This window comes from Lampetra planeri, chromosome 60 (assembly GCF_965212315.1).
Source record: "Lampetra planeri chromosome 60, kcLamPlan1.2.h2, whole genome shotgun sequence".
NCBI classification, from domain to species: Eukaryota; Metazoa; Chordata; class Hyperoartia; order Petromyzontiformes; family Petromyzontidae; genus Lampetra; species Lampetra planeri.
Window position 1 is genome coordinate 1,993,429 of NC_136166.1, and position 125,993 is coordinate 2,119,421.

Consider the following 125,993-nt stretch of genomic DNA (forward strand, 5'->3'; position numbering starts at 1 on the left):
TGCATTATTTGATGATGAGCTGTTGTTGAGGCGTGCGTTCTGCGTTGTCTATCCGTGTGCCTTGACGTGGCGCTGACCCCCCCCTCCCCCCGTGTGCCGTCGGAAATTTCTCCTGCACGGTACCCGAATGCATCAACTCTGCGACGTCGCCTCCCAGGGAGCCTTTCATAGCGCCGGATTGGATGGGGGTTGGAGCAATTCCGACTTGATTCCTTGCTAAAGGTTTCTATTTGGTGTTTGAACATCTTATCACAACTCCCATTTTATTTCCAGAAAGGTAAAACCTATTATTACTTTTAAAACGTATTCATAATTTAAAAACTGGAAAACAAAGTTCCCATTATGTATTGAATACAGTTGGGTTATCGTAAAGTGTGTTTCGTGGGCAGTGACGATGGCCCGCAGGCCCTTGTCATTGATGGTGTGGTTCAGATTACATTCAAAATTATGTTCCAATTTACGTTCACCACAAGTATGCGTGGTTAATGCAAACTTGACTCCGTGCGAACGGTATCGATTTGCCGTTAGAACATCTTAACACCTGTTTTATTGCCAGAAAAAGGGTACAACCTATTCCTATTTTTCAAACGATGCATTTGCATGCCAGTGGGAATAATATCCCGCAGGTGCTGCCGAAGCGACACGTTGTGAGTGGCTCGTGAGTGCTGTGAGTGTCACGCGTCTCTCGAATTACGATACACGGGCACCCACTCAGGTGCAGTCGGTCGGTTCACGACTGAGTGAGGGGATGATGCAGGAACACCGAAGGGGAAGCCGTGTTTAACAATCAAATGCGAGGTTTAATGGGCAATCACGAGAATCGCATCGTCACCACGTAAGCACACAACGTGGCGTGACGTGGAGATAATATATGAATTCGTCGTCGTCATCGCCCATAATCAATCCACTGCTGTATGAAGGTTTCCGCACACCGTCACCATCCGTCGCGGTCTAGTGGCTTCTGCCGTCCATCCCACCGTCCGCACACACTCGTCGCTCCATCTCCAGGGTTGCCCTCCTATCCGATGCGTTCTATCACCCGGGCTGCCATTCCATAACTGCTTTTGGTCTTCAGTTTGTTGATCCCCCTCCGCACCTCCGATTCGCGCGGTTCGCTCCATGTGTGGTGCGAAAGAAGTGCATCATACGTGCAATCCACGATTCCCACACTTCTGATCTCCTTTCCCAACTCCACTGGCTCCCTGGTCTACTAACGCTCTGGGCTTTTCATCGCGTGGAAATGTACCGCTGCAGCCAAAGCTCTAAACGCGTGATGTTGATTCTAAATGTGAAAGGGAAAAATAACGTAGGACCCGGAGAACAATCCACGTGACCACGGGTAGAGAAAACACGCAGAACTCCAAATAGTCAGCGGGCGTCAGGGTCGGGATCGAACCCACGACCTCCTAGCGAGCCAGAGTGCGGCTCCTCCTCGACGCCCAGGGGAGTGGAGGGAGGATTCACACCATCTGTGTGTGATCCTCCAACCCTCGCTGCTAATCTCCACAGTGCTTAATTACAGACAGGCACGTGCGGCACAGCCACCAAGTGATAATAATAGTAATTATAACATCACTTAAAGCGATTTTGTTTAAAATACATGTGTTTTTTAATGTATGAGCAATATGTTGCCAACATTTCAACCACGCACTGCGACGACTGTCTATAATTGTTTAATATTGATCATGGAAGATACCTTTGCTTGGACTCTTACTATTCTACATTGAGCTCCGATGCAAACTGAGATAAAGATCGTGGGTGCGCGTGTGTTCCGCACACACGATGGGGAGCAGTGGCGCAGTGGTTAGCGCACTGCGCCACGAACCCAGCAGAGACCCGAGTTCGATTCCTGCTCGCAGCGAACATCGGTGCGCCTGATATCCGAACCGGTCGTGGGCCTCCCCTGGGTTGACTCAGCCTTAAACGGGTACCTGGTGCGGTGTGCTTACATCAACGTTCGGGAGACAAAGATGGTCGAGCGTGGGGCTGACCACCCACCCCCTCTTGCACCGTGCCAGCCTTAAAAGATGCTCGCTAACAGCACTTGCTCCAACGGTTTTGTTAAAACTATATAGGGGATATTTATCTTTGTACGCAACACCTGGGACCTGCGAAATAGCATTCGACTGTTAGTGTGCACATAGCCTGGCACAAGCACCGTGGTGGCGTCACCACCACTTACGATGTGTTTGTGTAATGATACGTATCCTTCGGTATGTGTGATCATGTACTCGTCGTCAGGTGCGTGCAGTGCGTAACAACTGCGTGAGCAAGGGGACGGACCGCCGTTGGTCTGGGAGATCAGGGTCAGAATCTTTATTTTTGTCCTGGAGAAATCCGATTAGCTATAAAGCTCTTTTGCGCAGATGTTCATTGGGGGCACGGAGTCATAAAGTTACAACAAACAATAAAAAAAAACTACTGGAATGCAAAGTATAGGAAAGGTAAGCAAATCTTTAAACGTAAATACATAGAATGGAATAAGTATATGAGTACATATTGGAAAATTGGATAAATTCCTGCCGATTTTTCAACAACAAAGATCGATGCTCGAGTGATCGGGCTAGCCGATCACTCGAGCGCTGGATTCGACGACCGTAGAGATTATCGACCCATCGGCTATCACACGCAACAAGATGGGCACTGGTACCTCTGTTCCCACGTGTGTCGGTGCACGAGGGGGTGATGGGCGGGGCTTTGTGTGACGTCACAGGCATCGTCGTCATAATCCGGGTGACACTGCTGGGCGTGGCTTTATAGGTGTGGGGTGGGGATCCGAACCTTCAAATGCGCACGAAATAAAATATGACAGTCCCCGACTTACGATCCCCGCACTTACGAGCACCCACACTTACGAACCAGCTTTCATGAAAGATTTGTGTTTTAAGCATCGACTTAAAACGCCAACTCCCACTTGCAAATTGAACCGCGGCACTATTTATGTTCGGCCGAGCGATCGTTCGCGAGATGTAAATGAGTCAGCCTCGTACTGGGAGTGAGTGCTTGTGTGTGGGTGCATTTTAATATGGAGTAGATTACTGCGTTATGACTTACGAACCGTTCGACTGACAAATTGTGTTCGTAAGTCGAGGACTGACCGTGGAATTAAAAGGCGAAGGCCCACAATGTCGCGTCAAGGTCACGGAACATGATTGCTGTTGCCGGTTTTTGTGCCGCCTTTTAGCGAGAGCTCGGAGGAGCAACCCTACAATTGCCTGCTCACTCCACTGCTGGCGGAAGAGCCTCCTACTCGAGGGGAGAGAGCCCTTGGGAACCACTCTCGGACGAGATTTGGGCCACGCTGGTCAGGGCTGGGTGTACCCACACTTTACCCCACCACACGCGACCTGCCAATCATAGACCGTGGTGCACCCTATGAACATTGCTTACCTTTCCTATACGTTGCACACCTATCATCTTGTCGTTGTCATCGTAGCTTTATGACTCGCCGCCCTGACTGGACATCTGTGAAAAAAAGCTTCGTGGCTCATCGGATTTCTCCAAGAGCAATATCAAGATCCTGATTTCGACTGCTGGGTGATCGGAGGTGGGTGGGTGAGGGTTGGAGGGATTTAGAAAACCTGCACCGCTGTTTTGAACCGCCACCGCCGCCGCCGCCGGGAGATGGAATCGAACCGGCGACCTCTGAATTGCAAATCAAGTTCGCTTTCCCCTGAGTCCACTTACACCACCGCTTGTGGCCGCAGCAACTTTCGACCGTTCGCTACGAGAGACGACGGCGCCTTGCCTCAGGTCCCTGTAAGGGGGAGGAAGTGGAGGCATCGACCCCTAGAGCATCGACTCAAGATGCACCGAAGGAATGGGGCGCAGCATTGGCTAGGAGATGTTGACTCTCTCGCCCGGTATGCAGGAGCGAGTGGGTTCGATCCCGACCCCCGACGCCTGCTGTATATTTGGATGCTGTAAATTCACGCGTTTAGAGTATTTGGATGCTGTAAATTGCCACACGATCACAAGGCTCCGCTCCGTTGAGCTATCAATTGTGCCCAGGTCGCTTCTGAAAAAGAGATAGAAAACGCAGTGGGCCTTGCCTGGTAAGATAAAATAAAGTTTACAGAGCACCCGACCACGGGGAGAGACAAATATACGAGTGTCAGAGTCGGGATCGAATCCAAAGCCCCCTGTATACCAGGCGAGGTATTTAACATCACACCACCACGGCTCCCTAACGATACTGATAATACATACGGCAAACTAGGAAAGTAAACCCCGATTGTAATGGATGTAATAAAATGACAGACAATAAATCCCCACGCAACATCGAACGCGATGAGAAACGCCGGTGAAAACCTGCCCGACACAACAGCGACGAGCACCCCTAAGCCTAAAACCCGATGACAGCAGCGGTGCGGGGGGAATCGGCGGACGGCCAGAGACCATGGGATGGGAGGATGGAGACGGGGTGGGATGGGAGGGTGGAGACGGTGATGGGATGCGAGGATGGAGCCGGGATGGGATGGGTGGACGGAGACGGGGTGGGATGGGAGGATGGAGACGGGGTGGGATGGGAGGGTGGAGACGGTGATGGGATGCGAGGATGGAGCCGGGATGGGATGGGTGGACGGGATGGGGTGGGTGGGTTGGTGCGTGGGTGGGTGGAGAGAGAGAGAGAGGAGGAGGGAGAGGCACTCGACGTCTGTGTGAAGGCTTCGTTGCGGTCTCCAGGGAGGGCTCAGTCCGGCCCGGCACAGCTGCTGGAATTACCATCGTCGCGTCACGGCTGAGATGCGCCCTCCACCACCGGCAAAAGGCCACCTCTATCCGGAGCGCGTCGAGTGCTCCCGGCACCACCGCCTGTGGGATTCTGTGTTGTGTTAACACACAACAGACACACGCGCGCGCACACACACAGAGAGAGGGTGGGGGGGTGACTGCCGTGTGTGCAGCAAACTGGGGGCAATTGACCGACGCGGAGTGCCGAAGGAGAGATTGAGAGGGGGGGGAGAGCCCAGTGAAAAGTAGCGGAGAGAAGGGAAAGCAAGGAGAGAGAGGGAATATAGTCATGGAGTATGGAGAGAGAGGGTAGAGAGAGAGGGAAGGGGTAAGGAGTGCAGAGCGTGACATATATTGTGAAATCTTTCAATTAAAAACGGGGGGGGGGGGGTTACATAAAGCAAAGTATAAAAAAACGAAATGATGAACGGAGCATAGTGCCGACTACACCGATCATCTTCTTGTTTTCTCGGATCGTAAAAAATAGGAGAGCGAGGGAGGAGAGGGGAGGGAAAGAACCGAGAGAGAGATAGGGAAATCTCGGAGGGGGTGGGAGGGAAGAGGCTTTGTGTGAAGGGGAAGCAAACAGTGGTGGCATTGAGAGTGAGCGGCGCCGTACAGACAGACACACACACAGAGAGAGAGCGACCCGCGCAGAGACACCGGGAGGACACGGCCGTGGTGGGGGGGGGGGTGAGGAATCGGCGAGAAGGGGAAGAAGAGAGCGATAGATTGGGGAGTGATACGAAAGGCTGCGGGAGAGAACGAAAAAGGTGAGCGAGAGAAAGGGGAGGAGGAGTGTGGTGGTGGGGGGGAGATGATGGTGTATTAGAGAGAACGACCGAGAGAGGGAGGGGAGAGAGAGAACGCTGCACAGAGAGAGAGAGCAAGGTGAGAGAGAGACGCAGAGAGCTCGCAGCTGGCGGAGGCGATGGAGGCAAATTGGATTCCAAGTGGAGACGGATGGGTGCGGCGCATCGAGAATGGGACCCTCCCTCTCGCGGCCGAGTCTGCGGCCGGATCTACCGACACGGACCAATCCATCTACCCGTGAGTAGCCATCCACGACCCAATCCCTCTCCCCGTGAGCGCCCATCCACTATCCAATCCCTCTCCCCGTGAGTCCCCATCCACCCATCCACTACCCAATCCCTCTCCCCGTGAGCGCCCATCCACCCATCCACTACCCAATCCCTCTCCTCGGGACTTTCCATCCACACATCCACTACCCAATCCCTCTCCCCGTGAGCACCCATCCACCCATCCACTACCCAATCCCTCTACCCGTGACTTCCCATCCACCCATCCACTCCCCTGCTCGCATCACCCCACGCCCTGCCTCGCCGAGTCTCGCGGCTCCTCTTCAGGAGGAGCCTGCCGAGTTGTCACACAGGCAGGAGGAGACGTGGAGTCGGGGTGGTGGCTGCAATGTGATGCGTTCGCACGGTGACTGCAAGCGCGCATTGGCCCACAGTGTGTGCCCGAGATCCGAGTGACAATGTAGTCATTGCGCCGTCGTATTTCGTAACAACATATAATGAGCACATACTCATGTCGTCGCTTTTGTTCGTATTTAAATGAGGGTGATCAAAATCATCGTGGCTGTCACCCGATCTGTTCGTCAGGTGATTTATTTTGTTACGCCAGGCGAGGACTTCAAAAGAGTCCAGGAGTAGAGGGTGAGTCTCATTTGTGTACGACGCAATCAGAATCTGATTTTTTTTTAGAGGAGGAATCCGATGAGCTGCAAAGCTCTCCCCCCCTCTCACAGATGTCCCAATAGGGGCGGCATCAGTCTGCCAGTCGGGGGCCAATCCACAGTTGAGTAATTCACGGTGTTCGGTTTTCGAAATCGGGGAAACATTTGGACTCTGGCGCGGGCACGCGATGGCCCACTCTTCTTCGCAAATCACCTCGCGAGATCTTTAACGTCGACAGCGAGTGAACGTGTGTGTATGTACGTATGGGTGGGTAGTGGTGGTGTAGCGGTTAGTGCTACGCCGCGCTACGAAGCCGGCTATGACCTGAGTTCGATACCCGCTCACGACCTACACCAGTCGACGATTATCTCAACATGTCATGGCCCTCGCCCTCGGTCGATTCAGCTTCAAATGAGTAGCTGGTGAGGTGTGTGTAAACATCGCCACTGGGGAGACAAAGGCGGCCGGGCGTGGTGTTGGCCACCCACCCCCTCGTGTGCCGTGCCGGCCTTCATCGGTGCTACTCGCTAACAGCGCTACTCGCTAACAGCACCTCTCCCAACAGCCTGTATAGGCTATACGGGGGATCTTTTCCTTCTCTTTGTTTTTATGTACGTAGAGCATGTTGAACTTATTTCGCACCGTCACGCCAGCCAATCGTGCCCCGTGAAGCATGCGGCGCGTGGCACGTTACAGCCGATGTTCGAGCGGCGCTAACTAGGGCGGCCGCTGAGATTCGAACCATCGGGAAGTCTTTTCGCATGAAGTCGCGGATGCCGCGGGGCCGTGCCACCGCACGAACGACATCTGCTCTCGTCTCGTCGTCGTGAATAAGTTTTTTTTTCCGCAACGCACGCGGAGAAGGAGCGGCCTCGGGTTAGACCGGATCGGCTTCCACCCTGACCGGGTCGAGTTGAATTGTATCTCTCTCTCTCTGGCGACCACGCCGTAAGAGGCAGCAGAGGGATGGGGGGGGGACTCCGTCGCTGTTGTTTTAAAACCAGCGCTCTATTCGACACCAAGATGTAAACACAATCTGGGGATGCCGCGGTGGCGAAATGTTAACTACCTCGCCTTGTATACAGAAGGTCGTGGAGTTTGGTAAGCTGCTCAAATTAAAACAATATTGAAGCAGTTTTATTTTGGCACTGTGGAGATACTTCATATGATAAAAATCCAATTAATATCTCTCACCCCTACCTTGTCTGCGCCACGGTGGCGAGATGTTAACTACCTCGCCTGGTATGGAGGACGTTGTGGGTTCGATCCCGAACCTGACGCCTGTATATTTGAGGTTTGCATGTTATCTCCCCGTGGTCGCGTGGATTTTCTCCGGGTCCTCCGGTTTTTCCCCTACACATTTAAAATCAACATTACGCGTTTAGAGTATTTGGCTGATAGAAATGTCCAGGCGATGATGAGGAGCCATTTTGTTGAGCTATCATTAGTGGCCAGATCGCTTCTGAAAAGAGCTAAGTAGCTCAGTTGGGCTTTGCCTGGTAAAATAAAAAAAATTGTGTAAAGTTTATCATTCGCGTGTTTTTATTTTTCCCCACCGAGTCTCCGGGCTCTCTGTAACCCAGCGCAGCTCTGTTGCTCTGGGATGTTTGGAAAACTCCCGTTAGGTGAGACCAAGTACAGGCCACCAAAAAGGTTCCAAAAGACGCCGAGCGGTCCAGCAACAAACGGCCCAGAATTAAGTTTTGTCAGGATGAACGCGTGCCCGTGTGAGGAATAGCAAGCAGGACACAATCACGCCCTCGTTCAAGAATGCCTTGCCCAGTCTCATGAGACTCGTTTTCAGGAGAGTTCTGCAGTGGAATATTTGAACGTCTCGGGCAGTACACCGGTGGTGCCCGGTATAGTATTATTATTTTCTTTTGCTGGCAGCCACGGCGAGAGGGCTTCAGTCAGAGAGACAGAACGTTCGCGTCGTTTCGCTGTTCCTTCTCCGTTGAAGGAGTGCAAACCACAGTGGCGTTACCACATGCTCCATAGTTTTGGTTGTTCATTCATATCCAGTTTCAGTTTTCAGTTTCATTTATTTGGTATAGCCCTGTGAGCCATTCGGCTCGTTAATCGGGTGCAACCGCAAAAAAAAACTAAAACATGAACAAGAACATCTTAAAGTGACTACGCGCAAATAAAAAAAATACAGGAAAAAACAGCAAAATATTCCAGAAAAAGCACCGTATTTCATCCACGCATGTTTCCAATGTAACAAAAACAATTTATATATTTCTTGAGCTAGAGATGTATACGTTCGTGGCAAGGCCATCGTCAGTGAAGTAAGTCAGCGAAGTTTTATTAACGCGGCAAACAAACCGGAGCCTCGGGCCAATCGGGATGCTGGAGGTGACGCTGCTCCAGCTGCGCTCGGTGATGGAGTGAAGGGGATTGCGCTGCGTCACTCCAGTGGAGGGCCAACAGGGGCCTGGGCCATGGGTTTAGCTCAGAGGTCGGCAACATGCGGCTCCGGAGCCGCATGCCGGCTCTCTGACCTCCCTCCCTTGTGGCTCTTTGGCGGCCCCCCTTGTGACTCTTTGGCTGCCCCCTTGCGGCTCTTTGGCTGCCCCCTTGTGGCTCTTTGGCTGCCCCCTTGTGGCTCTATGACTGCCTCCATGCGGGCATCCGTTTAAAAAAACACAACTAATCTTTAAACACAATTGAACATAGAGATAATGTATTAAATATGGCAGATGAATGGGGTCACATCGGAATATCTTGGTGACGACAACATGTATAACAGTCGCAAGCTGTTATTGTTAAAGAATAACTAAGCGGGGGGGGGGCAGCTAAATCGACGCAATTTATTCCATCACCTGTTTTTTGTTGAAGTCAGAATGTGTTGTTGTTTTTGTCATCTGCTGTATACCAGCTGCTGTGTCTGTGTACAAGTGGCTCTCGATCTATTTTGGTCAACGACAAATAAATAAATATTCTTCCTCAGAAGGTTGTCGACCCCTGTGTTTAGCTGTATGGTGTCGGGGGGTGCGATTGTGTGGGGAGCGGTGGCGCAGTGGTGAGCGCACTTGCGCTCCGAACCCAGTGAGCCGAGTTCAACTTGCCAAAATATTTGCACCGGTCCTGCAGCTCCCTCCCCCCAGGTCGACTCAGCCTTAAAAGGTTACGTACTGCGGTGTGTAAACATCAGCACTGAGGAGACAAAGGGAGCCCGGTGTGGTGGTGGCCTTCATAAGTGCTCGCTCACAGCACTTGCCCCCAACAGCCTGTTAAAGCCTACACGGGGGAATGTTTGTGTTTGTGACTATGAGTGCGAATTTATAATCGATGAGCGTTGCGGTGGCTCGGAGATGTTAACTACCTCGCCTGGTATACAGGAGGTCGTGGGTTCGATCCCGACCCTAAAGCCTGCTATATATTTGGAGTTTGCTTGTTATCTCCTCGTGGTCGCCTAGATTTTTCTCTGGGCCTTCCGGTTTGTCCCTCCACATTTAGAATCAATGTCCGTTTAAAGTATTTGGCTGCTATTAATGTACACATGACGACAACCCACTTCGTTGAGCTAGATAGCCAGGTCGCTTCTGAAAAAGACCTCAAATATCTCAGTGAGCCTTGCCTGGTTAAATACAAAAAAGTGGCGTTGTAGTTTACTGTATATGAGGAGTGGTTTGTTTGACATTGCATAACAAAGGGTATGGCACTCACTTTACGGTCCATATGGTGAACCACTGTCGTCTGTGATTCTTTAACGGAGGAAGAGGAACAGCAAAACGTCCCGAACTCTCTCTCTCTCTGCTGAAGCCCTCTCGTCGTGGCTACCAAAAGACCTCCAACATTGGTACCTGGCTCCTGAACTTAATGCCATGCGCAGGAGTAGAATATAAAGCAAGCACAGCTCTGCGACACATTCTAAAATGTAAAAAAAGGACTCGGCACGTTCGTTTATAACACCGTGGCCTTAAAAATAACAAGTTGAAAAAAGATAACGGCTCATAATAGAGGGTTTTTTGGGTTAGATCGCATAAATATATAAATGTGTCGTTGAAACCCGCCTACACCCGACACAGCCAACTAGTAAGGGTTGTCACGTAAACAGAACGTGGCCAATTCGTCACTAGTACAGCACACCGGTGTGTTGGAGAGCCGAGCCACAACATTTACAATCTGAGTACGACGTTTCGCCAGTAAATGCAACAGCTTCATCAGGCGACAGACAGATTTTATATATTTACGTGATCTAACCCAAAACAACCTCTATTATGGATTATATTGGTCGCGAAAACCTACGTGTTAAACCAAAATAACGGCTGACGTTTCGGGCAATGGCCCTTCTTTACAGCACGGATAGAGGCTAGGGAGGTGGAGTGGATAACTGTTTGGGACAGCAAGGACAAAGATCCCCCGTATAGCCTTAACAGGCTGTAGGAGCAAGTGCTTTTAGCGACCACCTATGAAGGCTGGGCACGGCACACTCGGGCCGGCACCACGCCCCAGCCGCCTTTTGTCTCCCCAGTGGCGATGCTTACACACCGCAACAGGTACTCATTTGAGGCTGAGTCGACCTAGGGGAGTCCCAGGACCGGTTCAGATATTTGTCAGTGGAATTGGCTGCTCTACAATGACAATAGTTTAAAGCTATTTGAAGCATGTTTTATTTGGGGGGGGGGGCAGAGCTTGACGATGGGGGGAGGGGGGTCAAAAATCGCCACATCATTTACGGACGGCCCATTACTTGGTCAAATACATTCTAACAACAGTTGAGACGCCCACACACATTGTGGCTTGACGAACAAACCCACTTGCTACGCTGCCACCTCGTGGCCGCGTCCACGCTGCAGCCCGAGCGGCGGGTTTTGCGGGGGCAGCTCTGCACTCATCCCCCGCGGATCTGTCAAACCCTTGCGATGCAAAGCGCCGGATGACCGAGCCGCGCGCCACCGCCAAACCCGAGAGCCGATCCCCCATAACGCCCTCCGTCGTTGCAGCACGCTGACAACGCGGGTCCCAATCGCTCAGTCGTCTCGGTGCGAGCTCGCACAAAACGGGCCGTCCCTAAATTACGTCACGCGATTTTTGACGATGTTTTACCCCTATCGTCACACGGCGTCAAAAAAAGTCAGATCCCCCCTTAAATATGACGTCACAAAGCTCTGCCCCCCCCCCCCCCCCCAAAATAAGACATGCTTCAAATCGTTTTAAACTATTTTCATTGTAGTGCGTATTTAATGTGGCGCTGCACTCTGATGTTGTAGGAGAAAACATTTATTAAAAAGTCTATTTAATTAAGTAGAACGTGTTGTATATATTTATTTAAAGTTGCGCATTTTGATGTGACGTCACATTTCTCAACCCCCCCCCCCCCATCGTAACACATCGTTACAAATGTCTGACTCCACCCTCCCCTTTGGTGCGTGACGTCATTTATGGACGGCCCCTAAGAGCGAGCATGGGTGGGACAATTTTTTGCCACGAGCCCCGCAACTCGGTGAACTTTCGCGGTTTGATGGGCCGTGGGGGGTGTGGCGGCAGTGCGGTGTGCTCGACGGTCGTGCGTCGTCCTGACCTCAGCTGGACGTTCTCTGTCACTGCTACAGCCGTGAATGCGCACGCGTGCACAAACCCTTTCCGGGGCGCCACAGTGGCTAGGAGATGTTAACTGCCTCGCCGAGTATAGCGGAGGTCGTGGGTACGATCCCGACCCTGACGCCTGTTGTATATTTGGAGTTTGCGGTGTCTCTCTCTCTCTCCCCGTGGTCGCGTGGATTTTTCTCTGGGTCCTCCAGTTTTTTCCTCCTAATTTAGAATCGTTTGGAGAATTTGGCTGCTATAAATTTCCACATGATAAGCCACTTCATTGGACTATCGTTTGTGGACAGGTCACTTATAATAAAAGTGCTACATAGCTCAGGGGGTCTTACCTGGTAAAATAAAACATAGTTTATTTTTGTATATAAAGATGTATGTTACCTTGCCTGGTATACCATAAGTAGTGGGTTCTTTTGTGACACGGACGCCTATATATTTGGTGATTGCATGTCTATCTTCCCGTGTGTCGCGCGGATTTTTTCCGGCTCCCCCACATTTATAATCAACATCGCACGTTTAGATTATTTGGCGTCTGTAAATGTCCACGTGATGGTAAGCCGCTTCGTTGAGCTATCATTTGTGGCCAGGTCGCTTCTGATAAAGAGCTATATAGCTCAGTCGGCCTTACACCTCGTCAAATAAAAAAGATAGTTTACTTGTTATACCGGGTGTTTGAATGAAATGGACGCGATTTGAAATCGCTATATCTCTGTAAACACGAACCGCCCATGAATGAAACTCTTACCACTTGAAGGGGCGGGGCATAGAGAGGGCGGGGCATAGAGAGGGCAGGGCATATAGTTTCAAATTATTACCGCTAGATGCCTCTCCCAGCGCACAAATAGCCCCTAGACTCAGTCATTCGCAAGACACACTGCCTCAACGTTGGATAGGTCGCACAGAGACCCCAAGACTTGGCGCTACACTCTTGGCCCCCAAGATCCCCAGACATCACACCCTGCGACTTTTTCTTGTGGGGATACGTCAAAGACCGTGTTTTTGTGCCACCATTAGCGACTAATCTGGATGACCTCAAAAACAGAATCACGGCAGTGGTGACTTCAGTGGAAGAAGACACTTTGAGAGGCGTTTGGGACGAATTCAACTATCGTCTCGATGTTGTCCGTACAGCAGGTGGAGGGCAGATAGAGCATTTATAAAATGGTTAGTAAAACTTGATAACTCCGTTTGTAACTTTTTGTGTAATTGTAACATGTTGCCATCGTGAAATATACTGCTTTGAAATTGGGTCAATCTTTTTTTTACGAGGGCCTCCCTACGCCGGGGTTAGGGGCCATCCATTTAGTACGTACGCATGGAGGGAGGAGGGGCGGTTAACCCAAATGCGAACGCTTGCGTATGGGGGGTCTACTGACAATGTACGTACGCATAGGAAACTGGTGGGGGGGGGGGGGTGAAGCCTCGATAATAATTCGTCTACATTGGCCTTCAAATGAGTTACAGCATATAGTCCGGTGGTGGACTATCTGTTTGCTCAAACACGTTAATATTCTTAATCCTTGATCATTTCTGTGTAGATTAAATATCGGCCGTTCTATAGGATTCGGGGGGGGGGGTGCGTCAAGCGTACGTACGTACGTGGGGGGGGGGGGGTGTAAAAAGTATGCGTGCGTACAGGGAGGGGGGAGGGGTCAAGTTTTGACAGATTTTTGCGTACGTACTAAATGGATGGCCCCTTACTTGACCATACTTGACCAAGTTGGTCATTGCGGTGTTGCCGAAGGTGGCGACCATGGTACAGTACGATGGACTTTTCTGCACTGTCGTCTGCTGACGATTTAGCCCCTCGGATTGGGGGCAGAACACGAGCATCCGCTGTGGTCTGGGCATCAGCAATGGGGAGACTAACATTCAAACGAAACTATTTTTTAACTTACCAAATAAGGCTCACTGAGCTGCTGGGTGGCCAGCACCACACCAAGCTATCATAAACGATAGCTCGACGAAGTGGCTTATCATCATCACGTGGGAATGTATAGCAACCAAATACTCTGAATACATGTTGATCTAAATGCCAGGAGAAAAATCCACACGACCAAGGGGACATCATGCAAACTATAAACACGGGATAGAACCCACGACCTCCTGTATACCAGGCGAAGTAGTTAACATCTCGCCAACGTGGCGCCCCAAATGGTGAGTTGAGTTCATGCCGACGTTCATTTGTCGCGCGGAAAAATCCCGTGTAGCCAGTGACTCAGCTCGTCTGTGAGGCAAATCCCGTGGCGCCATAATCAGCACTGAATAAGAGCGAAATCAGAGCGATCCGTTCGGGGGGCCGGCGACGGCAGAACGGAACGCGTCGGATTAAGCTAGTGCGGGGCCTGTAGTATATGTTATAAAGGGTCCTTAAATTTTAAAAAACGTAAATATTAAAACACATACATTTTTTATTTGCATGGTAAAGTAATTGTATTTTTTCATCTGCTATACAGCCAGATAATACGACAAATCGCTAACCTTAAACACCCAGTCGTTCAAAAACGTTGAAGGCGGTATAGTACTATAGTAATAGAGCCAGTGCAAAATCACTGAACCGGAGTTGATAGCTTGAATGCATTTAGCGCGGAGCCCTTAAAAATGCGGAGCCCGTAGCATATGTAGCTACTTCTGCTCCTAGGATAATCCGTCACTGTCGGAGGGCCCCGTGGTGACCACAACACAACGGCCTCTCCGAGTGGCCTCTGTGTCGAAGAATGAGATTGTGTGAGAGTGTGTGTGAGTGTGTGTGAGAGTGTGCGTGTGAGAGTGTGAGAGTGTGTTTGAGAGTGTGTGTGGGGAGCGGTAGTGTAGCGGTTAGCGCGCTGCGCTATGAACCCGGCCACCCGAGTTCGATTCCCGCTCACAGCCAACACCAGTGACGATTATCTGAACCGGTCCTGGGCCCTCCCCTAGGTCGACTCAGGCTTCAAATGAGTGCCTGGTGTGATGCGTTAATATCGCCACTGGGGAGACAAAGGCGGCCGGACGTGGTTGTTGGCCACCCACCCCCTCGTGTGCCGTGCCGGCCTTCATAGAGTGCTTACTCGTTAACAGCACTTGCCTGAACAGTCTGTTAAGGCTATACGGGGGATCTTTGTCTTTGGAGTTTGTATGCTCTCCCTTTGTAAATGCATGGGTTTCCTCCGGCTTTTCTGTTTTCCTTCTGTAGCTAAATAGAGCAAAGACGATGTCACCGGTATTGGCCAATGCCGAAAATGTGCCTCCAAATCACTCGATTGGGATCGCGCAACAGCAGCAGCAGCAGCAGCAACATCGCCCTCGACCCACACAACGTGGCAGGACCCTCCTGAAAATTAGTCATGAGACTCGCGACGAGGCTCTCCTTTGTAAATAAGCGTGGGAGCATCAATAACAACAATAATAATAACGGCCCGCAGGCCATAGGTTACCGATGTCTGGCTTTGCCAGCACGGGGGAGAGATTTTATCATTTCCTCTTCGAATACGAAATGATTTTTACATTTCAGTGTTTACTCTCGCCACGGACGGTCGTGAGCGCGGCTCGAACCGATGGCTTGCAGAAGTAGGCGAAGCGTCAGTTCTAAGTAAACAGCAACAGCGACGACGACGATAACAACAACAATAAAAACAACAACTTACGTGCGCTACGTTGGCGGTGGTGCGCAGGCGAAAATGAACCGGAGACCTGGGTCATCAACGCGACGAACGGGCGACGTCCATGTGACGTTAAAGTAAAATGGCATAGACTTACACTGCCCATAGACTAACACTGCCCATAGACTAACACTGCCCATAGACTAACACTGCCCATAGACTAACACTACCCATAGACTCAACACTGCCCATAGACTAACACTGCCCATAGACTAACACTGCCCATAGACTCAACACAGGCCCATAGACTAATACTGCCCATAGACTAACACTGCCCATAGACTAACACTGCCCATAGACTAACACTGCCCATAGACTAACACTACCCATATAATTTTTCGATTTAAAGCTTTCGTGACTGCAGGGATTCATCTTCTTGGTTCTTTCGGTAAAGTCACATAGAAGGGAAATAATAAAATAATAAAAATATAACATAAGAAAATAAGCGTCTGAAGACGCTGTCTTTCCGACAGACCTGTTCTTCACCTGAGGACGGCTGCTTGCCTTGTGGCCGAAACGTCGTTAGAATTATTTTATTATGTTTTATTTTTATTCTTTTATTATTTCCCTTCTACGTGACTTTACCGAAAGAACCAAGAAGAAGACTACCCATAGACTCAACACTGCCCATAGACTAACACTACCCATAGACTCAACACTGCACCTCCGATTCGCGCGGTTGGCTATGTACGGCGCGAAAGAAGTTCAACATACATACATACATACAATTTCGACAATACATAAAAACCAAGTAACCGGGGCCTGTACCCATTGTTGTGTTCCATCGGTCGGATCTTAAGTTAACTGCACAACATTAGCGTTTGCTCGAGTGTGTGAACCCGGTCTTCGCTGACATTCTTTAACCTCATTACGCACTCGGATAGATGAACACCAAAAAAAAATCTAACCGCTCGCAGAGCTTTGCGGTTAACGTGCAAAAGTAACGGCCGCGTGCGCTTTGAGGTGCTCGGCAGACGACGCCTTGCGCTCGGTGCGCGTGTGCGGAGGCAGCCGCCGCCGATATTCGGGTCGCCACTCATCGCACGCGCGCAAAGCGCTCGCCACGAATGAACCGCGGTGCCTCGCCGTAAAAAAACATCAAACACGCGAACTCCGGTCGTCATCCTCGCAGCGGCAGCTTTTGGCTCAGCCGTTGAATAGAGACGGTGGTCATCGCATCCGTGCGGCGCTTTCAGATGCGCTTCTGCGGCCGTCTGCAACGCTCTTCCTTCCGATATTAGGAAGCCACTGGAGCTACATCTAGATTGAAAACTCATTTCTTTAGAACTGCTGGTTGTGTTCAATTTGTTGTCCTTCCCCCGCAGCTCCGATTAGCACGGTTAGCTACGTATGGTGCGAAAAAAGTTCAACGTATATATTGCTTCATCAGGCGATATGCCAGAATTACAACCAGTTTAATCAGACAACCAGTTTTTTTACGTGACAAACCTTACTAAATTGGCTGTTGGGTGGTGGGTTAACGAAACATTTCTATTTACGCTATCTAACCAAACAACTACGAATAATATTGGTCGCGAAAGCCTACGTGTTAAACTGGGGAGCGTTCAAAACTAAACTAAAACAAATTTTGTTTTGTTTTACCAGGTAAGGTCCATTGAGCTATGTAGCTCTTTTTCATAAGCGACCTGGCCACACATGACCGTTCAACGAAGTGGCTTATCGCGTGGAAATGTATAGCAGCCATATACTCCAAACGCGTGATGTTGATTCTAAATGTGGAGGGAAAACCCGGAGGAACCGAAGAAAAATCCACGTGACCACAGGGAGAGAGACACGCAAACTCCAAATATACAATCTTAATTTTGGAGCTTTCGTGACTGCAGGAATTATTCTTTGGTTCTTTCGGTAAAGTCACGTATAAAGATAAAATAATAAATTAAATAATAGCATACGACGTTTCGATTGCAACACAAGCAATCATCATCAGGTATAATGAAATAGCGACATAAAATCTAACCAGAACACTATAGACAGACATATAAGCAGACAGATATCACCAAGATACATAGAGCGAGCAACACAGGTACAGAGAGGGGTGATCGTCTCTGTGGGGTGGCCTTAAATAGACAGAGGGGGGCGGAGGCAGCGAGAGGGAGGGGTTAGAGACAAAATTTACATGTCAATGAGTACGAGGAGACGCGTAGAGAAGTACGCAGGCTTAGAGGGAGAAAGAAACACACTAAAATTAAATAACCTAGCAAAGTATCGAAATGTTATGTAAAACGACACAGAGAGTCGGTCAACACACAATTAACGCATAGCCTGGTCGATTATATGTCTGTCTATAGTTTTCTGGTTAGATTTTATGTCGCTATTTCATTATACCTGATGATGATTGCTTGTGTTGCAATCGAAACGTCGTATGCTATTATTTAATCCAAATATACAGCAGGTGTCAGGGTGGGAATCGAACCCACGACCTCCTGTATAACAGGCGAGGTAGTTAACATCTCCTAACCACCGTGACGATGATGATGATGAGAGAGAGAGAGGCACGCAGACTCCAAATATAAAGCAGCAAGCATCGTCAGGGTCGGGATCGAACCCACAACCTCCTGTATACCAGACGAGATAGTTAACATCTCCGAGCCACCGCGGCGCCCATAAAGGCGGCCCCATAATGACAGGGCCTCTGACATTGGGCGCTCAGCAGAGGATCTTTCTCCGTTGCCGTGGTGTGGCACAGCAGGGCCCGCAGCCTGCAAGTCACTCGGCCTGCAAGTCACTCGGCGTGCAAGTCACTCGGCCTGCAAGTCACTCGGCCTGCAGGTCACTCGGCCTGCAAGTCACTCGGCGTGCAAGTCACTCGGCCTGCAAGTCACTCGGCGTGCAAGTCACTCGGCCTGCAAGTCACTCGGCGTGCAAGTCACTCGGCCTGCAAGTCACTCGGCGTGCAAGTCACTCGGCCTGCAAGTCACTCGGCGTGCCACCGGACCGCAGGGCTCTCGTCGTTTCGTATCAAATGAAATGTGCGGTTACTTTGTTTTTTTGTAGTTTCCTCCGCTTATGAACGACACTTTGATTTCCATGTTAGTTTACCTTTATCGGTTTGGTCCAAGAATTAGATCTGTTTGTTGTTTATCTTTCTGCAAAAAAGATACGTATATTAAATGTGATCTCATCCGTTGATTAATAAAGGCTGCGGCGTTGGGATTAGGATTAGATCCGATTAAGGTTCATGTTATATTCCATCATAATCAGCTCATCAGATGGCGTCCCTTCAGTAAACATTTATTCTCTCCATTTATTTTTAAGTGAGGGTGTGGGGCGGGAGGAGGAGGGGGGTGGGGGGGTGCGGGACAGAAACGGCAAATTTCCAAATAGGCGGCCACACTGTGGGGCTTGCGTCTCTGCCGCGGTGGCCCACAAACAGAACCACGGCTGGGGTCGAGCCGCTGCCGAGTCCAGCCTCGACAACGGAACACCGGATGGGAGACAGCCACACGGGAGCCACCGGGACCACGGTGGGGGGGGGGGGGGCAGCGCTGGGACCCGTTGGCGACGTCGAGCGGAAATCAGAATCATCAGAATTTGTATTTTGTACTGGAGGAATCCAATGAGCTTTGAAGCTTTTTCCACAGATATCCAGAAGGAGAGTGGGGGTTGGCACGTGATGGGGGTGGGGGCAGGAGGCAGGTTAGGAGGTATGGCTGATGAGTGGGTGAGTGTAACTTGGAGAGTCGTACGGAGGACAGAGGGGAGAGAGGGGGGGACGAGAGAGAGAGAATTGACCGGTTTCCCGAGTGCGGACGAGGCGACGGCCTCGCTGCTGGTGAGGCGTCGCCTCTGTGTGCCAACGGCCTGTTCACTGCTGCTCACTGAGTCGAGGAGTGGGAGGTTCTGCTGCTGAGCTTCTCCACGATTGCGTGGGGCCAACCCGATGAGCACGGTTGGCTACGTACCGAAGCGAAAAAAGCATCATGTATGAGCACACAATGTATGTTCATTACCCTGTGAATAACCCAACCCGTAATGGTTATCCATTTTAATTGATATCGCATAATTAACCCCGCCCCCCTTTCGCACCTGATTGGCTCACAAGTGATGACATCACATTTACCTCTCTATTTACGACCAAAACAGGAGGAGGATTTCTTCACAAATCTGGCTGTCGCCTGGTAATGCTGGTTGTAATTACTGACGAAACGTCGTACTCGAATTCTAAATGTTGTGGGTTTACTCTCCAGCACACAAACGGTGTGTGCTGTACTGGTAACGAATTGCCACATTTTGTCTACGCGGCACAACCTTACTGATTGGCTGCGTCGAGCGGTGGCGGGTTTAACGACGCATTTATATTCACGCGGTCTGACCTAAAATCTCTATTATGGCATTATCTTTTCATTGGCTGTGGAAAGCGGTGCGGAATCTGCCCTGGACTGTCGCTCCATGCAATGCAGTGCTTAAGAAATGCGAATGCCTTCACAGGCACACCTGCACTGGCTTGACATTTTCAGGGTGGCCTACCTACGATGCGACCTGATGAGGGCGCTGCAGTGGCGAGATATTAACTCCCTCGCCTGATATGCAGGAGGTTGTGGGTTCAATCTGGATCGAAGCGCGGACCCCCCCCACCCCGCCCAAAGTGCGGGGTCCGGGGCGAGTGCCCCCCCGATTCGCCGTTACCCCTAGGGATGGCTCTGCTGGGAGATATATCTGGGTTTGCTCGATTGTGGGAAAGATAGCAACCCTGCTTTGGAGAGCCAGGGACACGGTGGTGTGCGTTGTACGTGTCTCCGTCCGGTGTCCATCCAATCGATCTCGTCAAGAAACGTACACCATCATCACACAAACTCCGGTTATCCTCTCAGCAGCTTTTGTCGAACCATCAAATAAAGACGGTGGTCACCGCATCGCACGCTTTCAGATGTGCTTCTGCGGCCGTCTGGAACGCTCTTCCTCCCGATAATATGAAGCCACTGGAGCTATGCATTTTGAAATCTAGATTGAAAATTCATGTCTTTAAAACTGCTTGTTGTGTTTAGTTTGTTGTCCTTCCCCCACACCTCCAATTAGTACGGCTGGCTACATACGGTGCGAACGAAGTTCAACATACACACAACACTGCTCATAGACTCAACACTGCCCATAGACTCAACACTGCCCACAGACCCATCACTGCCCAGAGACCCAATACTGCCCATAGGCTGCTTTTTGTGTTTAGTTTATTGCCTGGTTTGGAGGAGGTCGTGGGTTCGATCCAGATCCTGATGTTCCCTGCTGTATATTTGGAGTCTGCATGTCTCTCTCCCCGTAGTCGTGTATATTTTTCTCCAGCTCCTCCTGTTTTTCTCTACAATTGTAGAAGCAATGTGCGTTTAGGATATTTGGCGACTATAAATTTCCACGCTATAAGCCAGCTCGTTGAGCTGTCATTTGTGGCCAGGTCGCTTCTGAAAAAGAGCTATTTAGCCCAGTGGGCCTTACCTGTTCACATAAAAAAAATTGTTGAAATGGTTTGATTTTTAATGGAGGCCATCTTTCGGGTATGTCAGCCTAATCTTCCGCTCGGAGTACCTCCACTTTGCCCCACCGCACGCGGCCTGCCGCCGATCGACCTAACTTTGGTTAACCATTTTGTTGCTTGTTTTACCGCTGCCTTGCCGATGCGGATTTAGGAAACTCGCCCCATCGTGTTCAACACTCCGCGATTGAATCGGAATGGCGACCTCTGCCCTTCGCAAGTCCGGCGCGCTGTTGACCACCAATACACACACATTTATATCCGTGACTCTCTTATTGTGACCGCGGCAGCTTCCGCCGCAAAAGCGAAGTTTGAACGGGAAATGATTTCGAGGTTGGAACAGTGCCGAAAAAAAATCGCTGGAGAGGATCGTTATCTTTTAATTAAAAATTCAGCGTTTGAAATACAAAAACAAATAATTGGCATTCTGCGTGTGTGACCACAATGCCAGACGGGTTAAGCATGCAGGCTGATCGACAGTGTATGATGGCATGGCACAGGGATATTATATAATGTGTTATGCACGTATTAGTTAGTCAGTGAATCCTCTTCATCCCCTGTGGAGCATAAGGCCGCAATAAGTTCTCTCCAATTCTTCCCTGTCCTCAGCAACATGTTGAGCCTTGCCCCAAGAGGTTGATCGCTGCTACCAGCTCATCCTTCAGGTGGTATTGCGCAGGGCCGTATTATCCAATAGGCCACATTAGGCACTGTGCCTAGGGCCTACTCACTCACCCAGCCACCCACCCACTCACTCACTCACCCACCCACCAGGTCCGTATTATCCAATAGACCACAGTAGGCACTGTGCCTAGGGCATACAAGAACCTTAACCCGGCCCGGGTCTTGGGTCTCCCAGGTTTTCCTTTTGCCCAGTGGTGTCCATCTTAGGGTCAATATTTGGTATACGGTCCCCCTGGTCCATTCTGAGCACGTGTCCGAGCCATCTGAGTCGTTGTCTCTTGATGTCTCGTGTGATATTAGCGAATAATAATACAAATATACAGTTCCATTATTCCTGTTACTGTTCCTGATTATGTGCATATGTCACGCCCGGTCGGTGCGGATTCGTGAAGGCAGGGAGCATAGATGTTGGAGCCGTGGTACAGTAGAACAATGGATATTGCTGCACTGCCGGCTATTGACACTGCAGCCTACAGGACCGGTTTTATTTACGGTGACTAAGCCTCTGCTTAGCTTCCGAGATCTCACGAGGTCGGGCGCATGCCGTGTGATTGGTCACAGGCACCAATGATTTACTGTTGCTGTGGTTTTTTGTTGCAAAAATATATTTGGTTGTTTTGATTTGAAAAATATGCACGGAATATTGTTTTTTTTATTTTTTTTCATTCTCATAAATCAGAACACAGATATATGGCGCTCTAAACCTATTAAGAATGCAATAAGCATTGGCGAGAATTGTTCCAATGTAGCCTGGACAGCTGCCTTGATGTGATTAATGGCTTCAAATAGCATTCTCTCAGACTCTCTATCGCAGCCCAAGTTAAATTTCCAGTAATGTCACCAGACTGCCAGGGCTTATGTGCCAATGCACCTGCACTTAATCACAAGCCTGTGCTGTCCGATTTCAATGGACAAATGGCTTCCGCGACTCGATCAAACTTCGAGTGAGTTTTAAGGAAGTCGAGCGGTTAAACCCGGCACCATTGCTGTCGAAGAACAACATTTACCGTAAAGCCGCTGAGCAGTTTGTAGGAGTAGAATCCTTCATTCTTTTTATTTGATTTAACCACGAGATAAAATATCGGGCCTGTTGAGACGCAAGAGACCCATGGTACATTGCCACCTGGGTCACATCAAGTCGTAGCTAATGGTGCCAGAACATTTTTTGTTCATTGGGTCTTACATCTCGCGGAGCTAAACTACTCGTTACAAATTCGAATGCAAGTGAGAAGACAATTTGAACTTGACGGTAACATTTTGAATGTCCAGGAAATATAGCGCGATAACCGGAAATCGATGCGACTAAATTAAACAAGTAGAGGCAATGGATTAAATGCCAGGCTCGGTGTGAAAATATAACTGAAACGTAAAAACGACGCACCATCGATTTAACTCCCCGAGTGTTAACAAAGCAACTAAATGGATTTGGCTTCATGCCGAATACGATTAAAGATACAACATTTGGACGTATTGGTGGTTAAACCGGTGCAGCATAACACACCGGTCCTCATAAAACCGTCTAAAATTTTAAAAATATATAATCAGCAAATTTTCTTCATCCGTCTTAGTTGACCCTGTCACCAAGTATGACGCGATTCGAAGGTTCATTCAGTCTACGCTGGCTTGCTAAACAAAAAGGTCAACTTTGACCCTGGATTTGGGTTTGTTGACTCGAGGAACTGTCCGACCAAGTCGAGGGCACGATGAGTCAAATCTTGCCTCTGGAACACGAAGCCAGCCCATCGCCATCAGGGCTGGGTGCTGCTGTACAGCCGCTCGTATCAACGTTCCGCATTACAAGAACAGATTTTGACTCGCACCACCACCATCAACCAACCATCCACCCCACACGATTTTATGACTGGGGTTGCGAATGGCGGGAAAATAAATTATTATCGCGAAAATGTTGATATTTTTTCCTGTCACCACGCACCACCGGTGGACCGCCAATTATGTTAATTTGCAGAAGGCTCCTCCCTCCGTTAGCCCCACCCACTTTTACATAACCACGCCCACTCAACCACAAAGCAACCCCCCCCCCTCTCCGACAGTGGTAATTAGTATTATTACGACTAAATAATTAAATAATTAGAAGCTATGTGCACATAGAGTGGCTTCCTCTCTCGAGATCCATTCACTCACCTACTCACTCACCCACTCAATCAATCAACCAACCACCCGCTAAACCAACCACCGACTCAACCACCCACTCACTCACCACTAAATCAACCAACCAACCACCCATTCTCTCAGTCACCCACTCAAGCAACCATCCACTCACCCACTCACTCACGCACTCACTTATCCACCCACTCACTCACTCAACCAACTACTCACGCACTCACCTACTCACTCAACCATCCACTCACCCGCTCACGCACACAACCTCCCACTCACCCGCTCATGCACACAACCACCCACTCACCGACTCACTCCCCCACTCACTCACCCACTCACCCACCGTGCTACAGGTGAAACCACTTCTCTTTCCGCATCTTCCCCCCCCCTCGCACCAAACAACTTTGGAGTTCCTTCTGCCATCGTCTCTTTCCCCCAGTCCTCATAGGGACCCTGTCTCAATTCAAGAGGTGCGTGACAATCGGCAGCTCCCACGGAGTGGGAACGGACACTCCTACTCCCACTCCACGTTCGCCAAATGAAGTCCCTTCCACTGTTTAAGTCCCACTTTAAAAAAAAACTTTTGCTGTCGTTGTTTACTTCGGCCTTCGACCGAGTTGACATTGGTTTGGGGTGTCCGACGTTATCTTGCGAGGAGCTACTTTTCTTTTATTATTTTATTTATTCATCGCTGTTGTCTTTTGCAGTGTTGTGAGATTCAGTTTTACGTGAACGACGCTATATATAAAAATATATATATCATAATTATTAGTGCTGTTTGCTGCTGGCTGCTTGGCGTTGTTGGCCTTTGGGCCTCGTGCGGAATGTGTGCGAGTGGGAGGGGGGGTGGCGGTGAAGATGCCGAATTTGTGCCATCGGTTTTGATTGCTTCTTAAAGTCGTCGTTTCTTCTTTCTGTCTTTCTTCTTTCGATATGCCTTTTGTGTTTAGTTTGTAGTCCTTCACCCGCACCTCCGATTACCACGGTTGGCTACGTACGGTGTGAAAGAAGTTCAAAGTACATGCACTACTATACACTACTATACACTACACCACTATACTAAATCTAAAACGAATTTCGTTAGAAATGCTCGTTGCTGTTGTCTTTAGTTTATTGTCCTTCCCCGGCACCTCCGATTAGCACGGTTGGTTACGTGCGATGCTAAAGAAGTTAAATGTGTAGTGAGTTCAACTGAGTCACAGACGTACTCTTGGAGGCAACACATTTATTTAACACCAACACACAGGGTAACTGCCCCTTAACAGAATAACAACCTGTGGTGGTGACCACCAGGCTAACTACACTAATTACAATGTAACTGGCTACTACGGACCGGACCACAGCTCGGGTCCAGGTCCACGTGTTGGAGACTCAGTAGAACGTAGGACGTAGACGAAGGTTTCTTCAAGATGAACAACAACGCCGGTCCCTCTGGGGGACCCGGCTTATATCCTCTGCGGCGTGGCCGGCTCCACCCTTGGCCACGACCACCTTCCAGAATCCTCGAGCAGGATCTGGACCCCGACCACGTGACCACCCCTAGCCCCCACTTGTGGCCCCTTTCTAGGCTTAACTGGTCACGTGTCCTCTCGGGTAAACCAGAGTGCCACGGCTTTCAGTAACCCCATTTCTATGGCCGGCACTCCCACACCCTATCCTGTAGCGGCCGGCACTGCACGCCAAGCGTGGTGCCATCCAGCGCTATCAATCAGCGCTCACCGAGCCCCTCTAAGGCCGGAACTACACCCACATCATAGCGGTGTCTTCTATGTCGTTACATCGCACGCCGTGCCTCTCCAGGGCCTGCACAGAACAGTGACATCTCGCGATGTCACGACAAATGTACAGACACTACTATACACTACACTACTACACACTACATTATACACTACACCACTATACTAAATTGAAAACGAATTTCGTTACAAATGGTTGTTGTTGTGTTTAGTTTATTTTCCTTCCCCTGCACCTCCGATTAGCATGGTTGGCTACGTACGGTGCGAAGGAAGTTCAACGTACATACTCTACACTATAATAACTACACACTACGGATATCCCTGTGTTAACTGTCAAAGGCGAAGATCCCCTGTGTAGCCTTTAACAGACTGTTGGGGTAAGTGCTGTTCGCGAGCACCTATGAAGGGCGGCACGGGCACAGGAGGGGGTTTGTGGCCAACACCACGTGGTCACGTTTGCACATCTCACCAGGCACTCATTTGATGCTGAGTCAACTCCAGGCATAACAGGACCGGTTTAAACATTAACTGCCACTGTTTATTGGTCGTGAGCAGGAATCGAACTTGGGTCGCTGGGTTCATAGTGCAAAGCTCTGAGCACAGCGCCACTGCTCCCAAATGAAATACATGCACAACAACATCCATTCGCCACTAAGTGGTGGTGACGTCTTCATGGCGCTTGTGCCAGGCTATGTGCACGTTAAGGCCACGTGAAGTGTTAAACGCCTGCTGGCAGGAGGTCACGGGGCAGACGCAGGTGCCTCGGGTCGACTGACTGAGATGACTCGCCGATGCACCACCTGTGTCCCCTACTGTGCCAACTTACATGTACGCACACACACGCGCGTGTGAGAACACTATGTAACACAATTTTTGTTCCTGGGTAGTAAGTGTTATTTCGTAATTGCTTATGCCTAAAAAGTATAGAAAATGGCTTTTATTCCCCACAAACTTTGCTTTTGTGACCAGGACATTGATATTTAGAAATGTACCTATTTTCAATGAGAAAACAGAAGAATGTATCTTTTCGTTCACATAAAATCAGAAAACATATGAATCAAAATTAACATGTATTTATATTATGTAATAAAAAAAAGTACTGCAAAAGATTTAGAAGTGAATAGTTTTTCGAGATTTACGATTCTGCTGTAAATCACTTTCACGAATCATCCCCCAAATGTAGTCTTCCATCATGTTCTCGTTATACTGTCCTTGGTAGCGGCGTTTAAAGTCCAGTATATCCTGGTGGAAGCGCTCGCCTTGCTCCTCCGAGTACGCTCCCATGTTCTCATTGAATCTATCAAGATGAGCATCAAGGATATGCACTTTGAGGGATATCCTACAGCCCATTGTGCCATAGTTTTTCACCAGCCTCAACCAGCTCCACATCGTTTTCGACCTTGTGATTGCCTAGGAAGCCACGAACCACTGGGATAAAGCTGTTCCAAGCCGCTTTCTCTATACTAGTGAGCTTCTTGGGGAATTCATTGGACTCCAGGATCTTCTTTATCTGTGGTTCGACGAAGACACCGGCTTTTATCAAAAAACTTGTTTACAAATTTTATTACATAAAATTCCGAGCAACAATTGTCCATCTTACCTTCCAGAGTTGTTTTGCATTGCTCGCAGGTGAAATTAGGTGCCCAGGGTTTGTCTTAATCCCCGACAGGCATGCTAAAATATATTCCTTGTAGGCCTCACACATCTTAGCAGATGCTTCGACAGAGTACTTTTTCGCACTTGTCGTCATAAATTGGCCACAGACAAAGCAAAATGTGTCTGCCGGATGCTTGCAGCCTCTTGATGCCATCTCAGAAAAATGCAGATGTGTATCCACTTAGGCAGCTGGAACTAAACTGAACTGGTAGGCTTAAGGTCCCTGTGTTTATACTACTATTTATATTGCTGGAAAGTTCTAAAATGTTCTCGAAGTTACTCCAAGTCACAAAAGCAAAGTTTGTGGGGAATAATAGCCATTTTTTGTACTTTTGAGGCATAAGCAATTAGGAACAAAAAAATTGTTACACAATGGAATCAGTGATTAAATACGGTGTATGCAATGGGCTGATGTGACTCGTTACAGACACGAGTTGCCACTACATCCACAATGAGCAGCTTAAAAACAATATTTGTTGGGCGATTGAAGGCTCACGAAACAACCAAGCACGTGGCCCGAAGCAAAACAAAATAAGCATCATTGCGTTGGCTACAAGGGCACTGCCTTTTAAGTTAATGACAAACCCTCTTGCTCAGCTGTGCATGACACATCGTGAGAGTCTGCGCGTGGTGTGTGTTGTACATATCGCTGTGCAAAACATCATTGCGCGTTACTGCTGGAGCAGTTAGCACGCTGCGCTACGAACCTGGCGATCCGGGTTCGATTCGGGTTCAGGGACAACGCCGGTAACGATTATCTGAACCGGTCCTGGGCCTACACGAGGTCGACTCAGCCTCGAATGAGTACCCGGTACAATGTGTAAACATCGCCACGAGGAAGACAAAGGCGGCCGGGCGTGGTGTTGGCCACCCACCCCCTCGTGTGCCGTGCTGGCCTTCAAAGGTGCTCGCTAACAGCACTTTCCCCAACAGTCTGTTACAGACTATACGAGGGATCTTCGTCTTTGTACATATCCTATTCTTAGGTTTTTTTTTTTCGGTAAAGTCACGTAGGTAAAACATTAAAATTAATGAAAGTAAAATAAAACAAAACAAAAATAAAATTCACGACGTTTCGGAGGCAACACAAGTCTCCGTCATCAGGTGGGACCGTCACAGCCGTGTTTTACCTACGTGACTTTACCGAAAAAAAAAAACCTAAGAATATGAATCATTGCAGTCACGAAAGCTTCAAATCTAGAATTTGTACATATCGCTGTGTAAATGCATTGTGCATTGCTGCTGGAGCATCGACTACAATTAAATAAATAAACTAATACATGAATGCACGAGACTTCCACTCATCTCTCCATATAAAATATATTCATAATGGGGGGTGGGGGGTGTTAGATTGTGTAAATACAAATGTGCCGTTAAACCCGCTACCATCCGACACAGCCAATCCGTTACAAGCACAGCACACCGGCCTGTTGGAAAGTAAACCCACTACAGCATTCAAAATTCGAGTACGGCGTTTCGCCAGTAATTACAGCAACCAGCCTCATGAGGCGACAGCCAGAGTTGTGGAGAAATCCCCAAATCCCATAAAATCCCCCCAAACCTCTTATGGATAATATTGGTCGCAAAAGCCAATATATATTGTTTTTATTCCATCTACCTGAGGGCTTTCCAGATCAATATTACCCCAGCAGCAGTTATATAAATAAACACTACGCATGTATGTTGAACCTCTTTCTCACCGTACGTAGCCAACCGTGCTAATCGAAGGTGCTAGACGAGTCTCAACGTTCAGGAGCTCATCAACAGAGCCAGGTTGGTGTTAAATAGCTGCTGCTGCTGCTCCTCGACACTGAGATTTCGACCGAGGCAATAAAATTGTTAAACTCGTATTTTCCTATCCCCTTTTTTTCATTTCCGCACATGTGTATGGAACAACATTTATTCTCTATTCTTTTTAACTCACAGATGAAATCAATGGGGACCTCTCTTTTTTTCCCTCTCAGCTGGTCCAGGCCTCCCCCCCCCTCCCGGCTATAAGAGCTCCGAGTGTTTTTTTGTTTTCCCCTTAAACCGCATCCATCACAGCTCGTTGTTGTTGTTGTTTATTTAGCAGCACGCACGCCGTGATAGATATGACAAGCCGTCAGGCGGCACTGCTAAACAAAAGATTCATTGCGACCTTTTCCGCGAGATATGAAATTTCCCACCTCACCCTCTCCTCTCCCTCTCGTGCCATTGTTCACCAGAGACGCTCAGGTCAGGTGCAATGCCACAAGGCCCTGGGCCAGGGGAGGGGACTCGATGCCCCAGGATGGCAAAGTTGGTTGGGAGCATGATGGGAAGAAGAGAACAAAATGATAGGCTTTAGCCCTTTGCTGGCAACAGAACGGGAGTTGTGTTAAGATGTTCAAACAATAGACAGCAGTGACGTCGGTTCACGGTGTTTTGCGGTTAACGTTTCGTCTCCCGTCGAGGACCCCCCCCCGTGGTTTCGACTCGCGTTAACATTTTGACGTAACGGTACCGTGTTTACGTTGTAGTGCACGCGGGGGCGCCAATTTCGGCTAATCCGAGCGCTCTAAAGATGGGGGCTGAGCCATGCCCTCAGCCAATCAGCGACGCCCATTTGGGAGCCGTTTCGACGTCGACTGGCTTTGTTGAACATTTTACGTTTTCTGTTTTGGCAGTGGAAAAACAGCTCCCTTGCAGGCTCATGTAATCCCTATATTCGATTAAAAGTTATTTCGGTGAACAGTAGTTTCCGTGGAACGGATAAATAACGTTAACCGAGGGATTACTGAAGATACTTTTTGCAAGGCATCACGTCTGCATTAACCACACACACACACTTGTGGCAAAACATGCAAACAAACGTGCTCTGATAATAATTGTATCCATTGTCCTTTAAACTGATTGGCCTACACCAGAGACAGCCTTCTTTAAGGCCTTGTCTCACCAGTGTTAGACCACATGACGTCAAAAGGCGAACACTACAGATACAATGCAAGTATCAAAGTATTAATAGTTCGGGTTCAACAGTTATATCGATGAGACCTTTTTGCCAGTATCAAACATTCTGAAAAAATAAGAATAGGTCTTACCCAATCTGGAAATAAAAGCATCAGTTTAACACGTCGGCTTTCGCGTGGTGGCAGGTTTAACGACACATTGATATATTTACGCGATCTAACCCCAAAAAAACCCTGTATTTTGGGAAATAAAAGCATGTTTGCATGTTTTGCCACAAGTACTTTGTGTCGTTAATGCAGACTTGATGCCTTGCATTTGTGTCTATTTGGTGCTTGAACATCTTGACACAATTTCTGTTTTACTGCCAGAAAGGGTAAAGCCTATTATTATTATACTTTCATTATTTTGATACTGGTAAAAAGGTCCAATGTATGTATGTTGAACTTCTTTCGCGCCGTACGTAGCCAACCGTGCTAATCGTATCGGTGTGGGGGAGGACAACAAACTGAACGCAAAAATCAGCTTTAAAAAAATGCGTTTTCAATCTGGATGATTTAAAATTCCATGGCTCCCAGTGGCTTCCTCATATCAGAAGGGGAAGAACATTCCAGACGGCCGCAGAAGCGCATCTGAAAGCGCCGCTCGATGCGGTGACCACCGTCTTTGTTCGATGGCCAGCGATGTGGTTAAGAATAGAGTCTGGCAAGCTACCATCCGACTCGCCCTCGATGGAGGACCCATCGCCGGCCATGAATTCATATTAACTCTTTAACTCACAGATGAAATCAATGGACCTGTTTTCCCAGCTGGTCCGTTGATTTACCGTTTACAAGACCTCCAGTTTAACGCTCATTCAAAGCCAATTGTTACTCAAGCAGACGGCCGACTCTCTACGGATATCCGATAGTTCAATGTTAATCTTCCATTCTATTGTGTTATCTTGGCATGGTCTGGGACTATATTGTTGATGTTTCTGCCTTGCCCAATAAATAACTAACTATTTGTTTTATTTACATTTAGTGCCTTACCACTTTCTTTATTTTGCACTCCTGTCGATTTTTTTTGTATCGTTTGTTATTGAAATTCCCTGACCCCCCCCCGTGCCCCATACTTGACATCTGTGAAAAAGAGCTTCACAGCTCATCGGATTCCTCCTCCTGTAGTCTAAATAAACATTCTGATCTTGACTTACAGCTTTCGTGACTGCAGGAATGCATATTCTCTGGGTCTGTCGGTAAAGCTACGTAGATAGAAAAATAACAAAATTATCACGACGTTTCGATCGCAACACAAGCAATCGTCATCAGGTGAATAAACATAGCGAGAGAGTTGGTGAGGCAGGAGAAATGATTATATCCTGCCTCGGCAGCTCATGTTCATTGTAAACGTGAAGAGAAAAACTGGACGACCTGGAGAAGAATCCACGCGACCGCGGGGGGAGAGAGACATTCAAACTCCAAATATACAGCAGGCGTCATGGTCGGAATCGAACCCACGACCTCCTTCATACCAGGCGAGGGAGTTAACATCTCCTAGCCACCGTGATGATGATTATGAGAGAGAGACACGCGAGCTCCAAATATGCAGCAGGCACCTTCAGGGTCGGGATCGAAACCCTGCTTACCAGGCGAGGTAGTTAACATCTCATAGCCACCGTTGTGCCACAGAGGAAGGCTGAGGAGTTTTGACGGAAAGGTTTGATTGCTGGAGCAGAGAGAGCACTTGGAAGGGGAGCAATACGAAAGGGCGATACGAAGAGCAATATGAAGATCAATATGAATATCAATACAAAGTGCAATATTAATAGAAATATGAATATCAATAAGAAGAGCAAATGAATAGCAACATGAATAGCAACATGAAGAGCAATAAGAATATGGCGAAATGCTGACACAGCTTCTGTCCGAGCTGTAACGGAGCCGATTTTCCCGAAACGTTGAACTCGCAACCCACTCTCTGCGCTTCCTCGTCTCCCTCCGCTCTCTCGCCCCCTCCTGCTCCTGCTGCTGCTTCCAGTCGCAGCTGGGCACGCACCGCACGGCAAATAGACTCTGGAGCGGAATCGATTGTCCCTTGTCAAACCCAATCGATGCGACGTTGTTATTGCGAAAGTTCGCCCCCACCCACCACTCGCTAGCTGCGCTTTGACAAGGATCGTCAAGCCCCATTCGCGGAGAAACCGCCGCTAATAATGATTGATTATAATCACTTGGCCACGGTTGGAACTGGTGCCCGGCGAAACAGCAACACGAAAAGCAAAGCGGCGGATGGGCGTTTCCAACGTGAAACGAAATAAGTAATATTTTTTTTAAACTTTTTTAAAAACACGCTTTCGTGAAATTTACCGTACTAGCAATGGAAAAACTCCACGACTCCAGGAAGTGGCCCCAAAGCTTGCCATAACGTAAAGGGCCGTGGCCATTTACAGCCAACGTCAGTTGACCGTGGACAAGAATGTTTCAAAGAATATATAATTTATATTTTTTAATGATAGAATATAGTATTGTCATCAGTATGACATAAGTATACCAAGTTTTTAGTCGATACCACATTGGGAAGTGGGTTAAAATTTAGTTACAAGATTTGAGGATACAACAACAGACAGAGTGAGTTAATAAAAAGCGTGTAATAATAAAAAAAGAAAGATAGCTTAACACGTAAGGCTTCCGCGACCAACATTATCGACGAGAGAGGTGTGTTTTGGGGTTAGTTCGCGTAAATATGAATAAATAAACAATGACAATGCCGATTTGTACCGCGCGCAATTTTCACTCGCCCGAAGGTGGCAACTCCAAGGTGAGGAGCCCAGCTCAGAGAGTTCAATTGCAAATGTTGTGTGGGTTCACTCTCCAACACACAACCGGTGTGTGGCTGTACTAGCAAACCTGACTAATTCATTGGCTGTGTCGGGTGGTGGCGGGTTTAACGACACATTTATATTTACGCGATCTAACCTAAAACCCTCTTTTATGGAAAAAAAGGTCATGCGACACAGCTAACTGCTGCCTTGGCAACGGCGCACAGGCGAAAGTAAACAAAAACTCACCACATTTTTCCAGTTAGAAATATATCCATATAATAGGACACGTTTCGGCAAGTTTACAGGAGGTCGCGGGTTTAATCCCGAACCCTGACACCTGTATATTTGGAATGTGCATGTTTTGTCCGTGGTCGCGTGGATTTTTCTTCGGGACCTCCGGTTTTCCCCTCCACATTTAGAATCAACGTGCGTTTAAGCGTATTTGGCTGTTAGAAATGTCCACGTGATGATAAGCCACTTTGTTGAGCTGTATAGCTCAGTGGGCCTTATAGCTAGTAAACTAAAACATATATAGTTCATAGTAGTCAATAACATTTCCTACTTTGAATACTGTGCCACGATCACTTAGAAGTGGTGTTTCCGCGATAATGCTTTTCCACGATATGATCTTGAACTTCGCAATATGGCGATGATGAAAACGTTCCTGAGACCCGTTCATAAGTCGGAAACACACCAATGTTCCGTATTTAAATGCACATACGATAAGTGTTATACAATCTCAGTTTAACACGCAGGCTTTTGCGTAGGTGTATTCCTACGTGTTATAATTAACAATAAATAACTTATGGAAGCTCCTTTGTAAGTGCGGATGTTCCTAAGTCGGTCGCTCGTAAGTCCGGGGACTGCCTCTATAATGTAGTGTGCCTTTCCGTGCATCTCGTACCAATAAAGATTATTCTCAATTTTATTCAACACAAGCATCAATCAATCGAATCTGCAACAACCTACCAGGCCGGATCCCGTCACCGCCTTCATTGGTCGAAAACCAAACGGTGCCCACAATGTGACTACTCCCTGCAACTGTACGCTGGTAAACTGCAGGGCCCGCTGGGAATCACCGCAAATTCAACGGAAGCAGCAGCAGTTGTGGCATCAGTGACAATTCATTCATCCCCACCTGAAGCAGCTGTCGCGTGGCTTTCGAATTCGCGGATAATGTGAGCACACGACCGTTGTTCTCTTGTCCTTGCATTGGCTACCAATCAAATATCGAAACTCATTGTAAGGTTCCTGCTATTGACCTACAAGGTTGTCACAATGGGTTAGCCCCACATTACTTACAGGAGCTGATCCACTTCTATACACAACTAATGAGGTCCTTGAGACCTTCTGATCTCATTATTATTCCAAGGGTCAAGGCTCCATTCTTGGGCGTGATCGGGGATTTTTCCAGTGCAGCTCCAAGACTATGGAACGTGTTGCCCTCAGATAATTATAAAAAAATCTGAATCTTTGGAGCCATTTCAACCTCGTCATGAAAAACTCACCTCTTTAAAATGACCTTTCCCCCGTAGTTTGTGGGTCGTTTACGCCGCTGCCTCTGTCTTACACGGTGGCGCATTGGGATCCTTGGATGAAATGGGCCTTACAAATCTATATTAGTGAAGTACCCGTAATTACGCTGGACACCCAGGTTGAGGCACACGTATGTTTATTCAAGCTTGTCGGTACAGGACAGCACTAGAGGGGGTAGCGGCCCCCTCACCCGGATAACTGGGGATACACCCTAGCTAGTCCTGACCTACTCCCAAGTCCTCCACTAACGGGCTAGGGGAGGCTAACTGGCCCGACACTGGTGAGTCGGGCTACGGTCTCCGGAGTCCCAGGGTACTGACCCTGGTTCACGGAACCACGCCTCTGGCTCGATCCTCCGCAGCCCTTACAAGGGCGGCGTCGAGGGGAGTCCAGGGCTCCTAACTAGAAGATCTTCCTTCTTCCTCCTTCGTTCCCAGACTGAGCCACGAGCTCTCTCTGTCCTCCCCCTTTATACCCCCCGTCAGGATCACAACCCCCCAGGCTGCCTGATGCGGACGTCGCTGCGGGCACCCCACCCCCGTGTACTCCCGGAGCTCCGCCCACTGTGTTTATTCCCCGTTGGATCCCATGCACCTACAGCCCTCCCGTAACAACCCTACATCACTCCCCCCATTACAGCTCGCAGCCGTCCCGGCTGCAACAATTCCAATAAAGGAACATTTACCCCTCAACCCCGTGTGTGCCTCATTTTTTTCAACAAAATGCAAATTGAACAACAACAACAAGAACAACAAGAAGAACAAGCACACCCCCGAAGGGAATGTCCGACGCACCCCCCCCCCCCGTATAAATACGAAATCCGTAAAAGCGCGTATATACAACTAGCCAGGAACTCCCCCAGCACACACAGCACACCCACGACACACAACGCACCCACAACACACACACCCCGCCCACACACACAACACAACACACACAATGTGGCAGGAGCGCACCACCGACGCAGCATACAGTAACCATGACACGTGAAATAAAAAAAAATTTCTTCTTTCTGTATATTATAAGAGTCTGCGCATCTTAGCGCGCGTCCTTGCCGCAGGCCCGTCACACGGGGCAACCCCGGACGGCGGACCATCCGGTGGCGGCTGTCCCTTTCGAGATGAGGTCGCGATTGAAGTGGCGCGACCGTCGGCATCACCCGTGTGGGTTGTAGGGCATGAGCCCGTCATTCCCGGTGCACCTGTGGGTGGGACAGCCGGCAACACATCAGGCGAGAGCAGCGACGGACCCTCCGAGTCGGTCGACCCCCCACATGCTTGGCCCCGCGCGTGTGGAGTGGGCCCTCGCACCGCAACAAACGGTTTTAGCCTAGAGGGGTGTACAAACCACCGGCGCCTGCCCCATTTGATTCGAACGCACTGAGGCCTCAAAACCTCGACAACCTCGACGGGGCCCCGCCACGGGCGCACGAGTTTAGAGGAGGTCGCGAGCGGTACCTGGGGACAGTGCAGCCATGCCCTGTCCCCCGGCTTCCACTGCAGCACGTGCGCGCGAGCCAGCCTGAGGCGCTCGTTCGCCTTTTGACGCCTGTCAGAATTTAGCCTCGCAGCATCCCGCGCCTCAGTCAGTTTGTCAAGGTTAAATTTAACGTGTTCATCCAATTTAATTTTACCCAGCGGCGCGGGGATCTGCAGCTGTGCCGGAACAGGTGGGTCGGGTTCGCGGCCATACATAAGAAAGAATGGTGAAAATCCCGTCGCAGCATGGGGAGCCAATCTGTATGCCGCTAGAACCCCTTGAATTTGTAAGTCCCAATCAGTCTGTGAGTCCGAGACTTGCTGCGACAACATAGACGAGATGGTGCGATGCAGACGCTCGACCATCCCGTCCGTTTGCGGGTGATAAGGAGAGGTTCGAATTTTTTTCGTTCCTAGGAGATCACAGACTTGTTTTAGGAGTTTCCCGGAAAAATTTCTACCCTGGTCGGTCAACAACCGCTCCGGGGCACCTTTGTCCATGACATAACCTTGGACAAAGGCGTCGACGATGGCTGCTGCCGACTGATTCGCCAGGGGCCAGGCCATAGGCCAGCGCGTAAAATATTCGACCCCAGTAAGCAAATATTTATTTCCCCTGGGGGTGGCGGGGAATGGCCCCAGAATGTCCAGTGCGACCAGTTCATTTATTCTGGAGACCTGGATGGACTGCAAGGGCGGGTTCGACTCCCGTGCTGGTGGTTTGCGCTGCGCACACTGAGGGCATGCCGCCAACAGATCAGCGACATCCCTAGTCATGCCCGGCCAAAAATAATTCAGCTGGAGCAAGGCGAGTGTTTTCTGGGTACCTAGGTGGAGGAGGCGCTCATGAGCAGCCCACACCACCTTACCCCGTAGGCCAGAAGGGACCACCAGCCGGTGACGCTGGGATTTCCCGTCCCAATGCATAAGCAAGCCCGCATGGGTTTCCCATGCGTCGGCATGACCCGTCAAACGCCCCCTCTCCCCGGCGCGACGACGCAACGCGAGGAGGGAGGCATCCTCCAACTGGAGGCGCCCCCATTCATCAACGGGCAATCCAAGCAGGGAATCTCTCCCCTGTTCGGCGATATCAATGGGGACTACCGTTTCATCGTCGGCGGCCGCCGCCAGGACCGGAACCATCATGTCCCCTACTGGCTTGCAACGCCCCGACCCCAGGAGGCATGCGCATTCGGAGGCGGTTGGCATCCGTGACAGAGCGTCAGCGTTGGTGTGGCGAACGCCCTTACGATAAGTGGTTTCAAAACTGAAATCCTGGAGGACCTCCAGCCATCGGGACAATTGTCCCGATGGCTGTTGAACCTTCAGGGCGTACTGCAGTGCCGCATGATCTGTGCGGACGGTGAAATGCCGACCGTACAGATATGGGCGATACTGTTGGATGAAATAGACAATTGCCAACAGTTCCCTACGGGTGACACAATATCTTTGCTCCGTTGGAGACAACACCCGACTGCCGTACGCGACCACCCGTTCCACGCCGTCAACCACCTGGGAAAGCACGCCTCCAATACCCGTGTTGCTCGCGTCGGTGTCGAGCAAAAACGGCCTCGAAAAATCTGGGTAAATCAAGGGAGGAGCCTTCACCAGCGCGTCCCGAAGGGAGCAGAAAGCAGCTTCCTCATCCTGACCCCAGTGGAACCGGACCCCTTTAGATGTTAACGCGTGTAGGGGTTTTGCAATTGTTGCAAAATTAGCGACGAAGCGTCGGTAATATGATGCGAAGCCAATAAAACTCCTGACCTCTCCCACCGTGGTTGGAGTCGGCCAGGAGCTGACACACTGCGTTTTGGCGGGATCGGTAGCAATACCCGAGCGCCCTACGATGTGCCCCAAATAACGCACCGACTCGCGTAACAAATGGCATTTCTGGGGCTTAAATTTCAAATTAGCAGCCCGCATCTTTAGGAAAACCGCCCGCAACCTCTGGAGATGTTCGTCAAAAGTTTTACCAAAGACAATAACGTCATCCAAATAAATCAGGCACGACTCCCATTGCAACCCAGCCAAAACCAATTCCATCAATCGCTGGAAAGTTGCCGGCGCTGAGTGTAAGCCCATCGGCAACCGGTTGAATTGGAACAGGCCGTGCGGTGTACGGAAAGCAGTTTTAGGCTTAGAATCATCGTCCAGAGGAAGCTGCCAGAATCCCGAAAGTAAATCTAGTGTGGAGAAGAATCGCGCTCCCGCCAAAGCGTCCAGCGATTCGTCCATCCGTGGGAGCGGGTATGCGTCGGCAACCGAAATTTTATTAAGGCGCCGAAAATCCACGCAAAACCGCAACGAGCCGTCCTGCTTTTTAACCAGGACGATCGGCGCTCCCCACGGGCTGGTGGAGGGAGAAATGATGTCGGCGGCTAACATGTCATCAACAGCCGATTTGACATGGTCCTTTTCGGCGGGACTTAACCGAAACGGATTTTGGCGAATTGGCGCGCTGTCACCCGTGTCAATATGGTGACGCAGCAGGTGAGTGCAACCCAAATCATATTTATCACGACTGAAAACGTCGGAAAATTCCCTCAGTAGCCTTCTAAGCTGTTGGCGCTCTGAATTTGTCAGGTCCGTCGATTCCGCACAAAGCGCGTCGAGCCACCCTTCATCGCTGTCCGAATGTGGGAGCATCCGGGAAGCAGAGCCAACGTGGTTCGCGACAGGTACCTCGCAGGGCATCGGCGTCGCATGCGCGAGCACCGTCCCTTGAGGAACCACCACCGTCTGCGATCCCACATTGAGGACCGCGATGAAAGGGTCCCCGTCCCCTCTTACAACGGTCTGGGCCGGAATCAAATGAGGTCCATTAACCCCGGCCCTAGACGGTCCCAGCAAAACACCCTGATCCCCTATGCCCTTAGCGAAGGGCTTACGAAGTTTCAGAGGCACTAGCATTTGAGCTCCCGGCGGCACACGAACAGTCTTAACAACGAACGCCGGTACCGTCGCGAACGCCGTCGGAGCCGCCGCAGGGGATGGCAGGAACGCCATGCGCCGCCCCGACGGAAGCTCAATGCATCCTTGGTCGATCAAAATACGAATGGGCATTTTGCCTAAGAAATCCGTCCCCAGCAGGCACGGAACCGCCAGCGAGGAGGAAACGAAAATCGGCCCCGACAATTTGATGTCCCCAATAGAAATTTGCGCTCGAATCTGTCCCATGATGCCGAGAGAGCCCCCGTTAGCGGCATAGAATGGGACGTTAACCGGCATTAAAGGCCGGCTTTGTACGGGCAGAATATTGTAAATTAATTCCGAAATGATTGTCGCCGATGCCCCCGTATCGACCAAGATGCGTACTTCTACCCCGTCAATGTGTCCGACCACGGCCGACGACCCTGACGACGCGGCTACCACGCGATGGGCCAACACGGACCACTGTTTGGGCTCGATTTGAGTCCCCGCAGTGATCCGCGTTGGCCCCTTGCAACGCGACATCGGCCCCCCGTTTGTTGTGGTGCGAGAGTGTGCAACGGGTGGGTGCTTTGGCCAAGCATGTGTGGTGCCGCGACTCGCCGGATCATGTTGCTGGAGCTTGGGAAGAGGAGGGCCGGCGTCCCGTCGAGGCGTCGTCCCGCGCTGTCGCGGAGAGCGGCACCCCGAGGCGACGTGGCCCCGGACGCCGCAGTTGAAACACCGCGGGAGCCCCGGTGGAGACGATGGGCGGTTGAAACGGCTTGACCCGTCCCGGGCCGACCGTACTTCTTGCGCCTGTTGCCGTCGATGGTCGACGGCGAAGAGCTCCTCCGTCGGAAGGGTGGCTGCAGCCACCGCACGCCCTGCCGATGCCCTGCTGGCTTTCCGCCGCAGGGACAGAAGGTTGGCGTGAAGGAGGCGCGCCGCCTGAAGAGAGGTCATCTCAGCGTCCTCCTGTGCGACGACAGCGATGTCCAGGTCGTCTGCCAGGAGGAGTATTTTCTCCGTGACCATCGCGTCCACGCCGTCATCGTCCATACGGGGAAAAGCCGTCTTAGCCAGCGCTAGGAGGCTCGTCCTGTATGCCAGGGGCGACTCCTTTTCACCCCGCTTGCGCTCGTAGAACTGCTCTCTGCATTCTGCTGAAGGTCCATAGACCCCGGCCAGCAGTTGTAGCGCCTTCGGCAGAGTAGACCGCTTCTCTTTCGGCGCCGATGTGAGGGCGGCGAGCGCGTCTGCGTCGAGGAGCGCCGGCAGCGCGCAGAGGGCTTCATCGTCGGACCACCTTGCCATTTCTTGGTGGGCGATGAAGCGTCGCTGGAAGCCGCCCCAGTCGCCCTCTGCACCAACAAATTCTTTCAGCGGAGGCAGCCGTTGTTGCAGCGCAGCGATCGCCTTGGAAGTCTGCAGGCTCTTATTCCCGGGACTCGGCTGTGCGTCGGCGCGAATGGCAGATGGAATCGCCTGTCGCCGATGTGATGACGCTCCCTCCGCTGGTGATGACGCAGCTGTCCCAGCGAGAGCGGTGTCGGACCCAAGGTTGAGCCCGGCCACGCCCTCTGCAGCTGCCGTAACGATGGCGGGAAATTCAAAGTTGGAGTCTTCAGAAATGGCGGGAAGGCGCTCAGGTCGACGACTCCCCTCGCCCCGTGGTGGACCACCAGCCCCCAGCCGCGTGATGTTTTCCAGCGTGGCGGCAGCGGCGTACAGTAGCTCCGCCAGTCTCTCGTGAGCCAGCCGTAGCGCGTCTGGCTGCGGCCCCTCCTCATGCCGATGCCCCGGTAGGAACGCGTCGGCCCCCGGCTGCGCCATGTCTTGGTGAGCCGTCTCGGGCTCAATGACTTCAGCAGTGTCCTCCTCCGGTACTCTGGCTCGAGCTGTCTGGCGTGTTTCCATGTCCGTAGTTCTTCTGACACCAGATGAAGTACCCGTAATTACGCTGGACACCCAGGTTGAGGCACACGTATGTTTATTCAAGCTTGTCGGTACAGGACAGCACTAGAGGGGGTAGCGGCCCCCTCACCCGGATAACTGGGGATACACCCTAGCTAGTCCTGACCTACTCCCAAGTCCTCCACTAACGGGCTAGGGGAGGCTAACTGGCCCGACACTGGTGAGTCGGGCTACGGTCTCCGGAGTCCCAGGGTACTGACCCTGGTTCACGGAACCACGCCTCTGGCTCGATCCTCCGCAGCCCTTACAAGGGCGGCGTCGAGGGGAGTCCAGGGCTCCTAACTAGAAGATCTTCCTTCTTCCTCCTTCGTTCCCAGACTGAGCCACGAGCTCTCTCTGTCCTCCCCCTTTATACCCCCCGTCAGGATCACAACCCCCCAGGCTGCCTGATGCGGACGTCGCTGCGGGCACCCCACCCCCGTGTACTCCCGGAGCTCCGCCCACTGTGTTTATTCCCCGTTGGATCCCATGCACCTACAGCCCTCCCGTAACAACCCTACATTAGTATTATCACGTTTAATTTCTTTCACCACCATACATAACCAACCGTGCTAATTGGAGGTGCAGATCGTTATGTTGCAATTCACTAAGCTGCTCGCAGAGCAGAACATCAGCTTACCGGAGGTTTTCCAATCACAATATTGTAACGCCCTTTTAAATGCACATCCTGTCGGTTACCTTGAGAAGGCAAGAAGAGGGGAAAGAAATGAATAGCTCAAAGTGAATAGAGAAAAGGATGATATCTTGTGAGCACTTGTCACCATTTGGGGAGAGACGGGAGAGGGAGGGAAGAGACGCTTCTGCAGCAGTGGAGCCGCGGTGAGCCTCTGGAAGCAAATTTGAAGAAACGGAGCCGTGCGGAGCCGGCCTTGGATTGGCACGGCACGGCCTTCTGAAATCTCCCGTAGGTGTGAACAGACAGCGACGGGACTCCTTGGGCCAGCCAAGGCACTCTGAGCCTGCGACGTGCCCCCCTCGCGTGCATTGTGGCAAGGGGTGTCCGCCGATCACGTGACAGCAAGAAAGACAAATAGCAGAACCATCCCAGCTGCTCGTGATGAAAAAGATGGAGTTGGTGTGCTACGTTTATGAGGCCAACTGATTAACCGTGCGACCAGCGTGGCGAGAGAGAGCCGCTAGCCAGCGAGTCTGTGAATTTGGGGGGGGGGGGGGTGGCTGAGATGACACCACCGTGCGGGATAGAATTTGGGGGGGGGGGGTTGCATTTGCGGAGGGTCCCGCATTTGCTCCCAGTCCTCGTCACCGTGACCGTCGGGACTGCTTGCCTCTTGTTAACAGCCCATTCTCTGCACCCCCCTCCCCCCGCTCACCCGTCCTACTTCGGTGATTCGGCACAGCTGGCAGCAAGAGCATCGGTACAATTGTAGTGTGTGATACACTAAGGCGCACACACTAACTCGGAGGCAACACGTTTTTTTAACACAACACTAACCACTCGGGTGTCAGCTATGCTGTCGCGATGTGCGTGCGAGTAAACCCTAGTGAACGGGCCAGCCAGCACACACGCTGTCTGACCCACGATTCCCTGCTGAAGTCCAACCGACGAACGAAGAGTGAAGAGTTCCAGGACGATCCCCACAAACGAGCCCCGAATCTCCTCGGCGCTCCCCCTTTATTTCCCTGGCCGCGGCCTCGCTCCGCCCTCGGCCACACCCCCTGTTGTATCAAGACCGGGGCTCCCGGCTCCCTGTCACGTGTCCCCAACCCTTTTATGGAAGCTCCCGGCGCTCAGCAGCACTCCAGAATCAGTGGCTGGCGCTACAGTACAGTGACCCTTATTTGTGTCACTACACATTTTTTTTTTATATACCAGGTGTAAGGCCCCACTACTGAGCTCTCCGCAGCTCTTTTTTAGAAGCTACCTGGCGATCACACGCGATAGCTCAACGGAGTGGGCTTTAACATCGCGTGGAAGTGCACAGCAGTCGCCAAATACTCTGAGCGCGCGGTGATGTCGATTTCTAAATGTGGAGGTTGAAAAAAACGGAGGAAAATCCACGCAACCACGGGGAGAGAGAGAGACACGCAAAATACAAATATACAGCAGGCAATATCAGGATCGAGATCGGAAACCCACAACCTCCTGTATACTAGGAGAGGGAGTTAACATCTCGCCACCAAAAAGGCCAGGCTCAAGTGAAATTGTTTGCTGAATGGAGTTGAGATTGAAGTTGGGTGGAGTACACGCTGACCCAGCTGCTGTACCGTATTAAAAATATCAGTTCAACGAAGTGGCTTATCATCACATGGGCATTTATCGCAGCCAAATACTCTTCAACACACGTTGATTTTAAATGTGGAGGGGGAAATCCGTAGAACCCATAGAAAATTCCACGTGACCACGGGGAAAGAGAGACATGCGAACTTCATATATGCAGCGTCAGGGTCTGGATCGGAACCCACATCCTCCTGTATACCAGTCGAGGGAGTTAACATCTCGCCACTAAAAAGGCCAGGCTCAAGTTAAATTGTCTGCTGATTGGAGTTGTGATTGAAGTGGGGCGGAATACACGATGACCCAGCTTTTATACCGGATTACTGGGAGAATGCCCAGTTAGCTAGAAGCCCAGAACAGCACTGATCACACGATATCCTATCGCCAGAAGCATGGACCCACTGGCATCGCTTTGGCAGGCTGACTGAATAATAGGCACGTTTAATTGTATTTTGTGTAACCGCATGAGAACTCAAAGAGACTAGGGTGGGTCTCATGTGCAAGAGTGCCCCTGCGGCATCGGTCTGCCGGGAGGGAACGATGATTGCTGATATGAGTACAGCGCGTATGTTGTACTTGTTTCGCACCCTACGTAGCCAACCGTGCTAAACTATGGGTGTCCGTGGTTCTCTGTGTATCTCTATGGGGACTCTATGGGTGTGTCTGTGGGTCTGGGTGTCTGTGGCTGTCTATGTACTTTGAACTTCTATTGCATCGTACGTAGTCAACTCTGCTAATCAGAGGCGACAGCAAACTCAACACAGTCAGCAGTTCTAAAGAAGGGAGTTTTCAATCTAGACCAAATTCGCGGTGCAATGTTCTAATTTGGCAAATGTAGAGCCTGACTTGGGCACGCCAGTGACGAGTGACGCCTGAACTGGTCCTGGGTGGTCTCCCCTTTGAATCATCAACCCACACTGACCAGTGCGGTGAAGTCTGGTTAAATAACGCCCACGACGAACACGGCGAAAGGTCGGTCATCATCCAGCGGTGGATTAACCACGGCCTATGCTGCTGATGTTGATGACACCTTGTACGCAAATCATAGCTGCTCACCTAGGGCTCTGAGATCCTCCCGTGCTCTGGATCGAAAGGCAAGCGCCACTAAATGTGACCGAAAATAAAATATCGATGATGGCAAAGAAATAAAAACAAAGTTAAACCAAACCCCCACCTCCCACAGGACCCGTTGAACACCGTCGATCGGTCAAGCGGTTGGCAGACAAGGGTGTCAAGGCGAGACAGAGTGATAGCCATGATTCAACAGCTACCGTATATAGATTTGGAGTTTGCGTGTCTCTCTTCCCGTGGTCGCGTGGATTTTTTTCGATGAATCAGCAGCAACCGTATATAGATTTGGAGTTTGCGTGTCTCTCTCTCTCAAAGGCGTAGCTAGGATATTTTGCACCCGGGGACGAACTATAAAATTGGCGCCCCCCCCCCCCCCCCCCCCGTTTAATCACATTTTCTTATTACATCGAATAAGGAATAACAATTAAAATGTTAATGGAACATTGTATTTAAAGAAGCAAATTTATAGAAATTATATTACAAGGCTCACTCAGTCACTGTCGTAGACTGGTTGACATAGTCTACAAAAGATTAATTTTTCTTGATTTCACTGTCGCAAACTGGTTAATCACGTAATCAAAATCTGTTTTTTCCAATGTTTCTCTTTCAACGCTAAGAAGAGCAAGATCGCTGAGACGATCTTGTCCCATTGAAGCACGCAAATACGACAAAATAAGTTTCAATTTGCTGAACGACCGCTCACAGCTTGCAATTGAAACTGCTATTGTTAATACAATTTGCAGTGAAATTCGCAAATTCGGAAATATGTCGTCTCCATAAAACACAATAAAACCAAGAAGATCCAAAGGAGTTTCTGGTAGAACTTCATTCCGGTTACTGAACAGCATTTTGCAATCTCCAATTTCTGTGAAAAGTTCGTGGCCATTGATGTCGGTGTCATAGAAATTTCCAAAATCTGTGCAATTTCGACGAATTGCATCGACATCTGTGTCGGATAGAAGAGTTTTGACGTCCAGCAGAAATCCAAATTTTGTGTTCAGGTCTTTTAGTCGTAAAAACCGTGTTGACATCTCCTGTTGAAGTCGATAAAATACGCTCTTCATAACGCGCACAATTTCTTCTTCTGCTGAAAGTCCTGCATCTCTTGCCAGTTCTGGCATCTTCCGACGTCGCCTAATGCTTCTGTCCTCATCGATCCCCCAGGCTGTGCATCTTGTTTTGGCGTTTTCTACAGCAACTTGGCTCAAATCATCACGAAGCTTGACAAATTCATGCTCCAAAGATTCAAGATCAGTTGCTGCTTACTTGAAATTCATAGTAGGATCCTGTAAGTGCTTCTGAACACGATCAATTTTTACAAGAATGACATTCCAGAAATGTAATAAAACTATGAAGTTAAAATTTAATACGCATGCCTGTAACTGTTCTGCATCACTTCTGGTTTCAGGCGTCATAGTTACGTCCTCCGATAATTTGTCTAGCAGCCCTACTAGTTCATCCAGTCCTTCATAGATAGCTTTAACAGCTTCTGATCGTGCACTCCAGTGTGTTTCAAACTTCCGCTTTACTGTGATGGGCACAGCTTTTTTTATCTCTTCCCAACGAATTGTTGAACGAGAGAAAAATAAATATATACTTTCAACTGTTCCAAAAAATATGACGACAAGTGGATCCTGTTTAGCTGAGTGTACTCCTGCTAAGTTTAAGCTGTGGTTGTTACAGTTGACAAACAATGCTCTGTGATTTTTGTCACATATTCGTTGTTGAAGGCCGGATATATGCCCAGTCATCACAGCAGCATTGTCATAACATTGTGCCCGCCAGTCGGCTAGAGGTATGTTATTCTTTGATAGTTACTTTTTAGTTTGAAAATCCACATCCACAAATCTTATGACCTGAGAAACCTGTTCCCGATGTCCTAGATCAGGAGTTGAGTCAAGTAAGATACCGTAGTACTTGTTTTTCCTGATATCACTCAACAATTGGTTCTTTACAGTCGACGCAAATATGTGGATAAATTCATTCTGGATTTCCGGTGACAAACAAGAAACTGATCCCGGATTTTCTCCTGCGTGCTGTACGTGTTTTGCTAACAATGGGTCATACTGCGCAACGAGTTTGATCAGCGCGAGAAAGTTTCCAACATTTTTATCCTCATCCACATTCAAATTTTCCGCGTACCAAAATGTAATTACATGACATGTAGGCTGTGTGTGGCGGGATATATAAACTTTTAGGTTGAGGTGTAGATTTGTGCAGTAGTTTCAGGCTGCCGCGCCCGCCGCAATAAGTTATAATGTAACGTTGTAAGCCTCATTTTGGCGCCCCTTTACCTTGGCGCCCGGGGACATATGTACCCCCCTGCCCCCCCTAGCTACGCCTCTGCTCTCTCTCTCTCTCACTCGCTGAATCAATCCAGCAAGTCACTTCCTTTTGGGGTACCACGGTGGTGAGATGTTAACTTCCTCGCGTGGTATACAGGATGTCGTGGGTTTGATCCCGACCCTGACACGCGTTGTATATTTGGAGTTTGTGTGTCTCTCTCCCCGTGGTCGTGTTTAATTTCCCGGGGTCCTCTGAGTTTTTCCCCTTCACATTTAAAAACATCTCGGATTAGGTCGCTTGGCTATGTACGGTGCGAAAGAAGTTCAACGTACATACAACCTGTTGTGTAAGGTGGTCGCCCATCCAAGCACTGTCCGGGCTCAAACCCTGCTTAGCCCTCCGGACGTAATGACGAGTTGGGGGCACACTCTTGGGAGATTCGTCCCACGAGCAGAGTTAATGGAGGTGCGGCGTGTAACTTTTATTATAATTTGCCCCGCGCGCACGTTTTCCCTCGCAACGGCCTCCCACACCGCGGTAAACCTCCGCAACCGCAATAGGCACGGCTCTGCAATTCGTTAAATACATTTGAAACATTAAAAAAATTGTAACTCGCGACGCGCCGGCACCAACGGTAGTACTCGCTCTCAACATGCCCCACCGTCCCCCTTGCTATGGTTGTATGTGAAGAGGAGTCCGGAGACTGGTAAGCACCTTCTTTATTCTTCCAAGTACAGCCACACTCGTTCCTCAAAGCAACCTCGAACACGCGTTTCACAGCCCCATTTAAACCCTCTATCTCTGCCCCCCTTCCGAATCCACATCTCTTGTATCTCGCGCCGCGTGACGTCAGTGCCCCGTAACACTTGACCCGCGTCTCGTGTATTGGTGTATGTGTAATGTAGTAACTCGGCGGGAGACGACTTCACGGGTAACACACTCTTTATTTTATCAAACTCGTTCACAGGTGACTAACACCTACTTTGTATCTCGGGTGACAAACACCCACTTAGTATCTCGGGTGACAACCACCCACTTAGCTACTTGGCGACTAACGCCCACTGAGCTACTCGGATGACCAACATCCACTTAGTACTTCGGGTGACAAACACCCACTTAGCTACTCGGCGACTAACGCCACTGAGCTACTCGGATGACCAACATCCACTTAGCTACTCGGCGACTAACGCCACTGAGCTACTCGGGACACTCCCTGCCCGGGGTATCCGTCTCGACTGTGGGTCCCCAGCCCGACCCACGGGGGCGTCGGACCCCGGGTCCCACAGCCTCGCCTCCGAGCCACACAGGGCCCCGGTCCCCACAAGGACGGCGGGACTAGGGGTCTCGGGGCACTAGGTCTTCAGCTCCGTCTTCAGGTCTTCAACTGGGTAACTCTCCCCGAGTGCTCTCGCGCGTCCCCCTTTATACCCCACCTGCGGACGTCGCTGCGAGCACCCCGTTATTCGACCAATCGCCGGGCGCTGGCTACGATCCTCTTTTCCCACATCTCATCGTGCCTCACCACCCACGCCGCGCCGCCCCGTCATCTGTCACTCCCGGCGCGCGCGTCCACACCACGCCCACAACGCGTGCCCAACCCCGCACCCCGCGCCGCCCCGTGATCCATCACTGTCACAGTCGGCGCACGTCAATACCACCACTACATCACCCCCTACCACATAGCTCGCAGCCGACCCGGCTGCTATAAAAATATACCAACCGCCCTGTGTGCCCCGTAACACAACACAACAACAAGAACAACAACTAACTTAACAACACAACACGACGCGAACACTACCATCCGCAACCCTCAACCAATGCCACCGCGACAACAGAACAATATATACAAACCGGCGAGTGACAATAGCAATGTATATGCAAAAAGGAAAATAAATGGAAATTTTTTTTTTTTCTTTCGACTCGTGCAGTGTCCCCTTCTTCTTCCGAGCGTCCCTACAACGGGACAGTACCCCGGCAGAGGGGAACACCGGGCGAGCTCGGTGTAGAGAAAAAACGTCTTCATGAAAATTGTTGAGACCTAGCCCGAGTCCGCCTTGCCGGTCCGTCGTACGGCACCAGACGCGGTTGAACGTCCGGTGGTGCCGGCGGTTCAGGAAGACATCGGCCAGGCAACGAGGACCCGTGCGTGCCCCGGGGTTCAGGCTCTCGACGGTCAGCAGCCGTCAAGCCCGAGGCACCTGGGGGTGGGTCAGGTGGAGACTCGTGAGGATCAGCCTGCGACACCTCCCTCCCCGAGTCGACGGTCACATCACACGCCCGGTCGTCACGGCACAGAACGGGGTCACACGGTGCCGCATAGGGCTTCAGTCGGGAGGGGTGCACGTACCAACGGCGTTTCCCCCATTTAATCTGTATACTCTGGGGTCGTGCAACCCGCACAATTTCCACCGGTCCCCTCCAAGGTCTCAACAACTTGGGGGACGTAGCCAACGGTGCATGTGGACAATGCAGCCAGGCCTTATCGCCTGGTTTCCAATCATGCGTATGCACCCTCCGCTCATGCAATTTCTCGTTCGCAATTTGCCGCGACCGCGAATTCAACCTTGCCGCCTCCCGCGCTTCAGTCAATTTGGCGATATTAAATTTGATGTGGTCTGCCAATTTAGATTTTGCACGTGGCTGGGAAATCCCCAGTTGGACGTCCATGGCCGGATCGGCCTCCCGCCCATACATAAGAAAAAATGGGGAAAACCCCGTCGCCGCATGAGGGGCCATTCGATAGGCCGCGAGTACCCCCGGCACCTGTAAGTCCCAATCAACCTGATCGTCGCAAACCTGTTGGCACAACATAGACGTAATCGTCCTGTTCAGACGCTCAACCATCCCGTCAGTCTGCGGGTGGTAGGGGGAAGTACGCACTTTCTTTGTACCCAACAGGTCGCACACCTCGCGCAACAAAACGCTCGAAAAATTCTTTCCTTGATCCGTCAGCAAGCGTTCGGGGGCGCCCTTGTCCAACACATAACCCTGGACAAAGGCGTCCGCCACCGCCGCAGCCGACTGGTTGGCGAGCGGCCATGCCATAGGCCATCGGGTGAAGTATTCCACGCCAACCAGCAGGAACCTATTTCCCCTTGGTGTAGCCGGAAAGGGCCCCAAGATGTCCAACGCTACCAATTCGTTTATACGCGAAACCTGAATGGATTGCAGCGGTGGATTAGCTGCCAATGGTGGCGGTTTCCTTTTGGCGCACCCTACGCATCCCTTAAGAATATTCGCCACGTCGTTACCCATCCCCGGCCAATAATAGTCTCGCTGGATTAGGGCGAGCGTTTTGTGAAAACCCAGATGCATGAGCCGTTCATGAGCTGCCAGAACAACCCTACCCCGCATAGCAACAGGCACAACGAGCACGTGACGCCGGGACATGTTGTCCCACTTCATCAAAAGGCCCTGTCTGCACACCCAGGAACCGACCCGCGCCTCCCCTTCTTCGGGAGCGCCGACTTTCCGACGTAGCGTAAGTAGGGAGCTGTCGGACATCTGGAGGCGGCCCCACTCAATGAGGGGCAACGACAACAGCGAATCCCTCCCCGTGGGGGCGTCCTCTCCCGGGGTGTCAGTGGCGGCGAGCGCAACTCCCGGGGTGCCGGCGACCGGGGGTTTGCACCGCGCCGATCCCAACAAACATGTGCAGTCCGTGCCCGGCGGCAACCGCGACAAGGCGTCCGCATTTGAGTGTCGCAACCCCTTGCGGTAAATCGTCGTGAATTGGTAGTCTTGAAGGACCTCCAACCATCGGGACAATTGGCCCGATGGCTGTGCCACGCGCATAGCGTATTGTAGAGCCGCATGGTCCGTCCGGACCGTAAAATGACGGCCGTAAAGATACGGCCTGAATTGCTGTGTAAAAAACACAATGGCTAACAATTCACGACGAGTTACGCAATAGCGTTGTTCGGCGGGGGAAAGAACCCTACTACCGTAGGCGACCACCCGTTCAACCCCCCCGACCACCTGTGAGAGCACCCCCCCGATACCCGTATTGCTGGCGTCCGTGTCAAGCAAAAACGGTTGTGTGAAATCGGGGTAACACAAGGGGGGAGCCTGCACCAAGGCGTCACGGAGGGAGCAGAACGCAGCCTCCTCTTCCGCCCCCCAGTGAAACCTCACACCCTTAGCCGTCAAAGCGTGCAGGGGCCTGGCTATGGTGGCAAATTGCTTGACAAAACGACGGTAATAGGAGGCGAAACCAATGAAACTACGAACCTCCGTGACCGAGGTTGGCGTTGGCCATGAGCTGACGCAATGCGTCTTAGCAGGGTCCGTCGAGATCCCTGAACGACTCACGATATGGCCCAAATACCTGACCGATTCCCGAAGCAGAAAACATTTAGCCGGTTTAAATTTAAGCTTAGCGGAACGCATCCTGAGGAACACCGCTCTCAGTCGCTGGAGGTGCTCCTCGAAAGTCCGACTAAAGACGATGATATCGTCGAGATAAATCAAACAGGTATCCCATTGGAGGCCTGACAAAACCAATTCCATGAGTCTCTGGAACGTGGCGGGAGCGGAATGTAAGCCCATGGGCAAACGGTTGAATTCAAATAGGCCCCCAGGTGTCCGGAAAGCAGTTTTAGGTTTTGACTCGTTATCGAGTGGCAATTGCCAAAATCCAGAAAGCAGATCGAGTGTGGAAAAAAACTGCGCTCCCGCCAAGGCATCCAGCGACTCATCCATCCTGGGGAGCGGATACGCATCCGCCATCGAGATTTTGTTTAAGCGGCGGAAATCGACACAAAACCGCAAGGACCCGTCCTGTTTCTTCACTAGGACAATAGGAGCACCCCACGGACTAGAAGAGGGCGAAATGATATCGGCCGCCAACATATCATTAACCGCCGATTGCACATGTTCCTTCTCGGCTGGGCTGAGCCGGAAGGGATTCTGACGAATAGGGGCCGCGTCCCCTGTAGCTATGTGGTGGCGCAACAGGTCAGTGCAGCCGATATCGTACTTATGTTTGCTGAACACGTCAGCAAACTCGATTAGCAAACCCCTCAATGCTCCCAATTGCACTCTGGACAAGTTAGCAGAACCGGCACACAGCGAGTCCAACCACTCAGTCCCCTCATCACTTTGAGGATGCGACTTAACAGTGAAATCTGCTTGAGCCACGAGCCGTTCCTCAACGGGTAGCGGCGCGGCGTGAGCCAGCACCGTTCCCTGCGCAATTACGGCCGGCCGCGACCCCGTATTCAGGACCATTACGAACGGCTCACTGTCCCCTCTCACCATGGTTTGAGCAACCGCTAAGTCGAGGCCCTTACTGGCTCTGTTTGACGGCCCCAACAGCACCCCCTGTGCCTCCGCACCCACCTCGAGTGGCTTCCTGAACCGAAGGGGTACTAACATTTGCGATCCCGGGGGCACCCGTACAGTGTGAGTCGCCAGCGCCTGCACCGTCGCACAAACCGTGCGCACTTTGGTAGGGCTCGACAAGAACGCAACCCTCCGACCTGACGGAAGCTCTATGCAGGCCTGATCTATAAGAATTTTGATGGGCATTTTGGACAAAAATGTCCGTACCTAGCAAACAGGGAACGGCCAGCGATGATGATACAAAAATAGGGCCCGCCAATTTAATGTCACCAATGCAAATAGTCGCCCGAATCTGGCCGATGATCCCCAGGGATCCCCCATTCGCCGCATAAAATGGCACGTCTACTGGCAGAAGGGGTCTACTTTGGACGGGAAGAATGTTATAAATAAGGTCCGAGATGATGGTGGCCGACGCACCCGTGTCAACAAGCACCCGGACCTCAACCCCGTCAATGAACCCCGTTACCACGGACGACCCGGCCGACGCAGCCACGATCCTGTGGGCCAATTCGGACCACTCGACTGCTTGCGGGCCGCGTACGGACCCCCCTCGCCGAATTGAACCCCCGGCACCCAGCCGCGAACCCCCCACCGCGAAGCGGCGACCCGAATGTGCCGTGTTTGTGGACCGAACGTGTGAGGTGCCGCGACTTGCCGGGTTTTGTTGGGATGACTTGTGGCCCTGGTCGTCGTCCCGACGTGGTCCTGTGGCGCGCTGACGCGGGGCCCGGCACCCGGCTGCGACGTGACCCCGAAGGCCGCAGTTGTAGCAGACGACGGACGTCGTAGGTTTCGGTTGCTCCAGCTTGCGGGGCGAACGTGTGGGCGAACGACCTCCCGTTCTCCACTCCCCCGGACGCGATGCAGCGAAGGCCTGCTCCTGCACCGCAGCTGGCTGAGGTTCGGCGATCGTGGCGTCCAGTGCCGCGTTCCCCGCCCATTTGCAGACGACCCCCGGCTTGCGTTTGAGGACCTCGTACGCGTGAATGCTCGTGGCGATCGCCAGGGAGCAGATATCCATCTCGTCCGCCACGTTGATGGGGACCCCCAACTCGTGGGCCAACACCAGCAGCTGCTCCGTCACCATGGCGTCCTTCCCCTCCTTATCCATGCGGGGAAAAGCTGCGTCCGCCAAGGCGAGTAGTGCCGTTCGGTAGGCGAGCGTCGTTTCTCCAGCCACCTTCCGCCGATCGTAGAACTGGTGGCGACACGTGGAGGGCGGCCCGAACACCTTCGCCATCAGGTGTAGTGCGGCCTGGAGCGTAGAGCGGGACGACCTTGCAGCAGATGTGAAGGCTGCAAGCGCGTCGTCGTCAAGCATCGCTGGCAACGCACGCAGGGCAGTGGTGTCGGACCACCCCGACATCTCCTGATGAGCGAGGAACCTTCGTTGGAAGGCTCCCCAGTCGCCCCCATCCGCCTTGAACACCGACAGCGCGGGCAATCTTTGCTGGAGGACCCGATCGTCGTCGACGTCGGAGAGATTTTCCCGCGCTCCGCTGTAGTTGTGTAAAATGTCGGCTCGGTTGTCAGGCGCAAAATGGAGGGCTCCGGCGCGCGCTGATGACGTGGGCTGCGCTGCGCGGAGGTGTCCGGCCACGTGGCGTCCGTCTTTCCCGCCAATCGGTGGCGGCCCCCCAAAAACGGCTGCAACTTCCAGACTTTTGGCGCGAAGCGCCTTTTGGCGGGAATCCTCCACCGTCGCTTCCTCCACGACCCCCGCAGCCGTTTTTCCGCTCGCCGGAACGGAGATGTCGGCCAAGACAGCGGCGGCGGCGAGTAGCAACTCCGCCAACCGGGCGTGCGCGTCCTGGAGGCTGGTGTCGGAGGCAAGCGGAGCGTCGGCCATCACCGCGAAGTGCTGCATCGGCGGCAACTCCTCGTCCTCTACTCCCGAGGTCGGTGTCCCCGGTACGCCGTCGTCGTACCGACCTCGCTCGTGGGTACGGGTAGTCTTCCTCGTGTCCATACTCCTTGAAGACAGGTTTACTTCTGACGCCAGTTGTAATGTAGTAACTCGGCGGGAGACGACTTCACGGGTAACACACTCTTTATTTTATCAAACTCGTTCACAGGTGACTAACACCTACTTTGTATCTCGGGTGACAAACACCCACTTAGTATCTCGGGTGACAACCACCCACTTAGCTACTTGGCGACCCACGGGGGCGTCGGACCCCGGGTCCCACAGCCTCGCCTCCGAGCCACACAGGGCCCCGGTCCCCACAAGGACGGCGGGACTAGGGGTCTCGGGGCACTAGGTCTTCAGCTCCGTCTTCAGGTCTTCAACTGGGTAACTCTCCCCGAGTGCTCTCGCGCGTCCCCCTTTATACCCCACCTGCGGACGTCGCTGCGAGCACCCCCTTATTCGACCAATCGCCGGGCGCTGGCTACGATCCTCTTTTCCCAATCTCATCGTGCCTCACCACCCACGCCGCGCCGCCCCGTCATCTGTCACTCCCGGCGCGCGCGTCCACACCACGCCCACAACGCGTGCCCAACCCCGCACCCCGCGCCGCCCCGTGATCCATCACTGTCACAGTCGGCGCACGTCAATACCACCACTACATATGCTATCTTGATTTGAAGCTTTCGTGACTGCATGAATCCATACTCTTTGGTTCTTTCGGTAAAGTCACGTAGGTAGAAAAAGAATAGATCACGACGTTTCGATCGCAACACAAGCAATCGTTATCAGGTGGGACAACCACAGCAAGAAACAACTGCTGGAGTAGGCGAGAGATCTGCCGTGGCACGAGGTTATATAGTTGGCCTCGGCAGTAGGGGGGAGAGAGAAGGGGGGGGGGAGGAAGGAGGCTGGGCAGAAAGTAGACCCCGCAGCAGCACCCGGGTGGTTTGTCCAAGTGGTTTTGCTGTACCCCAGCAGAAGCCGTTGCTCGACTGCTGTGGGTAGGTAAATCAATGTCAAACACTGTCCTGTCTCTCCATTTCATTACTTTCAAATGTGTTAAAAAGTAAAAAACAAGAATGTAATATGAGTGTGCCTATATCACTGTCGAGTGGAAACAAACGTTTTTGGTGAAAACGGCCCGATTTGCGATTGCTAATCAATTAACCATCACTAACGTTAGCTATCATAGAGAAGTACGTTACTTGGAAAGTTAATTAGCCACACATTCACCCAACCACCACCAATGGCGCTCACGGGGGTATTCAACTAACGTCAATGTCTTTATTACGTTATATTTGTCAGAAAGCCCACGTGAAGTCTGAATAAAGTGTCAATCATTTATGTTGCGCTGCATGTGTAATATTTGTAGACAGTAGTATCTTTCATTTATTGCATATTCTTGTAATATAGTGTATAGCTGTACTTGCTTATGATAAATATCATTATTAGTGTTTCTTTGATTAAAGTGCAAGCAGTTTTATTACAGTCAGCTTTCATTCACAGTGAGTGTCATCATGAGCAAGAGGAAGGATGGCAGTGACATTCGTCAGTTTTTTGGGCTGCTTCAGAAAAGAAGAAAAGTAAGTTGAGAGCGGTGATAAAATGGATACCAGTCAGATGATATAAGTTTACAGTAGTACAAGAGATGAGTCAATGTTTCTCGATATAATAATTGCCATTCAGATCAGAAATGGTTATTAATCCATTCCTGAACATCAAGGCAAGAAACACCACTTCTTTACTGATGATATTTATTTCATGTTCACTCTGGTGCTTTCAGAGTAAAGAGAGAGAGGGAGAGAGACAGCATGAGGATGCCGACAGGGCAGGGAGAGCAGGTGACATGGAGGTGAGTGAGAAAAGGAGCAAATATTGATGGTTAAGACTGAATAATGACATCACAACAGTCTAATCCTAATGTTAATTTAAGCTGATATATTCCTCTAAGTATGGCTTCTCATGTGTATTTCAGATAATACAATCAAGCAGGGAGAGTGAGTTTGAGACAATTACAGACAGACAGAGAGAGAGCAGACAGGCAAGTGACGATGAAAGTGCAGGAGAGGGTGGGGAGGAGCTTGGACCTCGCCCAAATCAGCCAAATGTTAATGTCATACCTACTGTTTGGTTCTTTCCGTAAAGTCACGTAGTTAGAAATAAAATCAAACAAATCACGACGTTTCGATCGCAACTCATGTGGTCGTCATCAGGCAAAGGAGTCAGCCTCTAAAGACAAACTGTTTATAAGGGTTTGGGGATGGGCGTAGCCCAAGTGTATCAACAGCACCAGGACCATGGGCGGTGCACTCGGGATTTCTGCAGTCACGAAAGCTTCAAATCAAGAATGTCATACCTAGTCAAATGCTATCAAATAGGACACTCTACTTTCAGGAGAAATGGTTTAAAGATTATACTTGGTTCCATTACAGCCCCTACTTAAAGGGGGTCCTCTGTTTCTATTGTGCAACACAAAAGTCTAAGCTTGCGTCAAAAGCAGATTCTGCTTTTGTCAAGACTGGCTTTCAAAATTCGAAGAAGGCACTGGAGAAATTTAGTGCACATGAAGACAGCCAGTGTCACAAATTAGATGTGATGACTCAGATTCAGGAGCCAAAACCTGTTAATGTGCAACTTTCACATGAGCTTGAAAGACAGCAGCAACAAGCGAGGAGAAATCTTATGAAGATTGCTGAAAGGTCACTTTGATTTCACCAGTTCCCAAATGCAAAACGAAATTTTGAAGCTGGTGGGCAATACAATCGTCAAAGAAATTGTGTCGGAAAAAAACATCAATACCAGTGGTCCAGCTCGCATTTATCTTTGATGGCACCCAGGATATATCAGGAGTTGAACAGTAGTCAATATGTTTGTGCTTTGTAGATGCAGATCTACAACCAAAGGAAGAATTCCTGGGACTCTATGAAGTGTCATCAACGACAGGGCAAAATATAGCCAAGATGGCATGTGATGTGATGATGCGTCTAGGCCTTCCTCTGTCCCAACTTCGATGGTGCCGCAAATATGACTGGACGATTGCAGGGGGTGCAAGCCATTTTAAGGAAAGAACAACCGCTGGCTATGTATTGTCACTGTGGTCCACACTGCGTGAACTTAGTAACGCAGGCTGCCTGTGCAGCCTCTCCACCAGTAAGATAATCAATGGGTCTGGTGCATGAATTGGGGAGCTTCTTTAATCAATCTGGCAAGTTCAAGGTGATTTTCCAGGAAATCGCAAAATCAGAGCATGGTTTCACCTCGTTGAAACCCCTCTGTCCCACCAGGTGGACTGTTCGCACCGCTGCCATCCGCCGTGTAATGAAAGACTTCGTCACACACTGCTGGTCTCCGTTGCTTTTTTATTTAGCTTCTTGCTGGCACCCCGCTGGTCCTGACAGCGGACCAGCGTCTCCTCACGCGCGCCCTGCACGCGCTCCCTCGTCAGTCCTTCCGCTCCCCCACTCCGCACACCGCTGGCCGACGGTGTGCCGAAGCTCCGATTGGACCCGAGGTGAACGGCGGGCCCTCCCATATGCCCCCATACTGGGCTCCGCCCCCCAATACCCCGGGCCGTATGATTGGGCCAGAGCCCAGCAGCGAACCCCGTTTACGCTCGCATTACACCAGTATGAGTCAGTGCTCACAGCCCTTGAATAAATGGCATCATACAGCTCATCTGACACTTCAACTAAGGCCAATGGTCTTCATGGAACATTTATAAACGGGAACACTGTGCTCGGCCTTGTAATGGCTGAAGACCTATGGGGGATTTGGAGTGCCTGAACACCTCCCTGCAGCTTAGGAAACAGACTGTTTCAGGCATGTTGGAGGCTGTGGACCATGTCAAAGCAAGCATGCAGGACAAGCGAACGGAGGAGCACGTTGATATCTTGTTCCCAAAAGCAACTGCTATGGCAACAAAATGGACCAACAACCTATTGAGATGCAAACCTACAAAGCGCTACACTGGTCAGGCTGCAGCCCATATCCATCCGGATGCCCAGTCTTTGTACAGAGCCCAATTGTACAACGCCTTGGACACAGTGAATACTCAATTCATAGAGAGGTTTGATCAAGCTGGATTCCACAATCTGCAGCAGCTTGAAAATGTGCTGCTACGTGGAGACGTGGACAAGGTGGTAGACGAGTATCCTGAGTTGAATTCAAGATTACTGTAGGTGTAGCTGGCCATGTTTGGGGCTAATAACACAGATCAAACGAGCTCAGATGTTGCTAGCATTATCAGGGAAATTGTGCCAGAGGTGAGAGGTCTCTTCAGTCAGGTAGAAGCTTTGTAAGGCTTCTGCTGGTCGTCCCTGCCTTAAGACATGGCTTAGATCTTCGATGAGTCAAACAAGGCTGAATAATGTGGCCATGTGTCACGTGCACCAGGAGAAACTCGACTGGACCTTGAAGGAATATGCCAGTCTTTTATCGGTGTCAACGATAAGCGCAAATAGGCCTTAGGATCCTCTGCTTGAAGAATGGCAAGTCAAAACACTTGTCATTGCCTGGAGAGGAGATGAGAAGATATAAAAGGAGAGCAGAGGAAAGGAGCAGAAATTACTGCAGAGCAGGGGAAAGGAGAAGAGATGACTGGAGAAGAGAGGAGAATATAGGACCAGAGGAGAGGAGGCGAGAGGGCTGGGGAGGAGAAGATAGGAGAGCAGAGCAGAGCAAACGCCGCTGCTGCCCACCCAAGTTTATTTGTAAATATGTAAATAAAAACAACAATTTGCTAAACCTTGGCCACAATATCTGGACATGTCTTCATATAACAATGCATAGATTTCTGTTTATATGATTGTGGTTATGGTTGTACTTTATTAATCCCTGCCATTAGATACAATGAAACAAAAAAAGGTAAAAAAAGAAAAAAAATACAAAATTTGACATTTTTGTAAAAAAAAAAGTCCATCCCATGTGTTAGTGAATTTTTTAAATATTTTTAGACAGGAAATGAGTTTTCAAATTTAGATTTTTTTCTGGGGGGGGACCCCCAGCCCCCGGGAAGATTTGAACCCCCCCAATGTTGACTCCATGGCTACGGCCTTGGTTCCAGGCCCGCATCGCTTGGCTGGGCTTTCAAGATTTGCTCTGGGATGGCTCGCCAATTGACCCCGGGACTTGCCCGCTGATGTGTTCGTGATTGCTTCATACATATATACGTGTGGGTCTGTGTGTGTGTGTTTGCGCGTTTACTTGTATGTGTGGTAGTGTAGCGGTTAGCGCGCTGCGCTACAAACCCGGTGACCCGGGTTCAATTTGCGCTCACGTCCAACACTGTCAGTGACGATTATCTGAACCGGTCCTGGGCCTCCCCTAGGTCAGCTCAGCCTCAAATGAGTGCCTGGTGTGGTGTGTAAACATCGCCACTGGGGAGACAAAGGGTACCGGGCGTGGTGCTGGCCACCCACCCCCTCGTGTGCCGTGCCGGTCTCTATAAGTGCTCGCTAGCAGCACTTGACTCCAACAGTCTGTTACAGGCTATAAGGGGGATCCGTGTCTTTGTACAATAATGTGTGGGGAGCGGTTAGTGCGCTGCGCTACGAATCCGGCAGCCCGAGTTTGATTCCCATTCACGGCCACCAATACCGGTGACGATTATCTGAACCGTTCCTAGGCCTCCCCTAGGTCGACTCAGCCTCAAATGAGTACCTGGTGCGGTGTGTAGTAAACATCGCCACTGGGGAGACAAAGGCGGCCAGGTGTGGTGCTGGCTACCCACCTCGTGTGCCATGGCAGCCTTCATGGGGTGCTACTCGCTAACAGCACTTGCCCCAACAGTCTGTGAAGGCTACATGGGAGATCTTTGTCTTAATGCAATTTGTTATAATTTCAAAAGGGGGGTGGGGGGGGGATCAAGATAGTTAACGTCATAAAACATAGTAGGAGGCTTTCACGAACAATGTTGTACATATAAATGTGTCCATACTCTTTGGTTCTTTCGGTAAAGCCACTTCGGTATAAAATAAAATAAATCACGACGTTTCGGCACAACACAAGCGTCCGTAATCAGGTGTTGCGCCCGAAACGTCGTGATTTATTTTATTTTATACCTACGTGACTTTACCAAAAGAACCAAAGAGTATGGATTCCTGCAGTCACGAAAGCTTCAAATCAAGATATAAATGTGTCGTCAAAACCGCCGCCACCCAACACAGCCAATTAGCCATCAGGTCGCCGAACTTGTGACCAGCGGCTCGCTCTGTTCGAGAAGCCGGTGTCGATCGTGGGCAGCTCCCAGCCCAAGACCTCGGCGCTCCGACTTCGGAGCCACCCGGCGACCTCCTCGAACCTTTGGCTCCCCAACAAAATAAAACTTTTGCTTCTTCTCCTCCTCTTTCTCCCCGCCAACCCGCAGGAGAGCGTCCGTCAACCGGCAGACGATACGGCGGCGGCCCACGATGATGCGGGAGAAGGCGGGCCGGCGTCAGGCGGTGCGGGGCCCCGCGTACATGTTCAGCGAGCGGGCCACGAACCTCACGGCCGAGGAGGAGCGCTTCCTCGACGCAGCCGAGTACGGCAACATCCCCGTGGTGCGCCGTATGCTGGAGGACGGCGGCGCTGGCCGCTCGCTCAACGTCAACTGCGTGGACTACATGGGCCAGAACGCCATGCAGCTCGCCGTGGGCAACGAGCACCTCGAGGTGGCCGAGCTGCTGCTCAAGCGCGACAAGCTGTCGCGGGTCGGCGACGCGCTCATGCTCGCCATCAGCAAGGGTGCGCGGAGGCCCCTGTCCGAGTCGCGGTGTGCCGTCGACCGCAGTCGTGTCGTCGTGGTCGTGTCATCGCGGTCGTGTCATCGCGGTCATATCATTGTGGTCGTGTCGTCGCGGTCGTGTTATCACGGTCGTGTTATCACGGTCATGTTATCGCGGTCCTGTCATTCTAGTCATATCATTGTGGTCGTGTCATCGTGATCATATCATCGTAGTCATCTCATCGTGGTCCTATAATCGTAGTTATATCATCGTGGTCATCTCAATGTGGTCATGCCAGTGTCATTGCATTACTGCCGTGTTAGAAGACAGTGTTGTTGTCTACATTTTGGGGGGGGGGTTAATTTCACTCGAGGCGCCTCGCAAGTACCCAATGAGCTGTTTTCTATTGTTGACGTCATCACATCGAGCACCGAATAACTGAAACAGTTCTTCGAGCAGGGTAGAAGGCCACGATCTCGTTCCTCGCCTCAAAGTCGCCCAACACCCCGTACCCCCATCGAACCTCGCAGCGAATCACCAAACCGGCGGTGGGCAGCAGACGAATCGTTCCATTCCCCGCGGAAGATCGAATTAAGCGGCTCTGGTTTTGTAAATGGTTTACGCGCACTGCGTTCTACTTTGCGAGGAGACGAGCTCGTGACAGGGCATCACACATGATTAGTGTGAAAAGCATGAATAGGTGTTTACCCATTCCTGGCAAGAAAACAGGAGGTGTGTTAACATGTTCAAACGCCAAATAGATGCCTTTTGCACACACGTACTTGTGGTGAGCATGCAAACAAACACGCTCTTCTAATGTACGTATTGTCTTAGAAACTGATTGACCTACACCAGAGGAAGCGGCCTTCTTATCAATTTCAAAGACAGTGCGCACATTATCAGAGCATGTTTGTTTGCATGTACGTGTGGCTAATAATGCAGACTCGATTACTTGCAAAAGGCATCTATTTGGTGTTTGAACATCTTAACGCCTCCTGTGTTATTGCTAGAAAGGGTAAACCCTATTCTTACTTTTCATTCTTCGATACCGGCAAAAAAAAAGGTACCGTGATAAATATGATGAGTGTGTTGACGCGTGGTAAGCCGGCTCGGGAAGGGACATAACGTACCAGCAATGGAACTGCTTGAGTGGTATTTGTGTGCTTTTATTGGGGAGTGGGAATAGCTCTTCGGCTGTTGGTAACGTCCCGTTCCAGCAAGCGGAAAATCACAAAGGGTCGCGACCTGGAGTCATCGTGTGTTGCGACTGATTCATTTCAACATGCTTATTGGATTATTCGACTGATGCTCGTGCCGCCTCACAGTAAGAAGGACCTGGGTTTGATTTCTGATTCGCACTCCATCCTGTGTGATGTTCTGCATTATCTCCTCCTTTTTTCCACGTGGGTTTGCTCCTAGTTCTCCCATAGCAAATAAAAAAAACACAGCGTAACTGCTCTTGGCCAAAAACAGCCCAATGCGGAGAGATTTCCTGCAAATCACTCAATTGGGATTGCAAACAGCAACAGCATCACCCCCTGCTCTGAAAAAAACCTGCCAGGACCCTCCTGGCAGGCGAGGCTTTCCTGGGTGAACGAGTGGAAGAACAATGACCACGATGATCACCATGATGATGATCATGATGATCACCATGACGACAACAATGACGCCGCGCGGTGTGCGTTTCAGGCTACGTGCGGATTGTGGAGACCATCCTCGCCCACCCGGCCTTCGCCGGTGAGAAGCGCCTCATCCTGAGCCCCCGCGAGCAGGAGACGCAGGACGACGACTTCTATGCCTACGACGAAGATGGCACACGCTTCTCTCCCGACATCACCCCCATCATCCTTGCAGGTCGGCTGTGGATACCTCGGGGGCGGGGGGGCGGGGTATGATGATGTTCAAGATGATGATGATGATGATCACAATGGTAAACGATCATCACGATGATCGTGATGATCACGATGATCGCGATGATCATCATGATCATGATAATCATGATGATAATGATGGTCACGATGATCATGATGATCACGATGATCATGATAACCATGATGATCATGATGATCACGATGATCGCGATGATCATCATGATCATGATAATCATGATGATAATGATGGTCACGATGATCATGATGATCACGATGATCATGATAACCATGATGATCATGATGATCACGATGATCGCGATGATCATCATGATCATGATAATCATGATGATAATGATGATCGTGATGATCGCGATGATAATGATGGTCACGATGATCATGATGATAATGACGATCACGATGGTCACGATGATTATGATAATCACAATGATGATCACAATGATGATGATGTTCACAATGATGATGATGATGATCACAATGATCATAATGGTGGGGGGGTCACCACTGATTTCGACACCGGGAAATGTTGCCTTTGCAGTCGCTGAGTGAGCAACTGAAAAGGCGATCCCTGGCCCTAAACAACACTTTAGCTTCTTTAGCACTGCTTGTACGTGTTTAGTTTGTTGTTCTTTCCCCGCACCTCCGATTCGCACAGTTGGCTTTGTACAGGGGCGTCCCTAGACCAGCTGCCAGCAACTGGCAGCACCATAGGCGAACCATGAAGTCAGCACCACCATCCCCAGACCCCAAGGGAAGATCTAAGCCTGAGGTTTTTGGTAAACTGGGAAACACTTTAAATCTTGACTTAAAGCTTTCGTGACTGCAGGAATTCATATTTTTGGGGTCTTTCGGTAAAGTCACGTAGATAGGTTAAAAAATAATAAAATAAAATAAATTGCGACGTTTCGATGGCAACACAAGCGACTGTGATCAGTGGAAAAAAGGGGGGAACACCACGAAAGGCAAGCTGTTTTTACAGGTTTAAAATGGGCGTAGCCCAGGCGTCCTGGTATCAGAACAAAGTGGGCGGGGCACAAGTGGCCTGGGGCCTGTGAAAGCGTAGATGGTTATGTTAATGTGGATTCGGAATTAAGAGAGGGGGAGCCGCATGAGACGTGGAGAATTTAACAACTTGTGCTACTCCCGATGCATGGGCGACACCGCAGGAACTGGAATTGCTTGTCACATCTTTGGTAAAATAAAACCAACATTGGAAGGTGACAAGATGGAAACATCACAGCCAGTTATGACTTAAACTGATTGATGACGTCCTTCTAGTGATTGCTGAGTTTGTACCCATCCTCTCGGTGTAAATTGTGTCTGTATATAGGGATGGCTTCATTAAATAATCTTTGTTGATAGCCAGTGGGCTTGCAAAGTACCTTCGTCTTAGAGAAATGTACCTTCGTCTTAGAGAAATCAATTTCTCTAAGACGAAGGTACTTTGCAATGGGAAACACTTTGCCCCTATTTTTCGTTTAATGTTTTTTTAAGCGTATACTTTTTTAAACAGAGGCATAACTATTCAGTTTGCCCGTCCGTCTGTCCAACTAATACATTCTCAGGAATGTTGAGAAATGAATTATAATTCATATTCCCTCTGTGCGCGCACAGAAATTGAAATCATTAAAATTGTATCCTCGAATTTGGCGCCTCACTTGACTTGGTGCCCAAGGCGACCGCCCAAGTTCGCCTGTACAGTGCAAAAGAAGGTCAACATCAATACACACATCATCGTGATCATCACGATCATCGCTATTCTGCTCGTTCACGCCGCCTATTTTTGTTTTGCTCCAATTGCAATTCCGTGGTGGTGATGACCTCCCAGCGGGGGTCACCCTTTGCTAATGAGATATATTGTAGGTCCATGCCTGCCTCTCTCTCTTAACTAAACTATAATCCAAACTTTTTTTTTGTGGCAGGTAATGGCCACTGAGCTATGTATTTCTTTTTACAGAAGCGACCCTGGGCCACAAATGAGAGCTCAACGAAGTGGATTATCATTACCACTTGGAATGTATGGTGGACAATAACTCTTAAATGCATGACGTTGATTCTAAATCTGGGGGGAACTGGAGGACCTGGAGAAAAATCCACGTGACCACAGGGAGAACATGCAAAATCCAAATATGCAGGCGTCAGGGTTGGGATCGAACCAATGCCTGCATACCAGGCGAGGGAGTTAACATCTCGCCGCCATAAAGGCAAGACTCAAGTGAAATTGTCTGCTGATTGTAGCTCAACCAAGTAGCACATCATCACGTGGGCATTTATAGCAGCCAAATACTCTTAGACGCACGTTGATTCTAAATGTGGAGGGAAAAAACCAGAGGACCCAGAGAAACATCCACAGGGAGAGAGAATACGCAAACTCAAAATATACAGCAGGCATCTTAAGGGTCGGGATCGGAACCCACGACCTCCTGCATACCAGGCGAGGTAGTTGACATCTCGCCGTTCGAAGCATCCTCTCGTGTCACAACAAAACGGCACTCGCCTTGACTGCGTCGTCCACTGCGCGTGTCGCCCCCCCCTTCCCTTTCCCCCCCCCCGACCCCCACCGCGTGCTTCCAGCGCACTGCCAGGAGTACGAGATCGTGCACATCCTGCTGCGCAGGGGGGCGCGCATCGAGCGGCCGCACGACTACTTCTGCAAGTGCGGCGAGTGTACCGAGAAGCAGCGGCACGACGCCTTTTGCCACTCGCGCTCGCGCATCAACGCATACCGCGGCCTCGCCAGCCCCGCGTACCTGTCGCTGTCCAGCGAGGACCCCGTGCTCACTGCCCTCGAACTCAGCAATGAGCTCGCCATGCTGGCCAACATCGAGAAGGAGTTCAAGGTGCGCGCGTGTGTGTCTGTGTCTTTGTGTCCGTGTGTGTCATTATCTTGGAGGCACTGCTGCTGAACCTGCTGAACCTGGAGCATGCCACTAAGAGGTGGGGCCTTACATCAGCCCCACCAAAGCTAAGCACCCGCCTGGGTATTTTCTGCCATAGAACATTCCACCCCCACAACTCGCAATTGGTGATGGGGCAATTCTGGAGAGAGGGGAGAGTTTTCCATACCTGGGCAGTGTGCTGATGACCGGCTCCGATTCGACAGCAGAGGTCTCACAGAGGTCTCACTCCGAATCAGTCGGGCAGCATTATAATTTCTTTGGCTGTGTAACGCTGTGTGGAAGCTGCGTGGTCTGTCGCTACACATGAAGCTTCGGGTCTTCTCAGCCACGGTCATGCCCTCCCTTTTCTATGATTGCGAAACGTGGACCCCTCTAATGGAACATCTGCGCCAGTTAGCAATATTTAGGCTGCCCTGACTATGATCCATCATGGGTTTAACCAGGCTAAATTATGTGAGGAACTCACAAATCCTTGAAAGATCTGGGCAAAGTCCCATCGGTGAGCTCCTCTGGCAGGCAAAGCTACATTTGCTGGGTCATGTAGCCCACATGCCTAGCCACTGCATACCTAAACAAATTTTGTTTGGTTGGATAGAGGGGGGTAAATGGGCGTGGCACAAGCTGGAGAAGAGATGGGCTGATGCGGTACAGGAGGATGTAGAGCTGAGTTGACTTGCCGACGACTGGTACCAGCGGTGTCACGAACGGCATAAATGGAGGAGGCTCGTGAAGGAAGCTACTGGCGAGTTAGAGGCAGTCACCCTCCAGCAACAACCGAGTGCAAAGGAGCAACGCTCACAACAACGATCGGAGCACCAGGCAGATAAAACGTAGCAAGTTGGCATAGCTGGTGCATCTACCGGTCATCTCAGTCAGCCAACCCACGGCACCTGGGTCTGTCCCGAGACTTCTTGTCAGCGAGCCTTCGACACTTCACGTGGCCTCAAAATTCACCTGGCCTGCAACAGGTGCCGTGGTCCATGTCACCGTCACTTTGTGGCGAGTGGCGGCTGTTGGTATACGAACCCGGTCACCTGAGTTAGATTCCCGCTCACGGCCAACACCGGTGACGATCATCTGTACCGGTCATGGGCCCCCCCTAGGTGAACTCAAATGAGTACCTGTGCGATGTGTAAACATCGCCACTAGGGAGACAAAGGCCGCCGGGTGTGGTGCTGACCACCCCCCCTCGTGTGCCGTGGCAGCCTTCATAGGTGCTCACAAATGGCACTTGCCGCAACAGTCTGTTGAAGGCTAAACGGGGGGTCTTTGTCTTTGTTCTTTCGTGTGTGGGGGGAGGGGTGGCACAGTGGTTAGCGCGCCGCTGATGACCCGATTTCGATTCCCGAGCCGGGCTACACGTTCTGTGTTTTCACCACGCGACAAACGGCATCTTGGAAGCAAATGAAGCAAGTTCCCAATCTAAAACCCGCTTGCACAGCAGCGACTCCCAGGTTTGCTGTTTCGCACTTTTCTGTCAGCTCTGTGCCAGAACCGTCGCCTTCATCACGTGCCATCCGTCACCCCCATTCGTTCCCATCCATCCCACTCTCTTCGAACCGGCCTCTTGTATGTGTGTATGTTGAACTTTTTTCGCACCGTACGTAGCCAACCATGAAAATGGGAGGTGCGGGGGGGAAGGACAACAAACTAAAAACACAAAAGATAGTTCTAAAGAAAATAGTTTGTCAATCTGGATGATGCACAGCTCCAGTGGCGCCATAATATCGTAAGGGAAGAGCGTTCCAGACGGCCGCAGAAGCGCATCTGAAAGCGACCCGACCGTCTCTGTTCGATCGCTAGCCAAAATCCGCCGCTATCGCTGTTGAGAGGATGACCGTTCCTCCTGCCCTCTTCCTCCGCCTCCTCTTTTCCTCCTCCCCCCTCCTCCCTCCCCCCTCCTCCCTCCTCTCTCCCTCCTCCTCCCTCCCTCTGTCCCTCCTCCCTCCTCCTTCCTCCTCCCCTCCTCCTCCTCTCTCCCTCCTCCTCCCTCCCCCCTCCTTCCTCCTCTCTCCCTCCTCCTCCCTCCCTCTGTCCCTCCTCCCTCCTCCTCCTTTCCTACTCCTCCGTCCGTCCGTCCCTCCTCCTCCTCTCTCCCTCCTCCTCCCTCCCTCCTCCTTCCTCCCTCCTCCCTCCCCCCTCCTCCCTCCCTCCTCCTTCCTCCCTCCTCCCTCCCCCCTCCTCCCTTCCTACTCCTTTCCACCTCCTCCCTCCCCCCTCCTCCCCCCTCCTCCCCCCTGCTCCCCCCTCCCCCCTCCTACCCCTCCTCCCTCCTGCTCCCTCCTCCTCCATCCTCCTCCTTTCCTCCTCCTCCATCCCTCCTCCTCCCTCCTTCTCCCTTCCTCCTCCTCCTCTCTTCCTCTCTTTCTACTCCCCCCTCCTCCCTTCCTTCCCCCCCCTCCTCCTCCCTCCTTCCTCCTCCTCCCTTCCTCCTCCTTTCCTCCTCCTCTCTTCCTACCACCCCCCCTCCTCCGCCGCTGCGCTCGTCCCAGAACGACTACAAGAAGCTGTCGGTGCAATGCAAAGACTTCGTGGTGGGGCTGCTCGACCTGTGCCGCGACACGGAGGAGGTGGAGGCGATCCTCAACGGCGACGCGGAGCTCAACCCGCCAGCCTGCGACCGCCAGCGAGCAGCCCTCATCCGCCTCAAGCTCGCCATCAAGTACGAGGTCAAGAAGGTAAGGGGCCAGGAGCGGGGGGGGGGGTCAAGTCCGCACGCCAGGGCTGGGCATGCTTTGGAACAGATGATGCCTTGGGCTAGACCGCAGTGGGTTCTCAATATGCGGAAACTCCTGGGAGGAGGGGGGGGGGTAACGCGTGATAATGTCCCGAGAGGGGGTACGTGAGGTGATTTATAAATGTGTGAAATTGTATAATTCCTGAGAGTCATCGGTGTTATAATCGTGCCGTATGAATCCGTCGATGTAAAATAACTACAGTAAGGTTTAAATACAAATGGTAACCTATAAAGATATAAAAGGCCTTTGTAAACTCATTGATCGTAAAAAATGTCGGTTTCCAAGAGTAACCAGCGTCACACGCGCAGAGCGCCCATTAAATTTTAGTTTTATCAGCTTGCAGTCACTAGCTGGTTAGGATATCTCACAAAATGGACAATTGATTAAAATATTGATGTTCATTATTCATACATTTATTTCTCAGAACCATGTTGGGTCAGGCAAGGGGGATACTCGGTTGAAACTAAATTCAACAAGGTGGGGCAGAGTGGCCACAAAAATGTTGAGAACCGCTGGGATCGGTGGCCAGGGCAGCATGGGCATTTAAGTGTATTTACAAACATGCGTCTTGATTATTTCCAAACATGCGTCTAGATGATTTGGCTGCTATAAATCTCCGCGTGATGATAAGCCACCTTGTTGAGCTATAATTTGTGGCCAGGTCGCATCTGAAAAAGCAGCTAATAGCTCAGTGAGCCTTACCTGGAAGACACCAAAAAAAAAGTTTAATTTTATTTGGAAATTTTTAAAGTGATTTGTTTTCCTTTCCTATACTTTGCACTCCGATCAGATGTTTTGTATTATTTGTTGTTGGAACGTTCTGACCCACCCCTATTGGACATCTGTGAAAAAGAGCTTCATTGATAATCCGATTTATCCAGTGTAAATACATATTCTGATTCTGATCTCTGTTGAACTTCTTTCGCACTGTACGTAACCAACTGTGCTCATCTGAGGTGCAGTAATCGGAGGTGTGGGGCAAGGACAACAAGATAAACACAAAGAGCAGTTCTGAAAGAGATTCGTTTTTACTTAGATTTAATAGTGCTCCCAGTCGTTTCTTATTAATATCGGAAGGAAGAGCGTTCCAGACGGCCGCAAAAGCGCATCTGAAAGCGCATGATGTAGCAATCACCGTCTTTGTTCGATGGCTGAACCAAAAGCCGCCACTGCTGCGAGGGCGACCGGAGTTTGCGTGATGATGGTTTATGCCCCTTGGGCAGTTGTTCTGGGCAATTGTTGTCTCTTGTTACCGAGATGTGATATAGCAGCCTGGCCTATTATGGCTACTCCCACAGGTAGGCTGGTAGCCACTTCATTGGTGTACCTTCCTTGGTCATGCAATAACTCGTCTCGGCGTATGGTTGATGCAGCAGCACTTGGCATCGTTGAATTAAAAATGATGTGGCGGGGCGGGCTCAGAGGTCAGGGCACCGAGTAGGTACCGTTGAGAATCCTGCGTTGGAATCCAGGCCTGTGGCTAAACTGGTTGACGGTCTAAGCTCAGTCGCCGATGACTGAGGCACCACAGTGACAAGATGTTAACCGCCTCGCCTGATGTACAGGAGATCGTGTGTTTGATCCCGACCCTTGAGGCCTGCTGGATATTTAGAGTCTGCGTGTCTCTCTCTCTCCGGGGTCACGTGGATTTTTTCCAGTGTTTCCCTCCACATTTAGAAGCAACATCACGCGTTTCAGAGTATTTGACTGTTGCTATAAATATCCACATGATGATAAGCCACTTTGTTGGGCTATCATTTGTGCTTGTCATGTCGCTCCTGAAAAAGAGCTTATATAGCAGCTCAGTGGGCCTTTCCTGAGTAAAATTTTAAAAAGTAATCGTTAGACTAAAGACATACACACGTAAACAAAAAAACATCGCGTTATACGTCCGTGGCTGAATTCCAGCTCTTGAGAATTTAAAATATACATCGGTTAGACTGTCACTCGAACGACATTACTCTACCTGTGGTCGGCAGCCGGGATAAAGTTGGCGCGCCCTCAACTTACAAAAAAAACCCGACGCATTTGACGAATTGGGTTTGGGTTTATTTTCGCGCACCACTGCCCTTCACGATCATTGCCTCGTCATTTTGCCCTCTACCGCAGGGCTTTGGAGGAGAGCCTTGAAATGTCACCATAGCAGTGAAGAAAGGCCAAGAGCCCGTGTATATTACATGTGGGGCAGAGTTACTGACGAACACATTGAGGTTTCGTTATCTGGCGCACCACTGCTATCGCGCTGTATGCTACTGCTGTTTTTGCTGCTGACTGCTGTCTGCTGCTGCTGGCTGCCACTACTGGTTGCTGCTGGCTGCTGCTGCTTGCTGTTGGCTGCTGCTGCTTGCTGACGATGGCTGCCATGCTTTCCTGGGCCTTGCAGTTTGTGGCTCACCCCAACTGCCAGCAGCAGCTGCTGTCCATCTGGTACGAGAACATCTCGGGCCTGAGGCAGCAGTCCAACGGCATCAAGTTCCTCGTGGTGCTCTCCGTGGCCATGTCACTGCCCATCCTCGCGCTCGCCTACTGGATCTCACCTTGTAGCCAGGTACCCCCCCCCCTCACCACCCGCATCTCCGATTAACGCGATTGGCTGAGTACGGCGTGAAAGAAGTTCAACATACACACATATACACTACACCACTATATACTACACTATACACTACACTATTATACACTCCACTCCTATACACTACACCACTAGACTAAATTGAGAATTCATTTATTTAGAATTACTGTTTGTGTTTTTAGTTTGTCGTCCTTCCCCCGTACCTACAATGAGCGCAGTTGGCTACGTATGGCGCGTAAGAAGTGGTACACGTTGGCATCACCGCTACCCGCGCCAGGGGTTGACGGGTGGTGCCACGGGCCCTCTCCGTAAATGTTAGATTTTTTTCCCGCATTTGACGTCATCGCGGGTGGATGTCGATGTCGCTCAAACCGAGTGCCATGACGCGGCATCGTCCGTGCGAAGCTGCGGGAAAAGCGCTGTACAATCTACGGAGCCGGAGGCGCACCACGATATCAGAGAGGTTCTTCAGACAATTAACGATTGCCGTTGATACGTGTGGGAAGGAAACCGGAGCACCCCCCCTGCCCACCCCCTCCCGCCCCCCGAGAAAATTCACACATGTGAGGGGGTAACACTCGATTCCATAATAGATGGCGAGATGTTAACTACCTCGTCCGGTATGCAGGAGGTCGTGGGCTCGATCTCGACGCTGACGCCTGCTGTATATTTGGAGTTTGTGCGTCTCTCTCCCCGTGGTCGCGTGGATTTTTCTCCGGGTCCTCCGGTTTTCCCCCTCCACATTTAGAATCAACGTTACGCATTTAGAGTATTTGGTTGCTCTACATTTCCGCATGATGATGTTGATGAGCCACTTTGTTGGGCTATCATTTGCGATAGCCAGGTCACTTCTGCAAAAGAGCTACATAGCTGAGTGGGGAGTTACCTTTTGGCGTCCTCTGGTCTAACACCGTTTGAGACGAGGCTCAAAAGAAAGCTGTCACTGGTGTGGAACAATCAGTTTCAAGGACAATGCATATATTATCAGAGTATTCTTTTGTTTGCATTCTGACCACAAGCATTGTGGTTAATGCAGACATGATTCCTCGTAAAGGTTTTAGTTTGGTGTTTTAACATCTTAACACCTATTTTGTTGCCAGAAAAAAATGGGAAAAACCTATTATCAAAATAAAAATTGTTAACCGTCATTTTGTAGATTTTATCTCTCGAATAACTACCGGTAAGCTTGCGCATGAGCGTTGCTGCGCCCCCCCCCTCCCACTGGATTTCCAACATTGCCGAGGTCAACCCCACGACCTCACTCCACCGTTATCTCTGCTGAGAGGGCCGGCGGTCCCGGCCACGTGTAGATGCCTCTTGCTCGGGCGGCACCGTGGTCATATTCGGGGGGGGGGGGGGGTGGGGGGTGGGGAGAGCCAAGACAAACGAGGTGCCACATCAGCGCTCTGCCTTGCCCAGGGGTCCACCCGCCAGCACGTTAGAAGTCTGACCTCAAGGCGATCCGGCGAGCTTGGTACCTTGTTCCTGCACTCGGTTTGGGTACGTTTCAGCTCTTGAGATTCAAACGCATCAGCATGAAGCCTTTCACCGTTCCGCTGGACATATGTGTGTGCGTCATCAGTTTTTCTTCTGGTTCCATTCCGGTGACGTACGTGTGTACGTCATCGGAACGTAACCGGAGGAAAAATAAAAAAACTTAATCGGTACCGAGGCTCCCACAAGGCCACGGGCACATGTGGCACAGTTTGGTGCCTGCCGTCATAGAGTGCGGTGGTCGTGTTGTTTACAGTTCTCCACGGTGAGTAACAACATCTTTAAAAACAACGGCGCTGGCCAGGAAAACCATATTGAGTTTGTGGAAGAACCACGAACCCCCCTTCTCGTACTCAATGGCTGAATTCATTAAGGCCCGATCTCAGCACTGGAGCATCTGAGCTATAAGCTCAAGAGACGAGGAAAAATAATACAACACGTAGGTGGGGTCCATTCCTCAACCTTAGAACGTTCTAAAATACCTGAGCCCAGAACGGCAATGACCTGGCCAAGCCCCCCCCCCCCCCTTCCCCAAAGTAAATACCCCTCCTCTCCGCCTGCTCTGATGAGTCCGGGTTTACTTTATATCGTCGATACCCCTGCTAATGCCGTCCAGAACGTCAGGATGTTGCAATGTACGACTTGAGGGAAGATGCGGAATAAAAATATTCTATTTTAAAAAACACACGCAACTGCGCTACCACCACTACTATGACTCCGCCTCTCTCAACAAAATTTACACCGAGCCGCTCGCACGTTTGCGAGAATCTCCGGTGAACAGGACGAGATCCCACTACCCACCCACGCCCTGCGACGACTTGCAGTACGCCTTGGAAACGGGAAAAAGGGGCTTGAATTGTCACGCAACGAACTTTACATTCAGCGGCAGGGTGGGCCAGAGGCGGTCACTCGAAGGAATATCAGTGGCAGCTCTGTGACGTCCGCTTCCACGGGGACGTCGTCCAACACGCGGGGCAGTTCGCGCTGCCCTGTGAGGCATCCGTTGGATCCCCTCCCACCCCACCCCCCTCTCTCGTGACGTGATGGACCGAGTAATCGGGATAGAGCCCGGGGGGAAATCCAAACAGGCTTCAAAAAGGAATTGTGAATGCTTACGGGGGGGTGGTCCGTAAGGCCGAGCTCAGAATCCTAATCTAGGAATCCGATGAGCTGTGAAGCTCTTTTTCACAGACGTTCAGTACGGGCGGCTGTGGTGGCTACCCACGTGGATGCCTGCAATTTAGCGCTGCGAGGGTTGGTGGATCGCCGCGGGTTGCGAAACTCCCTTCCCCGTGAAGGCGTCGGGGAGGTGCCAGCCCCTGGCTCTCTCGAGGCAGCAAAGGCGGGCGGTGCAGTAGAGCTCAAACAAATCCCCATCTGTCCCATCCATAGAGGATACAGCGTTGCCCCCTCGCGCGTGTGTGGGTCGCTTCACCGGGTGCTCCGGTCTCCTCCCGTGATAAGCCGCCACTTCGTTGGGCTATCGTTTGTACCAGCCAGGGTCGCTGCAGACAAAGACCTACATAGCTAACCTAGTAAAATAAAAAATAGTTGATAGTTTCGTAGATTTTATAATTCTGAATAACCACCGGGAACGATGCGCGCGAGCGTGGCTGTGCATGACCCCCAGTGGGTGGCCATCCGTTGACCTCGGTCAACCCATGCCCTCCGCGACGCTTCGTGATCGCTCACGCGGGCACCTCCACGGAAAGACGACGGAACTGGCGGGGGTCTAAACGTTCACTGCGGCCGCTGCCCCCCCCCACCCCCCTACCTACCCCCACCCCCGGGTTCGTCACGCGACGCAGATCGGGAAGGTGCTGCGGAGTCCGTTCATGAAGTTCGTGGCGCACGCCGCCTCCTTCACCATCTTCCTGGCGCTGCTGGTGCTCAATGCCTCCGACCGCTTCGAGGGCGTCAAGCTGCTGCCCAACGAGACGGAGACCGACCACCCGCAGCAGCTCTTCCGCATCAAGACGACGTCCTTCACCTGGACGGAGCTGCTCATCGTTGCATGGATCATCGGTGGGTGGGCACGTGCTCGCTTGGACACCAGGCGAAACGCCAAACAACTGTGTTGTGCGTGTGTTTAGTTTTTTGTCCTTTACCCGCACTTCTGATTAACACGGTTGGCTACGTACGTTGCGAATGAAGCTCAACGTGCAAACGTACGTGTGCACACGTGTATGTATGTTGTGGGGTGCGGTAGTGTCGCGGTTAGCGCTCTGGGCTAAAAAGCCGGCGACCTGAGTTTGATTCCCGCTCATGACCAACACGAGTCACAATTATCTGAATCGGCCCTGGGCCTCACCTAGGTACTCAAACGAGTACCTGGTGCGATGTGTAAAACATCGCCACTCGGGAGACAAAGGCGGCCGCACGTGGTGTTGGCCACCCACTCCCTCGTGAGCCGTACCGGCCTTAATAGGTGCTCACTAACAGCACTTGCCCCAACAGTATGTTAAAGCTATACAGGGGATATTTGCCTTTGTGTCTGTCGGCATATCGCGGATTTGCGATTGCGGCTCTTTTAATGAAGGTAACCCTCACTATGGGCAAGGGGTTTGCTGTTACTCATTTGAGGCTGAGAAGACCTAGGGGGAGGTCCAGGACCAGATATTGGCGACTGATGTTGGCCGTGAGTGGGAATTGAACTCGTGTAGCCATGTTCGTAACGCAGTGCGCTATGACCGTCACGCGACCGCGTGCACGCACAATCGTGCGACGCACATGCGCACGCACAAGCGCTTGCGTGCAGGAAATTGGGGACCAATTTATTTCAGCTCAACTCGATGCTGTAATATCACGTTTACACATTAAATGTGTCCGTATGTACAGTCAATCCAATATAGTATAAATTGCGTTGCTGTTGGGGACATAGGCTAAATAAAACCAACACAATTTATCAAACTTGGAAAATGTTTGCAAATTTGCACGTTTCTAATATGGTGCCATACCATTCATTAAATACTTCCAGAGACAATTCCATGCTGGGAAGTGTGACATAATTCTGGTGCCAGTGGCGATATGTTAACTTTCTTGCCCGGTTTACAGGAGGTCGTGGGTTTGATCTCGACTCTGACAATGCCTGTATAGTTGGAGTCTGCGTGTCTCTCTATCTTTTTTCCGTGGTCACATGGATTTTACTCCGGGGTCCTGCGGTTTTTTCCGCTCCACATTTCCAATTGACATCACGCGGTCAGAGTATTCGGCCGTTGCTATCAATCGCGACGTGGCGACAAGCCACTTCGTTTGAGCTATCGTGGGCGATGGCCAGGTCACTTCTGAAAAAGAGCTATGTAGCAGCTCAGTGAGGCCTTACCTGGTAAAATACAAAAAAATAGTTTGTAGTTTTAACAGTTTTATAATTTTTTCCACTGCATATGGTTATTAAAATAAATATAATTAAAAACATGATGCTCGTGTTTCCACTGCCCCCCCCCCCCCCGCCCCCCCCCCGGCTTCTCGTCACCACCTCGCCGCAGGAATGATCTGGGCCGAGTGCAAGGAGCTGTGGGCCGAGGGGCTCAAGGAGTACCTCTTCCAGCTGTGGAACGTCCTCGACTTCGGCATGCTCTCCATATTCGTGGCGTCGTTCACGGCGCGCCTCTTCGCCTTCCTCAAGGCCTCCGAGGCGCAGCGCTTCGTCGACTCGGAGGGCTTCCCCAACGTCTCCAACGCGACGCTGCCCGAGCACATCCGCTACTTCAACCTGGGTGGGTTTTGACGTTGCCATGTGGGCAGTAGGTTTCCGCCGGAACCGATGTTATCCATATATGAGGCTGGTTTTTTTTTTTGTTTACATCGTGGAAATATAAATACGTCGTTCAAACGAAACAATTTTTTTTGTATTTTACTGAGTAGCTCTTTTCTTTTACGTAGCTCTGTTTTCAGAAGTGACCCTGGCCACCACGAATGATGGCTCAACGAAGTGGCTTATCATCATCACGTGGACATTCATTGCAGGCAAATATTTTTTAAACGCGCGATGTTGATTCTAAATGTGGAGGGAAAAATTGGAAGACCCCAGAGAAAAAATCCACGCGACCACGAGAGAAGAGAGAGAGAGACACGCCGACTCCAAATATACAGCAGCAGACGTCAGAGACTGAATTGAACCCACGACCTCCTGTATACCAGGCGAGGTAGTTAACATCTCCTAGCCACCGTGATGATGATGATGAGAGAGAAACACGCAGACTTCTAATATACAGCAGGCGTCAGGGTCAGAATTTAACCCACGACCTTCTGTATACCAGGCGAGGTAGTTAACATCTCCTACCCACCGTGATGATGATGATGAGAGAGAGACACGCATACTTCTAATATACAGCAGGTGTCAGGGTCAGGATTGAACCCACGACCTCCTGTAGACCAGACGAGGTAGTTAACATCTCCTAGCCACCGTGATGATGATGATGAGAGAGATACACACAGACTTCTAATATACAGCAGGTGTCAGGGTCAGGATTGAACCCACGACCTCCTGTATATCAGACGAGGTAGTTAACATCTCCTAGCCACCGTGATGATGATGATGAGAGAGAGACACACAGACTTCTAATATACAGCAGGTGTCAGGGTCAGGATTGAACCCACGACCTCCTGTATACCAGATTGAGACCGTCAACTCACCGCACGTGATGATAACTCAACGAAGTGGCTTATCATCGTTGTCACGTGGACATTTATAGCAGACGTCAAGTCGCTCATGACGTTGATTTTCATTGTGTCGAAGAAACAAAAAAAAACGAAAGGCGTTGAGAAAAATCCACGCGATCACGGGGAGAGAGATGTGCAAACTCCAAATATACAGACGTCAGGGTAGGGATCCAACCCACGACCTCCTGTATACTAGGCGAAGGAGTTAACATTTCACCACCATGGCGCCCTTAAACCAGCCACCACCTGGCACATCAGCAAGGATTGTCACGTAAATTAAACATGGAAATGAATTACTAGTTCAGCACACCGGTGTGTTGAAGAGTAAGCCACAACATTTACAATTCGAGTACCGTGACGTTTTACCTATAATTACAACAACCAGCCTCATCAGGCTACAGCCAGAATTGTGGAGAAATCCTCCTGCATCGGTATAAATGTGATGTCAGCTGCGAAGATCAGAGGGGGGTTAATGTAGCCATATCCATTACAATGGGTATCTATTATTAGTAGGATTATGCACAGTTAATTATTATGTTAATCTAATTGATTATGTAAATGTTATTGCATAAGATACAGAGTGTCCATTACTGGCTGCTCACAGTTAATCACCATCGACGTATCTGTATAGGCATGCTGTTTCAGCGTATTTCTTGGGTGGGCGGCTCCCTCCTCCGCTGCTGACGTTCCCAACGCGCATTCCCGACGGCATTTCCGACAGCGTTCCTGATGGTGTTCTCAACAGCATTCCCAACGCGCATTCCCGACCGAGTTCACGATCGTGTTCGCAACGGCGTTCCCAACGGCGTTCCCAACGGCGTTCCCAATGGCGTTCCCAACAGCGTTCCCAACGGCATTCCCGATGCTTGTTCCCAACGGCGTCCCCGACGCGCATTCCCAGCGGCGTTACCAACAGCCTTCCCGACAACGTTCCAGATGCGTGTTCCCGCCGGCGTTCCCAACGGCGTTCCCGACAATTGTTCCCAACGTACGTTCCCGACGGCGTTCCAAACGCGTGTTCCCAATTCGTGTTCCTAATGGCGTCCCCGATGCGCGTTCCTGTGGCGTTCCCCACATGCGTTCTCAACCCGCATTCCCGATGGCGTTCCTGATGTACCGTTCCCAACATCGTCCCAGACTGTGTTCCTGACTTGCTTTCCCCACAGCGTTCCCGACCCTGTGGGTGCCACCCGACGCTCTCCGGGTTTGTACCGTGCATCCTTCGATGTCCAACGTTTCGATCAGCGAGCCGGAAGTCTTTTCGTGATTTTGAATTCGGTTTTTGACTAAGAAGCTCCGGGCGTGCGAAGCGAAATATCGGACGTCGAACAACGAACAAATTACGGTTCGACCCGCAACGCGTCAGAGAGTTGTATGGCACCACCGTGGCAATGTGTGCAAGAGCCATGCATCAAATCCATCGCCGTAATCGGCTAAGAACAATCCGCTGCTGGATTGAGGCCCCACAACCTCCCCCCCCATCCCACGTCTCATTGTTCCACCGGCGGTGGTGGGGGTGCAGAAAGCCAGACAATAAAAGCTAAGCGTTGCAGAAAGATTTCAAAATTAAATTCATGAAGGTTGTAACGCCACCTGGTCCTCAAGAACATCTCACGCTTGAGGAGAAGAGGGATGTGGCACGGGCCACCCCCGTGCTGAGTAAGGTGACAGGCGCAATACTAAGGTGGTGTAGACATATACTTAATTGTTAAACTTAACAATGTTTGTATTTTAGCAGGTAAGGCCCAACTGATATATACAGCTCTTTTGCAATAGCGACCTGGCCACAAATGACAGCTTAACGAAGTGGCTTATCATTTCATGGAATTTTATAGCAGCCATATACTTTAAACACGCGACGTTGATTCTAAATGTGGAGGGGAAACCCATAGGGTCCCGTAAAAAAATCCACGTGACCACAAGGAGAGAAACGCGCATACGCCAAATATACAGCAGGCGTTAGGGTCGGGATGGAACCCATGACCTCTTGTATACCAGGCGAGGTAGTTAACATCTTGCCACCGCGGTGAGGAAGAGCTCAGATCAGGTTTTGAAGAATGTCTTTGATGAAAAAAATTAAAGAGGCGATGATTCAGGGGAGAGACAGCAAACAAGGTGGCTGGGCTGCCTTGGGGAGGACGAGATGGAATTGCGGGTGAGATTGAGAGGTTTAATCAACTAATTAGGATCACAAGAGGAAGGAGGAAAGCTGACGAGGAACCCTACCCCATGGTTAATGGGAATGACGGCAATTAGAGAAACTGACCATTAAATTCCACGTACATTTGACGCTTGTGTGTGAATGAGTTGTTTGAATCATTACATTTCAGAATCGTGAGAGATGGTGACTGCTTTGGTAGGCCTTCATCCAGAATAATAATAATAATGATGAAAAGCACGTTTGCAATTAAAGGGACATTACTTCGGAAACGTTCGGCAGCTTTTAGCTCGGCCGGCCAATTGAGCGGTCACCGCTCACCGTCCACCACCGACTCATTTCGCGCACACAGAGAATAAAACCGTTGTCGTCCCCACGGCTGTCCGCTGACCGCCGTCAAGCCGTCTGCCGCGAATTAGAACGCGAGAGACCCGCGGGGCGGCAGTGGCGGCGGCGGGGTCAATCGGGTCACCCCCCCCCCTCTCCGATGTGCCCGCTCCGATCGCCGGAGCGGGCACATCGTCAAGACGATCGGAGCGGCGATTGTCAAGACGATTGGAGCGGCGTTTTGCCGCTCTCTCACCGAATGCATTTTCAATCACATCCTAAAGGGGTGTCCTCAGTTTTAAAGTGGCTCTAAGTCTCTAAGTGCCGAATTTATGACCGGGTGTGTGTTGTTGTTTTTTCTTACTTTACTTACGAGGTTCCTGCACTGCTCCGCATTTATGCGGGAAAATAATTAATAATTATGTAAAGATTGAAAACAAGAGACCACTTACATATGCGTGCGTCAAACCTTCTGATTGGTGCAGAGAGGCCTCAAAAGGGATTGGCTACGACCAGATAATTCAAACTAATAAGTAGAGCAATTCAAACGTAAAAGGCGGGAAATGAGGGTTGACTATCAGTGTGACGGTTTACAACTGTTAAGAGAAGAAGGACGACGATTGGCTGAGGGAATTGGGGCTGAGCGAACCTTCCAGAAAGGGGGCACGAGGGATATAAAAGGGGGATAGCACGAAGGGAAGGGGCAGCTTGGAGAGATGACATTCGAGAATTGAGAACCAAGCCAGAGTCTCGGAATAGTTGTTGGTGTCCACAATAAAGAGTCATTACAAAACATTTTTTTTTAATTGTCTTCACAATGAATGCAAGCCGGGCAATCGCAAATGCCAATATTGCACCTTCCTCGCCCGTCGCGATTTTGATGTAAGATGATGAAAGATTAATGTGATAACCGTCCGCTAAAATTTCTGCCTCCAGGGGGGAAAGTTTGTTGCTGCGACGGCGATGACGATGATGGTGGCGGTGACCGACACTTCAATTTCATGCAATTTGTGCAATATTCATGCGCCGTGTGCATATATGCGCGGTCGTGATGATGTATAAATTATTTATGAATCGATGGGGCAGGCTCGTGGTCAGTGCAATAACGGCTGAACCGCGGTGTGTACACAGAGGTGACGTGGCACCGTGGAGCGTACTGCTATTGTTCTAAAACGAGGAGTGAGGAATTGCATGCGCGCATCGAATCCGTGCAACGCCATCCAACGCGCGTTGGTCTCTGGAGGTATTTGACGGGCGATGACGACGTGACCTTGTCAGCTGCACGGCGGCCGAGTTGACGAAACGGCAACCCCTTTGATCAATTTGGCCGGTGTTTGCTGTGCATCAAAAAGCCCCTCTCAGCGTGAAGCGCGACTTCACGCTGAGATTGGACTCACGTCGGAGCCCCCCTTTCACGAGAGTCGCCGTGACCTCTGCGTCGCGGATGGAGCCAGATTCATTCGCACTTTCAAATTTAAGTGAAAGTGACTACTGGTCAGGATCTGTGCTGCCTAAAAGGGGACATTAAAGCCCCGCTTGGCAATCGTCGCACACAGGCACAAGTGCTGCTGCTATCAGGGCTCAACATCTCAAGCGAAAACAATGTAAACATTAATAACCATTGTCATTTTGAGTTTCAAAATAATGGAAATATACCAAACAAAACTGCTTGCGTGGCTGCAAATAAGATGCGATTCATAATTAGTTTATTTCTATAAGTGGGTGCAGATAATATACGTTTCAAAATTAAGTTTATTTCGGGCTAGATTGGCGTGTAAAAATATGTTTTACCCCTTCTGGCAATGAAACAGGTGTTAAGATATTAAAACACCAAACTTAAACCTTTTGCAAGGAATCATGTCTGTGTAGTGGTGGTATTGACGTGCGCCGACTGTGACAGTGATGGATCACGGGGCGGCGCGGGGTGCGGGGTTGGGCACGCGTTGTGGGCGTGGTGTGGACGCGCGCGCCGGGAGTGACAGATGACGGGGCGGCGCGGCGTGAGTGGTGAGGCACGATGAGATGTGGGAAAAGAGGATCGTAGCCAGCGCCCGGCGATTGGTCGAATAAGTGGGTGCTCGCAGCGACGTCCGCAGGTGGGGTATAAAGGGGGACGCGCGAGAGCACTCGGGGAGAGTTACCCAGTTGAAGACCCGAAGACGGAGCTGAAGACTTAGTCGCTAAGTGGATGTTGGTCATCCGAGTAGCTCAGTGGCGTTAGTCGCCGAGTAGCTAAGTGGATGTTAGTCATCCGAGTAGCTCAGTGGCGTTAGTCGCCGAGTAGCTAAGTGGATGTTAGTCATCCGGGTAGCTCAGTGGCGTTAGTCGCCGAGTAGCTAAGTGGATGTTGGTCATCCGAGTAGCTCAGTGGGCGTTAGTCGCCGAGTAGCTAAGTGGGTGGTTGTCACCCGAGTACTAAGTGGATGTTGGTCATCCGAGTAGCCCAGTGGCGTTAGTCGCCGAGTAGCTAAGTGGATGTTGGTCATCCGAGTAGCTCAGTGGGCGTTAGTCGCCAAGTAGCTAAGTGGGTGTTTGTCACCCGAGTACTAAGTGGATGTTGGTCATCCGAGTAGCTCAGTGGGCGTTAGTCGCCAAGGAGCTAAGTGGGTGTTTGTCACCCGAGATACAAGTAGGTGTTAGTCACCTGTAACCAAGTTTGATAAAATAAAGAGTGTGTTACCCGTGAAGTCGTCTCCCGCCGAGTTACTACATTACAACTGGCGTCAGAAGTAAACCTGTCTTCAAGAAGTATGGACACAAGGAAGACTACCCGTACCCACGAGCGAGGTCGGGATGACGACGGCGTACCGGGGACACCGACCTCGGGAGTAGAGGACGAGGAGTTGCCGCCGATGCAGCACTTCGCGGTGATGGCCGACGCTCCGCTTGCCTCCGACACCGGCCTCCAGGACGCGCACGCCCGGTTGGCGGAGTTGCTACTCGCCGCCGCCGCTGTCTTGGCCGACATCTCCGTTCCGGCGAGCGGAAAAAACGGCTGCGGGGGTCGTGGAGGAAGCGACGGTGGAGGATTCCCGCCAAAAGGCGCTTCGCGCCAAAAGTCTGGAAGTTGCCGCCGTTTTTGGGGGGCCGCCACCGATTGGCGGGAAAGACGGACGCCACGTGGCCGGACACCTCCGCGCAGCGCAGCCCACGTCATCGGCGCGCGCCGGAGCCCTCCATTTTGCGCCTGACAACCGAGCCGACATTTTACACAACTCCAGCGGAGCGCGGGAAAATCTCTCCGACGTCGACGACGATCGGGTCCTCCAGCAAAGATTGCCCGCGCTGTCGGCGTTCAAGGCGGATGGGGGCGACTGGGGAGCCTTCCAACGAAGGTTCCTCGCTCATCAGGAGATGTCGGGGTGGTCCGACACCACTGCCCTGCATGCGTTGCCAGCGATGCTTGACGACGACGCGCTTGCAGCCTTCACATCTGCTGCAAGGTCGTCCCGCTCTACGCTCCAGGCCGCACTACACCTGATGGCGAAGGTGTTCGGGCCGCCCTCCACGTGCCGCCACCAGTTCTACGATCGGCGGAAGGTGGCTGGGGAAACGACGCTAGCCTACCGCACGGCACTGCTCGCCTTGGCGGACGCGGCTTTTCCCCGCATGGATAAGGAGGGGAAGGACGCCATGGTGACGGAGCAGCTGCTGGTGTTGGCCCACGAGTTGGGGGTCCCCATCAACGTGGCAGACGAGATGGAGATCTGCTCCCTGGCGATCGCCACGAGCATTCACGCGTACGAGGTCCTCAAACGCAAGCCGGGGGTCGTCTGCAAATGGCCGGGGAATGCGGCACTGGCCGCCACGATCGCCGAACCTCAGCCAGCTGCGGTGCAGGAGCGGGGCTTCGCTGCATCGTGTCCGGGGGAGTGGAGAACGGGAGGTCGTTCGCCCACACGTTCGCCCCGCAAGCTGGAGCAACCGAAACCTACGACGTCCGTCGTCTGCTACAACTGCGGCCTTCGGGGTCACGTCGCAGCCGGGTGCCGGGCCCCGCGTCCGCGCGCCGCAGGACCACGTCGGGACGACGACCAGGGCCACAAGTCATCCCAACAAAACCCGGCAAGTCGCGGCACCTCACACGTTCGGTCCACAAACACGGCACATTCGGGTCGCCGCTTCGCGGTGGGGGGTTCGCGGCTGGGTGCCGGGGGTTCAATTCGGCGAGGGGGGTCCGTACGCGGCCCGCAAGCAGTCGAGTGGTCCGAATTGGCCCACAGGATCGTGGCTGCGTCAGCCGGGTCGTCCGTGGTAACGGGGTTCATTGACGGGGTTGAGGTCCGGGTGCTTGTTGACACGGGTGCGTCGGCCACCATCATCTCGGACCTTATTTATAACATTCTTCCCGTCCAAAGTAGACCCCTTCTGCCAGTAGACGTGCCATTTTATGCGGCGAATGGGGGATCCCTGGGGATCATCGGCCAGATTCTGGCGACTATTTGCATTGGGGACATTAAATTAGCGGGCCCTATTTTTGTATCATCATCGCTGGCCGTTCCCTGTTTGCTAGGTACGGACTTTTTGTCAAAAATGTCCATCAAAATTCTTATTGATCAGGCCTGCATAGAGCTTCCGTCAGGTCGGCGGGTTGCCTTCTTGTCGAGCCCTATCAAAGTGCGCACGGTTTGTGCGACGGTGCAGGCGCTGGCGACTCACACTGTACGGGTACCCCCGGGATCGCAAATGTTAGTACCCCTTCGGTTCAGGAAGCCACTCGAGGTGGGTGCGGAGGCACAGGGGGTGCTGTTGGGGCCGTCAAACAGAGCCAGTAAGGGCCTCGACTTAGCGGTTGCTCAAACCGTGGTGAGAGGGGACAGTGAGCCGTTCGTAATGGTCCTGAATACGGGGTCGCGGCCGGCCGTAATTGCGCAGGGAACGGTGCTGGCTCACGCCGCGCCGCTGCCCGTTGAGGAACGGCTCGTGGCTCAAGCAGATTTTACTGTCGAGTCGCATCTTCAAAGTGATGAGGGGACTGAGTGGTTGGACTCGCTGTGTGCGGGTTCTGCTAACTTGTCCGGGGTGCAATTGGGAGCATTGAGGGGTTTGCTCATCGAGTTTGCTGACGTGTTCAGCAAACATAAGTACGATATCGGCTGCACTGACCTGTTGCGCCACCACATAGCTACAGGGGACGCGGCCCCTATTCGTCAGAATCCCTTCCGGCTCAGCCCGGCCGAGAAGGAACATGTGCAATCGGCGGTTAATGATATGTTGGCGGCCGATATCATTTCGCCCTCTTCTAGTCCGTGGGGTGCTCCTATTGTCCTAGTAAAGAAACAGGACGGGTCCTTGCGGTTTTATGTCGATTTCCGCCGCTTAAACAAAATCTCGATGGCGGATGCGTATCTGCTCCCCAGGATGGATGAGTCGCTGGATGCCTTGGCGGGAGCGCAGTTTTTTTCCACACTCGATCTGCTTTCTGGATTTTGGCAATTGCCACTCGATAACGAGTCTAAACCTAAAACTGCTTTCCGGACACCTGGGGGCCTTTTTGAATTCAACCGTTTGCCCATGGGCTTACATTCCGCTCCCGCCACGTTCCAGAGACTCATGGAATTGGTTTTGTCGGGCCTCCAATGGGATACCTGTTTGATTTATCTTGACGATATTATCGTCTTTAGTCGGACTTTCGAGGAGCACCTCCAGCGACTGAGAGCGGTGTTCCTCAGGATGCGTTCCGCTAAGCTTAAATTTAAACCGGCTAAATGTTTTCTGCTTCGGGAATCGGTCAGGTATTTGGGCCATATCGTGAGTCGTTCAGGGATCTCGACGGACCCTGCTAAGACGCATTGCGTCAGCTCATGGCCAACGCCAACCTCGGTCACGGAGGTTCGTAGTTTCATTGGTTTTGCCTCCTATTACCGTCGTTTTGTCAAGCAATTTGCCACCATAGCCAAGCCCCTGCACGCTTTGACGGCTAAGGGTGTGAGGTTTCACTGGGGGGCAGAGGAGGAGGATGCGTTCTGCTCCCTCCGTGACGCTTTGGTGCAGGCTCCCCCCTTGTGTTACCCCGATTTCACACAACCGTTTTTGCTTGACACGGACGCCAGCAATACGGGTATCGGGGGGGTGCTCTCACAGTTGGTCAGGGGGGTTGAACGGGTGGTCGCCTACGGTAGTAGGGTTCTTTCCCCCGCGGAACAACGCTATTGCGTAACTCGTCGTGAATTGTTAGCCATTGTGTTTTTTACACAGCAATTCAGGCCGTATCTTTACGGCCGTCATTTTACGGTCCGGACGGACCATGCGGCTCTACAATACGCTATGCGCGTGGCGCAGCCATCGGGCCAATTGTCCCGATGGTTGGAGGTCCTTCAAGACTACCAATTCACGACGATTTACCGCAAGGGGTTGCGGCACTCAAACGCGGACGCCTTGTCGCGGTTGCCGCCGTGCACGGACTGCACATGTTTGTTGGGATCAGCGCGGTGCAAACCCCCGGTCGCCGGCACCCCGGGAGTTGCGCTCGCCGCCACTGACACCCCAGAGGAGGACGCCCCCACGGGGAGGGATTCGCTGTTGTCGTTGCCCCTCATTGAGTGGGGCCGCCTCCAGATGTCCGACAGCTCCCTACTTACGCTGCGTCGGAAAGTTGGCGCTCCCGAACAAGGGGAGGCGCGGGTCGGTTCCTGGGTGTGCAGACAGGGCCTGTTGATGAGGTGGGACAACATGTCCCGGCGTCACGTGCTCGTTGTGCCTGTTGCTATGCGGGGTAGGGTTGTTCTGGCAGCTCATGAACGGCTCATGCATCTGGGTTTTCACAAAACGCTCGCCCTAATCCAGCGAGACTATTATTGGCCGGGGATGGGTAACGACGTGGCGAATATTCTTAAGGGATGCGTAGGGTGCGCCAAAAGGAAACCGCCACCATTGGCAGCTAATCCACCGCTGCAATCCATTCAGGTTTCGCGTATAAACGAATTGGTAGCGTTGGACATCTTGGGGCCCTTTCCGGTTACACCAAGGGGAAATAGGTTCCTGCTGGTTGGCGTGGAATACTTCACCCGATGGCCTATGGCATGGCCGCTCGCCAACCAGTCGGCTGCGGCGGTGGCGGACGCCTTTGTCCAGGGTTATGTGTTGGACAAGGGCGCCCCCGAACGCTTGCTGACGGATCAAGGGAAGAATTTTTCGAGCGTTTTGTTGCGCGAGGTGTGCGACCTGTTGGGTACAAGGAAAGTGCGTACTTCCCCCTACCACCCGCAGACTGACGGGATGGTTGAGCGTCTGAACAGAACGATTACGTCTATGTTGTGCCAACAGGTCTGCGACGATCAGGTTGATTGGGACTTACAGGTGCCGGGGGTACTCGCGGCCTATCGAATGGCCCCTCATGCGGCGACAGGGTTTTCCCCATTTTTTCTTATGTATGGGCGGGAGGCCGATCCGGCCATGGACGTCCAACTGGGGATTTCCCAGCCACGTGCAAAATCTAAATTGGCAGACCACATCAAATTTAATATCGCCAAATTGACTGAAGCGCGGGAGGGGGCAAGGTTGAATTCGCGGTCGCGGCAAATTGCAAACGAGAAATTGCATGAGCGGAGGGTGCATACGCATGATTGGAAACCAGGCGATAAGGCCTGGCTGCATTGTCCACATGCACCGTTGGCTACGTCCCCCAAGTTGTTGAGACCTTGGAGGGGACCGGTGGAAATTGTGCGGGTTGCACGGCCCCAGAGTATACAGATTAAATGGGGGAAACGCCGTTGGTATGTGCACCCCTCCCGACTGAAGCCCTATGCGGCACCGTGTGACCCCGTTCTGTGCCGTGACGACCGGGCGTGTGATGTGACCGTCGACTCGGGGAGGGAGGTGTCGCAGGCTGATCCTCACGTGTCTCCACCTGACCCACCCCCAGGTGCCTCGGGCTTGACGGCTGCTGACCGTCGAGAGCCTGAACCCCGGGGCACGCACGAGTCCTCGATGCCTGGCCGATGTCTTCCTGAACCGCCGGCACCACCGGACGTTCAACCGCGTCTGGTGCCGTACGACGGACCGGCAAGGCGGACTCGGGCTAGGTCTCAACAATTTTCATGAGGACGGTTTTTTTTTTGTGCTCTACACCGAGCTCGCCCGGTGTTCCCCTCTGCCGGGGTAATGTCCCGTTGTAGGGACGCTCGGAAGAAAAGGGGACACTGCACGAGTCGAAAGAAAAAAAAAAAAATAATTTCCATTTATTTTTTTTGTATACACATTGCTATTGTCACTCGCCGGTTTGTATATATTGTTCTATTGTCGCGGTGGCATTGGTTGAGGGTTGCGGATGGTGGTGTTCGCGTCGTGTTGTGTTGTTAGCTTAGTTGTTGTTCTTGTTGTTGTGTTGTGTTACGGGGCACACAGGGAGGGTTTGTATATTTTTGTAGCAGCCGGGGCGGCTGCGAGCTATGTGGTAGGGGGTGATGTAGTGGTGGTATTGACGTGCGCCGACTGTGACAGTGATGGATCACGGGGCGGCGCGGGGTGCGGGGTTGGGCACGCGTTGTGGGCGTGGTGTGGACGCGCGCGCCGGGAGTGACAGATGACGGGGCGGCGCGGCGTGAGTGGTGAGGCACGATGAGATGTGGGAAAAGAGGATCGTAGCCAGCGCCCGGCGATTGGTCGAATAAGTGGGTGCTCGCAGCGACGTCCGCAGGTGGGGTATAAAGGGGGACGCGCGAGAGCACTCGGGGAGAGTTACCCAGTTGAAGACCCGAAGACGGAGCTGAAGACTTAGTCGCTAAGTGGATGTTGGTCATCCGAGTAGCTCAGTGGCGTTAGTCGCCGAGTAGCTAAGTGGATGTTAGTCATCCGAGTAGCTCAGTGGCGTTAGTCGCCGAGTAGCTAAGTGGATGTTAGTCATCCGGGTAGCTCAGTGGCGTTAGTCGCCGAGTAGCTAAGTGGATGTTGGTCATCCGAGTAGCTCAGTGGGCGTTAGTCGCCGAGTAGCTAAGTGGGTGGTTGTCACCCGAGTACTAAGTGGATGTTGGTCATCCGAGTAGCCCAGTGGCGTTAGTCGCCGAGTAGCTAAGTGGATGTTGGTCATCCGAGTAGCTCAGTGGGCGTTAGTCGCCAAGTAGCTAAGTGGGTGTTTGTCACCCGAGTACTAAGTGGATGTTGGTCATCCGAGTAGCTCAGTGGGCGTTAGTCGCCAAGGAGCTAAGTGGGTGTTTGTCACCCGAGATACAAGTAGGTGTTAGTCACCTGTAACCAAGTTTGATAAAATAAAGAGTGTGTTACCTGTGAAGTCGTCTCCCGCCGAGTTACTACATTACAACTGCATTAACCACACATACTTGTGGTGAACATGCAAAAAAATGCTCTGATAGTATAAGCATCGTCTTTCAAATGGATTGGTCCACACCAGAGGCAGCTTTCTTTAGAGCCTAGTCTCAAATGGTGTTAGACCAGAGGACGCCAAAAGGTGAACAGCACAAAGACAACGTACTATCAGGACATTGAGAACTCGGGGCGAGCAGCTATATAAAGGGACCTCCCTTGCCAATATCAAAGTATAAGAATAGGTTTTACCATTTCTGGCACTAAAACAGGTGTTAAGATGTTAAAACACCGCATTAACCACATATACCTGTGATGGGCATGAAAAAAAATGCTCTAATAGTATATGCATTGTCTTTGAAACTGTCACGGCACGTCATGGCACGGCTCGGCTTTCTGCAGTGGAATAAAAAATCAATGCCGGCACCTGCGGAGCTATGCTGAGGGCTGGTTTGGCATGGCCTACCCCTCGGCGGCGATGGCGGCGGCTCTGGCTCGCTTGCGCGGTGGGGGAAAAAAATGCGGAAGCTACTTGTCCAACAATTTGACAAGTGTGCGCGCGTGCGCGTCTGTCTACCCCACCAGCTCGGAGCCACTGGCTCCCCTCGGACCCTCAGATCATCTCCGAGGGCCTCTACTCCATCGCCATTGTGCTGAGCTTCTCGCGCATCGCCTACATCCTGCCGGCCAACGAGAGCTTTGGGCCCCTTCAGATCTCCCTGGGCCAGACGGTGAAGGACATCTTCAAGTTCATGGTCATCTTCATCATGGTCTTCCTGGCCTTCATGATCGGCATGTTCAACCTATACTCATACTACCGGGGCGCCAAGGTCAACCGCGCCTTTGTCACGTGAGTCTCTTTGAGGATTTGGGGAGGGTTGTGATGGGAGTGAGGTTGTGGTCAGAGTGGGCCTCGATATCAGAATCTTTCTTTTGTATCCTGATGAGAAATCCGATGAGCTTAGAAGCTCTCTTTCACAGGCGTCCAGCAGTTAGCCTCATTTTGACCCACGGGGCACCCCGAAAAGTCAAAACGCCGAGCGGCCAGCAGCGACGGACAGCAGTCACGAAAGGTTTTGTCAATAAAGAGTCGACGTTCCTCAAATTGGACGAGGTTCAAATTGGGAGGTCGAACTGGCGACCTCCAGATTGCAAGTCCGCTGTGCCGACTGTTGCTCCACGGCCACGTCTCACGTATCGTGGTGAGAATTCCTGAATGTTCGTGCGTACATACGTTGAACTTCTTTCGCACCATACGCAGCCAACTGCACTAAATGGATGTGCGGCGGCAGGACAACAAACTAAACACAAACAGCAGTTCTAAAGAAATCTGTTTTAAAGTGAGTATAGTGTAGTGTATAGTACTGTAGTGGATAGTAGTGTATAGTATAGTGTATTGTAGTGTATAGTGTAGTGCAGGGGTCCTCAAACTACGGCCCGCGGGCCACATGCGGCCCACCGAGGGCATTTATCCGGCCCATGGTCACTAATTGGGCTGCGCTGGTGAGCACTCATTGGGCTGCGATCTGTGAACAAAACTGCAGGTGTAATTAACTTTTTAATGGCACCCGCACCAGTGTGAGCCTGGGGTAAAAGCGGAGTTCCCCCAATCAGACTGCATTGATGGGCAGTGCAGTCTGTATGTCTCTGTGTGGGCAAAGTTATTGCTGGTACTGTATATTGTTTTTGTAGCGCTGTATATATATTGGTATTTTACTAATAGCAATTTTGACTCCCTAGGACACAATGATGTCAAGAAAGAGAAAAATTTACTCGGAGTGTAGGATATTCAAAAAACAGTGGACTTATGATTACTTTTTCATGCAGTACAAGGAAAGAGCTGTGTGTCTGATATGCCAGAATATAGTGTCTGTGTTCAAAGAATACAATTTACGTCGACACTATGAAACTCAACATAAAGATAAATATGATTGTTTGGTCGGAGAAGTGAGAAAAGATAAAATATTAAAACTGAAAAATACATTAACAACTCAGCAAAATACTTTTGTGAAGCAGAAGCAGCTAAATATTTCATCACTGCGAGCAAGTTTTCAAGTTGCCAAGCTAATAGTGTGCACTGGCAGACCATTCGTTGAGGGAGAATTTGTTAAAGAATGCCTTCTTTCTGTTGCCAAAGAGATGTGTCCAGAGAAGGCCGATTTATTTAGTACAGTGAGTCTTTCAGGACCTACAATTACACGGAGGATTGAAGAAATGGGAGACAATTTCCATCAGCATTTGCAAAACTCCACAAAAAAACTTTCCTATTTTTCCTTGGCACTCGACGAAAGCAATGATGTTCGTGATTCTGCACAACTTCTAATTTTTATTCGTGGGACGAATGACTATTTCAAAGTCACAGAAGAGCTTGCTGCACTGCAAAGCATCAAAGGAACAACTACAGGAGAGGATATCTATGCAAAGGTTTGCCAAACTGTGAATGGTTTGGAGCTGAACTGGGCTAAACTAGCGAGTGTGACAACTGATGGTGCTCCTAGCATGGTGGGGTCTAAGAAAGGAGTAATTGCTCGCATTAACCAAGAGATGGACAAACATAACCATTCTCGTCCAATAGCCATACACTGCCTCATCCACCAACAAGCGCTGTGTAGTAAATCACTGAAGTGGGACTCTGTTAACTCATTAGAGCTCATGCACTAAACCACAGACAATTTCAGGAATTTCTGTCTGAGCTAAATGTTGACTATGAAGATGTTCTGTACCACACAGACGTCCGTTGGCTGAGTCGAGGGAGAGTTTTGAAACGTTTCTATGACTTACTTCCACAGATTACAGCTTTTCTGTTTTCAAAAAACAAAGAAGTACCAGAGCTCAATGATGCAGAATGGAAATGGCACCTTGCCTTTCTGACAAATGTAACAGAGCTACTCAACAGTTTCAATGTGCAACTTCAAGGAAAGGGGAAGCTCATCTGTGATATGCAATCACATGTCAAAGCATTTGAAGTAAAATTAGGCCTCCTCATCAAACAAGTGAAGGAGGAAAACTTCTGCCATCTCCTCACAACTCAAAATCTGTTAGCGGAAAAACCATTGGTTGCATTCCCAAACAAAACATGTGTGGATTCACTGGAAAAATTGCAAAAGGAGTTCCAATTTAGATTTAAAGAGCTTCATCTCCATGAACAGGACATACAGCTTTTCCGTAACCCATTTTCTATTGACATTGAAAATGTGGATACAATTTACCAAATAGAACTGGCTGAACTGCAGAATTGTGACTCTCTGAAAGACGCATTCAAGTCAAGCAGCCTTCATAATTTCTATGCATTTCTCCCCTCTGAGACATATCCTCATCTCAGGAACCATGCACTCAAAATGGCAACCATCTTTGGCAGCGCTTATGTCTGTGAACAAACTTTTTCCAGAATGAAACATTTGAAATCTCCAACCAGATCTAGACTAACGGATGCACACTTGCATCACTTGTTACGACTAGCAGTGACAAATATGGAACCGGACATTGACCATCTCATTAGCCAAAAGCAGGCCCATAGTTCCCATTGAAATACTGGCAAGTTTGTTGATTTAACTTTACTTGTTCTTCATTTTAAATATTGTATTTGTTCCCGTTTTGTTTCTTCACTTCAAAATAAGATATATGCAGTGTGCATAGGAATTTGTTCATAGTTTTTTTTAACTATAGTCCGGCCCTCCAACGGTCTGAGGGACAGTGAACTGGCCCCCTGTTTAAAAAGTTTGAGGACCCCTGGTGTAGTGTATAGCATAGTGTGTATAGTCTATAGTGCAGTGTATAGTATAGTACGTATGTTGAACTTCTTTCGCACCATACATTGCCAACCGTGCTCATCGGCGGTCCGGGGGAAGGACGACAAATTAACACAGAAAAAGCAGCTCATAAGAAATTAGTTTTCAATTTAGTACACTGGTATATTTTTAGTACACTGGTATATATAGTAAAGTGCATAGTGTAGTGTACAGCGCATTGTCGTAGATAGTGTAGTGTATGATAGTGTAGTGTATAGTGTAGTATGTATGTATGTTCAACTTATTTCGCACCGTATGTTGCCAACCGCGTAAATCTGAGTTGCGGGGGAAGGACAACAAACTAAACACAAAAAGCAGCTCTACAGAAATGAGTTTTCAAACTACATGATTTTAAAGTGCATAGCTCCAGCGGCTTCCTAATATTGGAAGGAAGAGCATTCCAGGCGGCCGCAGAAGCACATCCGAAAGCCAAAACACGCCGCTGCTGCGAGGATGACCACAGGAGTTCGCGTGATGAACCATCATTGGGCTAATCGAGAGACAAGCATCAGCGTGGCCTCTCCGTGATTATGAAATGCTCGTCCCGTGGGCGTCTGTGTCTGTGCGTGCGCGTGAGATTTAAGGTGGGGAGCGGCAGTGTAGTGGTTAACGCTACGCTGCGCAATGAATCCGGCACCCCGAGTTCGATTCCCGCTCACGGCCAACACCAGTGACGATTATGTCAACTGGTCCTGGGCCTCCTGTAGGTCGACTTAGCCTCAAATGAGTAACTGGTGGGGTGTGTAAATATCGCCACTGGGGAGATAAAGGCGGCCGGGCGTGGTCCTGGCCAACCACCCTCTCCTGTTCCGTTCCGGCCCTCATAAGTGCTGCTCGCTAACAGCACTTGCCCCTACAGTCTGTTGAAACTATATGGGTGATCTTTGCCTTGCCTTTGTGAGATTTAAGATGTGGATGTGTGAACAAAAAAACTAATTTCTGCAATGAGTGCGGTTCCCTCCGAGGGCACATTCATTATTTGCAACTCAGGGCCTACGGCAATGACTGCACTAAACTTCCACAGTAACTGGATGGCATTGCGACCAATTTGTTTTGCTTGCAGGAAGCTTTGATAAAGTCTGCCATCAAGTCCTAGGAGGGTTTCGGCAATTTTGTATTTCTCAGTACCGCTTTGTAATTTCCTCACAATGTTTTTGCATGGTTAAAAAAAATCTGACATTAAGCTCCGTCTGTGACCCATTTTCTCGCCAAAATGGTGGCACAAACGATCTCAAAGTGGCCACATTACAATTCCCCCAATGCATCATATCGTGGAGAGTTCTCAAAAGTATAAACGGTTAAATAAGGTTTTTTCTATGGATTACGTAATAAATCAAATTTTGCAAAATTGGTCGACATATTTTCATTGCATAATTAAAATTAACTTTCTTTTAATATGAATATTAATCCACCAATGGGTGGAGGCTACTCCAAGCCATGTCTTTCATGGCTTTTTTTGGGGCCATGCTTCACCACGCTGGTCATTGCGGCTCAGCGAAGGTTGTTGAACTCGGATTACCGGATTCGTAGCGCGCCACAGCAACCGCTGTACCACAATTTAAAAATAGGTAACTTTATTCAACCTTTAAAGTCTTAATCACATTTTTAATAATCCATTTGTGTTTCCCCAACGGCCACATTTATTGTGTTGTTGTCCTTCCCCGCAACTCCCATTAGCACGGTTGGCTAAGTACAGTGCGAACGAAGTTCAACATACATACTGCCCATAGACTAACACTACTCGTAGACTCACACTACCCATAGTCTCAACACTGCACATAGACTCAACACTACCCATCGACTAACGATACCCATAGACTCAACACTACCCATAGGCTCAACACTGCCCATAGACTCAACACTACCCATAGACTCAATACTACCCATAGACTAACACTGCACCTCCGATGAGCGGGGTTGGCTACGTACGGTGTGAAGGAAGTTCAACGTATATATACACACAAATTACCCGCAATACAGCCCACCTCATCCAAATATCAGAAGCGAAGGAGAGTTGAGCCTGGCGGGTGCTTGGATGGACAACCACGATGCATTATAGGCTGCTGGGCTCTGTGGAAGGCAATGCAATTGACCAGACCTCAGGCCGGTTAAATCAAGGCCCTCTAGGCTGGTTTATTGGTTAAATGTATGTATGTAATCTTGAACTTCGTTTGCACCGTACATAGCCAACCGTGCTGTGAGGAGAACCGTGCTAAATCAAGGACATTTAACCGAGGCATATTTATGTTGATAAACTGACAACCATGTACTTATATACTTTATTTGATTTTATCTCGTGACTTGCTTATCTTTCCTATACTTTGTACCCCTATGGTGTTTTTATATTGTTTGTTGTAACTTACTGACCCGCCCCTTACTGGACATCGGTAGAAAAGAGCTTTGTATTTCAACGGATTCTTCCAGGCGAAATAAAAAAAAAATCTGAATGATTCTGAAGACCACGTGACCACCATGCATCAGCACCACGTGACCACGGCTGTGGGTCTACGTAGTGACCATCAGTGGGCATTGCAATGAAACCCATGGTTTATTATTTTCTCATTATTACACCCGCGCCACTGGTATACAGAAGGTCGTGGGTTCGATCCTGACCCTAACACCTGCTGTATATTTGGAGTTTGCGGTGTCTTCCTCTCCCCCTTGGTCGCGTGGATTTTTTTCTCCGGGTACTCTGGTTTTTCCCTCCACATTTAGAATCAACATCATGCGTTTAAGAGTATTTGGCCGTTATAAATGTCCACGTTTTAAGCCGCTTCTCTTAGCCATAATTTGTGACGGCCAGGTCGCTTATGAAAAAGAACTGTATATAGCTCAGCGGGCCATGCGTGTGGTAGTTTTATTTTATCTATGCACCCCATGTGGGTAAGTGGCAGGAGGTCTCTCGTCCAGCCGTGTATTGACCGTATCGTATCAGACTCCGTGCCCCATGCTGCTGCAATTCCCTTGGCCCCCCGGGAAATGTTGACGTTTATCCCCCCCCCCCGCTTTTACCCCCCCCCATCCCCCCCCCCCCCCACCGATCATTTGCGCCGCACCAACGCGCGTAGAGTTGAGGAAAGCTTCAAGACCCTCTTCTGGTCGATCTTCGGCCTCTCCGAGGTGGCTTCGGTCGTCATCAACTACAACCACAAGTTCATCGAGAACATCGGCTACATCCTCTACGGGGTCTACAACGTCACCATGGTGGTGGTTCTGCTCAACATGCTCATCGCCATGATCAACAGCTCCTACCAGGAGATCGAGGTGAGGAATGTGGGGGGCGGAGAATGTTGCCTTCCATAATAGAGGTTTTTTTAGTTAGATCGCGTAAATATATAAATGTGTCGTTAAAACCCGCCACCACCCGACAAAGCCAACTAGTAAGGGTTGTCACGTAAACAGAACATGCCAATTCGTCACTAGTACAGCACACCGGTGTGTTGGAGAGCCAAGCCACAACATTTACAACCTTACTAGTTAGCTGTGTCGGGTGTTGGTGGGTTGTAACGACACATTTATATATTTACGCGATCTAACCCAAAAAAAACTTAACTATTATGGATGATATTGGTTGCGAAAGCCTACGTGTTAAATGTTGCCTTCACGTCAACAAAATATATATAGAGAGAGCTTGCAGTTGTTAAATTAAGATGTACAGTCGATCACCGATTATCCGGTGGAGCGATTATCCGGCTTCCAACTTTATCCGGCGGTCCCGGGCCGATCCAGTGAAACCGACAACAAACCGCTCCAAAGGCTGTAACCGAGTCTGACAATCGGCACCGTGTGTGTGACAAAAAAAAAGGAGCTGCGCTTGATTTCAGCGTCAAATAGTATATACGGTACATTATACACTACATACACCTTGAACAATGACAATACTGCACGTGTCTACATCTTTCATGACTTATAACGACGGTGATAAAAACAATACAGACGGTGAGATCTGGCAAAAAAAGTGCGTTGTGTTATTCGGCGTTCGCCGGAGCACCGCTCTCAAGGCTGCATCAGTCCGGCGATCGTCAAACTCGAGTGGTTGTGTTGAAACAAGAGCTTAGCGGCGCTACGTACATCACACCCCATGATGCGGAGTCTTCGAGATCGGAGTGGTAAGTACGGTACAGTAAATACAGTCACTTTTCACAATAGGATATTTATTTTTGTCTGTTAATTTATTGCCATTTTAATATCGTAAAAAAATTGAAAACACAAAAAACACATACACACAACACCTAAAACATAACGCCTTTCAAGAACGTGCAGAAAGCCACCGGATAATCGATGATCTCCTGTAATAACATAATCGTCAGCCAGAGGGCAATGCAGCAAGAGCCCATTGTTGCACTGCACGGTAATCATTCCGGTTTACGTCGCGGATGCCTTCTTGAACGGTGCGACGAATGTATGTCTGTACGGATGTTGAACTTCTTTCGCACCGTACTTAGACAACCATGCTATTTGGAGGTAAGGCCCACTGAGATACGTAGATATTTTTCAGAAGCGGCCTGGCTATCACAGAGAGACTCATTGACTCGCCTCAAATGAGTACCTGGTGCGGAGTGTAAACACATCGCCACTGGGGAGACAAAGGCGGCCGGGCTTGGTGCTGGCCAACCCACCCTCTCGTGTGCCACAATGCCGGCCTTCATAGGTGCTGCGACTCGCTACCAGTACTTGCCCCAACAGTCTGTCACAGGCTGCGCCGGGGATATTTGTCTGTGTGCGTCTAAAAAAATATGTATTTGACAGTCGTTCTCATGCCGAAAAAAATACTTCACCGGCAGGACGATTCGGACGTGGAGTGGAAGTTCGCTCGCGCCAAGCTCTGGATCTCATACTTCGAGCAGGGCCGCACGTTGCCCGTGCCCTTCAACCTCGTGCCCAGCCCCAAGTCGGCCGTGCAGCTGCTGTTGGCAGCGGTGCGCGCCCTCGGCCGCCTGTGCCGCTGGCGCGAGCACAAGGGCAAGCTGGACGTGGAGATGGACATGCTGGACGCCAAGGCCAAGGTGCGTTCGCTCGCGCCGCGCGCACATCTCGTGTGCGCACGCGGCTCTTCCCGGGCTGTGGATCGTGGACACGTGCCGGTGGCCGTGAGGCCATGAGGAGTGCTCAGCGGAACTGGAGCAGATACATCGGTTTTGTTTTGTACGCGTGCACGTTGAAATCCTTTCCAACGGTGCTTATTGGTAGTGCAGGGGGAAGGACAACATACGAAACAAAACTGTTCTAAAGAAATTAATTTGTCAATCTCGATTATTTAAAAGTGCATAGCTCCCAGTGGCTTCCTAATGTCAGAAGGAAGAGCGTTCCAGACGGCCGCAGAAGCGTATCTGAAAGCGCAGCGATTCGGTTACTGTCTTTGTTCAACCGCCGGCCAAAAGCCCCCACTGCGAGGATGACTGGAGCCCGCGTGATGGTAATTTATGTTCCTTGACGAGATCAGCAAATATATTGCTGCTCGTTTGTGGCAAGCACTTTGTGTGTGATGATTGCGACCTTACAATGTGTTTGTTCGGCAACCGGAAGCCAATGCAGCTCGACAAGCACTGGACGGACACGGTCGTATCTTGCAGTATCCGTCACGACAAGTGGCAAAGATTGTTCTACACGCTGCAGCTTGCTAAGGTTTTTTCCAGCTGTCCCGTAGAGTAGTGAATTGCAATATGTGGGGTGGCAGGGGAGAGCTTTCCAAATGCTCTTTAATCATTTATGACGTGAGGATGTTTTGAGGGTTGCCAAGGTTGCGCGTGTCCAGAGAGATCGGGAAACTGCTGCAAAATTGGCATGCAATCGCTCAAAATGAAGTCCTTAATTTCAGCTGGAAAAGGTCCGGAAGACTGTGCCGGGAATTATTTTGGCACGCCGCATCCACCTGGCGGGCCTATAGAAATGAAGATTACAGCAATGCAGGGTACAAATAACAAAGGATTATATTTTGGATAGGCATAACCTGTGCTCAGCGGTAGTGCCCTTTGGTAATAATCCCTCACTGCAAGTGAGCAAGCCTCGGAGCGTTTCAGAATATATTGAGAGAGGAAAAATGTTTAATCCTTGGAGCGTTACAGAAAATGTTCAGAGACAAATTAATCCCTGGTGACAGGGAAATATTGAGGGCTGGAATAATGTAGGAGCTTTCGGGGCTGTAGGCCATGGTCATGGATTCTGAGGGAGCTACCAAATGTATACAGAAATATTAAAACATTAATAATGATTGAAATGTAATACTGGAGCACAGAGTGGTCTCCAGTTTACGATGGTCCGATTTGCGACAATCCACATACAGTATTACGTTTATACTACTAAACTAAACTATCCGACACGATTCCCAAACGTATATTTGAACGGAGCCATTCTGCATTCCGGTTTTCCGACATCACCCAGCGTTTTCGAGCATTTAGTTATTCTCGAGTTGTTTTGTGTGGACGACTTTTACCTCTTCATAAACCCCGCTAAATAAAAACGGCTGATAAATACGAAAAAGAAGAGAAAAAAGACACACCGGCAAGTGACGTCTCTCCTGTTTCGACCGTCTATGGCAATGTCGTTATTCTTCACCTGGGGTGCACGCACCCCCTGGGAGTGCGAGATGCCCTTTCTGGGGGTGCGAGACACAGCCAAATTTCTTCCCGAAGGTAAATCATCGAAAACACAAATTAAGCACGGGCACGTAAGTACAACTGCTTTGTTTCATCAAACCCTGTGTATTTCTTAATATTATACTTTTTTTACTTTTGAGAACCAAAGGGGTGCAATGCTAAGAACCGCTGGTCTATCGGAAAACAGGGGTCCTGATTTACGACAGCGAAGGGGTTTCCAGGATCGCATTGCGACGTCGTAAACAGCGGGGACCACTTGCTCTACGATAAATCCGCCCGCTAATTCGGCAATTGGAGCCGCAGCATTTTTAATAGCATCAGTGGTGCCCTGAATCTCCCACCCTCACAACACCGCTGTGAACCCAAGTTAATAGTTATTTAGAACTGTGTGGATGTTATTTTGTGCAGATGTGCACGCATGTTTGTTTGGCTACAGCTGTGTATCGTGTGTGCATGATTTGTCGTGCACAGGTGTGTGAGTGTGTGTATATGTGCATAGAGTTGGCCTTAAGAGATGATCGCTCACAACACATGAACTTATTTCTTTCGAACTGCATTTTGTGTTTAGTTTGTTGTCTTTCGCCCGCACCACAGATTAGCATGGTTGGATACGTACGGTGTGAAAAAAGTTCAAAATACTTCAGAATCAGAATATTTATTGATATTGGAAAAATCCGACGAGTTATAAAGCTTTTTTCCCCACAGATGTCCAGTAGGGGCGGATCAGAACATTACAACAACAAATACAATACAAAAACACGATAGGAGTGCAAAGTATAGGAAAGATAAACAAATCACTTCAGATATATATATGTAAATACAACTATCTTGTTTTATCTTAAAAGGTAAAGCCCACTGAGATATTGGCTTATTTTTTCAGAAACCACCTGGCCATCACAAACGATAACTCAACAAAGTGGCCCATCACGTGGACATTTATAGCAGCAAAATAATCTGAGCAACATGAACAGATGTTTTTTTCTCCAAATACACTTACTCAACGCGTGTGAGTAAATGTACTCGAAGTGTACGTGACCAAATTCTGATCCGAATGAGAGTTATTATCTCTCGATTTGAAGCTTTCGTGACTGCAATGATTCATATTCTTAGGTTTACTTGATACAGCTGTCGTGGCTGTGACGGTTCCACCTTAAGACGGAAGCTTGTGTTGCCTCAGAAACGTCGTGATTTTAATTTTATTTTACTTTTATTAATTTTAATTTTTTACCTATGTGACTTTACCGAAAAAACCTAACAATATTATTATGTCTCGCTCTCTCTCGAACTGCTCAATTACCGGTGGTTTCACTCGACAAGGGGTATAAAGGGTGAACCTGTGGCCTGGGACGCGGTTCCATTCCAAACCGGCCTACGGCCTCATGAAGCCTAACACTGCAGAACAGCCCGCATACAGTGAGGGAAAAAATAATTTGATCCCCTGCTGATTTTGTACGTTTGCCCACTAACAAAGAAATGATCAGTCTATAATTGTAATGGTAGGTTTATTTGAACAGTGAGAGATATAATAACAACAACAAAATCCAGAAAAACGCATGTCAAAAATGTTATAAATTGATTTGCATTTTAATGAGGGAAATAAGTATTTGACCCCCTCTCAATCAGAAAGATTTCTGGCTCCCAGGTGTCTTTTATACAGGTAACGAGCTGAGATTAGGAACACACTATTAAAGGGAGTGCTCCTAATCTCAGCTTGTTACCTGTATAAAAGACACCTGTTCACATAAGCAATCAATCAATCAGATTCCAAACTTTCCACCATGGCCAAGACCAAAGAACTCTCCAAGGATGTCAGGGACAAGATTGTAGACCTACACAAGGCTGGAATGGGCTACAAGACCATTGCCAAGCAGCTTGGTGAGAAGGTGACAACAGTTGGTGCGATTATTCGCAAATGGAAGAAACACAAAATAACTGTCAATCTCCCTCGGCCTGGGGATCCATGCAATGATCATGAGAACGGTGAGGAATCAGCCCAGAACTACACGGGAGGATCTTGTCAATTATCTCAAGGCAGCTGGGACCATAGTCACCAAGAAAACAGTTGGCAACACACTACGCCGTGAAGGACTGAAATCTTGCAGCGCCCACAAGATCCCCCTGCTCAAGAAAGCACATATACATGCCCGTCTGAAGTTTGCCAATGAACATCTGAATGATTCAGAGGACAACTGGGTGAAAGTGTTGTGGTCAGATGAGACCAAAATGGAGCTCTTTGGCATCAACTCAACTCGCCGTGTTTGGAGGAGGAGGAATGCTGCCTATGACCCCAAGAACACCATCCCCACCGTCAAACATGGAGGTGGAAACATTATGCTTTGGGGGTGTTTTTCTGCTAAGGGGACAGGACATCTTCACAGCATCAAAGGGACGATGGACGGGGCCATGTACCGTCAACTCTTGGGTGAGAACCTCCTTCCCTCTGCCAGGGCATTGAAAATGGGTCGTGGATGGGTATTCCAGCATGACAATGACCCAAAACATACGGCCAAGGCAACAAAGGAGTGGCTCAAGAAGAAGCAAATTAAGGTCCTGGAGTGGCCTAGCCAGTCTCCAGACCTTAATCCCATAGAAAATCTGTGGAGGGAGCTGAAGGTTCGAGTTGCCAAACGTCAGCCTCGAAACCTTAATGACTTGGAGAAGATCTGCAAAGAGGAGTGGGACAAAATCCCTCCTGAGATGTGTGCAAACCTGGTGGCCAACTACAAGAAACGTCTGACCTCTGTGATTGCCAACAAGGGTTTTGCCACCAAGTACTAAGTCATGTTTTGCAGAGGGGTTAAATACTTATTTCCCTCATTAAAATGCAAATCAATTTATAACATTTTTGACATGCGTTTTTCTGGATTTTTTTTGTTGTTATTCTGTCTGTCACTGTTCAAATAAACCTACCATTAAAATTATAGACTGATCATTTTTTTGTCAGTGGGCAAACGTACAAAATCATCAGGGGATCAAATACTTTTCCCTCACTGTATGTATGTATGTACAGGCACTCTTCTACTTACAAACAAGTTCGGTTCCAAAGGTCTGTTCGTAAGTCGATTTGTTCGTAAGTCCAACTTTACTCCTGTCGATTCCTAACGTGTTGTACGGCATGTGCACTAAACACGGGGAATGGCTTTAAAAGTTGTATAATCTCCTGTAGATGCCGTTGGTTCTTCAGGTTCTGCAGATGTACATGCAACCATTGCCACCTATTGCGCGGCGGTTGAACTTACGATTCTCGGTCCGAACAGCTGCAACTGGACATACGGAGCAGGTTTGTTCGTATCTCTGAAAGTTCGTAAGTCTAACGTTCGTAAGTAGAGAAGTCCCTATACTAATAGGGTTTTTCCCCTTTTTTTGGCAACAAAACTGACACCTTTTGCAAGGAATCATGTTTACATTAACCACAATACTTGCAGTCAAATGCAAACAAAAAACAATACTCTGGTAATTTATGCATTGTCTTTGAAACTGATTGGTCCACACCAGAGACAGCTTTCTTTGAAGCCTCGTCTCATATGGTGTTCGACCAGATGACGCCAAAAGGCGCACAGTTCAAGACAACGCACTACCAGAGTAATATGTTGAACGTATTTCACACCGTACACAGCCGACCGTGTAAATCGGAGGTGTGGGTGAAGGACAACAACACACAAAAACACATTTATAAAGAAATTCGTTTTCAATCTTCATTTAAAAGTGCATAGCTCCAGTTGCTTGATTTAAAGCTTTCTTGACTGCAGGAACTACTCTTTGGTTCTTTCGGTAAGGTCACATAGAAAGAAAATAAATTTAATAATAGAATACGACGTTTCGATTGCAAAACAAGCAGTCGTCATCAGGTAGAACTAAATTTGAGAAAGAGACAAAAAGCAGACACGGAGACACACAGACACGGAGACACAGACACGGAGACACACTGACAGACACACAAGCAGAGAGAGACAACACAGATACACACAGAGAGAGACACACAACATGGACACAGAGAGACCCAATGCCTCTGTGTCGTGGCCTTAAATAGAGAGAGAGGGTGGGGGGCAGAGAGAGGTGGGTCGGCTGGAGCAGAGAAATTACCATGTCAATGAGAGAGTTGTGTGGAAATCCACCCCTATTTAAGGCCACGACTAAGAGGCATTGGGTCTCTGTGTGTCTATGTTGTGTGTCTCTCTCTGTGTGTCTCTGTGTTGTCTCTTTCTGCTTGTGTGTCTCCGTGTCTGTGTTTTGTCTCTCTCTCAAATTTAGTTTTACCTGATTACGACTGCTTGTGTTGCAATCAAAACGTTGCATTCTATTATTTAATTTATTTTCTTCTACGTGACTTTACCGAAATAACCAAAGAGTAACTCCAGTTGCTTCTCCTAATAAATAGAACTCATCTGTGACTGCGAGCATCTTAGCCACAAAAATCGGGTACCAGAGGGAAATATGTTTGACCTTGCAACACCCTTGAAGTGAGAAAAGTGAGTGGGGTGTGCTACGAACTCGGCGACCCGGGTTCGATTCTCGCGCACGTCCAACACCAGTGACGATTATCTGAACCGGTCCTCCCCTAGCTCGACTCAGCCTCAAAATGAGTATCTGGTGTGGTGTGTAAACATCGCCACTAGGGAGACAAAGGCGGCCGGGCGTGGTGCTGGCCACCCACGCTCCCCGTGTACCGTTCCAGCCTTCATAGGTGCTCGCTAACAGCACTTGCCCCAACAGTCTGCTAAAGGCTGCACGGGGGATCTGTGTCTTTGGTTGCCCGCCAAAGGTGTCTGAAAGTCCGACTTGGCCCTAAGCAAGGAAAGAAATTCCCAACAATGGTCTACGGCCATACAGTTATAATCTTCACATACATACAGAGGATGCATCATTCCGTTGTTTTGAGTTCATCTCTCATCATTTTATTTAATGAGTGATCTAACTTCCTCTGTTGTATTCCGCCATTGCAAACCCGTCTTTTGAGCCGGACACCCTGTGTTTTAAAGGGCTCCATAGCTCGTCGTTGGGTTTGTCCAGCTTCAATCAAATTGTCTACGGCTACTGTCGACAGGTTGTGCGTCAATGGTTGTCCTATCATGAGTGTGTGCGAAATGTCATTCCTCAGGACCTGTATAGCCTGAGGAGCAACATGAACCGAAGCATGAACAGCATAGGTCAGCATCCCACCCGCTACCAGGTAAACACACACTTGCTCCACACGAAACGCTACGGTGGCGAGATGTTAATTCCCTCGCCTGGTATGCAGGAGGTCGTGGGTTCTATTCCGACCCTGACGCCTGTGTATTTGGAGTTTGCATGTTCTCCCCGTGGTTGCGTGGATTTTCCTCCGGGTTCTCCGGTTTTTCCTTTCAAATTTAGAATCAACATCACGCGTTTAGAGTATTTGGCTGCTATCAATTTCCACATGATAAACCACTTCGTTGAGCTATCATTTGTGATGGCTGGATCGCTCCTGCAAAAGAGCTACATAGCTCGGTGGGGCTTTACGTGGTAAACCATGATGCCATGGTTTGGTACGGATGGTGTTTGTTGTTGTAACGTTCTTATCCACCCCTACTGGACATCTGTGAAAAATAGCTTTATAGTTAATCGGATTCCTCTAGTATAAATACATCTTCTGATTCTGATATGCTCATAAATTATCTCAGCACGACAGCACAATTACAATGGCATTGCAGTATCAGGCAATGCGCAATGCTTGCTCGCGGTCACCCTTTCTCTCACGCTGTTCCGCAGCAAATCATGAAACGGCTCATCAAGAGGTATGTCTTGAAAGCCCAGTTCGACAAGGAGAACGACGAGGTCAACGAAGGTAACGGCCACATTCCATTAAAAACACTTTTTTTTAGTTACTGATGTTGCTGATGGTGGTGACGATTATTGCTCACAATGACGACGACGATGATGACGTTTTTAATGAACGTAAATTTAAATAGTATGAACCAACTGTGGCGCTTTCGAACCGAGGATGAAAGCACTGATTAGCAATCTCCGTCTGGTCTGTCCATCCAAAATGCGGGTGGGGGGCACAATAAGTTCTGTAAATGTAAACCAATGGGGAGTTCAACTTGAGTGTAAAGTTGTGTTGCTATCAGGGATTTTCCCCATTGATTAAAGAGGGTTTCCCAACACTTGAGAGACGTAAAATTTGCGCCAAAAAGGATTCGCCCTGGCATTGCGTGTGAGGTCATTGTGCGACACATCACACATGGGGAGCGGTAGTGAAGTGATTAGCGCGATTCGCTACAAACTCGGCGACCCGAGTTCGATTCCTGCTCACGGCCAACATCTGTGACGATTATCTGAACCGTTCCTGGGCCTCCCCTAGGTCGACTCAGCCTCAAATTAGTACCTGGAGCAATGTGTAAAACATCGCCACTGGGGAGACAAAGGCGACCGGGCGTGATGCTTACCACCCACTTGCCCCCTCATGTGCATTGCTGGCCTTTATAGGTGCTACTCGCTAACAGCACTTGCACCAATCGTATGTTCAGGCCACACAGGAAATCTTTATGTATGTGCCCGCGTGTCACTTGCAGGAGAGCTCAAGGACATCAAGCAGGACATCTCTAGCCTGCGCTATGAGCTCCTGGAGGAAAAGTCCCAGAATGCCGAGGACCTCGCCGCCATTATCCAGCAGCTCAGTGAAAAGTTCAACCTGGAGATCCCACAGCCGTCCGACAACGACGAGATGGACTTGGAGGAGAAAGACGTCAGGTTATAGCCCTTGGAGCTGTGGGTTCGTGGGGGAGGAGGTGGCGAAAGTCTCCCACTTAGGGCGGTGTGCGTGTGATTGACGTACAACGACAGAGGACGCGGGTGGGGGGGGTCAGCGGCGACCTTATCGTTGGTTTCTTTGCCGAGTAACAAGAGGACGAGTTGCTTGTGTGAAGCGGGCCACACTGAGCAGTCGTAAGGAGCCTAAAAGTAAAACGGGACGAGGACAACGCTGCTTGCACGTGCAAAACGTTTGCGTTTTCCATTCGAAAACGATGCCCCTCCCGCCCCCCCCTCCCCCCCATCGTGTTCCCCGGTGTAAACGAAACAAAGAGAACATATACGTCGTAGCCTGATTACCACATCCGGTTGGCCATTTTTCTGCGTGGAATTACCAAAGCAGGCCGTCTGCTGTAATGTGGACGTTAAACAACAACAAAAAGACAGGGGTGATCGTTCATAAGGACGGGCTATTTGTGTGCTCATGCATTAAGCCCAAATCCCAAATGTGAAAGTTATAAGAAATTAAATTATATACAGTCGTCCCTCAGTTAACAGTGACGTTAACACTTTCATGTAACGGTAACGTGTTTATGTTGTGCACGCCAATTTTTGCCAATTCCAGCGCTCCTAAGTTAGGGCTGAGCCATGCCCTCAGCCAATTAGCAACTCTCATTTGCAAATGTTTAGACCTCGAATGGCTTTATGCTTAACATGTTTTCTGTTTTAACAGTGGAAACACTATTTTGGCAGTGGAAACACTTATAATTGAATTCGATTAACAGTCATTTCGGTGAACAGTAGTTTCTGTGGAACGGATTAAAAACGTTAACCAAGGGACTACTGTGTATATATATTTCTGCAGCATTATTAAAATTGCTAAGTTCCCTCTTGCAATGAGCTCTCACCAGATGAAAGTACCAATTGGTTCCATTTAACATTGGAGCCGTTTCTTTGTCCCATATTTAAGATGCCTTTTGTGCCAGCAGACCTGCATTGGCTTCATGCGTCCCGACTCCCACAGTGCCCCACTCCTGAATATAGCAGTCGTGCTAGCGTGAGATATTATTTTGACCACGTTGAATTTGGACCCAGATTAGTATACGGTAGATTATTTGAAACCCGATGGGTACACGTGCAATTTCATACCGACCTCCCAGTGCACCTCTCGTTTTGATCTGGCTGTCCCATATCTTATTACAGACCAATTCAGACCTTATTGGTCACCCCGTGCCCTTATGATTGTCGACGTTCATCCTACAAAGTCCCACCACAAGGGAGAAACACAAATAAATAGACAAAAACATACTTTCATTCAATTTTCTTGTACAAGAATACGGGTAAACCGTATGGGTTGACATGTATGCTGTACTGTCATGCTGGCTTCCATAATGCACTTGCGCGCTGTTATCTTGGACAAATTTAAAAGCAGTGTGAGTCACGTGAATGCCACTTTCAATTCCTCCCCCCCCTGTGAATGAAGCTTATAAAACTCAAAACAGACAGCCTGGCGCATACATCCTGTGTGCTCCTATTAAAATAAGAGCTTCTGGTTTCCGAGGTTGTATTTGTAACCATGGTGGAGACCCCCTCTCTCCATTTAGAAATGACGGGCCAACTCATTTTCACAATTGATTCTAAGACTAGTGGCTCTGAGTACGAGTTGTTAATATGCCCACTCTCGACAACCTTAGCAGAGTAGGGATGGGTTTTGGATATAAAAATTCAATATTTTCTGATCATTTCCATTTTGTAATAGTGGAAACCGTGCTTGAGCGAAACGAAAGCGGCATCACGTGGCATTGATGCCACTTTTAGCGGGGACAAAGGGGAAGTGACATACTGTTATGACGTCATTTCCTGTGGCATCATACTTTCAGATGAATCCGAAAGAAAAATGGACCATCCTAAATTTTGCATCTCGGCCTGATTTTCAGATTGGCATTTTGAGGATTAAACTAAATTGGAAGCATATCCCTACTTCTTAGTTACTTCTGCAGGGAATTACCAAAGTGCACGGTCTGCTGAAAGGTGGACATTAAAGACCCGAAAAAACATCGTCTGCAAGAGTGTGTGCCAGCGTTGGATAACTTAAACGGCAGAGAATCCAAACAAATTCTAAAATTCCCAAACAACTGATGTCGTACGAAAAAAACTATACATTTAATGTGCCTATGTAAATATGAAAATTAGACATCTTTTGCAAAATATATATTGTGAATCTCTTTGGTCAGTCATATCCAGATAATATTATTGACATTCGCCCATTATTATGTATTTTAGTTTGGGTCCACCATCACAGAGTAGTCGTAGTGTAACTCTAGGGAAGCACACTGGTCGTTTTATTTTCTTAGAGGTTATTGGCACAAAATCAAACGATCAAACGGTGTATTTAAATGGTTTTCTATTAAATGAGTACGCGTTAGTTGAAAGTAAAATGTGTGTATATATATATGACAGTATTTTTATGCCAAAAAAAGACAAACGTTCTAAGCAATTCAATGGGGTTGTTTTTTTGTTATTCCACCATTCAACGCATAATTAAGTTGGTGTTTACACTGTATTTTGTCTCTGGGCCCCCTCAAAGATCGTTGGGGTTCGTGTTAAACGGATGACTCATCAAAATAAGTGGGCATTCATAATGATTGATTGAAACCTAGCTGATGACAGCATTTCCTCAAAAAATAAGGTGTTGTTTCCCCCCCCTCAAATCCCAGCTTCTAGCCCAAATGCACATACAAGCTACCATCAACTTTGGAGCCAATTCACAAGGGTGATGCGTGAGGACTTACAATCCCAGAGTCCACCGGTTCGATCTCCTGGCATGACAAGTTTCTCGTATCAACCCAACCTCTGTCCACCCAGCAGTACAAGCAAGTACAACCCACAGTTGATCGGCAGGCAGGCCGTGCGTGCTGGGGTCGAATGTCGTTTTCCTTTGCGGTGGCATGCGCTGTGACTTCTCCCAGAATTTTCACGCTGTGTGCGCGTGTGAGCACAGATCCGTGAGTCTCCATCCATACGACCACCTCTGTCTGTTCTGTAAGACACGGAGCCATCACTCGCACACTAATTAATCGCCAATTGAGAAGAAAGGGCGTTCAAAATCAAATGTGTGTACGTATGTTGAACTTCTTTCGCACCGTACATAGCCAACCGTGCTAATCGGAGGTGTGGGGGAAGGACAACAAACTAAACACGAAAAGTAGTTCTAAAGAAATTGTTTCAATCTAGATTGTTTAAACGTGCGTAGCTCCAGTGGCTTCCTCATATCAGAATGAAGAGCGTTCCAGACGACCGCAGAAGCACATCTGAAAACGCGCGATGCAGTGATCATCTTTGTTCGATGCCCAGCCAGAAGCCGCCGCGATGATGACCAGAGTTCGCGTGATGGTTTATTCTTCTTGACGAGATCAGCAAGATAGATATTAAATCAAAGGGGTATGTTCAAACAGAACGCGCTTTATCTTTGCATTCCCCCTGAATGTAGACTACGCATCGTTAAAAAAATATACAATTTCTAACGTGTCGTCATTAAAATTGTTAATGTGCATAATTGCCTGAATTATTATGATGCGGTTCGAGCCAAAATTAAATGTTTAAGTCACTAGATGCTTCTTTAGTTGCACGAATCAGGGTACCATAAGGGAATATTTTTGACCCAGCAACAACGCGTTTACTAATTTTCGCACACCCAAAGTCACTTCTGTCATTGGCGAGGGTATCTTGCTGTGACAAGTGACTTGAAGTAGGTGGAAATTCCCGCCAAAGTCCGGTATGGAAAAGGTTCCCTGGCCCCTCCATTAAACCGTTGGTGTTTATACTCTTAGGTTTTTTTTCGGTAAAGTCACGTAGGTAAAAATGAAAATAAATAATTTAAATAATATAAATCATAATAGAAATAAAATAATATTTGATTTCTATTATTTATCAATAATTTTATTTATTTTAATATTTCTATTATTTTTATTATTTATTTATTCCCTTCGTGACTTTCATAATCAACGTTTTTGGGTTTAGATCGCGTTATTTATAAATGTGTCGTAACCCTCCACCACCCGACACGGCCAATCAGTAAAAAAGGGTCACGTTGACAAAGGACAAATAGTTCACTGCTTTAGCCCACCGGTGTGTTGAAGCGTGAAACCACAACATTTACAATTTTTGAGTACGACGTTTCGCTGGTAATTGCATCCAGCATCATCGGGCAATTCGCCAGAATGGTGGTGTTAACTTTCCGACACAATTAATTAAGTTCATTACCTCGAATGTGATGAGGAAAAGAGGAAAGTCTCTGGCCTGGAATTGTACAGGGGCAGGGAGTCGACAGTGCTGATGGATGGCGGAGGGGCGTTCCAGATTTTTACGGGGACAACAGAGGAGAAAAAGCGACAATCACTGACCAGAGTTCGACTGAGGCTTCGATAAAATGCCATGAATATCGGAGGAGAGTGAATGTGGTTTGGAATGACTCTTAATTGTAATCAAAGTAGTCCAAGAATTAACTCTCATGGTAGAGCGATAGCTTAGTGGTTGTTGTGTTTCCAGGCCACAGGTAACATCAGTGGCGAGTGACATCAAAACTGGTCCTTGGCACTTCCCTTCACCGACCTTCACTCACCACAATGGTGAAGAATGATCGTACAACCCCCACATACTGGCACGGTATGGGGAGGCCTTAATTCAACAGTTGATTAACTTGGGAGCTGTAAACTATAATTGTAATGGTATAAGAATTAAAAGGGGTTGCTTTTGGCATGGGTATTGGACATGCAGCACTGACTAAAAAAAATGTAAGCTCACGATATATAATGCGTCTCCTTGTGCAAGAATTATTTTTAACTCGCATAGCCCGTGTGCAGCCACTGCAGGTGCATTCAACGCGATGTTATGAAAATGAGAGCATTTCATCATTTGTGACCCAAAATCGTGAGAATTCCTCGAACCCTAGGAGGAGTAAAATCATTCCATGTAGAACTGGGCTATCCATTTGATCGCTCGATTCATTGGATAAAACAAAAATAAAACCTGTCATTGCACGAAGAGGTCCGATCTCTGTTGCACTTGTGCCGCTGGGTGGGAGGTGATGGACTGGGCATCGTGACGTCATCAGTATCATCAACGTCACGCTGGGCGTGGCTTAAAGGGGGTTTCCAGCCTTGGAGAGGAGTACTATCAAATGGGCCCAAGTAATCGACCGCGCAACAGTAGTCGATCGCAATTCGTATCCAATGAATCCATATAATCAAATAGTCGCCAGTTCTAACTCCATGGCAAGAATGCACGTGACAATCCACCTCCCAGTTTGATAGATTTACATGATTCTGCGTCACAATGTCGACCACAATTCAGTTGTGAATAGTTTTTTTTTCGTCTCCTTTGAATTGTGTCGAATGTTTTTTTGTCTCGTTTTGTCTCGTTCCTTCAATAAGCCAAAAGGATAACATTTGCAGAAACCGTACAGTCATTTGCATACACTGTCATTTGCTCAAATCACGATTCTTTCACGCGCGATTCGATGCAAGTATCGTGAGCGTGAGAATTGATTTTTGTTTGATGGATCATGACATGCCTAGGATGCTGCTGTAATGCAATGGCTAAGCAATTTGGACTTGCAATCCAGGGACCCACCGGCATGATTCCATTTTGTGGCCCGACCGAAGAAACAACGGGGCAAGTTACTTAAAATACCGCCACCTCTGTGCACCCAGTAGTATACAGTTACATGGGTGTAGTGAAAACGTGGGGTTTCCCATACGTCTTCTCTAAAATGCCTGGACAGGGTGGAAGATTAGGCCCATTACCCTCGAGAGCAATGGTTCTTAACCTGGGGTGCACGCTGGCACCCCCTGGCGGTGAGAGATGCCCTTCATGGGAGTAGTGAAACATGGTCAGATTTTTTTTTGTTTCATCAAACCTACGTATTTATTAACATTAATGTTTCACGATTGAGAACCAAAGGGGTGCAAGGCTGCAGTAAAGGTTACGCACCACTGCCCTAAAGGGTCTCTCTAAGAGCTCCCTGTAGTAAAGGCCGTTCGGCAAGCATTGGCGTAAAGCAATTCCCGGGTCGCATCTTTTCTCTCACCCTAACTTGGCTTAACACTTGATGGTAACACTTGATGTTAAGCCACGTTGCATTGCTTCGTGGATTGTTCGTTGCCACTAATTAATCGTTGCAATTGGTTTTGTTGTTGACCGTAGCAAAATGCCCGATTCTCAAACGAAAGGTTGTGAGTTCAATTGCCGGTCTGGAACGGTCGATCCTACAGTGCGGACTGGTTCCCACCATAGAAATGTCGAGTTGACACCGCTGGTTCAGAGCCACCAACAGGGATGAGCCTCATGTATCACTTGCTTAAGCATAGGGCACTTTTGATTTTGAATTTATGTAATCATCAAATAGTTATTGTCAGTTTTACATTGAACAAAGGTTCCCCAGTTCCGTTGTTACGTGTAGGTTTAGCATTGTATAATTATCATAGTCGCCAAATGAAATGAAATGTCTTATATTTTGTATTACAGTATTATATGCGAATAAAATATAAACAATGTCTCAGTAGCCTTCAATCGACATTTGCATGTATGCTGTTGAACTTCTTTCGCACCGTACGTAGCCAAACATGCTAATCGGAGGTGCAGTGTTGAGTCAATGGGTAGTGTTGAGTCAATCGGTAGTGTTGAATCTATGGGAAGTGTTGCGTTTATGGGAAGTGTTGAGTCTATGGGCAGTGTTGAGTCTATTGCCTAATGTTAGTCTATGGGGTAGTGTTAGTCGATGGGGTAGTGTTAGTCTATGGGAAGTGTTGCATCTATGGGTAATGTTGAGTCTATGGGTAGTGTAAGTCTATGGGCAGTATGTATGTATGATGGACTTATTTTGCACCATACGTAGTCAACTGGGCTAATCGGAGGTGCAGTGTTGAGTAAATTGGTAGTATTAGTCTATGGGTAGTGTTGAGTAAATGGGTAGTGTTAGTCTATATGTAGTGTTGAGTTTATGGGCAGTGTTGAGTCTATGGGGAGTGTTGAGTCTATGGGTAGTATTGAGTGTATGGGCAGTGTTGAGTCTATGGGCAATGTTGAGGCTATGGGCAGTGTTGAGTCTATGGGCAGTGTGTATGTTGAACTTCTTTCGCACCGTACGTAGCCAACCGTGCTTCATTGGAGTGGTGGTGTTCAGATCACTGCACCAATCAACCCGGCGTACCAAGTTATGGGCCATCCATTTAGTACGTACACAAAAATCTGTCAAAAGATAGTAGTAGGTTTTTACCCTTTTAAACTGGTACAAAACTGACACCTTTATTCAAGGCATCATGTTTGCAATAACCACAACACAAGTAGTCAAAAAAAGCAAACAAAAAGAAACAACTCTGATAATGATAATAATATGCACTGTCCAAGAAGTTGATTGGTCCACACCCGAGACGTCTTTCTTTAGAGCCTAGTCCCCATTGGTGTTGGACCAGATGACACCAATGGGGACTAGGCTCTAAAGAAAGCCGTCTCGGGTGTGGACCAATCAACTTCAAGGACAGTGCATATTATTATCATTATCAGAGTTGCTTCTTTTTGTTTGCTTTTTTTGACTACTTGTGTTGTGGTTATTGCAAACATGATGCCTTGAATAAAGGTGTCAGTTTTGTACCAGTTTAAAAGGGTAAAAACCTACTACTATATTTTGCCACTGGTAAAAGAGATCTCATAGTGTAAATCTGTCAAAACTTGACAACTCCCCCCTCCCTGTACGCACACGAACTTTTTACACCCCCCCCCCCCCCCGAATTATATAGGACGGCCGATATATAATCCACGCAGAAACAATCAAGGATTAATAATATTAACGTGTTTATGCAAACAGTCCACTGCCGGACTATCTAACTCATTTGAAGACCAATGTAGACAAATTACACTATGTAACACAAGTATACAAAATGGCTATTATTCCCCACAAACTTTGCTTTTGTGACCAGGACAGTGATATTTTTAAATTTACCTATTTTGAATGAGAAAATGGGCAAATTTATGTCTTTTCATACTCTTTGGTTCTTTCGGTAAAGTCACGTAGGTATAAAATAAAATAAGTTAAAGTACGACGTTTCAGGTGCAAAACAAGCGTCCGTCATCAGATGGGACAACCACAGCAAGAAGCAACTGCTGAGGTGGGCAAACGAGGTGCTTGTGTAGTGTTGTATATATTGACGAATAAACTTCTTATGAGGCAACACGATATTTTATTGCCTTTGCTACACGGTCCCTAACACAAAGGGTATATCGGTCCCTTTGTAATAAAAGACTCGGACGCTTCTCTCTGTCCTGTGTCCATTATTTGGGTTCGATCTCTTTTCCCTCACGGCACTCCCCTATATACTCTCCGCTCTGCAGCCCCAGGCTGCTGTCGCTCACGTAGCCCAACTCCCTCCTAGCAGACCCGCTGCTGTCTCGTCGCGCAGACCCCTGCTGCCCAACTCCTCCCTTGCAGACCCGCTGCTCTCTGCAGCCTCCTCGCTGCTCCTGCTGCCCGGGGGTCGGTCACCGTTGGCCGACGGTGCCGATCCTCGTGGCCCGGGTGTGTGGCGATCTCGCCACTCTCTCTCTCTCACCCTTCGCCCTGCGTGGCCTCACACTTTCCCAGTCTCCGATCACTTCCCACTGCTTCCGGTTACCCCCCTTATAGACCTCTACCCTCTCCCCCACGTGACGTAACTCCTCCCCCCATGACGTCACTTCCGGAAGGTCGTTTACGCCCGCATTACACCACCCTCCCCCGTAGAGAAAACCCTGCCGACCTCGACTGAACACAACTCCAATAAGCAATGCGAGCGAACACGACCGAATACGAAAAAGGACACAGAACACACCATAATATACCGAAAGAACAAGAACACAACACAATAATTAACGAAATGTGAGGGATTTCGAGCGGGTGCGGGTCGCCAGGCCGTCCCGGACGGTCGGTGGCCCTCCCGCCGAGCGGGAACGTGGCAGGGTTTTAAGAGCGACAGGCTGAAGTTCGTCTGTCGCTATTGGAAGCCTGGCAACGTCCCGGTCCCCTATTCTCGAAGGCGCAGCATCAGAGGCGTCCCGCAATCGTGTCCGCGGCGGGGTTGGAAGGGCTGCGGGCCTCAAGGGTTCCGCAGCCGTGGTAGGCACACCCCGAGCTGAGTCTTCTTTCCCCTGCCGCGTCACGGCCGGCTCGTCTGTGAAAGGCACGACAGGCGCTCTAGCAAAGTCAGCAGGCACAGGCAAGGGCGAGTCGGCAGCAACAGACCCCGGCAAGGCAACCTCAGGAGATGACGCATCCGGTCGAGGGGCCACGTATGGTTTCAACCGAGATGTATGGACGAACCAACGCCGAGAACCAAACCGAACACGCGCCAACTGCGGGTTGGGAACCTCGATGAGGCGAACCGGCCCTTGCCATGGCTTATGTAACTTAGGAGAGGTACCTGGCCGCACCTGTGGACAATGGAGCCAGGCCAGGTCCCCCGTTTTCCAGGGGCATTCCCCTTTCGAACGTCGCACACACCGCTCGTTCCGAGCCTGGGCTTTGGCCGTAGCCATGCGAGCCCCTACCCGCGCCTCAGTAACTCGGCGAACGGTGTCCTGAATATAATCAGGAAGAGGCTTGACAGGTCCCCTCGCTCCGGTTCCCAACTGTTCATTAATCGGCGGTACGTTTTCACGACCGTACATTAGAAAAAACGGCGAATATCCTGTAGCCGCATGCGGCGTCATCCGGTACGCTGAAAGCACCCCAGGGATATGCAAATCCCAATCCAATTGTTTTTCACTAACCGTATGGCACAACATGGCGGACAGGGTCCGATTAAGCCGTTCCACCATACCATCCATTTGTGGGTGGTAGGGAGATGTCCGTATTTTTTTTGTACCCAGAGCTGCACACACCTCCCCCAACAATTTAGAGGAAAAATTCCGGCCTTGGTCTGTAAGGAGCCTCTCCGGCGCCCCTTTGTCCATAACATACCCAAATAGAAAGGCGTCTGTGATAGACGCCGCTGACTGGTCAGGCAAGGGCCAGGCCATCGGCCAGCGGGAGAGGTACTCCACCCCTACCAGCAAATATTTATTTCCCCTAGCGGATGGCGGAAAGGGTCCCAAAATATCTAACGCCACCAACTCATTAACTCGAGACACCTGAATAGATTGTATCGGCGGCACATATGGATGTTTAGGTGGCTTACGGCGGGCACAATCGGGACACGCGCGAACGTGCCCGACGACATCCGTCGTCATGCCGTGCCAATAGTAGTCTCGCTGCAGCGTCAATAGCGTCTTCTGCACCCCCAGATGTAAAAGCGTGTCACAATGCAGAGTCCTAATTAATTCGTACCGCAATGATGCCGGTACAACAAGACGCCAGCGTTCCTGCATCCCTTCCCTCCACATCAGCAAGCCATCACGGAGAGCGGTTTCCGGCACGCCTCCCGCACAGAGGCTCCCACTCCCCTTCACAGGCCGCTTACGTAACGTTACCAAAGAATAATCCAACATTTGTTCCCGAATCCACACAGACCTCGGGAGATGTAGAATGCCATCAGCCGGTCCCCCATCAGCCGGCCCCGCATCAGCCGGCCCCGGCTCAAGCGGAGCTTCAGGCACTTCGACTGCCAGCGCGACAGGCTGAGGGGGGTGCTGAATCGGGCCACACCTATGCGTCCCCGATGCACACGCGCAAGGGGATCGCTGCGGCAGCCTGGAAAGTGCGTCCGCATTAGCGTGACGCACTCCCTTCCGATGGTGAATTTGGAAGGAAAATTCTTGCAGCGTGTCCAACCACCGTGCCGCATGATCCGTGCGAACAATAAACGAACGACCGTACAGATACGGTCGAAATTGGCGGAGAAAAAAAACAATAGCCAAAAGTTCCCTGCGAGTGACGCAGTAGCGGGTTTCAGCGGGAGACAAAACCCGGCTACCATATGCCACCACGCGTTCCACACCACCTTTGGACTGAGATAACACCGCCCCAATGCCCGTGTCACTCGCGTCCGTATCCAGAATGAAGGGATGTGCAAAATCCGGATAATCCAACGTCAGTGCCGTAGCCAATAGATCGCGTAGGCCTCGAAACGCCGCCTCCTCTGGCAGTCCCCAAGCAAATTTGTGTCCTTTACCCATCAGGAGATGCAAAGGCCTCGCGATCGTAGCAAAATTTGGAACAAACCTCCAAAAATATGAGGCGAACCCCAAAAACCGACGCACATCCCCCACCGTGGCAGGGGTTGGCCAGTCACGGACGCACGCAGTTTTGTCCGGATCTGTGGCCACCCCGTCCGCACTGACGATGTGCCCCAAATAACGCACGGAGTGTTGCAGTAGGTGACATTTCTTAGGCTTAAATTTCAAATTAGCAGAACGCATCCTGATGAACACAGCCTCCAACCGCGATAAATGCTCGTCAAATGTGCGGCTGAAGACGATAATATCGTCCAAATATATAAGACATGTCTCCCACTGCAACCCCGTTAATACCAACTCCATCAACCTCTGAAAAGTGGCAGGGGCCGCATTCAGCCCCATCGGAAGACAGTTAAATTGGAATAACCCCTGCGGCGTACGGAAAGCAGTCTTTTCTCGCGAGGACTCGTCAAGGGGAAGTTGCCAGAAGCCCGAAGAGAGATCTAGCATTGAAAAGAACTTCGCCCCCGACAAGGCATCGAGAGAGTCGTCCATACGCGGCAGGGGATACGCATCTGCCACCGACACTTTATTTAATTTACGAAAGTCTACACAAAATCGCAATTTGCCATCTTTCTTCTTGACCAAAACAACAGGTGCGCCCCATGGGCTGTTAGACGGAGATATTATGTCCGCAGCCAACATGTCATCCACTGCCCCTCGAACATGCTCTCGCTCAGCCGGACTCATCCGATGCGAGTTCAACCGAATAGGGGCAGCGTCCCCTGTGTCAATATGATGGTAAAGCAACGAGGTGCGTCCTAAGTCCAAATCGTCGGAGCTAAACACATCAGAATAGCTCGATAATAATTTACGAATCGCACAACGTTGCTCCCCGGACAGAGCTGAATTCTCCCCACACAATTCAGCAATCCAGCGGTCATCTGCAGCTCCGGGGCCCGAAACACCTCCAACAAACCCCCGGCCGGACAGATCATAATGAGCTGTAAACGCAGTAGTGGCATGTGCCACAACGGTACCCGCCGGCACACACACGCTTTCGGCACTCGCGTTAAGCACCTGCAAAAACGGCTGCTGGTCTGGCCGAACAATAGTTTGTGCCCCAACCAGCGCCGATCCACCCGTGATGGTGGCGGACGGCGACAACAAAACCCCAATCGCTCCTTGACGACCAGGTACAGGCTTCCGATAACGCAAAGGAATGAGAATCTGTGAGCCAGGTGGAATATCAACAGACACTTCGGACAACGCCTGCACCTGTGCGACAGGAGCAGGTCGCCCCCAGGGCGACGGCAAAAACGCAATTTTACGGCCTTCCGGTAATTGAATGCAGTTCTCATTAATTCTAATTAGAATGGGCATTTTGGCCAGAAAATCGGTCCCTAATAAACAAGGAACCGCAAGAGACCTCGAAATTAACACAATTCCCGAGGCCGACACTCCCCCGATAGCGATTGTAGCGTACACCTGGCCCACAATGCCCATGCTACCCCCGTTCGCGGTGACGCAGGAAGCGTAAGCCGGACTCACGGCCTCTGGTGGGATGTTCAAGAGATGGAATATTACATCCGAAATAATGGTCGCGGACGCTCCGGAATCTACCAAAATCCGTACGTCCACCCCTTGCATCGACCCAGGTACGGTGGACGAACCGGTAGCGGCCGCGACGACCCGCCGAGCCAACTTACGCCACTGCGTTACCGAACGACAAGGCGCAGTCAATGGCCTCCCGTTATTAACAACACCCGGATCGCATGACAACGGTGATGAGTGAGGTGTCAAGCCTTGCCGGGTGTCTGGTGCGCACCGACTTGCCTGTGCTGGCGAATCTTTTCTTGGAGCGGCCGCTGTCGAGGCCTCCTCCTGGGGCGGACCCGGGACGCGGGCCCAGCAGTCCCTGGCATAATGGCCCTTACGCCCGCAGCGGAAACAGTCGATGTTGTTGCGCCCTGCTGCGGGCGCCCCGTCCCGAAGCGGCCGTGTCGGCGTCGCAGCCCGCGGCCCCGGCCACGGAGCAGCGGCAGCCGACAGCTCCTGCGGGCTCCTGTCGTCCGGCACATAAACTGCCTTCTTGGGGTCCCAACCCACGGCTCCCCCTTCGACGATGGGCCCCCCCGTCCACGCCGTAACTTGCTTCCACCGGCGCAGGTTGAACTGGGCGTCCAGACACTTAGCCGCAGCCCGGGATGTGAGCTTCTCGTGACCGCACACCGGCATGGGAATGCCGAGATCCCGGGACAACTTCAGCATCTTCCCCAGGATGAGAGGTTCCAACAGGTCAGGCTCCATCTCCGGGTATGCGGCCATTGCCAGCTCCAGTACCGCGCCCCTATACGCCACCGGAGACTCCTCGGGTGCGCGTTGTCGTTGCACAAACCGGCGATGAACATCATCCGGCGGCTCGTAAGCGTCTGCCATTTCGTCGAACACACCACGCAATGTTTTCTTCTTCGCGGCTTTTATAGAGCGAAAGAATCGAACGGACTCGTCATCAAGGAGAGTCGGAAGAACTTCTAATGCCTCGGCGTCAGTCCACCTCACCGAGCGTACCGCTGCCAAAAATCTGCAGGCGAACGCACTCCAATCGCCCCCGATGGAGAATTCCTTGACAGTGGTTAAGTGACGACTGCGACTCCTTGGCGCGCTCCCTCCAGCCGCTGACTCATCCGGTGGTATGTTCAACATGGCGTCGCACCGTGGATGGCGGCCTTCCGTCGCGGAGGGCCCAAAATGGCGGCTTCCCGCCTTTCGTCGTGCGCCACGCCCAAGATGGCGTCTTCGTGCCGCGTGGCTGATGGCGTCGACATCGAAGACAACCCGGGCTCCTGCGGACCACCAACATCTCCTTCCGACGCCGCCCTCGGCGTAACGAGCTCACACAACTGTGCAAGTACGTTCTTGAGAGTTTCAAGTTGCTCCGCCATCTGACTCCATCTTAAATCCGCGTCCTTTGGTGCAGACTGGTCCGCCGACGCGGCAACATCTTGGACCCCCGGACCCGCACTCGTCCCAGCACGGATCTCCTCCTCTGCCGGAGTCGGGTCCACCGCAGGAGGAAGGTCATCGTCGTCGGAAGATGAAGCCGATGCCGGAGACGGAATATTCTTTTTTCTCAGTTGTTTAGCCATGCCGTTACACTTTTGACACCAGTGTAATAAAAGACTCGGACGCTTCTCTCTGTCCTGTGTCCTTTATTTGGGTTCGATCTCTTTTCCCTCACGGCACTCCCCTATATACTCTCCGCTCTGCAGCCCCAGGCTGCTGTCGCTCACATAGCCCAACTCCCTCCTAGCAGACCCGCTGCTGTCTCGTCGCGCAGACCCCTGCTGCCCAACTCCTCCCTTGCAGACCCGCTGCTCTCTGCAGCCTCCTCGCTGCTCCTGCTGCCCGGGGGTCGGTCACCGTTGGCCGACGATGCCGATCCTCGTGGCCCGGGTGTGTGGCGATCTCGCCACTCTCTCTCTCTCACCCTTCGCCCTGCGTGGCCTCACACTTTCCCAGTCTCTGATCACTCCCCACTGCTTCCGGTTACCCCCCTTATAGACCTCTACCCTCTCCCCCACGTGACGTAACTCCTCCCCCCATGACGTCACTTCCGGAAGGTCGTTTACGCCCGCATTACACCTTTACCCGATACCTCGGGAGGTATGGCCTCCGGACTATACGGGACCTATCACTGGGTAACCTGTTCCCTATCGTGCTCCGGCTGGGACCTAGGGGAAGCTATCTGACCCGACCTCCTAGTCCGTGGGTCCTGACCACTGCCTCACTGAGCTCCGGCCCTTAGAAGGACAGCGGAGCTTGGGGTCCAGGGTTCTATTCTCCAGTCCGGTCTTCAGTCTTCAGCGTGTAGATAACTGAGCCAGAGCTCTGAGTGCTCTGGCTTATATACGCGTTTGTGGTTTGCCCTGCCCTAGCCACGCCTTCCTTCTGAAACATTCTGGACCATCCTGGAAGGTGACATCATTCCCCCGGTTCCCCCCCACCCGGGGGCCTGGGGAATGTGTCCTAGGATCCGTTTACTGGGATCTGCCGTTGGCCCCTGTCTGGCCCATGGACATTTGCCTAGGCGTGGTAACGCTTCTGCCCCCTATTGACAATAAGGGAAACTACCGGCTTGCAGAATGGTAAGTGACAATCACCCCTACACTTGTATCACGAGGCTATATAGGTAAGAAAGGGGGGGGGCGAAGCCAGGAAGGAGAGATAGGGAGGGTGGGGGTGTGGGGTCGGGGGGATGGGGTGCTGCAAGCAACGAAGCAACCATGGCAAGATGCCGGGGCTGGGAAGTAAGCGGGGCTGGGAGCAGCAGGCTGAAGAAAATGGAGATGCTGATATGAAAGCAAACCATAAAGCAGTTAAGATTTTACCTGGTTGATAACATCCTTCCAATGATTGCTCAATTTGTATCCATCTTCTCGGTTGAAGTTATGTCTATGTTTGTATATCTGGATGGCTTCATGGACAAACCTTTGATAGTAGCCAGAAGGTTTGCAGAGTACCTTGGTCTCGGAAAAAACAATATCATGAGAGCCCACAGCGTTATAGCAATGGTCAGCCACGGCGGATGTATTAGTCCTGCCGTGTTCCAGATATGCCTTGTGCTCGCGAACACGGTCCGACACATGCCGTTTCGTTTCCCCAATGTAACAATCACCATAGGTGCAACTTAGTTTGTAGACTCCCCGATATTGCATGTCATGAATGACATCCTTCACCAATGGGATTAGATCACGGATTTTGTGTACGGTACTGAAACGGACCTGGATCTTCTGTTTGTTTAAGATTTAGGAAATATTTTTGGTAACGCCTTATATGTATGGTAATGTGATGGTTTTGATCGGTATCCCAGGGGGTTGTTTCTGCATGGTTGGAGAAACATATTTGCGGATAATGCTGTCCGAATATCCATTCATCTTAAGGGCCTGGTGTACGTGTTCCAGTTCACTGGCTAGGTGGTGTTGGTCAGAAATGCAGTGGGCCCTATGGTGTAGTGTTTTGATGAGGGAATTCTTCTGTGCCGGATGGTGGTGGGAATCAGGTTTCAGGTAGGAATCTGTGTGGGTGGCTTTCCTGTAGACAGGAAAGCAGCACCCCATCCCCCCGACCCCACACCCCCACCCTCCCTATCCCTCTTCCCTGCCCCCCCCCCCCCCCTGCTCTCTTACCTATATAGCGTCGTAATACAAGCACCTCTTTTGCCCACTTCAGCAGTTGATTCTTGCTGTGGTTGTCCCACCTGATGACAGACGCTTGTGTTGCGCCCGAAACGTCATGATTTCATTTATTTTATACCTACGTGACTTCACCGAAAGAACCAACGAGTATGGATCCCTGCAGTCACGTAAACTTCAAATCTAGATTATGTCTTTTCGTTCACATAAAGTCAGAAAAAAAACATATCAATTAAAATTAACATGTATTTATACTGAAGTAATACAAAATTTACTACAAAATATTTAAAAATTTGTAGTTTTTCGAGATTTACGATTATACTGTAAATCACTTTTACGAATCAGCCCCCAAATGTAGTCTCCCATCATGTTCTCGTTATACTGTCCTTGGTAGCGTCGTTCAAAGTCCAGTATATCCTGGTGGAAGCGCTCGCCTTGCTCCTCCGAGTACGCTCCCATGTTCTCCTTGAATTTATGAAGATGAGCATGAATGATATGGACTTTGAGGGACATCCTACAGCCCATTGTGCCATAGCTCTTCACCAGTCTCAACCAGCTCCACATAGTTTTCGAACTTGTGATTGCCCAGGAAGCCACGACCCACTGCGACAAAGCTGTTCCAAGCCACTTTCTCCTTACTAGTGAGCTTCTTGTGGAATTCATTGCACTCCAGGATCTTCTTTATCTGTGGTCCGATGAAGACACCGGCTTTGACCTTTGCCTCAGACAGCTTAGGGAAGAAGTCTTGAAGGTACTTGAAGGCTGCCAACTCCTTATGTACAGCTTTGACAAATTGTTTCATAAGGCCAAATTTGATGTGCTGTGGTGGGATCAGTACCTTCCAGAGGTCCAACAGTGGCTCCCACTTGACGTTGTTCCTCCCCACAGAGAACTTGTTCCACTCTGGCCAGTCCCGCCTGTGGATGTGCGCCTTGGTGTCCCTGCTATCCCAAAGGCAAAGATGGCAGGGAAACTTGGTTCCCTGCTATTTTGAAGTCTCCGATGACCTCTCAGCCATACTCATCATACTTCAAGGTGTCCAGCAAGGTCTTGATGTTATTGTAATCCTCTTTGAGGTGCACCGAGTGAGCCAGGGGAAAAGATGGGTACTTGTTACCATTATGGAGCAGCGCAGCTTTGAGGCTCCTGGATGAGCTGTCAATGAATAGGCGCCACTCATTCTGGTTACAGGCAATTCCGATTGCCTCGAACAGACTGGTCACATTGTGGCAGAAGCAGAGTCCATCTTGACAGGTGAAGAAGCTGAAAAAAGGTTGGTGACGCTTCCTCTAATCTGCGACTTGCACACTTTCATCCAACAAGTTCCACTGCTTGAGCCTCGACGTCAAAAGCTTGGCATTGGATTTGGTGAGACCAAGATCTCTGATCAAGTCGTTGAGGTATATTTGGTTGGGGTAGTATGGGTTTCTCTCCTCAGCTCCACCTCTGAATTTGTCATCTGGATCTACATCTTCCTCGCTCTCTGACTTGCTGCTCTCTTCTACGGCTGCTCTCTCTCCGGAGGAGTGGGTACGGGGAGCTCATGGTAGTGTGGCACCGGGGCGATGGATGAAGGAAGGTCCGGATACATGATAGCAGGTGCATTCTTGCCAGTCCAATGTTTGGAAGGGTCCACCATGCAGAAGTAGCAGTTGCTTGGGTGGTTCGTGGGTTCCCGCAAAATTCTTGGGATAGCGAACTTCATGGCTCTCTTTCCCCTCTGTACCATCCTATAAACATAAATTTATTTCACCCATGACTAATGTGTAAGAGATTATCGCAACATTTTTCATATATGATATATATTTTTTTCAATAACATTGAAAATTGTAAAAAAATAATACAAAACTTTTACAATTTTTTATTTTTTAACAAATTTTATATGATAAAATTCCGAGCAACAATTGTCCATCTTACCTTCCAGAGTTTTTTTTTGCATTGCTCGCAGGTGAAATGAGGTGCCCAGGGGTTGTCTTGATCCCTGACAGGCTTGCTGAAATATGCCTTGTAGACCTCACACATCTTAGCAGATGCTTCCACAGAGTACGTTTTCGCTCTTGTCTTGATAAATTGGCCGCAGACATAGAAAAATGCATCTTCCGGATGCTTGCAGCCTCTTGATGCCATTACAGAAAAATGCAGATATGTATCCACTTAGGCAGCTGAAACTAAACTGAACCGGTGGGCTTAAGGCCCCTGTATACTACTATTTAGATTACTGGAAAGTTGTAAAATGTTCTAGAAGTTACTCAAAGTTTACTCAGCACTGTATCTATCTGGAATGTTCTGGGAAATAGGTAAATTTAAAAATATCACTGACCTGGTCACAAAAGCAAAGTTTGTCGGGAATAATAGCCATTTTCTGTACTTTTGAAGCATACGCAATTAGGAAATAACACTACCCAGGAACAAAATTATTTTTTAGTGTTATTGAGGCTTCACCCCCCCCCCACCCCCGATTCCTATGCGTACGTACATTGTCAGTAGACCCCCCATACGCAAGCGTACACATTTGGGTTACCCCACCTCCCCCCTCCATGTGTACGTAGTAAATGGATTGTCCCTCAGACTCCCGGCCATGGCTAATGTCAGTTGGCAAAATCAATATCCGAACGGGTCCTGGGCCAGTCATTTACGAACCCGCAATGAGCAGCTTGAATTACGAGTCAAACAGCTTCCACAGCCGATTAATACATAGATTTGTGTAATCGTGTTGCGTACAAAAATGCGTGTTTGACACTCCTCCACCCGACACAGCTTATAAAGCTGTCACGTGAACAATAAATGTGCGTTGGCGAAGTGATTCATGCATTGTCGCCAACTTGTTAAATGCGGTCATTTTAATTTATCCTGAAATGTGGCTGTTCTGCTCCAATGTATCTTCATCTTCACCGCCGTGTTTTGATTTATTGTACCGGATTCACTTTTTGTTGTCATTTTTGCCTCAGGCCACTCTTGCGAATGAGACTCAACCCGGTCTCTCGAGTTCTCACCTACTTAATTCAACCAAATGGGTACAACACAACACAGATCATGTTTTAACACTTAAAATTATCTTCCCCATGGACACTTACACAACGGTTAAACTCGCTTTGACCGAACATGTTTCGTTTTCCATTTTTTAAAGGTCAATTTTTAGGTACAGTCCACAACTGTGGTTAGGTATTGCTGTGGTATTGCAGCTGTAAGCCCTCAATGGCTGCAGCCTGTAGGGGTCTATGGACGGTGAAGTCGATGAATCGACTAACAACCTGACATCGATCACTTTTATCGACCTCTTTACTCGGGGGAGGGCTTTAAAAATAACGACCAGAAGTTAGCTACCATTTTCCAGTAGGTATCTACCGTCTTTTAGTAGACAACTACCATCTTCCAAACTTGATTTGAAGCTTTCGTGACTACAGGAATTACCAGAGGTGTGGACTCGAGTCATGTGACTTGGACTCGAGTCAGACTCGAGTCATGAATTTGATGACTTGCGACTCGACTTGGACTTGCATAACAATGACTTTGTCCCACCTATGAGATGTGGACTCGAGTCATGTGACTTGGACTCGAGTCAGACTCGAGTCATGAATTTGATGACTTGCGACTCGACTTGGACTTGCATAACAATGACTTTGTCCCACCTCTGGGAATTACTCTTTGGTTCTTTTGGTAAAGTCACGTAGGTATCAAATAAAATAAATCACGTTTCGGGCGCAACACAAGCGTCTGTCATCAGGTGGGAAAGCATGGTCTGCTGGCGAGGCAAATTTTTTTAAAAGGTTTGAAACGGGTGTAGCCCAAGGGTCATAAAGAAGTGGCTGGGGCTAGTGATGTTAATGTGATAAATTAGCATTTAACTGTAAGAACGGACAGCGGCCTTCTCGACGAGGGCACGGCAGTGGCTATGTTAATTCGGCTTTACTTTGGTGATTTCGAAAAGTTTTTTGGTTGGGCCATGTTTGTTTGTTGTAGTACGGCGTTAGAATGATGGCTTTAATCTAAGTTGTCTTGTGGTTGTTGTTGTTGCTTGACTTGCATCCCAATGGGATTTTTGCACAGCGTTGGTGTACGGTGCTTTTTTCTGGAAGAATTT

General features: G+C 50.0%; 1 protein-coding gene across 2 annotated transcripts; it reads left to right on the forward strand.

Annotated features, from left to right (window-relative positions):
* Nucleotides 1–5,665: 5,665 nt before the first annotated feature.
* Nucleotides 5,666–105,807, forward strand: LOC144736253 (short transient receptor potential channel 3-like). 2 transcript variants are annotated; one of them, XM_078618875.1, is made up of 14 exons: nt 5,666–5,784; nt 60,140–60,498; nt 62,169–62,333; nt 64,943–65,208; nt 67,761–67,946; nt 70,390–70,554; nt 73,878–74,094; nt 75,555–75,785; nt 89,063–89,327; nt 95,334–95,529; nt 97,050–97,271; nt 103,960–104,031; nt 104,592–104,667; nt 105,395–105,807. In XM_078618875.1, exons 1-14 carry the CDS (start codon nt 5,666–5,668, stop codon nt 105,577–105,579), a joined length of 2,724 nt encoding a protein of 907 aa, XP_078475001.1. In that variant the 3' UTR covers nt 105,580–105,807. The 2 variants fall into 2 exon arrangements, with proteins under 2 accessions (XP_078475001.1, XP_078475002.1); XM_078618876.1 differs by lacking the exon at nt 5,666–5,784 and adding an exon at nt 100,362–100,374 and having other exon boundaries at nt 60,162–60,498; nt 97,050–97,275; nt 103,977–104,031.
* The last annotated feature ends 20,186 nt before the right edge of the window (nt 105,808–125,993 follow it).

Coding starts and splice junctions, on each gene's coding strand:
- LOC144736253 (XM_078618875.1), top strand. CDS start 5,666: ATGGAGGCAAATTGGATTCCAAGTGGAGACGGATGGGTGCGGCGCATC. Junction 5,785..60,139: donor ACGGACCAATCCATCTACCC/GTGAGTAGCCAT, acceptor GCCAACCCGCAG/GAGAGCGTCCGTCAACCGGC. Junction 95,530..97,049: donor GCTCCTACCAGGAGATCGAG/GTGAGGAATGTG, acceptor CTTCACCGGCAG/GACGATTCGGACGTGGAGTG.